Source organism: Protopterus annectens, chromosome 12.part0, assembly GCF_019279795.1.
Source record: "Protopterus annectens isolate FY-2018-M chromosome 12.part0, PAN1.0, whole genome shotgun sequence".
Lineage (NCBI taxonomy): Eukaryota > Metazoa > Chordata > Ceratodontiformes > Protopteridae > Protopterus > Protopterus annectens.
In genome coordinates this window covers 415,588,629-415,732,807 of record NC_056746.1, presented here as the reverse complement: position 1 = coordinate 415,732,807, position 144,179 = coordinate 415,588,629, and the positions used below count along the sequence as shown (strand labels likewise).

Here is a 144,179-nt window from a genome sequence, read left to right as displayed (position 1 = left end):
TGGCAGTAGTTAAATATGATGGAAACATATTGCTCAGTGTCTGTTGTTCTGTGCAGCATACTTAATCATTTGTACTGACAGTACAGGTTTAACCATGGTGACACCATATTAGCTGCTGTGTATGTCAACAATGTTTTTTTGTCAGGTATGGATTTTTATTTAAATATATCCATAGTACACAGTGAAGAAGCTCTGACAGAAAATCCGCTGGCCTGGATTTGAATAGTTGGCTCAGGTGCTTGAAGAGTAGGACAGGGAGAGTTGAGAGTGTATCACCAGTGCTGGATTGAAAGGAATAGAACACTAGCTTAATTAATCTCTAAAGAATTCTGGGAGCCTCAGCATGATGTGTTATAAATCTGAAGCCTAAAACTGGTGACACCGTCTTTAATAATTACAGCTAAATGCTCTCAAATGCTGTTTTACATTTGCACTTGTGTACATTCTGCAGGTGTTAGTAACAGTTGGTGCTCATCATTATGTTCACTATTGCAGTAGCCTTAGTTACATGGGGATAGTATCCTGATTTTTTTGTCAAACAATTGCTTATTCTTTAACATAAGTATTACAGTTCTTGTGCAAACTGCTTGCTTTATGCACTTACATTGATTAAACTGACATTTGGCCGTTTTCCACCTAAAATAGATAAGAAACAATATGGTTTCCCTATTTTATTATCTGTCCAAATGTATTTCGTGTGCCCTTTTTCTTCCTTTGCTAATAAAATCATATCAGTGAACAGTTCTTCTGTGAAATGTAGTTTGTTGTATTCTGTTAATCTCATACACCCTCCTCCTCCTCTATTGCCATCTTTTTATCCTTTCCTAAGAATTCTCTTTCTACTGTTAGTACTGTCATGCTGCTCTTTTCCTTTTCACCTTTTCTTCTTTCCCCTCTTTTATATCTCTTCCTCACAGCTCCTGCCTTAACTCTCTTCTCGTTGTTCTTTCTGGGTCTACCATCTTTGCCATTTTTCTTGCACATGTTTTCCTTTCCATTACGTCTCATTTATTTTAAGAACAGTTGATCTAACAACCTACCTTCCCATGGGTGGGTCTTGACTTTTCCATTTTTTGGTTATGGACTTTTTCCCAGTAGTCATTGTTAACCCTATTATTCTTTTCTGTAACCCCCATCCCCACACACCCTGCTCTGATATCCAAGGAGAAGCAGCTTCTTTGTCAAGTTTCCCATTTCTAGGCACATCTCCCTTATTACCTCCTGCATTTCTCTTTTGAATGTGCCCCATGTACCTGGTTGTTCTTCACTCATCCAACAGTTTTGTCCTGCCCCGGGAAAGACTCTGGATATATTTACTGTAGTGTAAAAATATCTGTCTAGATAAATTCTGTATTTTCATGTCTTGGTTACATATCTTGGGATTAAGATTATCTTTGCCCATTCCTTGTCCCCTATAGTTTCTGTACTTCTAGTTCCCATTTCTGTTTCCTCTGCTCTTGTGTTATTTTAGACCAGTTTTCTATCCATTTCCTCTCTATTTTAATAGTCCCTTTGAGGTTCTACCTTCTGTTCTTTTATATTTCTATCTGTTGCACCATATCTAGCCGCCACTCCTGTACCAGCCTACTCTCATCAGTCCTTTTCCACTTTGACACTGTCCTTCTATATTCTCACTCTAATCCTTCTTCAAGTTGGAATTCCTCCTGCATCTCTGTCCTATCCTTTAATCCTTCCCCTACCAGTGTCTTTGTCCAGTATTCTGTGTTATTCTGTTTTAATCTTTAACTCCACGCTACTGTTTTATTCTCTTTGTTCAAATCTGTACCTCCTATTGGAATCATTGTCTGTTTCCATTTCTCCTACTCCAGGTTTTTAGTACTGACTACTGAGTACCTTTTATATATTTTTAGTCCAAGTTCAGGTCCTGATGTCTGAATTCCCATATTGTTTTTGAGATATCGCCTCTTGTCCGCCATTATTCTTCCTAGACCCTTATCATGTTTTTCCAGTCTGCCCAATAGCAAATATCCACTAGCTTTAGATTATTGGCTTTCATACATGCCTGCAGTTCTGTTTTAATGTCTGGTACTGCAAGCCCTCCTCCTGTTTGTCTCGTTAATTCCTGCCATTGTACTCTATCTTCCCAAATATTTCCTCTCCACAATTGTTTTATTTTTTTTTAATAACTCATTTTCTGGGAGTTCCCAAAAGACTTGACCTGCATATTGAAATTTGGGTAGCATACACACATTTAAAACTTTAATACTGTGATTCATCTAGTACTACTACTTTCCATTTTTGTACTTGCCCTTTTGCTTTTCATGTAGCTTATTGTGCGTGAGTCTCAGTGATTCCTTTACTCCTTCCTCTAACCATAATCATAGGTATTTCATTTCTTTTGCTGACATTCCTTCATTTCCTTCTCCTCCTCATTGAAGGTGCACCACCTGAGGTTTGGGAATGTTTATTGTGTATCCTGATATCTTTCCAAATCTTTCAGTAATTTCTAACAAAATAGCCATATCTTCATTTGGCTGTGTCATTGTTACAAGTCCATCATCTGTATATAATGAGATATTTTTCAGCCTCACCCCATCTGTATCTCTTTAGTCCTGAATCCTTAATTTCTTTGCTAATGGTTCCATGTAGATTTCAAAAAGCAGTAGGCAGAGTGGGTACCCCTGTCTTTTCTCTTTGTATTATTAACTTCTGTGACAGTTCTGATGTTATGTTCACCCTTGCAGAGGTGTCTTTATATATGATCTTAATTAGCTCTATCCACTTTCTTGGGAAATCCCACTTACTTAGGGAGTTGAAAAAATATCCCGACCCCACCCTGTCAAAAACTTTTTCAGCATCCAGAGAGATTATTGTTGTTGCTTCAATAATAGTATTTTTATTAAACTGTCAGCTGTCCTCCTTCCCACAAATGCAGCTTGATCGTTATGTATGCTTCTAGGTAGTATATGCCCCATCCTGTCTGCCGTTATTAATGTAAAACACTTATAATTGTGGTTTAGAAGTGATATTGGTCTATAAGAGGAAGGAAGCCATGGATCTTCTCCCTCTTTTGGTTTAACCACAAGTATTGCCTATTGCTAGATGTCTGGGGGTTCTTCCCAATTTAGTATCTAATTAAACAGTCTGGACCAGATTTCTTTTGTCTTATTTTTACTAAGTTCCCATACTTTGATAGGAATACCATCACTTCCTGGAGATTTAACATTTTGCCATCTTCCTCCAAACTTGCTTTCTGAGTCTTCAATCTTCCCCCAACCTTTTCTTCTTATATAGTTCCTGGTAGTACTTTCTAATTTGCTGTAGAATCTATTTTGTGCTGTCTACCTCTTCTGCATCTCCACATATTTTGTAGACCCCCTCTCTCAATTTCTAGTTGTCTCAGACAGCTTTTGCTGCCTTGACATTGTCACTGAAAATAGTTCTTCTACTGCTTTTTCCTCCAAGTTCCTTCATATTCCCATTTCTTTAATGTTTGCAATATCTCTTTCTATCTGATCTGACTTTATCTAATTTTCTCCTCTCATTTTGTAACTGTCCTAATTCCTCCATCATTCTTACTGTATTTTGTCTTTTATAATTATTCATCTTCACTAGATATTCCTGCATAGTTTCCTTAACTGTTTTTTCCTGTCATTCCATTCCTTCCTGTCTACTCTATCTCTTCCTTTCCCCCAACATTTTTCTCAGCTTTCTTATCTGCTGTCTTATCTATTTCTACTCCTGTTACTTCCCAAAGAGATTGGAAAATGTCCAGCATTTCTCTGGTATAACCCACCTTCCTTTCCGTATTATCAACCCTGTCATTGCATGATTTATAGGGTCAGTATTCATTCTGATACCAAGCATTCATGCTCTTTCATTATGTAGCATTTTTATTTCTACCCTGGACCAATTCTGATGTCTAGATGAGTAATATGTAAAGCCCTGTCTTCCCTGTCCATTCCACCATGTATCTCCTTTGCTAATTTCTGGCATCTTCTCACTGTTTATTTCCATCAATTGTAATATTCCAGTCCCCTATTAAACTCTCTAATCCTACTTGGTATTGCATTATCTCTCCCAATATTCTTCCCAATTCTTGACATGTTGTTTGTGAGGGATATATATTGAAACTGTCTTACATTTTTCTCCTTGCCATTAACCTTTAGCCCCTACAAATCTAACTCTTCTGTCTTCCAGTTTGCCCTGTATGTCAAGTGAAAATATTTTTCCAGTAAGAGTGTCACTCCCTTTTGCTTCACTGTTCCCTCACAATGAGCTTGCTAAAAGTTTGTATCCTGCTCCTTTCAGCATATGATTTTATTTTTTGTAACATGCGTTTCTTGCAAAGCCACTATCTTTGCTCTCTAACCTCTAATATTGGCTTTTTATATAATGTTTATCCTCTCATCCCCCAGTTTTTGTATTTATCTTATCCTCATCCCTTTTTTCTCTGTTGCATTCCTTTTATCCTCTGCAGTTTCTTTGTCTCCCCTTTTTATTCTAATATCCTTCCTCCTAATATTGTCATGCACTGTGTGTTCCCTTTTAGAAGTCCTCCATCCCCTCCCCTAAAACTATATGTATGTTTACATATGAATTCAGCTCCCTCAGGGCATTCTCACCTTTGATAGGTTCCCAGTGTCTCCTTACCCATATTCCCGCCATTACCACAGCAGTAGGATGTGATTTATGGGTTCTCCACTTAGCTCAGCATACTACCACATTTAGCTTCATGTGTGTATACACGGCTAACAACCACCGGGCTTTTTTTTTTTTTTTTAACAAGAAACATCTTTACTAAATTATCACGTATAACATAGGCAGTCATACAGTTATATAAATGAAAACAAACCATATTAACATAATTTTTGTTGTAAATATTGTGCATCACAAACCATATTAACATAATTTTATTTTCAAACATTATACATCACTTATAATCTATCCCATCATTGTCAGTCAAGCATTAAATAGCTCATTCAAATACTGCCTTCTTTTAAATCTCGTTTCTCCTCTGCATGTATTGTTCCCACAATTCCTATTTTTCTATGCAATTTGCTCCTACCCTTTTCTAAAGATCCCAATTTCAGTTGTTTTATCTCTGTTACTATATTCACTACTTCTAGTAAAGTTGGTTTAGACTTTGATTTCTATTTTCTAGTAATTGCTTTTTGGCAGACACTATAATTAGACTCAGCAAGGCCTTACTATGTCCAGATAATTCCGAGTCGGTGTCATTTCTCAAAAAAATAATTTCTGTACTTTCACCAATTTACTCAAACAGTATCTCTAACAGAGCAGTCTGTAGGGAATCTTTAAAGTCTGCCAACTCATTACACTCCCAGAAAATATGTTCCCAATTACCTGTCTTCTCCATCACACCTCCAACATTTGCTGTCTACCTAAGGAAAAATTGGGGTATAAAAATACCTGTGTGTAAACACTTAAAGATCCTAAATCTTCTAGACATTGTTGCATATTTGGAAGACATGCATATATCTCCCATTGTTTCATTGTGAATTACTTCACCATTCTCTCTCTCTTTGCAATCCTTTCTAACCTCCGGAGATTGATTCTTATAGTTATCATGCAATATTTTGTATGCTGTTATTAATTAATGCTTCTTAACAGCAGCTTCTGTTTTAGATTCTACTAAAAACTCTACCTGTGCTGGTCTTTCATTTAGGATCCTCCTATTTATTTATCTTTGCCTATACTCTATCAATCCTTGATAGGGAAGGGAATCTAACCTGCAGTAAAAGTAAACTCTTTGCCTATTCCCACTCTTTACCTTTCACTGTCTAATCATTTGCTCCCAGTACCTTGGTTCTTTTGCCAGTGTTTTGCAGTAAATTCCAGCCCCCTCTTGCCTATTTTCTGTTTCCCTAATTGCAGTCATAACTATCTGCAGAATCTCCTTTCTCCATTCCCATGTTGGCTTAGTTTCTAAAATATTTTCTGCTACTTTATGAATGTGATATTCTGTATAGTTATTGCTATTCTTCTTGTCTGCTTCCAAAATCTCAGTCTGCCTATTTTTCTTGAGCTTCCCCCCCCTGTTTTATCATCATCCCTTTCCACTTTGAATTATAGGTTTCTGCTTGTGCTGTGTATAGGAGCCTTAACTGTATAGCTCTGAAATACCCCTGCATAGTGGGTAATACCAAATGGCCTTGTTCAGTTGGAAGACTCATCTTATTCCACTTCACTGTTGCTGTCCTCCCCTCCCAGATAAAGTCCTTCAGCTATTTATTAATTGCTGTCCACAACTTCTCCTCTGGTTGATAAAAATGTGCCTGACCTGTATGTAAGACAGCAGAAACATGCATGTCCACAGCTAGAGGGGTTTGGCTTTATTGGCCTGAAATTGTCCATAAATAGACTTAAAAGTAAAGGAAAAAGTCATGTACATTTAGAATTGCCATTTAGCTGAAACACCTGATATCCTTAAGGGGTAATTTGCATATATCCCATGTTGCCTCTGATACAAGAGGTTTAAGGTATCACATAGTGGAAAGTCTAGCTTTGCTAGATTTTTTTTTTGTTTTTGTGTGTGTTTTTTAACCAGTTGGTTTTCTTGTGTGACCTTTTTACTCATTGTTTTTGACCTGTATATAAAATTAAAGGGACTAAAAACATTTTAACTGCTTGTATCATGCTACCCATATCCATATAACATAGCTTCCATTTTCTCAGTTTATGTATTAGCTTTTGTTTACTCTCTTCCCACATATCCTTAGTTGCAACACCAGAATTCTTTTTAATCCATGCTCCTAAGTACTTTATTTTAGCATGTCCCCATTAATATGGATATTGCTGAACCAATTCATATGTGGGTACGTAATTTAAACACAATGGCTTTTTAGGACCAACCATGCATCCCAAATCTCTGACAAATTCTGGTACCTTTGATAAGTGTAATCAGGTTCGTGGGAGATGAAACATTTGCAAGCATGGGCCTAGGAGATTAACCATTTCCAAGCTTTCTGTTTCCATTAAAGACATTGGTGCCAAACCAAGGATGAGTTTCCTGTTTCCGATCCAATTGTACAAGTTACACTTGAATTAGGTTAGGGAGGAACTTTGCTTCACATGGATGGGGAGCCTGTTTCAGAGAAGGGGTAGTCTCTGGGATACAGACCTGTCTCTCCAGCAGGTAGTATTTATATCACAGGCAATGTTTAAGTCTTAAGAATAGATTATTGTGCTGCTGTTTGTTTTGTGGATATTCAAGAGCTCCATAAAAGTGGGGTGTGACAATGCCTTGTATGCCAGGCAGAGATCTCCCCTCAACAGCCTGCAGGAGAAAGAATACAGTGATAGGGCCATGATGCGGTCTGCATAGCAGACGTTACTTACACCCTGTATTCTTTTAGTGAGGAACTTCTGTGGACATTCCAGTTGTTGGATATGTCTGGTTAGGTACATACCAAAGGAGGCATTGTACTCAGTGATAGGTTTGATGAATGCCAAATACAGTGGAACAATGACTTCCTTGGACCCAGATGCCATACCTTTGTTTATAAGTTCCACAACATAGAATGATTTCCTCACTGCTGTAAACACATGATGTTCAAAGTTTAGATTGCTGTCTGTGTGTGTCCCCAAGTCCCTGACTACTGGGTCAACTCTTTGGAGTGTGTTGTCAATTTGATAGTTAGTAGGGGTGGACGACTTCCCGAAGGATACTATTATACATTTCTTGGCATTTAGTCCATGTCTCTGACACCATTTATTTGTCTGTGCCAACCCTTCCTGGAGAACATTTGTATGAGTGGGGGATTCTGTAACTGCTCCTAATTTGCAGTCATCTGCAGATTTTGTCAGCCAAAGGCCATTGACATTGACCTTGACTTCCAAAAAGTAAATGTCAAAAAGGAGTGGTCCTAGGACCGGTCCTTTAGGCACTCCTCTTGTGACTGGCCTCATTGTAGAGGTGGACTTCCCAATTCTAACTTCATGGGTCCTGTCTGTGAGCCAGCTGGCTATCCACTGGGTAACATAAGGGTTTATACCTAACCTCTTGAGTTGATCAACAATGCCTGAGTGGGGTATTATGTCAAATGCCTTGGCCAAGTCAAGATAGGCAGTGTGAACCATTTTGCCTTCATCCATTGCCTTGGTGACCTTCTCAAAGAAGTCCACCAGGTTGAGTAGGCATAACCTGCTCTTGTCACAAACAAATTGGGTTTGGTCCATTGTCCAGAGGTTTCCTATGATATTATTGATCATTTCCATGATATCTTATAGTTATAGCCTCATTGGTTCCTCTGACTTTTCTTTTTCCAGTTTTTCTTTCCCTCTCTGTCATACCAGTGTCTGCTCTTTGTTTTCCCAAATTTTCCATTTCCTCTTCATGATCTGGTATTAGATTAGATACTCGTCCTCTATTAATGGGACTAAAATCATTTTAACTGCTTGTATCTTATTTCCATTTTCTCAGTTTTTGTGTTATCTTTTGTTTAGTCTCTTGCCACATATCCTTAGCTGCCACACCAGAATCATTTTTAATCCATACTCCTAAATATTATATTTTATTGTGTTCCCATAAATATGGATATTGTTGGACCATTCATGTGTGGCCACACAAATTACCACGATTGCCTTTCTTTTAGCTTCATTAATTTTGTATCTTGAAAGTATTTGAAACTGTCTCAAAATGTTCCACAACACTGTAATGTCTGTTTCTGGTTTTCATCATCATCATCCCCACCTTTTCCCATTTCTTCTACATGGGGTTGGGGTATCGTGTTAAATGTCACCAACTCTGTCGATTCAGTGCCACACTCCTGCCTTCTTCAACACTTATGTCTGATTGTCGCAGATCTTCTTTCACACAATCCATCCACCTCTTTGCTGGACGTCCTCACTTCCTCGTACCTTCTTTCTGTTTGTCCCAAATCTTCCTCACCAGATTGTCTTCTGCTTTTCTGCACATGTGTCCAAACCACCATAATCTGTTCTCTCTGATCTTTTCTGCAATTGGAGCTACTTTGGCTTCTGCTCTTATGAACTAATTTCTTCATCTGTCCCACAGTGTGCATCCTACCACCCTTCTCGGGCAATTCATTTCCATCACCTCTAGCTTCTACAACTGTTCTGCCTTTACTGCCCAGGTTTCTGTACCATACAGTAGTACTGGTCGCACCACTGTCTTGTACACCTTACTTTTCAGCTTCTTTGGTATTCTTTTGTCATAGACTACACTTGACGCTGTATGTCAGTTAGCTGCAGCTCCCCTGATTCTAGCTTTGACCTCTTCATTCAGACTTCCCTTCTCCTCAACCACCCCTCCCAGATACTTGAAGCTGTTTACCTGTTCCACTGTCTTCCCTTCTATCTCTATTCTCAGCTTGTTCTGATTTCCCCAATTTGCTGCCATTACCACCATCTTATCTGTGCTTAGTTTCATCCCATGTGCCTTCAGTTTTGCATTCCATTCTCCTATCCTTTGCTGAAGTTCTAGCTCAGACTCCGCCTGTAATGCCACATCATCTGCATATCACTAGTATGAACAGCAGTGGGCTCAGAGCTGAACCCTGGTGTGCACCCACTTCCACTGGGAACCCCTCTGTAAGGCCGAACACTGTTCTTACTTGAGTCATTGGATCCTTGTACATAGCCTGCAGTAATTCTACCAATGTTTCTGGGATTTCAAACCACTGCAGTACTGCCCAGATCAGCTTTCTTGGGACCTTGTCATATGCTTTCTCCAAGTCTAGGAATGCCCAGTTGGACTCTCTCCTCATCGCTAGCTTCTTCTCAAGTATCTGTTTCACTGCAAACATTTGATCAATTATGCTGCATCCTAATCTGAATCCAAACTGCTCATTTCCCATCTTACTTTCTACTACTCTGCATATCCATTTATCAGTCATCCTGTCCAGAACTTTCATGCAATGTGATAGGAGTTTGTTGCCCCTATACTTCCCATAGTTGAGGGCGCCCCTTTGTTCTTGTACACTGACACGAGTATGCTTATTGTCCAGTCATCTGGGATACACCTTTCTCTCCACATTGCTATTAGCACCCTCAGGCGCCATTCCTCCCCAATCTCATCCAACATCTTTATCATATCTGCTTTGACGTCATCCGAACCTGCTGCTTTCCTTGACATCATTTTCCTTAGTGCTGTTCTTAATTTTTCTAGGGTGAGCTCCTCCTCTTCTATCATTGTAGGCTGTTTCTGGGGCAATACAACTTCTGTGGGGTTTTCGTCATTCAGAAGCTGCTGGAAATACTCATTCCATCTGCCTTTGATGTCCTGTGGACTGGTGAGCAGGTTGTTGCTGGCATCCTTTATGAAGGGTGTCCAACTATCTTCTTTATCTTTTTGCCTTGCAACCTGATATAGTTTCTTTGTACCACTTACTTTCCAGAAGTGGTAGAGTGCCTTCAATGCCCTATTCTTTGCTATTACAATTTCTTTCTTAGCTTCTTTGTTAGCCAACCAGTAGTCCTTCCTAGCCTGCTCAGTCTTTTCTATCTCCTACTTCTTCCTGCACTTCTTTCTTTTGATGACTTCCAGGACTTCTGCATTCCACCACCAGCTTTCCTTATGTACCTTATTTTCATACCTGGCTCGGCCACTTATTTTTTCTGTAGTTCTAACAGATGCTGTTTTTAGGCACTGCCATTCTTGTTCAACTCCACCTATTTCCTCCTGTTCTTGGGGTCCTGGAGCCCTGAATAATTCCTTGAACTGTTGTACTTTTTCTCCAGTCAACTTCCAGGTCATCAGCCTGGTCTCTGTGGCCCTTAGTGCCTTCTCTGACCACAGCTTGCAGCTGATTGTGGCAACTTGTGGTTTATGCTGTGAGCCAACTGTTTCACTGGGAATGACTTTGCAATCATGGATTCTACCCCAGTGCCTTTTCCTTACTATGAAGAAGTCTACCTGAGTTGCATTTGCCAGACAGAAGTTTAGAATGGCTTCTCCTCCTTTATTCCTGTTGCCCCACCCATGTGGACCCAGGAAGTCCTCATATCCTGTTCTGTCTGTTCGGTTATGTGCATTCACCCATTATCAACACCAATTCATGTTGTCTTGCTATATCTAGTAGGTCCTGCAACTGCAGTCTGAATGCACTCTTTTCCTCACTATCACAACCTGCTGTGGGGCATAGGCTGAGATTATGAATACTGCCCTATCATTACACTGGAGTCTTTTTGATTGCCACGAGTCTGTCATTTATTCTGATGATATCCCTCACTGTCTTTTGAAGCCACTCTCTCACCATAATTCCTGCACCATTTCTAGCAAGTTCTCCTCTGAGTAGTAGAGTCTGGATCCCGAGCCAGTTGGCTTTGCTGCACTGCCCTTCCATCTCATCTCTTGGATACATAGGCTGTCCAGCCTCCTCCGTATCATAATGTCCTCCACTTCCAAACTGCATCCTGTCAGTGAACCTACATTAAGCGTAGCAATTCTCTGTTCATGTTTGGCAGGTTGGTTGGTTTTACACCCAGCTTTCACTCAGCAAAGCTATCCCAGGTAACCCAGGCTGGGCAATTAGACACTGGCAGGCCAGTAGCTTATTGACCCAGGGCTGCTGGGCTTTATGGCAGACACACACTGGCCAATAGGGGCACATATACCCCTCCCACTGTTAGCAAGTTCCCTGGCGTAGGTCAGAGTAGGCTGGGTCCTCAACCCATTTATCACCTCTAACTACCCATGCCCATTTTGGCGACATTAGTTAACATGACTGAATCACCTAGAGCCATATTTTACACTATCAAGTGGCTAGCCCTGCTACGATGTGCGCTCTGTGATCCATTTTCTCCTGTCTTGAGGATACTGCACACCACGGTAGATGCCCTTAGTGGTTGGTCTGTACAACTCTTCCCCCAGTAGGGCACCATATAGAGTCTGTGCTGCTGCCCACAGTTCCTTTCATTGGTGAGTTTGAGATGGAAACACCCAGCATGTTTTTCAGGCATGGGAGAAACCCCACGGAGACACAAGGAGAACATGCAAACTCCAAACAGGCACTTGTCAGAGGTCAGGATCAAACCTTGTACATAGGAGGCGAAGACTTTAACCACTATGCCAACTGTTCAGTCTGTCTGTTTCTGGTTTTGTCAGGTACAATATAATATCATCTGAAAATAGTGGAAACTTTTCTTGACTACCATACCAGTTATATTCTTGAATTTCTGAGTCCCTTATTTTCTTTGCTAAGGGTTCTAAATATAATGCACATAACAAGGGGGGAAGAGGACACCCCAGCCTGGTTCCTCTGCTCAAGGAGAAATTATCAGAGGGGACCCAACCCACTTTGTCACCACCGATCTCTCATATATCCTGCTGATCAACCTTATATTTTTTTCAGGAAATTCAAATTCTTCCATTGCCCTGCTCATAAAATCCCAGGCTACTCTGTCAAATGCTTTCTCTGCATCAAGACCCACCACCAACAGTGGTATTTTCTTACATTCTGCTTCCGTCTGGGTCATCAGTGTTCTGTTAATGTTGTCAAATGTTAGTCTTCCCTCCACAAAACCACACTGATACATATCTTTCAATTTTGGCATTACTTTTTCCATTCTTTTAGCCATTATAGACATGAACACTGTATAATCATGATTTAGTATTGAAATTTATTTATTTATTTATTTATTTCCAGTTTGATAACCGGGGAAGTCCACTGGGCCCGAAAGCCCGTTTTCAGTGGAGGCCCGGGGAGAAAAGCTCCAATGATAATACATTACACAAAAAAACACAGCAGAACAGATCTAAACTAATACACACAAAAACACACTCTGTTCTAATATCATAATACTTTAACAATTTCCAAACAAGAATGAGGTGCATTGGGCGCTATGCATAAGAAAAAGATATATTAGTGCAACTGTGAATGTTAGTAAAGTAGGAAAGGAAACGAAATTATAGATAGAGTTTGAATGCAAGAGCAGGGATGCATGGGAGAAACGAATAAGAAGCAAAGAAATTAAAGGAGAGGTGTCAGAAGAGGATAGAAAAAGAACAGATAACTAATGTTCAAATTGTGGTTGAGTCCAGGAGACCACCTTGAGAAAAAAGTCAAAAGATTTAAGGTGAGAGTAAGCATAGCACTTGAAGGAAAAGAAAGGGTTTATTCAGGGAGGAAGGAGGAGATAATGAAGAAGAGAGGGGAGCTAGGGAGAGAGTCAGAAGAAGGGGAACCAGGGGGGTGGGATGGAACTAGGATAAATAGAGATCTAGGTAGGAAGTATACAATTACATTTCCAATTTTGGAAAAGGTGAGAATGAAGAAGAGATTTAGAGTGTTCATAGTTTGTAGTGGCTCTTAGAAGGGAAGGAAGTGAGTTCCATTTTTTTGCTGTAGTATAGGAAAGTAGGAGTTGGCCAGGGGTCGCTTTGGGTTTGTAAACTGAAATAAGATTTTGGTGGCTAGATCTTAGGGGCCTTGGAGGATTGTATATGGTGAAGGTATTAGATAATGCTGGGCAAGCAGTGGGTTTAAAGATTAGTTTGTGTGCAGTAGTAAGTTGGAGGAAATTGAGTTGATTAGGAGTTCTAGCCATTGAAGACTACGGAGGCAGATGCAGTGGTGTGTAGAATGAGTGGAGTTAGTAGCGAATTTGGCAATTTTGTAGTAGCAACTTTCAAGTTTTGTGGAGATAGAAGTGGAGAGATTGGATAGAAGAGGAGCACCATACAGTAGAGAAGGGAGAAGGAAGGTAGTGGCGAGTTTGTCTTGAAGATGGAGTAAGAAAGTTTGCATTTCTATAAAGCATACCGAGCTTCTGAGGAGTTTTCTTTATGTTTAGTTGAATATGATTATTAAATTTCAGGTGTTCATCAATGGTTACTCCGAGTAATTTAGCACTACTAACAACTTCTATTGAGAACTGGGAGAGGCTGGAAATTATGAAGGATGACTTATCAGGAGTCAGAGCTTTTGAGGGGGAGAAGAGAATAATGTGGGATTTATTGGCATTGAGGGAAAGATGATTTTGAAGCATCCAATTTTCTATGGTTGTGAAGGCCAATTGGGTTTTGGCTTGGAGCTCGGGAAGGTTAGCAGAGCAGATAACAGTGGAGTCATCTGCGTATTGTACTATTTGAGCAAGAGGAATAGAAGAGTGGAGATCATTGATAAAGATGTTAAAGAGCAAAGGCCCGAGAATAGAACCCTGGCCTGTATGAAGCTGGATCTGATAGATCTTTACTCTCTTTAGGTATTACAGCTACCACTGCTTTCTTCCAGGATGTTGGTATTTCTCCTTCTCTTAAAATACTATTAAACAAAACCTTCCAGATCTATATCAGTTTTTTTTACCTCCTAGCTTCCAGACTTCCACAAGAATACCATCTACTCCTGGGGAGTTTTCTGTAGATAAGTTATACATTACAATTTTTATCTCATCTCCTCCTATCCTAATAATTAGTAATTGAGCCTTATCTACCTCTAACCTTGGCATATTCAATTATTCTATAAACATTTTCATTTGTAGCTTTTCTAAATTATTTATATTATTCTGTTTTATATAGATTTTCATAGAATTTCTGAAATATTTCTAATACTTCTACAGGATCTCTTGTTACCCTCATTGGTATAGGATCCCTAAGCTTGGCGAAAGCCGTTTCTACCTTCTGTTGCCTGAGTCGTTGTGCTAAAAGTTTTTGTGCTGTAGTAGTGTTATCAAAAAAACAGTTGCTTACAGCAATCTTTCTAAACTTGTGTGTATTTGTGAAGGTAGGTGAAGGCTGCCAGCCTAGTCAGATAGAGTATTGTAGATAATTCTGTCATTTGTAAATATTAATGTAAGCCACAGGCTTGTTCTCTTAAATGTGAAAAGACTGCATTGGATATTGAACTACAAAAATGTAACAACATTGCACTCTGCTGTAAGAAAGCTAAGTCAAGCATTTCATGACTGTCTTTGATGTCAAAATTTGGAGCTGATATATCTGGATAAAGGAATTCTGTCTGTTGTTTTGAGGCCAGAGTTAATGGATAGAATTTGCATGTATAAATGTCCTTTATTGCTCTGGTTTCTGACCAGGTGTAAAGAAGGTAAATGTAGTTTCTGTTAGCCTGGGAACACCAGAGAAGTGTAAAGAATGATGTCATGTGAAGCAGCTCTGTGTTATCAATTTAAAGAGAGAGAATCAGAGAGCTCAGAGCATTTTCACTTGAGAACATCCATCACCAGCACTGCTTTGCTCTAAATGTAAGTTATTTAGAACTGTGTTTTCTCTTAGATATAGCTAGGAAATAATAAGATTAGACTAATTTGTTTTCTGTGATGTCAGAACTTTTCTACGGTATTACTTTAAGTATTTCTCTGTGATCTCTGAACTCTTGACTAGCACTGTGTAGTAAGAAGTATTATCTTGTGTTTTTATTATTTATTATTAAATATTTTTAAACCTTCCAACTGTGGCTGTTTTATGTAGAGTTAATTTAAGCTCTATAGTACATTGCATGTATATAGTGATACTGTACTACGTCACTCTAATAAGCCTTGATTGTTCAGTCACACTTAGCAGTTGGATAATAATATTGCAGAGTAATAATTGGACACCCTTCATAAGGGACTTTGAGTAGCTGATAAATATTAGTGGGCGGTGGCACCTGGTACTACATTTTAGACTGGGCAGAAAAGGGGCACAACTGGAGACCCTGTGCCATCCTTCCCCAGGAGTGTTTGTGTGGTTGTATAAACTCTTATCTCAAAGTGTGTGTGTGTGTGTGTGTGTGTGTGTGTGTGTGTGTGTGTGAGCTACTTGAGCAGGGACACGAAGCACTGGTTGGACAGAGAGGGTGCTGGAGGTGTTAACTTGCCCACTAGGCTGAGATCTGGAACCTATAGCTATGCCAGTGGGGAGTCTTATTTGGGACCTGGAGAGGAAGAGGGCAACCAGCCCCAGACTGACTGTGATCTCTGTGTGCTCTTAAGGGAAATTGTACTTTACTGTGTGTTGTATTTATTATCCTTTCCCTATATGGACGCTCCTCACTTGTGTTAGTGGTGAGGATTGAGGCTCCTTGATTGCTGGGGCAGTGCACGGGTGTCGCAGTATTCTCAAGGTAATCCCTTATTTTCTGCTTAGCATTCTGCAGTTGATCCTGTTCTTGTTCTGAGATCCCCCTATTCTGCAATATTTTAATGTTTGTCAATCCCTCTAAATAAGTCTTGTTACTTCTTAACCATAGCTCCCTTTCCTTTATTTCCACCCTAATATTTAAACTCCACCTTAATTTTATACCACTCCCTAGCTACATTTTCAGAAATAATTTATGTCCTCTCAAATAGCTGCTGAATAATCTCCACTATCCATTCCTTAAATTCCTCTCTTTTTAACAGATAGGTGAGAAAGTGCCATTGTCTCATTTTTATTTCATTACCCTGTGTTTTTATTTTAGTTATTATTGGTGCATGATCTGAAATAGTTATTGGGTGCGTATCAAGACCTTCAATTAACTGCACATGTTCCTTTGAAATGTAAATTCCGTCTAGCCTAGCCCAGTTTTTATATATTGGAGAACTCTTAGAACTCCTATTGCTGAATTCACATCTTCCATGCCAAATATATTCATAAATTTCTTCAAAAATCTACCATCCTTTGTTATAGTTTTCTTTCTGGGCCCCCCAAACACATCTTCACTGCTGCAAGTCAAATTTCAGTCTCCACCTATAAGTAATAATCCTTTCTGAAAACTGATTATTTCTTCCATAATTTTCTTAAGCTCCATTATAGCAGTTTTAGGTGGAATATAAATCCATGCTAGTGTAATCCTCCTCCCTTGCTAGTAACCCCTTATCACTACAGATCTGCCATTATTATCTTTTTTATCTTCTTTTATCACTGTTGGACCTCCTCTTGCAATTAATATAAGTACTCCTATTTTCCTTTGTCCCAGATATTCTGCTGAATAACCATCCTGAAAACCTTTCCTTATCAAATTCACATGTTCAGTTCTTTACAAGTGTGTTTCCTGTAGCATAGCTATTTCCACTCGCCATTTTTGATATATTTCACTTTTATTTCTTTTTTTGTATTTGTCTGTGAGACCATTCACATTTAAAGACATTACAGAAAGCATCATTGTATTAAAAAGTTATTATTCCCACATTTTATGTATAACACCTTTTTGTTAAATGTCTAGTTCCAGCTTTTGTGTTACATGCATACACTGTTTGGCAAGTTAAACTTTTATATAGTTTTCTTGTCATAGCCATCTAAACCTATGATGTTAAGTTGTCTATCTCGCCTTCATTCTTGCTGGATGGGTTCGGAGCCGACCTCGGCTCCGACTCGGCCACTCTAAAAGCTCGAGAGTTGGTTCCACCGGCTCGAGGCTCCCCTTATATCCCACAATGCTAGGCGTGAGTTACCTTAGATCTCGTTTGCCGCTACAGCGATCGAGGTGTTGGTTTTTCTACCGGCTTTTTGGTAAGTGTATTTTCAGTAATATTAGATTACTTAAACCCCTATATTTTTAAGTTTAAATACTTTTCCCTTAGTTTAGTGGATTTCTACCCCTGTTTTTCGAAAAATCCCGTTTTTTTCCCACAAGAACTTAAAAGTTCTCCCTCGGGCCTTCTGGCCTTCCCCCATTCCCTAGTGGTGTGTGTGTGTTGCTCTTAATTAAAACTTTAGTTAATTGCTTTATTTTTGAGTTTTAAAATAAGATAAGTGTAATCAGTGTGTCTGACTGAGTGTGTGTGGTTACACTTTCTTGTCTAGGATGTCTAAAGACACAAAGGTCTCAGGCTTCAAGAAGTGTGATGCGTGCTGTCAGAAAATGTCTCTGACAGACGGTCACACTTCTTGTGTCTACTGCCTGGGGCCTTTGCACCTGCAGGACTCCTGTGCTGTATGCCACGGCTTCAGCCCCAGGGTCCTGCAGGAAAGAAAGAACAAGTTGATCCTAAGGGGTCTACTTAAGCCTGAGGATTCCCTTTCTGTCTCTGGGAAGCCCTCCAAGGCTTCTAGGTTCTAGGTCCTCGGCTCCAGCTACTGAGCCGAGACCTAAAACTACTAAACCTATATCGGCATCGGCTCCGGCTGGAGCCGATGAGTCTACAGTTTCTGTGGTTCCCTCGGCTCCGGCTGGAGCCGAGGTAGTAGAAATTCCCTTGTCGGCTCCGACCAGACCTTCGGAGCCGACATCGAGGAAGAGATCTAGGTCACCATCCCTTGGCTCCGTTCATTCGGCTCCAGCATCTCCTCTGCTGTCTGAACGGAGCCATAAATCTCACTCCTCTAGGTCATCGAGGCTGTCGGATCATGACCTTCAGAGGGTAGTGAGTCGACTTCTTAAGTCCGAGGCACTGGCCCAAATGCTTCAGAGCCCGACTCATCAGTCGATGCCTGCCCCTGTCCATCAATATGTTCCTCCTCCGACTCCAATGAGCTCGGAGCCGGGGCGTTTCGGAACCGAGACTGTGGTAGCGTCGGAGCCGATACAGATGTCTTCGCTCCGCTGCCGGCTCCGATTTCTTCCTTCGAAGAATCTCGGCGCCGAACTTCCCTCGTCGGCTCCGAGGGGGTGAGTGGCATCGGACCCTTGTCCGACCCCGCTCTTCCTCTCGGAGCTTCGGCGCTGGTGAGTTCGACTCCGACATCGGCCTCGGAGCCATCACTGTCGGTGCCGAGGGAGGTTCTCAGCTTCTCGGAGTGGGGACCTCTGGCTCTGCCTGACAGGGGTGCGTTCGAGGTCATGCGGAGTGTGTTAGAGCCTGGCTCTACTCCACAGTCGGCTCCGTCCGCCTCCCTCTACGGTGCCTCAGGTCAGGTCGACTCACTCCCTCATCCCGGACCGCAGAGAGCCAGCTCCTCAGGAACCCCCTGTGGGGATTTCATCCTCTTCCGAGGCCTCTCCTGATTTGGCAGAAGAGCCCCTCGGAAGAGGAAGTGTAAGAGGAAACACATTGACTCACCTGAGTCCATCACATCTGACACAGATTTAGAGGATTCCAAGGGTTCCCCCCGTTCCCCTTCTGAAGATGTCTCTTTTGCAGACATTCTCGAAATCCTTAAACAGAGGGGAAATTGGCCAGCCCTCAACCCTTCGGAGGATGAATCTGTGTACCTTGAGGCGTTTGGCTCGTCCTTCCACCTCCTGGGTGTCTCCCCTTTGACCCCCTCATGCAGGTGGTAGCTAAAAAGGCATGGACGGCTCCTGATTCAGTGGACCCCACTCCCAGGAGACCCTCAAAATTCATAACGGCACCAGCAGACAAACAGTTCTTAACAAAAGGAGTTTCTGTGGATGCTATGGTGGTAGCTGCTGCCACTAAGAAGGAACTAGCTGATCCTTCAGTACCTGTCCATCCACCTAACAAGGAATCTAGGTCCATGGACAGGTACGGGAAGCGGATGTTCTCGTCAGCGACATTTGCTATGCGTTCGCTGAGCTACCTGTGCCATTTTACTCGTCTTCAAAGGGACTTGATTAAAGAAGCGAGTGAAATGTTGAAGGACCCTACAGCTGCGGGTTTTCAAGATAAGATGAACACTCAGCTGGCTACCCTTAACTCCATAGCCAACTCCTCCATGCGCCTCCTTTCTTATGCGGCTGATGGAGCGAGTAGGGCCGCAGGGACGGGTGTGGCCTTACGTAGGCATGCCTGGATGCGGCTATGCAATTTTGTGGACCCCTTCAAGACGTCATTCACTAATTCCCCGTTTGATGGATCATCTCTCTTTGGTCCTCAAGTGAAAGAAACCTTGACTAGGTGCGAGACTGATGGCAAGACTCTCTCTGCCGTCGGAGTCTGTTTTTCTACTCCTTCTAGACCTTACCCCAAAGGCCAGAAAAGTGGGAAAATGTGGTTCCGTAAACAATCTCAAGGGTCTTCGCCTGATGCACAAAGTCGTTTCTCCGCCAGAGGCAGAGGCGGGAATAACAATGGTAGACGTCGCCCTCGAGGCAGGGGGGCTCCGCAGAACCAGGGCAATCGAGAAGCCTTCTCTGATAAGCCCTTTCAGCATCCCTGAGGTGTTGCCCGACTGCCCACCTTCGGAGGCAGTCGGGGGAAGATTGTCACTGTACCCAGAAGCCTGGCTATCCCTGACTCAAGACAAATGGGTACAGTCCGTCATTTCCAAAGGCTATTCTATCCCCTTTCTTCGCATTCCAAACCAATCAAAAAAATCCCTTCCAGATCTTCCACCCGCTCAAAGGGATCTAGCGGTTTTGGAAATTTCAAAGCTGCTTGCAAAAAGAGCAATTCAGCCAGTTCCAGCAGACCAGCAAGGATCCGGAATCTACTCAAGGTTCTTTTTAGTTCCAAAGAAAACAGGGGACTGGAGACCAATTTTGGATCTCAGTATCTTGAACAGATCAGTCAAGAAAACAAGATTTCGGATGGTCACGCTGCAGTCCATCCTTCCCCTATTGGGAAAAGGAAACTGGATGTGCTCTATAGACCTTCAGGATGTGTACTATCACATAAAAATGAACAGACGCTCCAGAAGATTCCTCCGCTTCAGGCTGGGAACCAGTCATTTTCAGTTCAGGGCCCTGCCCTTTGGTCTCACCACTGCCCCCCGGGTGTTTACCAAATGCATGGCAGTGGTAGCTTCTCACCTGAGACGACAAGGATTCCAGGTGTTTCCATATTTGGACGACTGGCTCCTCACAGCTCCCACCAAGCATCTCCTTCTGATGGCCAGGGATTACACTTTTCGCATTTGTCAAAAGTTAGGCATTTCAATAAATTGCGAAAAGTCTGTTTTGTCGCCTTGTCGTACTATTACTTTCATAGGCGCAAATCTAGACACAGTAGACATGTCTGCGAGACTAACAGATCAGAGAATAACAGACATTCACAAACTGGTCTCACTCCTTTTCAACAACAACAGAATCAAAGCCAGGTTAGTTCTGAAAGTGTTGGGAATTATGGCGGCCATACCTCTGCTTCCATTAGCCAGATTCCATATGCGGATCCTTCAATGGATGCTCTTTACACAATGGTCATTCCAGCAACTTCCAATGTCCCACACCATTATGATCACGCAGGCGTGCAGAAATCATCTCATGTGGTGGATGTCTTCCCCTCAGCTCTTGTTGGGAAGACCCTTTGTTCCACCTCCTCCGGTTGCTACTCTGACAACGGATGCCTCCCTGATCGGGTGGGGGGGGGCATTATCAGGGCAGGATGGTCGAGGGCACATGGCAACCAGACGAATGCCACTTGCACATAAATGTTCTGGAGATGAGAGCAGTGCTTTTAGCGTTGCAAGCCCTTCAAGACTCTCTTCCCTTGGGAACGATTGCAATCCAGACAGACAACATGTCTGTAGTGTGGTACATCAACAAACAAGGCGGAACCAGGTCCTACCCCCTGTGTCGAAAAGCACTCAGATTGTGGCAATGGGCGATTTCTTCTCAGCGGTTTCTGATAGCAACGCACATCCCCGGGAAGTCCAATCAAATCGCGGACAAGTTGAGCAGAGCTATCCTCATGCCTCACGAGTGGTCTCTGAAAGACTCTGTTGTGAGAGAAATTTTCCTCAAGTGGGGTCAGCCTTGCTGCGATCTTTTTGCTACTCCCCAAAACAGCAAGTGCAGAGATTATTTCACTCTGTTCCCTTTACCAGGCCAACCCAGCAGAGACGCTCTAGTCCAAGTTTGGCCCCGGGACTTCTGTATGCATTTCCTCCCTTCCCACTAATCTCTCAAGTGATACAGAAAGCTATCGCTCAGAAGGCCTCGTTGATCCTCATTGCTCCTTACTGGCCTCGACAGGTGTGGTTCCCCTTCCTACATCAATTTCTATTGAGCGACCTTGGCATCTGGACCTAGTTCCAGATCTTTTGATCCATCAGTCGGGTCAGTTACATCGCTCCCTCCCCTCTCTGAACCTCACTGCTTGGTTCCTCCACTTCCAACCTTAGCCAGGCTTCCTCAATTATCTCACTCCGTTCGAGATATTTTGATAGCTTCCCATAAATCTTCCACTCGGAAGATTTATTTGAGTAAATGGAAACGCTTCACATATTGGGCTCAAGGAAGGGACATAGATCCTTTCACTGCTTCCATCCAAATAGTCCTTGAATTTCTAGCTGAACTCTTCCATGCAGGTTCATCTCCTTCTACTCTTAAAGTTCAATTGGCAGCTATTTCTAACTTTCATGTGGGTATTTCTGAGTCTGCCTTAATGTCCCACAAGCTTTGCAAAGCCTTTTTGAAAGGAGTTTTTCTTCTCAGACCTCCTATAAGAAATCCTCCTTCTCCTTGGGACCTAAATTTAGTTCTTACTTCTTTGATTCTTCCCCCCTTCGAACCTGCAGCCTCCTGTTCTTTAAAATTGCTATCATGGAAGACACTCTTTCTGGTTGCTATTACTTCAGCTAGAAGAGTTTCAGAACTTCAAGCACTCAGTTGTCGACCGCCTTATCTATTGTTCCATAAGGACAGGGTATCCTTACGAACCAACCCGTCCTTTTTGCCTAAGGTAGTCTCGACGTCAAACCTAAATCAAAGCATTGACCTCCCTGTCGTCTTTCCAGAATATTCCAATAGGTCTGAACAAAAATTACACTGGCTAGATGTTTATCGTCAGTTGAGGTACTATTTGGATAGAACAAAACAATTCAGAAAATCTGACCAGCTGTTTGTCTCCTATGCAGAAGGCAGAAAGGGACTTTCAGTTTCAAAGGTATCATTATCTAGATGGCTAACATCTCTGATTTCCCTTGTTTATGAAATTAGACACCAAAAGCTGACTAATAAACCTAAGGCCCATTCCACCAGAGCTTTGGCTACTTCTTTAGCCTTCCAAGACAGACTGCCTATTGACACCATTTGTGCAGCGGCTACTTGGGCTACTCCTCACACTTTCATTTCTCATTATAAGTTAGATTTAGCTTCTAGGCACAGAGCTAACTTTGGTTCCACTGTTCTCAGGAGTCTGTTCCGTTAGGCCACCCGGGACAAGGTGCTAGGGACGCGGTCCCATCCAGCAAGAATGAAGGCGAGATAGACAACTTAACATATAGAAGTTATGTTCTTACCATAACGTTCCATGTTAGTTGTCTTCTTCTCGCCTTCTTCTTGCGTCCCACCCTCCTGCCCCCTGGCCTGGACAGACCTAGAGGAGTTGTGATTGTGACCTCTCTTTCTACCACCTCTTTTATTAGGCATATGCTGTTGTGCATATTTCCTGGATGAGGATATAGGTCACCCTTCTTTCTCCCTGGTTAGAGGTGGACTTGGTTATAGTTATGCTCATACCTTTATAAGCTGGGGTTAGCTTACAAACGAGATCTGAGGTAACTCACGCCTAGCATTGTGGGATATAAGGGGAGCCTCGAGCCAGTGGAACCAACTCTCGAGCTTTTAGAGTGGCCGAGTCGGAGCCGAGGTCGGCTCCGAACCCATCCAGCAAGAAGAAGGCGAGAAGAAGACAACTAACATGGAACGTTATGGTAAGAACATAACTTCTATTCACATCTTACAAACCTTTTTTTTAATTGAAAGCCCTCAAAAAAATCCCAATACTCCCCTAAAACCTAATAATTTAATACTAACACACAAAACTATGTACATCTTCAAATATTGAAGTTTTACCCTCCTATTGGAACAAATGTCCCAAACTTACAGCCCCACTCACAGACTTCAGTTAAGCTGAAAGAAAGGTTATCCATGCTAAGATGCATGGTGCAGCCTGTGCTTTTACTGAGTGCTAACTCATTTTGTCTTATCTTTATAGGTCTCCCAGCTGGAAAAAACATGAATGCTTTTAGAGAGCATTATCTCCCAGCCAGTCACTCTCTACCAGACCAATTTCTTTTTATCAGATTGTCTCCATGGAGACATGAGAACCAGACAGTCAAATTCTCTCTATCAGATTGTTTCTATGGAGACATGAGAGTCTGATTCAGAGTTGCTACTAAGCATACATTCACTTGCCAGAATAAAGCCTCATAATATTCAGTATTCCTTTTCATTTACTTGCTTTCTCTTAAAACTTGTTAGTAAATCAGTCTAAGGTCCTTAATCCAGTCATTTCCCCATGTAAGAAAGAGGAAAATATCAAATGCATCAGCATAAAAAACAACAAAAAAGTCACCAAAGAGGCAGTAACTGGGAACAAAATCCTTTTAATGGGCAAAATAGTCAAGGTGAGGGAGGATCCTTGAACATTTGAGCCACATTAGAAATAGGAATTTAGATAGTCAAGTTGCAGAGCATGTTATTAAAGTTCATGGGGGGGGGGTCTGATGCCAGTCTTTTCTTCATCATCCTGGCTACACCATTTCTTGCTAGAGTTGGTGACATTTTAGCTAGTCTTTTAAGGATGGAAAGTAGATTCATCTTGAATTATAATACTATGAAACCTAACGGTATGAATTTAGAAGTTAACTTAAATGTTTAAATGTTATTTATTATTAAAATAACATATGTTATGGTGTATTGTTGTTTTGTTGGGGTTTTAGGGAAATATGTTCATTTACAAAATGTTGATTGAATGGGTGTATCTTATTGGAGCAGCTTTATATGTACAAGAAGCACCATTAAATGGATTTTCTTCCCAGTTGCTGCCTCCTTGGTGAATTTTTAAGAATGAGGAAAGAGCACATTCATTTTTCTTTTGTCATGCTCCTTTAACCAGTTTTTTTTTGTTTTTACATTGCAATGCCTATATTTCCTAAAACTGAACAAGAAGGGAGAAAGGAAAGAAAAAAAAGGAACAGCAGCACCTATTTACAATCCCTATTACAGTTAAAAATAACTGAGAACACTTTACTTTGTAGCATGCAAAGAGAACCATATACCACAAAAATAGTACTCTTAAGAAATTTTTTTTTTCATTTTTTACAGTTAACTTTCTCTTCTCTTCCCCTCCCTAAAGCATTTTTCCTAACATTAATGACATGAAGTAGGGCATATACTTTAGAGTCCCCCACAAGTCCAACACATTCTGAAAACGTCCAGTATTCCCAGATTTTCTTGTTTTGTAATTCTTGTAATATTTCACAAATATAATTATTGCACTGTAATCCCACAATTATTTATTTATTGGCATTTGATTATCGGGATAGTCCACTGGGCCTTGAGAGTCCATTTTCTGTGGAGGCCTGAGGAGAAAAGCTCCAAAAACAAGTAATATAGAACAATTAAAATAAAATATATACAGGCAAGTTAACCTCAAAATTTCAAGATACAAACAGTAGTGAATTCATACATGAATGCGCACATAGAGTGTGTGAAATACCAGAGAAAAGAAAATATAAGTATTACAGGATAATTGACTTTAGAGGTTTAACAAAATTATGAAAATGAAAATCATGCATAACATTTAGGAGGTACAGACATACAAGTCAAGGCTATGTAAAGATAACTTTTAGGGGAGTGGTGTGGGTAAAGAGGAAGAGTTCGAGGAGAAGGGAGATTTGCAGGAGCATTTTGAGAGTGAGAAATAGTGCATATATAGGTATAGAAAAAGAGAAAAACAGGGGGAGTATGTTACTGGTTTTATCAGTGCTCATCTCCATCTCCCAGATCCTGTCCCTGCTTCATTTCTAATGTACTCTGGATTCTTTTAATCGGGTGTCATGCTCTCTTCCTTCTCTCTACCATTTTCCTTTGAAATATTGGAAAAGGTTTCTCAGGTACAGTCTGTGGTCTTTATTACCAGAAGAACAAGAAGCAGAATCTCCTTCTGTTTCACAACTCACTTTTGGTTGAACAGACTTTTGTATTTCCTTCTTTGCATGTGCTTCATCAAAAAATGATTTTATCCCTGCATAGAAGAATACCTTTAAGACAGTTGGGTACAGCTGTTTGAATCTCACACCTGTGTCTCGACATTCCCTGAATAGTGGAATGAATTTACTCCTCTTCTGCCTGGTGTACCTACACTCTGCTGTCTCCCACTTTTAGTATTTTGTCCTTATGCCACAGTTTTGTCAGAATCAACTCCTGCTGGTAGGATTGCATCTTTACTATTTAAAGGTTTAGGTTGTTTTCTCATAGCCAGGTTTGGAGCATACACAAGATGTGCTCTTTCAACTAAAACCTCCTGCTGGGGAATACCAGTCCAGTTGCTTATTTGTCCTTTCATAAATTTAATGCAGTCTGTTTCTTCCAGCTTCTCTTGTATAACTGAAAATCATAGGTTTTCCCTGCATGCTCTGTCTTCAAATTCTATTATTTTTTGAAATATCTCTACCAGAGCGGTCTCATATTCAGCCAGCCTTTTCTTCATTTCATCCTCCGATTTTTGCAACTCTATCATCTCATCTGAATATCTGTTTAAAGCTTCTTCCATTTTTTCCAGCCTTTTGTTGTTTGTGTTGATATACTCCACCAGTGTTTTGATTATTTTAACCAGGTCTGCGTGCATTTGTCTTGTATCTTCCTGTAGCTTACTGGAAGTAGCTTACTGGAAGTCATGTCTGGAGGTTGCATTGCTTTTTGCTGAGCAGCTGCAGAACTCTCCCCATTTAGTGTCTCCTCTTCACTTTTTGTAGCTGATTTTTTTCCAGGTGCTTTGTATTTCTTTTTTTTTTCTAGTACCCAGCCAGTGCACTTACTAGCCATTTACTGAAACTTACCCATAAACACAAACATCTACTGGCCCTCTCTGTTGAATTTGTGTTCTTGCACTGAGAGACCTAGAGTTATACTGTTACTCAGTGTGCAGCCATCTTGGAAGTCCCTCAAATGAAAAGTCTTGGTCAGCATATATCCTGTTTTCTCCTACAGTCAGTTTTTTTCCTGGCTGCCATACCCTTCTCAGGATTTCTTCAGAGTTTGGAATCTTACTATGGTCAGTCTTGCTCTGCCTGTACCTTCCAGTTGAAGCATTTCTATGTGCTCACTCAATTTTGTTTTCTTGGAGAATATCTGTCCAACTTGTGATCATTTTCTGAACTGTTCTTTTACAGTCCATTTTCTCCAACTTCTCCAGCACACCCATTATTTTTACATTTTTTTTTCTATGGGCCCAGTCTTATAGATCCTCTAGTTTCATTTCACAGCAGTTGTATCAGCTCTAGCCTGTAGCTCATTTCAGTGATCAGCACTTGGAGGATATCTGAATGTCTTGAACACTCTTGCTGCTTATCTGCCACTTTCTCTTCGAATCTTAGCATATTTTCTTTAACTGTATCCTTTAGGCCTTTAATCTCCAGCCATATTTGTGTTAGCGTTACAGCTTTGTCCTTGCTCTTTTGCTCCTGCCTTTGCATTAGTTGCAAATATTCTACCCTCCTCCTTTCTTTTTTGTTTTCTATTACTCCTTGACATTCAGCTCTCCACCATTATTTCCCATCATAGCTACTTTTTATTTATTATGTTAACCATAAAATTCTACCTGAGCTTCATCAGGCTGCTACTGTTTAGAGTGTCACCCTACCAGTAGTAGTATTGGATAGTATCCAGCTTTTCATAAATTCTGGAAAAAAAGTGCACTTTTCTGCAACACTTATTTTTAGAATTCTCAGCTGTCAACCTCATGTAGTAAAGTTTATGCTTGACACATTTGAAAATGTGAGGAATTATGACATCTGTTTCCTGTTCTGAGGGAAAACTTTTGTGTAACCTAAATGCTTTTGTGTCTCAAGTATCTACCCACAGTTTGAAATGTGCTTATGATTCTTCTTATGCCACTACCAGGGCTGCTGTCATTGGAACTGTTATGAGGAGCTTTGCTTGGTTGCATTCTAAAATCCTTCCAGAATATGTCAAAGCTGAAATATTGAATTCTCCTTTGGATAGAGAGAAGGTAATTCAAAGCTGCTTCAATGAATATTTCAGATTTTTCTGAAGTTTGCCAAGGAGTTTAATACTACCCTTACAACCCTTTTCAAAAGGCAAGATTAATAAACTTAGCTGCTGGAAAGCAAATGCTTAAAAAACATGGTCAGGGAGGCTCCAAAAAGAAAGGATGAATCCCCCCAAACAAAGGACAGTCTAATACATCTGAGTTTTTTTTTTAAGACTCCCTACCCCCTTCCTACCCTAGCAAACCCTCCCTACCCCCTTCCTACCCTAGCAAACCCTTAAACCCCCCATTTATGACTCTGGCAACAGATGGGCTCTGAAAATAATCTATAAGGGTTACAAATGTAAGAGGGAGTCTCTCCCCACTTTTCAAGGGATCCCTCCATCCACTAGACCAAATTCCTCTTTTTCCACCTACCAGTCAGTATCTGCTGTCTTAGGAGGTGACAGAACCAGTCCCTCCTCCTCAGTTAAGGAAAGAGTTTTAGTCAAGGATGTTTCTGGTGCCAAAGAAGGAAGATTCGTGGAGAGCAATTCTGGATTTTCCCTTCTTAGCCTTTTTGTAATAGTGCCCAAGTTCAAAATGTTATCCCTTTACAATTTGTTACTCCTTGTTCCCAGTTTGAGTTTTCTGGTGACCTTAGATTTAGAAGATACATGTTGTTGCATCCCTACAGATTCAGATTTCAAATGTTTCTTAAGGTTTTGTGTGTTTTGATGACATTGTCAGTTCTCAACATTACCCTTTGGTCTATCCACTGCTCCAAGGTATTCACAAAGTGTCTAGCTCCTGTGATAACCTGTTGCAGTCAGTAAGTTATTCACATTTTCCTTACTTAGATGGCTTATGTTTGCAGAGTCTTTATCAAAGTGTCAGGAATTCCTCAATTGAGTGAAGATCTATACAGTCTGGGTTGCAGGAGAACATACAAAAGTCTTTGAGTCATTTTCACATGATTGTTTACCTGTGGTGTCTCCCACTTACCTCAGTTCAGATTTTCTTTCCCCTACAGGTAGAAGTAGATCTGCATCTAGATCTATTCCTGAGGGTTTTCCTTACTGTCTCAAATAGGGAATTTCTCATGATTCTGTCTCTTGTAGCTTCTGTGATTTTTATGATTCCTTTAGCAAAACTCCACCTGGGTAAAATCCAGTGGTACTCGGAATATGTATGGTCCTAACATCAGCATCTCTTGACATTAAAGATTCCAGTTTTGGGGATTGTGAAAAGAGAGACGACTTGGTGGAGAGACCAAGTTTACCAGAATCAAGGTCTCCCATTTTCCCTTCCAGCTCCAACACAGTTTGTAAGTACAGGAACCTCAGACTTTGGGAAGCAGTGTCCATGGATATAAAAAATGCAGGGTCTTCAGAACAGAAGAGATGGACCAAAACACACAAATATAAGAGAGATTCTGGCACTTATAAATGCTGTCAATGACAAATGTTAACACCACAGTGATGTGGCACCAAACAGGGGGATCCAAAACTTGTACTCTGTGCAGACTAGGATATAGCTTTTCAGCACAAGCTTACCATACAGGCATATTGCATACCATCAGAGCAAAACTGTGCAGCACAGAAGCTGAGAACAATGAAAATTGAATCAGGGGGTCTTCCCAGAACTGATTCAGCTGTGGGGAATACCTCAAAATCTATTTTTGCTTCCACTCACAACAATTAGTTGGCAAAATCCTGATCCAGGGCTCCAAGCAAGGTCTGGAAGAGAGATACTTTTTTCCTTGTACAGGGATGTTCCTGTATGCTTTTCCACCCTTTTCACTAATATTCAGGGTAATTCTGAATATTCAAAAGGACTCTCCAAAGATCATTGTGGTGACTCTCTTCTGGCCCAGGCAGCAGTGGTTCTCCTTTCTTCTGGAAATAGCCAGATGCAATTACCATAAGCTTCTTCACAGACGGGACCTACTAACACAAGAAGAAGGTTGTTTGATACATCCCAGTCCAAAACAACTGCAGTTAACTACCTGGACTATAGAATCTTAATAACTTTTAGACACCTATTTTCTGAGCATGTGCAACTGGTGTTAAAAGAGATGAGAAAACCTTCTACGAGAAAATTATATACTAGTAAATGGGAAAAGCTTTTCTAGTTGGTGCCAAGACAGGAACCAGTGCCTTTTCAAGGCTAGTGTTTGGTTCTACATTACAAGTTACTATCTTCTGATGTCAGCATGTTTACCAATGCATTACCAAGCTTCCTAGAAAACAGGTGGCACCTCCTCGGCATCTTAACTTTGTATTGGAAAAACTAACTCTTAAACCACATCATCAGGTTGACTTGAGGATCTTAACATGGAAAACAGTGCTGCTAATTGCTCTGGCCTCTATGAAAAGAGTATCTGAGCTTCAACATCTTATGGTGAGTCAGCATTGTCTGATTTTCTACAAAGTAGGATTTTGTTGAGAACTAATCTATCTTTTATATCTAAACTGGTATCTAATTTTATTTTGAGTCAACATATCCAGCGCCCAGTCTTCTTTCTGGAACCTAAAAATGAGGGAGAAAGGACACTCCATACCTTGGATGTCCACAGGCAACTCAGCTGCTATCTTGACAGAAAAAAAATCTTTTAGGAACTCACATCATTTGTTCATTTCTTGTGAAGGAAATAAAAATAAAAAAGGACAACCGGTGTCAAAGTAGACTATTTCCAGGTGATTATCTCATACTGTTACCTTTTGTCATACCCACTACACCAAGGCAATTCCAGGCAGTGTCAAGACTCATTCTGCTAGGGTCTTGGCTTCATCTGTAGCTTTTTAGAAAGAGAAGGATTCTAGAATCGGAAAATTGGTCTTGTGAGCAATGTTTTGCAAAGCATTGTACATGGGATTTTTTCTCCAGGTCTAGGACAGGATTTGCTAGGACAGTTCTCCAGGGACTTCTGTTTTCTCATCTGTCCTTCTCCCATTGAGTCTAAGCTATGATAATCTAATAATAAAGATTTTGCAACAGTGATCATATTGATGAATATTTATTGTTGTGTAAGTAAGCTTAACATAACAGTAGATGTTCAAACTATCACTGCTGCAGTAGCCACTCCCACCCCTTCTTTTTCTTTTTTTTATTGTCGTGAGGATATATATTTATCTTCCTAACATTGTCCTTTTCAAGGTTTTAGCCTCCCCCTCTCTGCTGCCATGAAAGCTCTGAAGGGTATGCCATTCAAATCCCTCTTTTTAGTCAGCTCAGCATGAGCTGACTAAATGTTTTTGGAACATGCAAGGTGCCCTTGATGCTTTGGAAGCTGGCTGGACATAGGTACAGCTCATATAGCTAATACTACTGCAGCAGTAATATTTTGGAGATGTACTATTAAAGATTTACTTACACAAATGTTTTTTCCTAGGACAGTGTCATAATATAAATGACAGTAAATAATGCAGGAGGAAGTCTTTTGCAAAGCATTTGATACAGTTTCCCTTGTCATCCTCCTGAATAAACTTTCCAACCTACAACTGTCTCCCTCCACTACCTCCTGGTTTAACAGCTACCTTTCAAACAGATATCAGTCTGTCAGATAGCAAACATCCTTCTCCACTTTCCATCTTGTTAAGACCGGGGTTCCCCAGGGCTCTGTCCTGGGCCTCCTAATTTTTAATATATTTACAAATGAACTCCATGTCTCCTACCTCCACTCTACCTTAATACAGTACACAGACGATTCCACAACTATTAACACCTCCGACAATATACAAAATCTCCACACCCTCACTCAACAATCTCTGCACCTAGTAGAACAATGACTAATTGAAAACAACCTGCTTCTCAACTCCAAAAAGACCAGGCTTCTCCTTTTCCTTCCAAAAACCTCAATCTAGTTAAAGAAAACTTCACCATCTCATCCTTAGTTAATGCAGTTATCACCACCAACTCAAACACCAAATTGCTTGGTGTTACTATAGACTAATTAAAATTCGACCTACATATCTTAAACTGTTTCAAAAAGTCCATTCAAAAACTAGGTTTTCTGTACCACAACAACAAATTTATGCATAACAAATCTAGACCTATAGTAGCTCAAACATTTATTCTACCATCCCTGTAATATGCATTGCTGTTCCCATACTTACTAACCTCCAAAATAATCTCTTAACCAAACTAGAAACCACATATAACAAGATAGCCAGATTTGCAGCCAGTAATAGCTACAAATTCCATCATTGTATATCCCTGAAAAGCTTAAGATGGCCTGAGCTTCCCCACATCCTTCAAATATCACAACTACAAATTGCACTTTGCATCCTGAATAGACCCATCTCCTGCCCTGCCCTTACATCCATACTTACACCCTACACACTCAGTCATGACTTCAGAAGCACACAACAAAACCTACTTCAGGTGACCAATCCAAACAAAACTACTGGAAAAATACTTTACAGTCATTCAATTGCATACTCATGGAACAAATGTCCATTGTCCCTTCACTCCACTACTAAAAGTGGCGAATTCAAAAAGCAACTAAAAATTAATTTCCAACATGCATGGATCTGTACTTGTCAGGAAGTAATCTAATGAATTTTTCTTCTTCTCTCGATTAACATATATGCCTGGTATTGCCTATCTAAACTGTCTATTACTCTCTCTGCAGTAGATACCTATGTTATTAAATGCATCTTTGATGTACTATGTCGTGATGTTACTCTGAACTGTACACTACATATTAGAAAATATTTTTATTTTAAGCCATTCCTATATTTCCTTGTATATAACTTAATGCTAACCAAACTTCTCATACATATTGCTACTGCATTCTCAAAATACTGTACATTTGCCTTTTAAATATTCCTGTTGTATAATTCTTTCTCTGTTTTTGTACTAAGTATCTTACAACTTGATTTGTTTGTTTACTAATTACTTTTCTGGAGCTTTTCTCCTCAGGTCTCTGCTGAAAAAGGGCTATCTGAGCCCATTTGTACTAACCTGTTTAACAAATGTAAAAAAGAAATAAAAATAAAACAAAATTTCACAACCTTGATCTTGAGGAGATATCTGTGAATTTTATGTTTTGATACAAAGGCTTCTAGAAACTGTACATTATTGGGCTATGTTTATTATTCTTAGTTATTTCTTTACATTGGCTTTGCAGAGTTCTTGTTTAATGCCTCAGGACTGTAACTGAACTCCTTGAGACAGTAAGAACAAAAGGTGTGCACACCCAGTCTATCATTATAGTACCTTGAAGTACTACTACTACTGCGAGATGTAGTGATCTTGGAGTTACTGTATATAAGTAGCATGGATCATGCTTGTGGAAGTTGAAGCCCTCCTAAAAAAAAGTTTAAATGGCATTAACTCGTTATAGCCAGATGACATCTCCAGGTGTTTCTGCAGTTACAGCCTACTGATGCCTGTATGTGTTAAGTATTACTTGTTCATATTGGTATTAGTAATTCCAAAACCATGCCACATACAAAATATTAAAAGATTTCACCTTAAAGCTTTCACAATGAAAAACACGATTGCATTGATATTTGACCTTTTTCTAGTGCAGGTAAAGACTAATAATCCTAGGAATGAGGTGCAAGTGTACTGCTAAAACTTCGAAAGAAAACAAACCAGATGGAGGTGCAGAAACAACCGCTAAACCAAGTAGCATTGTGAAAATAACTGTTTATTACACCAGCAATACAAAACAAACTGGGACTTATTCAGAACTCATGAAAAGGTGTGTTCAAATTTTATGCTTAAACATTTATTTTTATAGTTTATGGTTGCGTACTAATGCAATAAACAGTTATTTTCAACACGCTACTTGGTTTAGCGATCATTTCTCCACCTCCATCTGGTGTGCTTTGTTGGTTTTAGTGCAGGTAAAGATATATTAACTGTTTATACAGTATGTAGTTACATTGTCATAAATTAAATTTTTTCTAAATTTCACAACAACCAAGTAGCGCAGACAGAACTGCTTAGCCTCATGCAGTAGCTTTCAGCTGGACAAATGAAATGCTGCTGATAGTATGTGTCTTTCAGTTATTCATAGGATCATAGAAAGTTACTAGGCTAATGGCCCTGTGGTCCTTACAAGCCTAGCCAAGTTCTACCCTTATTTCCACGATCAGCACCTATTGCCCCTGTCCAAGACGGATGCAGGTGGAACCCCCGGGGTGAATTTATGATTACCCATCCAATCGTCCAGATTGCGTTTGAAGAGGGCCAATGAGGTGCTCTGTTTGACATGACATGGGAGTGTGTTCCAAAGGTGTAGTAACCTCTGGGAGACAAATCTGTCTCTCCAGCAGGTTCTATTAATGTCACATACCAAGTTAAGGTCTTAAGAGCGAGTAACCTGTGTACCATTTGACTTGCAGATATGAAGCATTTCTAATAAACAGGGTCAGAGATTGCCTTATATGCAAGGCAGAGATCGCTTCTGAGCAGTCTGTATGAAACAGAATAAAGTGACAATGATTTAAGATGTTCCACATAGGACAGATGCTGAGCACCTTGTGAGGAACCTTTGTGGTCTCTCCAGTTGCTGCAAGTACTTGGAAAGGTATTGGCCTGATGAGGGAAGAGTACAGGGAGGGTATATCTTCTTTTTTTCTTGAGGCATTGGCCTTATTTATGAGATGAGCAATATAGAATGCCCTTCTTACCAGTGTGGAGACATAGTGATCAAAAGTAAGGTTGCTGTCAACTTGTGTTCCCAGGTGTGGTACCACAGAGTGCATACTTAGGGTGGTGCTGTTGATGTGATAGTTAGCAGGAACATCGCTCTTAATGAAAAGGATGATAATACATTTTTTTGCACTAAGTTTAAGACCATGACTTTGGCACCAGTCATTTGTTTGTGTAAAACCCTCTTGTAGGATGTTGACATCCTTTGGAGATTCTATGACTGCTTCCAGTTTGCAGTCATCAGCAAACTTTGTCAACCACAGACCTTTAGTTTTTGCTTGCACTTTGGAGGAATAGATTCCAAACAGTAGAGGTCCCAGGACTAATCCTTGTGGGACACTGCTGGTTACAGGTCTGCTGTTGGAGGTGGATTCCTCCTATTTTAGCTATATGGACTCTATTAGTGAGCCAGTTTGTGACCCATCTAATGATATAAGGGTTGATACCTAGCTGGGTGAATTTGTCAATGATGCCTGAGTGGGGGATAGTGTCAAAAGCCTTGGCTAAGTCTAGGTAGGCTGTATGCACAGATTTCCCTTTGTCCAGAGCCTTGGTGACTGTCTTGAAGAAGTCCACCAGGCACGATCTCCCTTTGACAAATCCAAACTTAGTAGGGTTAAGTGTTTGGGGATTACCTGTATCTTTATTGATAAGGTCCATATTGATTCGCTCCATGGCCTTCCACATAAGTCTGGTCAGGCTAATAGGTCTATAGTTCACGGGTCAGTGGGAGCACCACCTTTGTGCAAGGGGGTAACGGTGGCCATTTTTCATTAAGCAGGGGCAAAGCTGGTGCTTAGACTGTGACTGAAAAGAGTACCCAGTGGTGTTGCTAATTTCTGTTGGAGCCCATGTAGGACACAGCCTGGGATATTATCATGTCCCATAGACACTGTATTTTTGGCCTTAGAGAGGGGGTTTACAACTTGCTCTTTTGAGATACAAGGTAGGGTACAGGTGGTAGGGGTGTCATGGGGTACATGTGGCAGGGAGAGGGGAGTGAAGTTTTCACAGAACCTGTTGCCTAATAGCCAGTATGGCTGGGGTGTTTTCCACAGCCTTGAGCCAGGTGTCCGTGACTCTACAAATGTCTGCATCTTCCAAGGTAGGGACTGCTTCCAGTAAGTGCAGTTTCATGTTAAGACTCCTAGCATTTAGCAGCATAAATCTGAGTTGATTTTAGATGTTTTTTTTTTATGTGAGGAATTTTGTCCTTGCAACACTGCCTAAAAAAGGCACTATGGGGTTGGCAGGAGCCTTAGCCAGTAGCCAAAATCCCAGGGGTGACGGATGAAGATCATCTCTGGCAAAGCATTGAGGTCTGTCAGTCATGTCATCCTAGGCTGACAGATACTGGATCCTCTTAGAATGACACCAGAAACTAAGCCAGTTATTGAAGTCAGTCATTTTCTGTTTGTATTGAGGAATCATCCTAGGTGAAGATAAAATGCTGCTTAAGGCTAGGCACACAACTGCCTAAGACATATAGTCCGAGTGCTCAGTCATGTCTCTCTTCTTATAGTCCAGGGAGGTACGTATCAAGTCGTTCACACCAACATGGACTATGACGGAGTCATAACAGTACATGTTGTTGAGAGACTTGAGTGCATGTGTGATATGGCGGATCCTGGCACCTGACAGCTGACTGTGACCCCTTCCTTATCCAGCCTAGTGAGAGGGACATCTGTGTGTCTCACGATGAAACTAATATGTTTGGTTTTGTGTTTTGCCTTAAGGGCTTGACAGGTGAAACACAGGTGTGTGAACTATTATGTGTACTGTGCTCTGCAGAGGAAGTATTATGTGTAGCGTGCTTGTGTTTGGGAGGTCTCTGGTGTTTAGGTATGTTTCTGGTGAGGACCTCCGCATATGTAGGTATGTGTGATGTTGGTTTGGGTGGAGTAGGAGGTGAGGTGTGCATGCTGACATCCCGCTCATTGTCATATGTACTGACTGGTGTGTGAGAGAACATGGATTCAAGGTTCTTCATACAGCTGCATCTCTCACATGTTGAGTGTGTGTAGACTAGGAGTAGAGGGTTGTTGATGAACATGAGGCAGTTGTTACACTGCCTCAGGATACCCATGTCGACCAAGGTGGAGAAACTGATGGAAATTGTCCATTCATAGTATTAGATTAATATATATGGTCTGGAAAAGAGGTCACACTTAGGAATGGCTAGTGGGTGAGAGGTGTGTTGGTACCACTGAGGCTAGGCTTAGAGTTTCACCTGACAGTAGAGCAGGGCCGCAAAAAATCTCTGGAGGACCTCAAGTAAAGTGCTAAGGGAAATTTAACAAGCAAAACATTTGCATCTATAACCACCAACGGTAACCAACCCTATATGGCAGTGCACGATCGTGCGCTACATGCAAATAAGTACATATTGTATGTTGCTTACAAAACAATATACACTTAATAGTTATAGTGTTTACTTTGACTTATAAATCCAGTTTAAGAACTCAAACCTAAAGAATATTACCACTATAAAATAACTTGTGTTGAAGAGTTTGAAATTTACACTTTTTAGTAACTTCTGTGGGTCCAGAGATATGAACATTTGTTTGAAATGTGAGACATAAGCTGAGTCTGTTAAAAAGCTTAGGCTCCACCCACTGGAAATTGCAGTGCACACTTCCAGAGCTTCATTGGAGAGGATGAATTAAAGCTTGGTTTGAGATTCTCTACATTTGTTTGTGATATGCATTTTATTTTCCATGGTTGTTAGCTCGCAGTTATAGGTCTCACACTTTCAGTAAGGAGCTGGCTTGTTGTTAGCTCGCAGTTATAGGTCTCACACTTTCAGTAAGGAGCTGGCTTCACAAAGGACTTTAGGGATGGCACAATGGTTAGCATTACTGCCTCACAGTTCTTGGTCCTCCAGAAAAAATTCTCAGCTGGGGTACCTTCTATTCTATGCAGAGTTTGCATGGGTTTTTGCAGGGTCATTTGGCTACACTACAAGTGGATTGACATTTGGTTACACTACAAGTGGATTGACAGTCACCCATATTACCCCTAGATGTCAGTGCCATCGTGTTTGTGTTCACACTATGTGTGTGTGCAGATGTGTTATGTAGCTGTACATCCCCTTCAAACTTTGTTTTATTGCTTGTGCTCACTTGAGGGCCTGGATAGCCTGCAGATCTCCATGACTAGCAGAATGAATGAATGGAAATGCTTAAAGATATAATTAGGTCCTCTTATAGTTTGTGTTTTAAAATCTATCTGATTTGAGAAAAATGAGTAAACAGGGACTTCCCATAATCTATAGTGATAACCTGGTCTGCTGGCAACAGCACATGGTGATTGTATGCAACACCAGCAAACAAGCTTTAGGAACAGAACTGGGAAGTTAGTGTGGCTATCTAAGGAGAACGTTTGTGATTGTCTGATGAGCAGGTCTTCTTTAAAGGAGTGGTGGACGAAAAGGGATTTGTGTAAGGGAAGCTGTAAAGGAGGTTAAAAATCTTGTTTACATAAGCCAGACCCTTGACATGGTAGTGATCACAGGCATCATCAGAGCACATCCAACTTCCATTGCAAGTGAAAAAAAATTGCCACCCTTCACTTATGATGTTCCTTTCATTGGTCTAACATATGGAGGTAGTGCCAACTGGTATTCAGATTACTGAGTGACACTAGCTGATGACAATGCTGATGCATCGGTTCATGTATCCATGACTTACTTTCAGAAGCAAGTCAGGACATCCGAGTGATCAACAGTGTATTAAAAGTGGAAAAACATAGGTGTGGCAATGACAAAAGTAAACATGCTGGAAAAAAAAGACAACAGAAACAGCTGAGTGAAACTCTTGTAAACTTCTGCATGCATAGTTCACTAGTTCTTGTACATTTTTCATGACAGAGTTCATCTCACTGAAACTCAGTCATAGAACAGTAAAATGTTGAGAATCAGTCTATATTAAGAATGGGGCTATGGAGTGCTAAGTGGGGAAATATTACTCATGCTTGTGGAGCTTTGTGACAGACTGAAAGAAAGATAAAATAATTTTTCATCTAAGAGTGTATGTGCATATACAGACATTCTGCAATAGACTTGTGTCCTATCCAGGATTACTCTCTCTGCATTGCACCCACTGAGCATCTAGACAGGCTTCTCGCCACTGTGACCTTAAACTGGATAAAATGAGTATTAGGAAAAGTATGAATGAATTTTATCAGATATGGTCACTGTTCACATGTTTTAAATATCTTTTAAAGATAATCTTTTGACTGAATTAATAGGATTTCAGCTGTGAATATAGCGTGACGGTAGTAGTATACATTTTTTGATGGTAGTACACACTACATCACATCATACTGCATTGTTATTTTCTTGTTAGATACTTCTGAGATGTACTGAGCATAAGTATGTCTCATCAGAAATGTCAGACTGAAAGGAAACCATTTACGCTGATGACTCTACTATAAATAAAATTACTTTTCTCATAAGACACATGAAGAGCAACAAATACTGCTGCTTAAAAGAAAAATGTTTTTCTTGTGTTCCTACCATGATCAGATTTTCCTCTGCATTCATTTCATTTGCTTTCTACTTAAAATGTGACTTTCCTATGCCATAGATTTGGAATAGAACTCATATTTTAGTTTTAAAGAGCTAAAGTAGTGAGCAGTTTCTTTTCCAGGTTTTGAACTTCTACATAATAACTAATTTATGTTAAGGTTTGGTTCTATACAGTGAGATAAAAGACAAGTACATTCCATTCAAAGACATTCTCAAGTCATTAAATGTTAGTTTTTAAAGGCAGTTAGGAAAAATAAGTTTTGTCTTATTCAGAGAAAGCCACTCTTATACTGAATTGTCATCTAAAACCAGAGGCATTCTGCTTTTGCTAATGTTACTCGCATATTTGAAATTCACCCTTTGCTGTAGTGATAGAAATTAAAAAGTGAAGCATTCTTTTTTAATCTAAGACTGTTGCTGCAGATAGGTAACAGAGCATCAGGAATGAGAAAAAAAGAAGTTATGTCTTACCATAATGTTCCATCTGAGTTGTTGATGATCTTCCAGTCATCACTGATGGGTTTGGTTCTGAGCCCTCGGAACAGAGTCGGCCTTATATCAAGCTTGCATGCACCAAAAGCTCTTGAGCTAAGCTGCTACCCACAATGCCCTTTACTCAGTTACCTCAGATCGAGTTTGCATGCAACATATAGAAGAAATAAGTCAGAGGCTATCTCTGCGCAGAAACCCTAATACACCACAAAGACCCAGAAGATCTGCCAGGAACCTTAGGAGGGGGTCGGTGGGAGGGTGTGATGACTGGAAGATCATCAACAACTCAGATGGAATGTTATGGTAAGACATAACTTTTTTATCTGAAGTTGTTAATCTTCTTCCTATTCATCAGTGATGGGACAGAGTACCCAGCTACTTGGAGAACCTGGGTGGCCCGTATGGAAGAATATTCCTGAGAACCATTGAACCAAAGGCCGCTCTTCCCCTGGCGATCAGATCCAATTTGTAATGCTTGACAAAAGTGTGGGGCTTAGCCCAAATGGCAGCTGCACAAATATCATCCATGGAGGCCCTAGAGTGGAAGGCAACAGATGCTAGAATAGCCCTAGTTGAGTGAGCTTTGATTTGGCCAGGCTTAGATCCCTCCGTAAGTGACTATGTGAAGGCAATGCAATCCCGAGCCATTTAGACAAGGTAACTTTCGATACTGCCCCTCCCATTCTAGCACCCGCAAAGGAGATTAAAAGCTGGTCCGACTTGCGAAAGGATTTAGTTCTGTCTAGACAGAAATGTAATTGTTTATGAACATCCAAGGAATGTAGGCAGTATTCTCCCTTGTTAGAGTAGTTTGGGAAGAACACAAGGAGCTCAATGGACTGGTTAATTGTAAAATTAGAAACCACTTTGGGGACAAAGGATGGGTTAGTACAAAGTCATACTCTGTCCTTATGAAAAATGAGATAAGGGCTCTTGATACATAATGCTTGTAACTCAGAAATTCTTCTGGCAGAAGTTATAGCCACCAGAAATAAGGATTTCCATGACAGGAATTTTAGATCACATGTTGCAGCCGGCTCAAAAGAGAGCAGAGAAAGAGATTGCAGAACCCATGACAGATTCCATGCCTCCACCGGCTGTTTGATGGGAGGCCTGCTGTGGAAAATACCCTTGAGGAAGGTCTTGCAAAGGTGAGTGGAAATAAGGGGCACTCCATCTGACCCATTATGGAAGTTGGAAATAGCTGCTAGATGGACTCGAATGGTGGAAGCTGAGGCCCCATTGTCGAACAGTTCAGCCAGATAATGAAGAATAGTGGCTACGGGGGCTGAGAACAGGTCTAGCTTCTGATTACGTGACTAAATAGAGAATCTTTTCCATTTGTCCCTGTAAAGTTTCCTGTTGGATGGTTTATGAGAGGCCAAGATAATATCACGTATGGGTGAAGAGAGGGTTTCCTGCCTGGCAACTAACGGAAGTGAAGAAACCAAGCTGTCAGCTTGAGAGTGGACAGATTCGGGGGAGTCAGACCTTGTGTGTGAGATATGAGGTCCTGACGAGTGTCTAGAATCCAAGGAGGTTGCAATAGATGAGGTAGAAGGAAGGGAAACCACACTTGACGAGGCCAGAACGGGGCAATGAGGATCACTTAGCTTCTCAACCGAATAGCTTTCCTTAGAACAAGGGGAATCAGAGGAATCGGGGGATAAGCATAAAGGAGACCCCGTGGGCCAATCGTGGATCAAGTATCTCTCGGTGGCTCCCCGAGAGAGGGAAAGAGGGCAAAGTAGCTGCTGCATTTTGTGTTTGAGGGGGAGGCGAAAAGGTTGCAGCATGGCTGGCCCTAACGGCTGAAAATTTCTGCCGCCACACCCGGGTTGAGAGGCCAGTCGTGAGGATGGAGAATGCATCTGCTCAGCCTGTCCACAATCATGCTGGAGCTCCCCGGGATATGCATTGCGATCAGAAAGCGGTTGGAAGCTATCACCCACTGCCAGATTCTCATGGCTTCATGACATAGGGGGTAAGATTTGGTCCCTCCCTGTTTGTTTATGTACCAGACCACGGACATGTCCGACTGGACAGCAATCGTTCTGGATGGAAGGAGCGGATGAAAAGCTTGCAATGCCAATAGCACCGCTCTTAACTCCAGGACATTGATATGCAAATTGACCTCTACATCGGACCACGTCCCTTGGACTGACTTTCCCTGGAAGTGCCCCCCCCACCCCATCAGGGAAACATCCATGGTCACCATGGCGCTGGGCTGGGGAGACTGGAAGGGGCGAGCGACACCAAAGATTTTCCTCCGTACTCATCCACTAGAGGAGATCTAGTTTGCAAGTGTTGGTGATGAGAATCTGTGAGCTCAGGGGGTGAAGATTGGGTATCCAGTGGGCCTGAAGGAGCCATTGTAGTAATCTCATGTGTAGTCTGGCTAAGGGAACAATAGAGATGGCTGCAACGATAGACCCCAAGGTTTGGAGAGCTTCCCTTGCAGACATTTTTCTTCGACAAAGTATCACTTGAACGTGTGCCCTTAGTCTCTGAAGCCTGTGGAGAGGAAGTGAGATCAGGCTTGACTGTGTGTTGAATATTGCCCCTATGAATTCCAATTGTTGTGAGGGTTGAAGGTTGGATTTCTCCCAATGTATGGTGATGCCTAGTGACTCCACTAGAACCCGGGTGTAGCGGAGGACCCTGACCAGAAGACGCTTGGTGGGGGCGGAGAGGAGCCAATCGTCTAGGTACGGAAACACCTGGAATCCCTGAAGTCTCAGATGAGCTGTTACCACTGCAAGGCATTTTGTGAACACTCTGGGGACCATCGAGAGACTGAAAGGCAGGGCTCTGAATTGGTAGTGATTGGCTCCCAACCGGAAGCGAAGGAGGCTCCTAGAGCGCTTGTCCATCTTGATATGGTAATACGCATCCCGGAGATCCAATGAGCACATCCACACACCCTCCCGCAGAAAGGGGAGGATGGTTTGAATCGTGACCATGCGGAATTGGTCTGAGCTACTGATTTGTTTAGTTGGCTGAGATCCAGAATGGGCCTCCAGTCCCCTGTTTTCTTTAGCACCAAAAGGAGTCTTGAGTAGAACCCTGATCCGCACTGATTTGGGGGGACCTGTTGGATGGCTCGTTTTTGACATAGCTTTCGTATTTTGGAAGCTGCCTCCTCCCTTTGACTGGGTGGAACATCGGGAAGGGATTTTGGAGGTATTGAATAAGCTATTAGGGGAATATGGTAGCCTCTGGTAATGATTCTCTGCCCCCACTGATCATTTGCAATGGAGAGCCAGGCAGCTTGGTGCTGAGAAAAACGCACCCAGACTGCTTCCACAGGAAAGCAATTGGGCAGTGCCTCAGGAGCACTGATACGGTCTACCCTAGAAGGAATCTCTGGCGCCCTAGTTCCAGGGACCCCCTCTGCCCTGAAAGGGACACCTTCCATTATTGGAACCCCCTCTGCCTCTGGAGGAGTCCTCACCACGTGCGTCTTGGAAACGACCTTGAGACTTCTTGTGCCACATCTTCTCGCTCCTCCGATTTCTGGAGAAGGAACGCTGAGGTTTGGAAAACTGTAGGTCAATGGCATACGAGGTCTTTCCATCTTACTCGCACCCGGCTAATGTATCCTTGACCTTAGCACCGAACAGAGCTGATGGCTCGATAGGGGCATTTAGAAAGGAAGACTTGAAGGAGTCCACGAGGTCACAAATGTGCATCCAGGCATGGCGTCTCATGACTACGGCTGCACCCGCAGCTCTAGTTGCTCCTTCAGTTGCGTGTGACAGCAATCTCATGGATGAATTAGATATTGATTCTAGGGTGGCAAGTTGGGAAGCAACCTTACTCATGCTCCTTCTGATACTTGGCCCACGTGTGTTCCGGAGAGTTCGGAGATAAGATCTCTCTGGAGCCTCGTAAAATGTGCCAAAAAGTTCAGAGACCTAACTGGAAAGGTCGCTGACACAAAAACTTGCTTCCCTAACCTGTCCACTGCCCGGGACACTCTGTTGGGCGGGTGAACATCATGACTCTCTTTAGCAAGGTCATTTTTCTTGGCTGCCGCCACCACCATAGCGTCCACTGACCGACCTCTAGACCAATGGGGTTGATCCTCTGGAGGGGAGAGAGTACCTTGTCTGATCTCCTGGGGATTGCCTCAGTGGAGTCAGGGTTCTTCCATGCCTGTTGCACGATGAGTTTAACCAACTCATCAGCAGGAGGGGTCACCGTAGAAGTAGAGGGCTGAGAGTGAAAGGCCTGCAGGAATATGGATTCCTCCGAGGAAGGGTTGGAGGGCTTCCAGAAACCCCTCTGTTTCAAGATTTCCATGATGTCACGTCATCGTCAAGAGGTGACCGTGGGGACCGTTCCCTGTCATCGTAGTCTGTATCTTCCATGAGGGACTTCTCTGGGGAGTCCATGTGTTTCCTCTTACACACCCATTTCCGAGGGGGTTCTTCAGTGGGAGCATCTGAAGAAGACTCAGAAAAGGAAATACCCTGGGTAGGGGTTTCCTGGACCTTGTTCTCTCGGAGTCCTGGGGGGGTGGCCTTTGACAGCTGCGGCTCAGAAGGAACTGGGGGAATAACCAACGTAGGAGGATTGCTAGAAGCAAGCACCCTCTCCATCACCTGGAAAGCGGGCCTGCCCAAAGAGGAGTGTGGAGCCTGTAACCGAAGAAGACAAAATCGGAACTGGAGTTACACCCCGCTCCACACAGTCCGCCCCCATGGACGGAGCTTCAAGCAGACTCGGAGCAGTAATCACCCTCAGATCCGAAGTCAGGACCAACATAACCATCAGAACTGAGACCGGAACTGGAGGTTCCACCCCCCTCCCCCCCCAAGCATGAGATTAAGGAAGGATGGGTTCTGACGAAACCAACACCCAAAGGGGCCTCGGGGCCTCAGACAGTGTCGTTGTCAGCGCCGAGGAAGGGGGTCCTCTAGAAAAAGTTGGATAAATGAGCCTTGGAACTGAGGGATCCAAGGGAGGAGAGTAAGTAGGAGTTGCTGGAGTAATAGACCCAAAGCCTGGAGTGGGATAGGGTCTAGGCAGATTTGAAATTCCCTTGGCGGTCAGCAGATGGTCAAAAAGGCACACCACATCCAATTCTGAAAGGCTCCTGGTGGATTTCACCGATGTCCCTGAGGGGGGAATCAGGCCAGTCCAAAAAGGGGCTGCAGGCTTGTCCGGCAAACGGGTCCACAGTAGAAGAGTATAAGGTCCGTGGTGTATCACAGAACGGCAGTGAGGATTCCAGTTTAGAAACTGGCAACAACGGTATGGTTGGAGCCAAGAACAGGCTCGGAGCCGAGGTGACAACAGGGGTAGATGACAAAAATGGTTCCGAGAAAATGGGCGATGTCGGCGCCGAGACAGAAACAGACAAGCTGATCCGTACCAAGGCAGTAGAAGGCGGGTTAGGCGTTGACAAGGCAACCTCAGTAAGCTTCTCTGGATCCGAGCTCAGAACCAATGTAGCAGTCAGAACTGGAGGCAGAACAGTGCTCTGAGGTGGACTTTTGGGCTTTGTGTTTATGGCTTTTACCTCTGTCACCAGCCCATGAAGAGGGGTCTGAGCGAGGATGTTTCTTGTCCACAGAAGGAGGGGATGAGACCCCCATCGCAGAAATAGCCTCCGAAAAAGGTGAAGCAAGCAGGCCCTTCAAAATCAGTTTATTACGACGTTCATTCAGCGTCCACTGACTAAAGCTAGCACAGATATCACATGGGGTTTTCGCCGACAAATGCGGAAAGTACAGTTTTGTACCTACCATAAATGTAGATGTCCGAACAGGATAGCATCTGCAGTCATAACAAATGGGTTGTCCTGTCGTCAGGCAGCCCTTCGGTCGGCCGGATTCCAAAGTCTGGGTCCGGCTTCGGCTGATGTCGCACTTCACCCGACGTCATCTCTGCTGGTCTTCGGGTATAAAGGCATCAGCCGACGCCATTTTCCTCAGTGTTTCTTGCCCCAGATGCCAGTTGCCCTCTAGGAAAGCTAAATTTTGGATAAATGCCAATGTTTCCAAAATAGTAGAAGGCAAACACAAAAAATAAGCATGTATGTACATATATACAAACAAATACACCATAAGAGACTCCCCAGCTAGCTATTAGGAGGGTAAATACCCTAGGAGTACCACAGAGGGAAGGAGGGTGGGTAATCCTGACTGCAGATGCTATCCTGTTCGACATCTACATTTATGGTAGGTACAAAACTGTACTATGTCCTTCAAGGATGCATCTGCAGTCATTACAAATGGGTTGAATACCATAGGCAAACTAGGGAGGAGGAAGAAGAATTATGGTGTAGTTAGGATCCCTTGCAATACAGCAGTGGCAAACCCTGCTCGGGATCTAGAGTATAGAGGTAAATTATAATGCTTGGCAAATGTATGCACGGAGGTCCAAGTAGCCGCCTCAATAATGTCCTTGGTTGCCACTCCTCGTAAGAAAGCTGTGGTAGTGGCTGTAGCCCTTGTAGAATGAGGTCTTATGTTCTGTGGAACTGGTTTTCCATGGTAGGAGTAACAGAATCTTATGCAATTTCCTATCCATTTGGAGATTGTCTGTTTGGAAATTGCTTTTCCTTCCCTTCCTGTTGCATAGGCTACTAAAAGCTGGTCAGTTTTTCTGTTACTTTTGGTTCTGTCCAGGTAGTAGCGTAACTGTCTATGTACATCCAAGGTATGCAGCAGCCTTTCCCCTGTTCTGTGGATTGGGAAAGAAGGTAGGTAGGTGGATTGCCTGGTTTAAAGACACTCTGGATACCACCTTAGGCATAAATGTAGGATTAGTTCTCATGGACACTCTATCTTGATGGAAGATTAGGAAGGGTTGTACTGCCATTAAGGCCTGTAGTTCCGAAACCCTCCTTGCTGAAGTAATTGCCAGTAGGAAAGCAGTTTTCCATGATAGGTGTTGAAGATCTGCTGTTGCTGCTGGTTCAAATGGAGGGAGTGTCAATTTTTCTAGCACAAAGTTCAAGTCCCATGCTGGTAATGGTGGTTTCCTAGGAGGTTTTACATTCTTGATTCCTCTGAGGAATTGCCTGAGTAGAGGATGCAAAAAGACAGGTGGATCGAAGCTGTATTCTGCGGAAATAGCTGATGCATGTATCTTGATGGAGGAATAGGACAGGCCCGTATATAAAAGCTCTGCCAAGTACTCCAGGATGTTAGCAATATCTATGTTCGAGACATCTTTTCCTCTTTCAGTACTCCAAATGACAAACCTTTTCCATTTGCCTGCATAGTTCCTTCTTGTTGAAGGTCTGCGGGCTTCAAGGATAATGTCTTTAACCCTTTGGGATAAGTCTGGGTTAGTAGCTGTTATGTGATGTTCCAGGCAGTCAGTTGCAAGGTTTTTAGGTTTGGGTGCATGATGTTGTAGCTGTTCTGAGTTAACATCAAAGGCATCAGAGGTATTGGCCACATTCTCCCCTGAGACATGCTCCTCCGCAAAGGATACCAGTGTTGTCTTGGCCAATTCGGAGTTATCAGAATTATCCTTGGACGTTCCTCTTTGATTTTCAGTAGTACCTTGTGCATCAAAGGAAGAGGTGGAAATGCATATGCTGTCAGGCCTTTCCAACTGAAGGATAGAGAGTCCACCTTCCATGCTAGTGGGTGGCAGGTCCTTGTGCAGAATTTTTTGAGCTGGTGATTGAGTGGGGATGCGAATAGGTCTATTTGTGGCATTCCCCATTTCTTTGTGATGGCCTTGAAGATGTCCGGGTGTAGCATCCATTCGTGAGCATCCGATGTGGTTCTGCTTAACATGTCTGCTAGGGTGTTTTCTTTTCCCGGCGCAAATATTGCCTGTAACTGGATGTTGTTGCTCAGAGCCATATTCCAAAGGTCCAGAGTCATTCTGCATAGCGGGTATGAATGAGTGCCTCCCTGTTTGTTGATGTACCACATGACTGTGGTGTTGTCTGTCCTTATCATTAAATGGCCTTCTTTGAGGAATGGTTTGAATTTCTGGATTGCTAGTTTTACTGCCAGCATTTCTTTTTGGTTTATGTGCAGGTGCAGCTGGTCTGGAGTCCACAATCCTTGTATGCACTTGTCCAACATGTGCGCCCCCCAGCCTAGATCTGAGGCGTCCGTTGTGATGGTTTGGTTTGCTTGAAAGTTGTGGAAGGGCAAGCCTGGGTTTGATTGGCATGCTTGGGCCCACCATAGGAACTCTTGTTTCACGCATGGGATTAGTGGGATTTCGGTTTCTAAGCTGTGCCTGTGTTGAGACCATAAATTCTTTAGGTACCACTGTAGTTTTCTCATATGCAGTCTGGCATGGGGGACCAGGATTATGCATGATGCCATGAAGCCCAAGGCCTGCAGTACCTTTCTTGCTGTTAGCTTGTGCTGCTTTGTTAATGCCAAGAAGTAAAGAGGGAGTTGTGCTTGTTTTTCTGCAGTTAGGAATGCCATTTGTTTTACTGTGTCCAATTCCGCACCCAAGAATGTTCTTGTCTGGGATGGTATCAGTCTTGACGTCCCAAAATTGACTGTGTATCCCAGGGCTTGTAGTAAGCAAATGACTCTTTGTAAATCTGTTGTCAGCTTGCTTTTGTTGTCCGCTTGTAACAGGCAGTCGCCCAGGTATGGATAAATTTGGATTCCCTGTAGCCTGCAATGAGCGATTACTGATGCCAGGCATTTTGTGAATACTCTGGGCGCAGTAGATAAGCCAAAGGGCAATGCTGAGAATTGATAATGCTCTGATCCTGCAAGAAATCTGAGGTATCTTCTGCAATTTGGTCGTATGGGGACGTGCAGGTATGCCTCCTTGAGATCTAGAGTTACCAGCCAACACTCCTTGCCCAGCATGGGAAGAAGTTGCTGTAGGGTCAGCATTTTGAATTTTGGTACAATGATGTATGTGTTTAAGACGGACAGGTCGAGAATAGGTCTCCAACTTTTCTCTTTTCTTGGTACTAGGAAGAGTCTGGAGTAGAATCCTTTGCCCTGTTGTGTTATTGGTACTCTTTCCACAGCTCTCATCTTTGTTAATTGAGCTATCTGCTTTAGAGCTTCTGTTTTTTTGATTTGGAGGTAGATTTGGCATTCCTCTTTTTACTGGTAAGGTGTGGAAGTGGAACCTGTAGCCTTGGTCTATGGTTTGCAAAATCCACTTGTCTTTTGTGATATAGTGCCAATTTTTCGAAAATAAGGCTAACTTTCCGCCTAAAGGTGCTGCTATTTGCTCCCTGGTAGGCGGTGTCAGAGTCAAGTCACTGTGATTGTCCTGTTGCAGTGGCAGTGGTTGTGTCTGTGCCTCTCTGGTTATTGCCTTGCCACTGGCGTCCTCTATAGGCACCTCCTCTGGATTGATTTCTGCCTCTAGAGCATCTATTCCTGCCTCTTTGAGATTTTGAGGAGTCTGGAAAGGACCAATTTTTGGCAGGCCAGTTCCTGCTAAACCTTGGGGGCTGAACCTGTAAGAAATCCTTAACTGTTTGTACAGATTTTGCCTTCTCTTCCATTTTCTTCATTACTTGCTGAGCAGGTGTACCAAATAGACTGGCCTTATCCATAGGAGCATCTAACAGCTTTGTTTTAACATGATCCGGCAAAACCTGTTCCTTCAACCATGCATGCCTTCTTATCACTGTGCCAGTCATGGCTGATCTAAATGAAGCCTCCAGTGCATCATAGCCACATTTTAAAGAATGGTTACTAACCTGCTGAATGTTATTCACCATTTCTAAAACATATTTCTTATCTAAGGAGTCATCAGAGGACAGCTTCTTAGTTAACTGATCAAGCATAAACTCTTGGTATTGGATCATGTGAAACTGACAGTTTAAAGCTCTAGCTGAGAGAGTAGCAGAGGTGTAAACTTTTTTCCCCCATCTCTCTAAGGACCTGGATTCCCTTTCAGAAGGGAGAGGGTTTTTGCTGAGGTCGGCTACTGCCTTAGGCCCCTGGGATATAGTCTCAGGATCTGCAAGTGGGGCCTTGTATAGGTGGTGATGAGTGTCTGGCACCCTGTAAAATCTATCTGGTTTGGCAGGGGCTGGAGGTAAAGTATCAGGAGCAGTGCAAACATCATTAAATGCATCATCCACAACAGGCAGAACTGGAGGTATAGCTAAGGGCCTATGTTGTGGTAAGTGCAGAAAGGTCCTAAGCCTCTTTCTTGAATCTGAGAAATCTTGTCCCTGCCATTGGAATTGTTCCCTCATGGCATGTAAGGTTTCCCCAAAGGAAAATTCCTCTGGTGGAGAGGCAGATGGAATAGATTCTTCAGCATCGGAATCTTCATAAGTAGAAAAAGGAGCCTCTGGCTGATCTGTAATGTCTGAGTCATCCGAAGAATCATCAGAGGACACTGGCTCGGGGGGCTCTGCTCTAGGTCTCTTTTCTGGAGGCTGAGAGGCCCTGTCTGGGTGAGATTGGGATCCCCTAATTAAGGAGATTAAATCCTCAGCCAGAGTAAGCATTTGTGAACTAGAAGTGGGCCTATGTGAGGGGGTCTTAACAGGCACTGATTTAACAGTTTTGGCTGATTTAGCCCTGGCAAAGGCCTTTATAGACATGGCTGCAGGAGGCCTAGCAGCACCACGTGCTGGGGTAGAGACATCCAAAGGGATGGTGTCTGATAATTCACTAGGAACCACAGTAGTAGGCAAAACTTCAGAGGCCGATTCAACTAAGGTAGCAGGAGCCTCAGTAGTAGTCATGGATTCGGCTGAAGATTGACCCGTTTTCTCGGTTTCGGCCGAAACCGAGACACTCGCGGCTTGCTTAACCGTGGTTTCGGCCGAAACCGCGGACCGCGAGTGTCGGTCTTTTTCTTTGCGTTTTTTAACAATTTGGGTAGTCGGGGGATCCGATGGCATAATGTACGCAAAATCTGAGCCGAAAAACTGTTCAGCAAACTCCGACCGATGCCTAAGCGTTCGTCGGTTGAAGGAAGCACAGGCTAAACAGGCTGCTACGTCGTGGTCTGGGCCTAAACAAGGTAGGCAGTAAGAGTGGAAATCTTTATGAGGTATTTGTTTCCCACAAGTTAAACAGTTATTTACTTTTTCTGACATCGGCTGAGGCAAGAAAGAGTCCCCAACGGGGTACTTAGCTTTTTAGAAGTCTTCGAAGTAGTATTCGGTAGTAGTAATCTTTGGATCTGACCGACCAGCACTTGCGAACAGCTTCTGCTTCGGGCGCCACTCGGCAAGAAAGACTGAGGAAAATGGCGTCGGCTGATGCCTTTATACCCGAAGACCAGCAGAGATGACGTCGGGTGAAGTGCGACATCAGCCGAAGCTGGACCCAGACTTTGGAATCCGGCCGACCGAAGGGCTGCCTGACGACAGGACAACCCATTTGTTATGACTGCAGATGCATCCTTGAAGGACATCCCCCAAACAGTGCACACACTCTTCATGGAGGTCACTATTCGGCTGTTTACCACTGCAAGAAGAGCAGTGTTTAAACCCTGTAGTTCCCTTCTTTTCCGACATAACAGAACACACTCTCACACAAGAGGGAAAGAGTGAGGAAAGTGGAGGAAATGAGGAAGAAAGAGAGGAAATACCAACAATGGTAACAACATACCACAAGGGTAGAAAGTTAGAAAATACCAACAATGGTAAGAAAGAGATACCTGTGGGTAGAGTTGAAACACTAGAGATATCAAAGAACAGACTATAAGCAGGAAAAACCTTTTACAAAACTTGTAAATGTATAAGAAAAATCACTTAGCTGGAGAGCTTGGTGAAACGCTGCTATATGGCTGCGCAGCAAACGAGATCTGAGGTAACTGAGTAAAGGGCATTGTGGGTAGCAGCTTAGCTCGAGAGTTTTTGGTTCACGCAAGCTTGGTATAAAGCCGACTCGGTTCCGAGGGCTCAGAACCGAACCCATCAGTGATGAATAGGAAGATGATCAACAACTTCAGATTGTGTCCTTTCTGTATTTAAATTATGTAGTTTAAACAGACTTGAAGATTTTACTTCAGTCAGCCATTACGTACTATGGTGTCCCAAGAAATGTGCAGTAAAACTTGAGGGAATAAAGCATATGCAGACTGATTGTTAACTCTGACTGTTACTATAGTTATAACTATATTCCCCATAGTAGCCTACTGATTGCATTGAAGAAGCTTCCATTGATATTTGTAGCACAAGTCATTTTGTCAAAGCCCAGTAGGTGCTAGCATTTTTTTCTACCCACTGTAGTCATGAGGCTTGCTTTTTATGTAAAATGAAAGCAAATTTGATGAAATTAGACATTTGTTCATTTACAGCATACATTTACTAGCCGCACTGTGTTAAACAACAGTACAGTTTCTTTTTCTTTTATAGGTTCATAGGTAGGTACTAGGCTATCTGCCCAAGGGCATTTATAAGCCTAGCCAGAGTGTGTCGGCTTTCGCCACCCCATTGATTATTGGCTCTGCTTGACAAGAGGATCAGATAATTAAAGTGATCCCAGGGGTGTATTTTCTGTTACCCATCCACTTGTCAAGGTTTCTCTTGAACAGTGTTAGTGAGGGGCTCTGCCTAATGTAATTTGGAATTTTGTTCCAAAGCATGAGGAGTCTCTGACAGGAATCTATCCCTCCAGCATGTTCTATTTATTGTTGTGGCGAGGTTTAGCTCACTGGAGCGCGTGGCTTGCAGAGACTTGGATTTCTTTAGGTGGATCATGTTGATCAATTCTGAGTTGGACATGGCTTTGTAAGTCAGGCAGAGATCACCTCTGAGTAAGCGATATGCCACTGAGTACAGCTAGAGTTTTTGAAGCCTTAAATTTTAAATTGTGGTAAATCTTTTTGTTTTTTGTTTGCTGGTCAACGTTTTCAATGTTTCATTCCATCTTCTACATTTTGTAAACTTCTAGTTTTCAAATTCCAACATCTGTGCTTTCTTGCCACTCTAAACTAAATTTACTGCAGTCCCTTAGCATGTCTTACTTTTTAATTTTATAGGGTTATACTTCTCAGCCATACCACTCTGTATAATTTCTTTGATTTGAACATTTTGAAGTTTAATAGTATAAATAAAAAACATCTTTATTTTACATTGTCATCTTAGCTAATGATGCTTAACTTGTTTCAAGGCAGCTGAACTGTTAACTGATTTTATTTATTATAAGGTGAATCTGTACTTGTATTCCTTCATTAAACCAATGACATACTGACAGTTCTGACATGCCCAGAGACTGATGCAGCTTCCAACTGAGAAAAATAAGTTAATATTATAAGGAAATACATATATTACAGTGTAATACTTAGCTTCAAACTCTTACTAGAGATGAAATCCCATTGCAGTAAACCAGTGCACTGTCAAGTTTAGAACATAATGCTGCATATGACACACTTCTGTATAATGCAGATAAATTATAAATTACACAGTACTTGGCCTGTCATCACATTATTAAAAGACATTAATGAATATTATTGACATGGTCACAAATATTGATACCATTTGTACATCTGGAACAAATGTTGATGAAATTGGTAATATTAGGACCTTAATTTTTTCACTTAGTCTAGTGATAAAATGTTTTAAAATATTCACAGAAGTAATATAAAAACATAGACAACCGTATTATCTACTTCATAAGACAGTGAAACTCACAGTATTTACACATATATATATATATATATATATATATATATATATATATATATGTGTGTGTGTATATATATATATATATATATATATATATATATATATTTGTATAATAGCTGTCCTTAGCTTTTATTAGGTACTTCATTAATAGACTCTTCTCATTTTGTAAACTTTGCAAATGAATACAGTCATGGATTGCAAGTCACTGCTGGTCTTTACACACTGTTACAGATTGCCAGCAGTAAACGCAGTGCTCATGTGCCAAGGGACTAGATAGTGTAGCTAAAAGTATAGAATGTCAATATCATTACCTACACTTGCCTATGACTAAGTTAACAACCAATACCACAAGTCAATCACTAGAACTATTCAAACCATATGTTCAAATTCATATTGTGGTGTTTCAGAGCAACTGGGATTTTGTTGAGGCATCTAATTTTTTTTACTGAGAAGCAGTTCAGAAAACAAAAAAAAAACACTTATCAAAGCTGAACAGAACTGCAGTAATTCTACTTAGTTATGTCACACTAAACTAAACAGAACTTTCCACTCAGCGGTAGCAACCACTGTGGACAGTTATCAAGTCTCATAAATATCCATGGTCATTGTCATAAAAATAGCATCTACCTTCAGAAAAGGCACCCTGTAAAATACAACTGCTACTGACAATTTGCAGGTTCTGCTAGAGTGTTGCTTTGCATAATTTCAGCCCAGACTGCTGCCACCGAAGTCAGGAGCTAACAGACTTGTTTTGCTGTTGGTACAGTGTGTAGAATTTTAGGTTACAACTTGCTGCACGACCGTACGTTCATGTGAACAACCTTGATTTCCACAGTGCAGTTTTTTGAGCAACCTTCTGAGTTTGTATGGGAAGTTTTTATTCATATATCTGTACAATAAAGGTATAACAAAGCTACTAGAGAAGGCCAAGAATTTAGACAGTCCTTTGAGAAAAAAAAATATTTTGCTGTAGTATCCTCCTGTTAACTTTCCTTGTATTGCTGAAACTATGTGCACAAGAAGAGTCATGTAATAAGGAGTCCAGAGAATAAACTGGGTGCAGACAGTTGCAATCAGCAGTTTGTGTACAGAAGGATCTAACCTGCCAGTGTCTTGGTCAAGTGGTGTGGACTCCTTTTTAATTCTCAGAATCAGTACAAAAGCATAAAATATGGCTAAAGCTGGTACTACATAGCCAATAAATACCATGATGCCATCTGCAGCCTCTTTATTTTGTATCTTGGAGCATTCTAAAATTTTGTTGGAGACGTGATTACAGACATAAAAGAGAAGAGATGAAAAACTTGTAAGAATAGCTCCGCCCCATATGAATCCACAAACATGTTTTGTATTGTAAACACTAGACATATACGTTCTTGGTAAAGCACGCTCAATGTAATAGTCCAGACTCAGCAGAGTGGCGGAGTACATTGTAACTAGAGATGAGATATTGATTAAAATTAGTAATGTTATGTAAATTTCTTTGTTAACATTCCAAATGGTCCATGTTGTATTTTCAGGTCCTAAAAGATACAGAGGTGCCACCATGTTAATTATAAGTCCTGCAATGGCCATATTGACAAAGTAAACATCAGGCATTGTCATCGATGCTTTGTTGTAAATGTTAACAAGGACCAGCAGAATGTTGTAACAAAGGCCAGTAGGGAGACATATAATGAGGTAGACAAAGGCTAAGACTGAAAGAACCAGATGAAAGTCATGACAGAGTTGCTGGTCCACAGTTTTCTCTGTATCATTTAATGAAACACAGCTCCACATAGTGCTTCTTTTTTCAGTCTGCAATACTGATCTTCACATTAGCTGTAGAAAAGAAAAGAAGTAGATTAACAGAAGGGTTATGAATACAAAAAAATATTGCTGTAAACTTAAACTGTGCTAGTATTTTTTTTTTATTAAGAGCAGAAATTGTATAATTTATAGGCAGGCATGAAAAAAACAAATCCCTGTTGTAGTTATTTGAGGTGACAAGGTAAAGAAGTATAACTAAGCCTTTGAGTTCATCTCAAAATAAGACAAAATCCCTGTCCTTACTGTGCACTGTTCCTTAAGCACTATTATTGATTGTAAAGTAATGCACCCCACTTCTGATTGTCGTAAAACATAAAATAAAAATGATGGCATAATGTAAAAGAAAATATAAATATGTTCAAGTGCAAACGTCTCTCCAGCCCAGCTACTTTACCTGAGATGGACTTAACACACTTCTTTGTAAAGACTTACTTATTTATTTTACATTTGTTAACTGGGTTTGTCTGGCTGAGCTTTTGGCTCATTTTCAGCAGAGACCCGGGGAGAAAAGCTCCTCAGGACTAGAAAACAATTTATTAAATTTTAGTAACACAGTAGTAATAATCAGCTATAGGATCTCACAAGCAGAGACCCGGAGAGAAAAAAAGCTCCTCAGGCAATTCAATTATACACAGTATTAACAATTGGCAGACAAGTATGTGAGTTGTTACAAACAAGGTTTTAAACAATTAGAAGAAAATGTGACTAGTTACAATATTATTTAAGCTGCTTAAAGCAAAATGAGTTAATAGTTAGGCAGATGCTTATTTAAAGTGGGTAGGATTAAAAATTAACTGATCAGTGTATGGGTATTTCAAACTTTGAGCCTCCTAGGAGACCATAGACTTGTCTGCCAACATCTACTTGAAAATTAAAAAAAAAAGTTACCAAACTAATTATCCACTGCATGTTTTAATATCTCAAGAATATCAGCCCTTCTAATTCATAGGGGCATTATTTTCCAAAGTCCTCCGTCCCTCCCATGAAAGGCCCTTCTTCTTAAAACAGTTGTATAACATTTTATACCAACAAATAAACCACAATTCTTAGTACAGAAGGAATTGGCTTAAACTCAATTCCTAATGTAAAAAGAAACATTTATGAATTAATGTAAGTTCACCCTGAATTAAATTAAGTACAGCTTGTCGAGAACAAGGACGTCTCCACCAAGCTGTTTATATAATTCAAATGTTTTATGCTCCTAATCTGCTTGGTGAAATATCTCTGAATCCTTTGTAATATTAAGTGACTGATTTTGATTGTAAACACATACCTTTATACAATAATCAGCATAGGGCATGGTTAATACCTGATACTGTAGAAGAACTGTTTCATCTCTACTGGTAATGCAGTACAATATATCCTTTATGGCTGAATAACGTTTTCTAGTTATCAAAAGTAGATAAGCTTCATAGTTAAGCACACTGATAACAGTAACCCTCACATACCTGATCTTTAATTTGATTCCAGTGATGATGATATTCATAGCATACAGGTAACATGATTGGTACTTCCATAATGCATATTTTCTTTTTAACATTGAAGTTCACTGCTTTGCTATTTAACCACAAAAACAATTTGCCTGCAAAACCTGAATTCTAGCTTGATCAATAGTTGATGTCATGACTGACCCTATTTTAGAATGGTCAGCAAACTTGATGACCCACATGCCCCCCTCCACTGGAAAATCAGACTTGAAAAAACTGTAACATGTCCCAACACCGACCGTAACTAACAACTCCTGAGAGATGGCATCTTCAACTGTACCTGTAAAGGTTCTGTTTTACAGACAGTTACTAATCCATCCTATAATATACCTGTTAATGTTGATGATGTGCATTACTTTACTAATCACAATACAAGGGACAGAATCAAGTGGTTTGGACAAATCTAAGTACAAAACAACATCTACTGGTAAGGGCATGTCTGCAGCTTCCCATACATTCTGACAAAAATGTATCCAGATTGCCATACAAGATGTTCTGTCCCTAAACCCGTGTTGAAAACTGAAGAACCCAATGAAAAAAATTTTCAGTAATGTATGTTAAACTAATGGGGTAGAAATTATCCACTTTGTTGTTTGTACCATCCTTATAAACAGAAACAACTGCTGTTTTCCATTGTTGTGGCATATAACAAATGCAAAGTGTGCTCAGAAAAAGACAAATGATGCAGGGAACCAAAACATCTAAAACATTTGATTAAAAAAAAATGTCAGTTCAGATTATCAGGTCCAGCTGCTGCTGCTGGGTTAACTACTATTAATGCTACTTGAACTATATTGTTTGAAGTAGTTGGGCATGAATCAAAATATTCACAGACATCAGTTTTGTCGAAGGGTGACAAAGCAAAGAACAACTGTATGAATAGGGTTAGTAATATGGTTTGTTTTGGTAATAAAAATATCATCTTTAACCAGATTAACATAATTGTCTTGTTCATCCTTGTAAATCCTCAGGTGTTTAAAGAGAGCCTTTTTGTTGTCTGCAGTATGGTAGGCAAGATTTAAGTCAAAAGTTTTTCCTAGAATTCCTTACTGAAGTGCCTAAAGCTAGATCTAATTCATTGATAATTAGTCATATTCTATACTGTTGCTGACCTCTTATGTAACAGCCATAATCCTTTCCTTTCTTTAGATGAGTTAGTCCAGTTTCAAAGTCCAACATGCATTTTTCTCTTTCATTGTCTACCCGTCTTTATAAAGGGTAAATGTGTATTGATACCAAAAATCAGAAATGGACTTGTTCTTCATTGCCCCATACCAGTCTCAGCTAATGAATTTTCTAGTGATTGAAACATAGTCTGCTTGATAAAATGTAAATTTAAGAACACAAACAAAAGAAGTTTCCTTAAAGAGAAACTTACTGACCCCCCCCCCCCCAATAAGCAACAAATGACTGGTGCCTGTCAGCTCTGGCTCAGTAACTAACCGCTTCCTTATCTTTAATACATACAGCATCCAATATTTTATCCTTTCCATTTGGTTTGTCATCTCTTTGTAATTAACCCATTCCCTTACTTATGTCATGTAGTCAATACCATTGTTTCCCAGGGCCATTTCCCTCTTTCAATTTGAAGAGCATTTAAGTCACCTACTACCATATCTTGACCTTGCTGAAAGCCAAGGAGGCAGAAAAAAATATTAGGTAGCCTATAAAATAAATCCACCCTGCATTTTGCTTTTTTCATACCAATGTTCACTCCAGTAATTTCTGTATCCTTTCATGTGAAGAGAGTAGTTGATGGAAGACAGTTTTCTGCATAAACTGACACACCTCCTCTTTTATTATTTCATCCAGTGTTTACTGATATCCCTAAATCCCTCAAGTGCAAGTGTTTCATTAAACCAAGGTTCAGTCAAAAAAATATTACATTTTCATGTTATATTTTTCTCCCAAGAATCTATCTTCAAAGTCACTCCTAGCATGACATAATAGAAATTTTAATAAAGAGAGATGCTTAAATTTGACTTCAGTCTTCACATTTTTTTTCCCTAAAATGGTGAAACAGCTTAATTAACTTTGAGTTTGTCCACCTCTTCCCCATAGCAACTTAAATGCAATTTGTCCTGGTCAAATATAGTAGGTCTGAGACTCGTGTTTTCCCAAAAAAGTTAATTCAGTAATTGACTTACTTAAAGTTTCTTAATCAAATTAGTAAACTGTGAACCTTCTTGAAAAGTTCATGATTGTGACTAGGAACAGAAAGTACTTGCACAAAACTAAAAGAATGTTTTTTTTTTTTGAGAGAGATTATACTGTTGATATAGTTATAAAACTAGACTTAACTATATCACCAAAAACACTATATCTTACCTTGTAGACCTTTTAAATAAATTCACTAGTGCATTCTTCATGTCTCTGATATAACTACCACTAAGGCATGAATTGATATTTTTTATCTATATCTTGTCTAGGGGGTAAGTTATTTAAGCTTCTAAGCACATAATCCCCTATAATCAGTATTTGCAGGTCACTCAACTGTAAATGATCAGAATCTAAACATTCAGAATGCAGAGAGGAGCCAGGAACAACACTGAACTCCTGTAATAAGGATGATTCTGTGTTAATCTTTGAACCACCTATGGCTCTCCTTCTCCATTTCCTTACCCTTTGCTGACTACGCTTCTATGCAAGTCTTATCTCCATCACTCACTTATTTCCAGCAAGAGGATCATCTATTCCTAAACCATTTTTCTAGTAATAATTATTGTAACTGTCAGTGGTTGGATTTGTTTCCACATCCACTTCTCATATTTTTCTTAACTATATTTATAGGGAAAGATGGCTAGAAGTCACAGTCTGACAGGTATTATCAGTGTGAGTTGGCAAACTCTTATCCAGATAACTAAAACATTTTGCACATACTGTTTTCTCATCAAAACTGTCCCCAGTCATTTTACATTGAGAGCAAAATTTTAAAGACTCTGTCCAGAAGATCAGAGAGTTAGTACTTCTCCATTTCCACCTTTACATAAAATAAGAAAAAAAATCTGTCAGAAGGAGTGATTTAAGCAAAATAAATTCACAGAATTATGACCTTGTCAATTATGTTAATGCAAAGCACAGTGTGAACTAAATACATTTGAAAGCTATGTTTTCATATGCCTATTCTCGTACCCACATAGTCACAGTTACTCCTACTAAGCGCCACTCAGTAAAGGCTGGATTTATGTGAAGCCCTGCAGGAGAGGCATGTCCCTTTCTACCTCCTGACAATGTGAGAAAAAAATTAAAGAAATTAGTATTCATCTTCCTGAACTTTCCCTAACAGTGAGCGGGGATTAAATGAGTCTGCTATTCAGTCCACTAACTCTCTTCCTCCCACTATAGCTGTCCTGTCACTAAATAAAAATTATTAAAAATTAAATAAAAGAAGCACTTGGTTTATTAAAAAAATAACACATGGGGAAGTTTGTATCAGACGAAAACTGTTCTTAATACAGATAAGTTTTTATATATGATGCAGTCATGATGTTGGCACCTAAGACTGAAGTCTTAACCTCTATTGATTTTAACAGAAGTGGATAACCATTTATCATTCTGGTGCACTGATTTTAAAGAATTGTTGCTGATGGGATACTAGTTGTGAAGACTGGTGAAGGCTGCCAGCCTAGCCAGACAGAATTTTGTAGATAATTCTGTCATTTGTAAATATTGATGTAAGCCACAGGCTTGTTCTCTTAAATGTGGAAAGACTGCATTAGATATTGAACTGCAAAAATGTAACAACAGTGCACTCTGCTGTAAGAAAGCTAAGTCAAGTACTTTATGACTGTATTTGATGTCAAAATTCGGAGCCGATATGTCTAGAGGGAGGCATCCTGCCTATTGTTTTAAGACCAGAGTTAATGGCTAGAATTTGCATGTATAAATGTCCTTTATTGCTCTGGTTTCTGACCAGGTGTAAATAATGTAAATGTAGTTTCTGTTAGCCTGGGAACACCAGAGAAGTGTGAAGAATGATGTCATGTGAAGCAGCTCTGTGTTATCAGTTTAAAGAGAGAATCAGAGAGCTCTGAGCATTTTGTCTTGAGAAAATCCAACATCACCAGCATTGCTTTGCTCTAAATGTATGTTATTTAGAACTGTGTTTTCTCTTAGAAATTAGGAAGAGTAGACTGAGTGTTTTTCTGTGTTGATGTCAGAACTTTTCTATGGTACTATTTTAAGTATTTCTCTGTGATCTCTGAACTCTTGACTAGCACTGTGTAGTAAGAAGTATTGTTTTGTGTTTTTATTAATTATTAAATATTCTTAAACCTTTCAACTGTGGCTGTTTTGTGTAGAGATAATTTAAGTTCTAAGGGTACATTGCATGTATATAGTGATGCTGTACCAAATCACTCCAAATAAGCCTTGACAGTTCTTAGGTCACACTTACCAATTGGATAATAATATTGCACAGTAATAATTGGACACCCTTTTAAGGGCCTTTGAGTAGCTGATAAATATTAGTGGATGGTGGCAGCTGGTACTACTTTTTAGACTGGGTAGAAAAGGGGTATAGCTGGAGAACCTGTGCCAGGCTTCCCCAGGAGTGTCTGTGTGGTTGTATAAACTCTTATCTCAAAGTGTGTGTGTGTGTGTGTGTGTGTGTGTGTGTGTGTGTGTGTGTGTGTGTGTGTGTGTGTGTGTGTCAGCTACTTGGGCAGGGACACAAAGCACTGGTTGTACAGAGAGGGTGCTGGAGGTTTTAGCTTGCCCACTAGGTTGAGATCTGTACCCTATAGCTGTGCCAGTGGGGAATCTTATTGGGACCTGGAGAGAAATGGAGAAACCAGCCCCAGACTGACTGACTGATCTCTGTGAGCTCTTAAGGTAAATTTTACTTTACTGTGTGTGTATTTATTATCCTTTCCCTATACGGATGCCCCTCACTGGTGTTAATGGTGAGGATTGAGGCTCCTTGATTGGTGGGTCAGTGCACGGGCATCACACTAGTGTTGTTTTATTCCAGTTGAAGTATTAATTTTAATCTAGTAAATCTACGAGAAGTGTAGTTTCTGTATGGTGTGCGACTTTTACTGCAGCCTCTCAGAGTGGAGATCGGTACTTGTAGCATGCTGCTTTGTATGGGGTCTTAGAATCTTCTCTTTATAAAAAAAAAATAATGCTTGGACTCTTAAAGTCCTTATGTATGAGGAAGCCCAAGGCAAAATGAGGTACTGAACATATGTTTCACTTCTGCTTATTAGAGATAAGGAATAGTACCACTAATTGCAATACCTGAGAAATGCCATGCACCCAGGATTACTGCAGCACAGGTTAAAGCTGCATCGTCCAAAGCTAAGAATACAGCTTCCATGGGACCAACAGTATTCCTGGATGTGTTCTACATGAACTGCAAAGGGAACTGGCACCACATCTGTGTGCCCTGTTCAATCACATCCTCACCTCAGCCTTTGTCCCTACCAAATGGCACACTGCTACAGTCATCCCTCTCCATAAAGGGGGAGTGACTACAGACCATGGGTATTATTGCCTCATTAGCCTGACGAGTCTGATATGTAAAGCAATTGAGCTTTACATCATGGACCTTATTAACAAGGATATAGGGAGTCTCCAAACTCTAGATCCCATGCACTTTGGTTTTTTGAAAGAGAGATCATGCCTGCTCAACCTGGTTGACTTCTTTGTGTCAGTCATCAGAGCTGTGGATGAGGGCAAGGCAGTTCATACAGCCTACCTTGATCTGGCCAAGGCATTTGATACCAATCCCCACTCAGGAATTATTGATAAACTCACCAAACTAGGCATCAACCCCTATATCACTAGGTGTGTTGCAAATTGGCTCACAGATAGAACCCACACTGTGAAAATAGCGGACTCCAAGTCAGACTGCCGACCAGTTATGAGTGGAGTCCCACAAGGATCGATCCTGGGTCCTCTCCTGTTTGGCACCTACTTCTTAGAAGTCCAGACCAATGCGCAGGGACTCTGACCAAGTTTGCAGACAACTGCAAGCTGGGGAGCCATTATTAACTCCCCAAGTGATGTAGACATCCTACAGAAAGGCCTCACTGAGACCAGTGACTGGTGTCAAAACCATGGCCTTAAGCTTAATGCCAAAAAAATGGGTTGTCATCCACTGTGGGAAAAACTCAAGTTTCCACTAATTAACACATTGATGGGAGCCCACTGAACACTGAAGGTGTTATAAGAGATCTGGGGACACAGGTTGACAGCAACCTCTCCTTCGACCACCACATTGCTACTGTGGTCAGAAAGTCCTTCTATGTGGCACATCTCATTACCAAGAGTTTTGCATCCAGGAAGAAAGAGGTCATCATCTCTCTCTACTCTTCCCTCATAAGGTCAGTCATCAAGTATAATGCCCCATTTGGCATATACCTCACTAGACACATGCAACAGCTGGAAAGGCCACAAAAGTACCTCACGAAGAGGATCCTAGTCCTTAAACACGTCATACACAGACAGACTCAAAAAACTCCAGCTATTCTCTGTCTCATATCATCTACTAAGAGGCGATCTCTGCTTGACTTACAAAGCCATGTCTAACCCAGCTCTGTTAAAAATGCTTCATCTAAAGAAATCCCAATCCCTCCACACCACACACTCCAGAGACCTCAACCTGATTACCACAATCAACAGAACATACTGGAGGGACAGGTTCATAGCCCAGAGACAACCCATGTTCTGGAATAGACTTCCCATACATGTCAAGCAGAGCACCGCACTGGCCCTCTTCAAGACAAATTTTGATGAATCGATGAGAAATAGTTCACCCCAGGGATCACTCCAGTGAGTCTACTTGATAGAGGCACTAGGAACTAACGTCGGGTGGCACTTCTATGGGCTAGGCTTGTAAAGGCAACAGGGCCATTAGCCTAGCACACCTATGAATCTATGAAAAGACCAAGAAGTAAATGTAAATGTGGAGAGTGGGATGGTGCAAAGTGACATTCGCATACTAAGGAGTGATGAGGCATGAGTTTCAAGAGTTTTCACCTCCTGTATTTAGAGAGGTACCACATATTTTTTGAAGGCCTTAAAGTAAATTATGTGGGAAGAGCACTGGAGTATAGGGTAGCTATGATGGTGCCTTTAAACAATGAGGGCAACGGAAGGAAGGAACTGGGCAATTTTACATTGGTCAATTATTACTTCTGTTGGATGAAAAGCAGTGAAAAAATGTCTATAGGTTAGTCTCTCCATAATAGTAATGCAGTTGGTCAAGCAGACAGACAACAGCATGGTCATAATGTCACACAATAATGGCATTGTCAGTCCAGATTGATATAGTTCAATGACTGGTTCACTGCTGAGCTAGACAAAAAGAACAAATATAATTGGTCTGTGTTAATGCCTCTGACTGCATACCATAGAGGACATGTGGGAATGATTAGACCCATGTCTGTAAGGTAGATAAGTAATTGAATGGCAGCAAACCTATGAGGGTGATTCAGAGGAATTTATATATTTCCTTTGTAAATCGTGTAGGCGTAGTTTTGACATTTTTGGACATCTCATGTGATGCCAGTAGCTAGTGAGAAACTACAGGATCACTGTTTGGTCTCATGCTGTTGATTTTTTTTCAGTATTTAGTAGTAATAGCTGGTTGGGGGGGGGGGGGTTGGCAGAAGCCAGCCTTCGGCAAGACTTCATAAAGCTATTATGCTGAACAAATAGATGACAGCTAGAACATCATATATAAAACTGCTAAGTTATTTATTTTTTCTGTTGTTTTTTGCCTCCGTGCTTTCTGACTGAAAAGCCTTCCCTCCAATTGGACACAGTTCATTCAATCCTTTATCTGGAGATTTGTCCTGAGGTCAGGGAGACAGCTGTCTAGAGGTGGCTGTCTTTTCAGGCAGTCAAGAGGGTGCTTTATGCCTTCATGGCATCCCAGTAGTGAAGTTGTTTTTAATAAACTAATGCCACCCTTGGACAAGGGATAGGCAGTCCACATCATAGAAAAGGCCAGAATGTCCTCCAGATTCCAGTGCATGCTTTGGCACACCTGCTTTCAAGGATATTATATGCAGGTAGCTTTGTGAGTCTAGCACCTGTCTAACAGGCTATGCATTTGCACTGTCGCATCTCCTCTCTGAGACTGTGTTAGTGCTCAACTAGCACTGCTCCAACTTCCCTGCCAGAGTGGGAATACCCACTCTTCCCTGCCATCTTTCCATCGCCTTAGTTTCTAACTGAACTCTAGTTACCGGAAGATGTAATTAGATCTTTACTTTTCTGTACAAGTGAAGTTGTTAAAACTACTAAATTATTCACTTTAAATTAGATCCATAAGCAGATTGTGTGCATGTGTGTGTGTGCACGTGCGCGCAAGTGCATGCATGCGTGCACATGTGTGTGTACATGCGTGTCTGGGTGTAGGAAAGCTAGAAAAGCCTTAAGAGGAGAATGTCATGGAGTAATTATGACACACATACTCCATTATGCAGTAAATGGACCTGCCTAATCATTGTAATAGAAGGAAAAATGTCTTAATTTTTGTTTAGTTTTCCTTCCCTTGTTAGAACACAGTCACATTGCACTGAAGTGATACTTTTATGACAGTTCATGTCTGGCGGCAGTGACTTTATAATTGCAGGCATTCTGTTTGCCACACTACAAAATACTAGATTTTGCAAAGTCATTTCTGGATTATTGGAGCAGTGCTCAGTTTTCTGGATAGTCTCAAAAAAATAAATAATAAAATAAAAAATTCAAAATAATTAAAGTAGGTGGCAGATCTACAAAGCAGAGCAAGTAAATTTATTTTATGAGTAAGTAGTTACGTGATGAGGTTGTGTACTCAAAGAAATCAAATATCTATCTTTCTTTTACAGTAAAAACCATGGGAAAAGCTGCAGGTGGAGTAGTGTGTGCAGTTTTGGAAGCCTCACCAAACTAAAACAAACGTATTACACTTAATTTCATTTGCTGTAGGATGGTCAATCAATAAAAAAAAACTGTGTTTGGTACCCATAAAAACGGACTAGGGTAAATGAAAAATTGGTCATTACTGCTTCTGTTAGGGTTCAAATAGAACCTGTCAAGACCTACAAGTATCTGGATATGTGGCTAGATACTTCATTAACTTAGTCTTTGACCAGAAGCAAAACTTTTTCAGAGACTGTGACTTTATAGAAATATCTTGCACCAAAACAGCTGTTCTCCATTCTGGGGAAGCCGAAGAAGCTCTGGCTAATGGGAAGATGCTTCCCACAATTTTTTCAGGGTTGCCTAAACTGATAGGCAAGTGGTAGACTTCTCAGAATGAAATCTTTTGTTTCATGGTGGATTGGACACACTAAAAGTACCCCTAGGAGTGAGTGTGAATTACAGCGTGAGGGCTAGCCACCTGACGGTGTAAACCTTGGCTCGAGAAGACTGTCACTGTTGTAGTGATACCCTGACCCCATGTGCAAAAATGGGGAAAGGGGTTGAGGATGGACTGGTCCTCCATTTAGAGAACACCACTGCCTCACTTTGTTTAAAGCCAAATGCTTAACTGAATTTTTGTACAGCTAAACCTCTCATTAGCAAATTATTACTTAAACTGGAGTACTGTAAATCACTGCCCAGAATCATGATCTTAGAAATGGATGTGTGCTTGGAATTTGATTGCATAACACCCGGACACCCCAGAAACAAAATTAGTTGATCAGAACTGCATTATTTGGTGTAAAAATGCATTTGGGTGAAAAACTCTAAAGAACCTACTTTTTTTTTTTTTTTGCATTGCAGCAAGCTGTGTGTACCCCCACATGGGAAACTTTGCCCTCCCTATAGCTCTTATGCTACCTCCATGCTTGTGTAACAGGAGAGAACACGCAAAGACCACTAACATTCACAACTTTTTGCAGTGTATTACCCACATAATGCAATAACAGGTAATAGAAAATACAGAAGTAGTTGTACTTTGGCATATCATAGACATAAAAATATGGACAACAGTAAAGTACAGCTGTCACTTTCATCAAATGACATTTAAGAAAAAAATCCAGCACTGCAAAAAACTATAATTCGGATTTATGGACAGCACAAAAAAATCCTTTGATTTAGCAGTCTTCGATTGCTCCCACTAAAAACACCTGTCAAAGCACTGAGATCCTACTCCAACACAGAGAAGAACCTTGACACTCTCTTACAGGCACTTCATGGCAGCTTCAAGATTTAATCAGTATTAGGATTGTGTTCTTGGCATGGCCTCTTTATTGAAAGCTGATCACTTTTACATCCCAGCTTCACTAAAGTATTAATAGTTCCTTAACAATTAATATGTGTGCAAATGTATGGACATATTAATCAAAATTAGTGTTCTAATATATGTGTATTTTAAATTTCCTTTTATTGGTGGTACAAATGGGGTATGTGAATATTGGAGCAAGAATGGATCAGTAGTGTATTCTGTGTATACGTTTTGGTGAGGCAATGGCATTATGAAGCTTTTTACTTATGCCATCAAATCTTTCACCCAATATCACAATAAGGTGATTTTTCTGACATTTTATTCTGCATTTTCTACCCCATCATGCACTGGCTGAAGCACAGTGATGCAGTTTCCGTCTACTGGTTTCCGTGATTCACATTCTTTATAATTTCTTTCATAAAAATATATTTTTTCACTGCTAATTTCATGAAGGATTCACTTAACCTTTATCCCCATGATTTGAATTCAGGGAATAGTATGCGTAACTCAGCCATTAAAGTCTATGGATACATCCCACCCTTATTCTATGGCAGTTACATCAGTTAGGAATGCAACAAATTTATTCGGGCCATGATGTAGTAGAAAGTTTGTGAAATATTTTATTAAAAAGCAGCTTACGTCAATAAAAAAATGACAAATTTGGAAATATATTGTCACTTAACTCACTAGGTACCTTGATGCACACAAACTATCAGAAAATACTTTAAGGTTATTTGTTTCTTTTCATTTCATGTAATACATTTAAAACTGAAAAAGGGTCACTGTGTGAGTTCATCTACCTGAAAATTAAAATAAAGTAAGTGCAGCAAGCTGGTGAGGAATTTGCACCGAATGAGGTCCATTAAGCTGTCTGGAGGAATGGATTGGGAGTGCTGAAGTTTTAAGAAACCATGAAGGTACTTGGCATATACACTCAGGAGGAAGGAATGAGGTAATCTTGTATGTAGTATCATCATGGGTCAGGTGATGTGAAATTAAGAAAGTGCAGAGGAAGAAAAGCAAGGCATATGTCTTGGATAGAATTTGGACCATTGTTTAACTACTTTTTTTCCTTGGGAAAGTCATGGCAACAAGATCATCGTGGTGGTCTTAGACATGTTGGAAAAAAGGAGTGGAAAATGGATAGGGCCGCCTTTAAAATTCAGTGAGACGTATGTCTCATTGGTGTACCTTTATCTTCATCTTCGTAATAGATTTGCTAGCAGTCATGCCTTAATGGATTACACCAGAATCTTTGGCTTGTTTAATCCAGTAAGCTTGCTTTCCACAAACTTCAAAAGTTTTATTAATGTATTATTATCAAGGCATAAGTGTACATCTGTTTAGCCAGCCTGCTGTATTGTCCTTAATCTGTTTTTTTTATCCTCTGGTACATTATCTAAAGTGTTATGAATTACACACATTTTAACTGTTACAAAACTTCCTGTACAGCAGAAAGAAGTCAGCATTCTGTTTAAGCACCACAGCATAATATTTTCTATAGTGCACAATTATAAACTTCTTTTTTCCCCACTACTAAGTTCTTTTCATTACTACTCCTAGTTTTATTATTTCATAGGATCATAGCAGGTTATTACGCTAATGGCCCTGGGGCCCTTACAAGCCTAGCCAAGAGTTTATCCCCAAAAAGAAACCTCAGTCAGCACTGAGGGACACAGGTGGAACCCCTGGAAGAGATTTGTGGTTTCCCATCCACTCATCAAGGTTGCACTTTAACAGGGTCAGCGAGGTGCTCTGTTTAACGTGTATGGGAAGTCTATCCAGAGATGAGGCAGCCTTGGGGAGACAAACCTGTCTCTCCAGCAGGTTTTGTTGATGTTGCATATTAGACTCAGGCCTTTTGAGCAGATAGTGCGTGAGGAGTTAGACTTACAGATATGGAGCATTTCTAGTAGGGCAGGGTCTGAGATTGCCTTGTAGGCGAGACACAGATCACCCCTGAGCAATCTGTCTGATATGGAGTAGAGTGATAGTGATTTGAGCCTGTCTTCATAGGACAGGTGTTGGACGCCATGAATTCTCTTTGTGAGGTATTTCAGTGGCCTTTCCAGTTGATGCAGATGTTTGTAGAGGTACATCCCAAATGGGGCGTTATACTTAATTATTGGTCTAATGAGGGAGGAGTATAGAGATGTAATAGCCTCCTTTTTTTCTGGATTCAGTCCCTTTACTTATGAAATGAACCAAATAAAAGACTTTTCCGACCATTGCTGTGCTTACATGATGGTTGAATGTGAGGTTGTCATCACCCTGAGTGCCCAGGTCCCTCACCACTAGTTGTGTGCTTAGGGGGTTGCCGTCGATGTGGTAATTGGTAGGGGTTGTGTTTTTGCCAAATGGTATGATGATACATTTTTTTGCATTACAAAATTTATTATGTATTTGATCTCTTGTTACAGACTGTGTCACACATTTTATGATGGAATGTTGAGCTATTCTCTAAAATGTCAAAAAGTTTGACAAATAGCCCCATGACACATCATATGAGAGTTGTAATGGGTTATTATTTTTTCTGGGTATGCAGTTACAGGCACAGGCCTTCTGTGCATAAAGCAGTTGAAAAATGTTATCACTTTCCTATTTGCATCACAACTGCATTGTAAACATTGTACTTTCCTAAGTAGTGGTAGCAACACATTCTGATTGCATCACATTTTTCTTCAAGATAAAACTGATATAACCTGCTTTGAATTGTATCAGTAATGCTATAAAATACTTATCAACAGATAAAGTTATGTGTTGTTTTGTACCAACCCATGAGACATTTTAGACTTAAAGAGATTAAGTAATGGAGGGCCACAGCCATCTCATTTTATTTTGTGTTGTACATTTATCCATGTACAAGCCATGCAATTTCTACTGCTCAAGGACACTGTATGCAGACACAATGTGACTGGTGTGTTTATTGTACAGTGTACACAGGTAGACAGTGTGCTTTATACCTTAAAGCCAGTAAGTGAATGTGTCACAGAATGTCATTGCAGAGCCATCTTAGACATCAAGTCAGTACAGTGTGGTGATTTCTTGTCAGCATATTTTGAGAGACAGTGCTGGTTCACAAAAGGTCAATTCATATGCTTGAGTGTCATCTGTTAGGCCTTCCTCTGAATTATTCCCAGTGCCTGCATGGTCCTTCCTGTGACTTGTTTATCAGTTTCAGACTTTGGTTCTGCACAGTAGCTGTCTTCACATGACTATGTTGCTCAGATGACAGTTTGATTGCTCTGTCAGTTCAGTCAAAGGTTCTTTGCTGTAGTTGTAGTTGATGAACTGTCATTCAACTTTTAGCCATGAATAATGCAACTGTATTTCATTACTAAGACACAGTTTTATAATAAGGATGCTAAGTGCATTATTGCAAATCACACTGTAAGGGAAGGGATATCTTTACATATCAATCTCCTTTTGTCTTATTATTAACAGATTACTAGTAATACTGACTTGTAAATATTATCTTCAACATTGACACCATGGGTGTCTTTCTAAAACTAACCATGAGGACTTTATCATTGATATGAGTAAATTAAACATAGTGCCTAACAACACTTTAATGAGTGATTTTGATTACCTAAATATAGACTGGGAGCATTGTCAAATTTACCATATTGGCAAAGATATGATGTTAAGTTGTCTATCTCACCTTCATTCTTGCTGTTTGGGATCGGAGCCGATCCTCGGCTCCTACTCGGCCATCTTCAATAGCTCGAGAGCTGTTTACTGGCTCGAGGCTACCTCTTATCCCATGATGCCTAGCAACAGCTACCCAGATCCCGTTTGCCACTTCAGCTGCGAAGTATGTCGTTTTCTGGCTCAGGCTTGTATATTTTCAATTTTTTGTGTAAAAATATTCTCTTAGACCCTTTAAACTAATAGATATTTTACTTTACTTAGCTTTATTCTGTACGTGTTGAGTACTTCGTTCTTCTTAGTGTCCCTTTTATTTAGAACTCGTTTAAGTTAGAGAGTTCTCCCCCCTCCCTAGGATAGCCGTTTAACTTAGAGGCTCTCCTTTCCTTAACAAAAAAAAAAAAGAGGTTATATATATTTATAGGTGTACTTGTTTAGAGTAGTACTTATTTGTCTGTCTGTGTTTCCCTTGTGGTACTTAGTTTTTTTGTAGTTGGGTCATGTCTAAGGAAGCTAAAGTATCTGGCTTTAAAAAGTGTGACTCATGCTGTCAGAAAATGTCTCTGACAGATGGGCACACTAGTTAATTTTATTGTTTGGGCGCTGTTCACCTGCAGGATTCTTGTTCTATTTGCCATGCCTTTAGTCCAAGAGTCCTGCAGGAGGGTAAGAACAAATTGATTCTTAGGGGTCTGTTAAAACCTCAGAATTCACCGGCAAAGAGTTCCCAGCCAGTGAAATCCCCAAAATCCACTAAACCATCGGCTCCACCTTCAGAGCCGACTCCTGTACAGGATTTACCGAGCATGTCGGTTCCAGCTGGCACTGACAAGACAACCCCTCCGTCGGCTCCATCGGATGTTTCGGAGCCATCTCAGAGCCATAAAAGGCTGAGGTCCCCTTCATTATAGTCAGTTAATTCGGCTCCTCGGTCTCCATTATTGCAAAGTGAGCGTAGCCACCATTCTTCACACTACTCCTATCCTCTAGGCTGTCAGATCATGATGTGGAGAGAGTAGTAAGCAGGTTACTTAAATCACAGGCACTAGCAAAATTATTGTCTAGCCCTCCTCAACAGGTATTGGCTCCATCCACCTCTTTTTCTGTTCCTCCTCTGACTCCATTGAGTTTGGAGCCGGAGTTCGTTGGGGTTCGAGTAGTGGAACAGTCGGCTCCGATCACCATCTCTCCTTCGGCTCCGATTACCTCGATAGTTCCTTCGATTGAGGAATCTGGATGCCAGGGCTCTTTCGTCTGCTTCGTGGGGGCGAGTGGCATCAGACCTTTGTCCGACCCCGTTCTCCCTCTCGGAGCATTGGCGCAGGTGAGCTCGGCTCCAACATCGGCCTCGAGTCGTCCCCCTTGGTGCGGAGAAAGATTCCTATTTCTTCAGAACCAGAGCTTTCTCTGCCTCGAGGCAGGGGCGACTTTGAGGTCATGTGGAGTGTGCTGCCCTCGAGACAGCTCCACTACCAGCTCCATCCCCCTGTAGTGTCTGTGCCAACCTCTGCTCCTCCTCCAGACCCCAAGCATAGGGACCCGATGCCCCAGGACACCCCATTGGGTGTTTCCTGTTCTTCTGAGGCCTCCCCTGATCACTCAGAGGAGACCCCTCGGAAGAAGAAGTGCAAGAGGAAGCACATTGACTCTCCTGAGTCTGTCACTTCTGATACAGACTTAGATGAATTGGAAGGGTCCCTGAGATCCCCCTCTGAAGATGCTTCCTTTTCGGATATCCTTGAAATGCTTAGGCAGAGGGGGAACTGGACTCCCCTAGCCCCTACCGAGGATGAGTCTGTATTCCTGGACGCTTTCGATTCCCGACCTTCCACCTCCTGGGTTTCTCCTCCTTTCAACCCACTTGTATCTGTAGTGGCTCGAAAGGCTTGGTCAGCTTCAGACACAGTGGAACCAACTCCGAGGAGACCTAATAAATTTATTACAGCCCCCAGGATAAGCAATTCATTTCTAAAGGTGTGTCCGTTGATGCCATGGTGGTAGCAGCCACCAAGAAAGAGTTAGCAGAGACCTCTTCATCTGTTCATCCCCCTAACAAGGAGTCTAGGATGATGGACAGGTACGGAAAGCGAATGTTTGCTTCAGCGACCTTCTCCATGAGGTCCCTGAACTATCTATGTCATTTTATTCACCTTCAAAGGGATCTCCTTAAAGAGCTTGGAGATACCCTTCAAGATCCTACAGCTGAGGGAGTACAAGCCAAAGTAGCTTCCCAGCTAGTGACTCTTAATTCTGTAATTAACTCCACCATGAGGCTCATTTCCTATGCAGCCGATGGAGCAAGTAGAGCCACGGGCATGGGTGTGGCTCTCAGGAGGCATGCTTGGATGCGGCTGTGTCACTTTGCGGAACCCTTTCAAGCATCCTTCACCAATACCCCTTTGATGGCTCCTTTGTCTTTGGGCCACAGGTGAAAGACACATTGACTAGGTGTGAGCAAGAAGGCAAGACTCTCTTTGCTGTGGGAGTCCATTTTTCCACTCCCTCTAGACCTTACCCCAAGAGTCAAAAGAGTGGGAAGATGTGGTTCTGCAAATCTCAGGGAGCCTTGCCTGACACACGTGGTGATTTTTCCTCCAGAGGCAGAGGGGGAAACAACAATAATAGACGCCGCCCTCGTGGCAGAGGGGGTCCGCAGAACCACAGCAACAGAGAATCCTTCTCTGACAAGCCCTTCCAGCATCCCTGAAGGGTTGCCCGGCTGCTCACCTCTGGAGGCAGTCGGGGGAAGACTTTCACTGTACCCAAAAGCCTGGCAAAATTTAACAAGAGACAGATGGGTACTATCCATTATATCCAGAGGTTACAAAATTCCCTTCCATCAATCCCCCTTACAGTCAAAAAAGGCCCTTCCAGATGTTCCATCCAGTCTGAAGGAGCAAGCAGTAATAGAAGTTTCAAAACTACTAGAAAAAAGAGCCATTCGGGAAGTCCCCGCAGACCAGCAGGGATCCAGAACTTACTCTAGATTCTTTTTGGTACCAAAAAAGACAGAGGACATGGAGACCGATTCTGGATCTCAGCAGACTAAACAAATCTGTACAAAGAACATAGTTTCGAATGGTCACACTGCAGTCCATTCTACTCTTCCTGGGTCAGGACAAGTGGATGTGCTCAATAGATCTTCAGGATGCGTACTACCATATCAAGGTGGACAGATGCTCCAGGAGATTTCTTCACTTTCGGGTGGGGGCCAGTCATTACCAGTTTAGAGCTCTGCCCTTTGGTCTCACCATAGCCCCCAGGGTGTTTACCAAATGTATGTCAGTGGTCACGGCTCACCTGAGATGTCAAGGATTCCAGGTGTTTCCATATCTAGACGACTGGCTCTTCACTGCTACCAACAGGCATCAACTCTTACAAGCGCGGGATTATACAATCACATCTTGCACCCAGCTAGGTATTACAATAAATTTTGAAAAATCTGCCTTGTTGCCCTGTCAGTCTATCACTTACATAGGAGCAGAATTAAACACAAGGGAAATGTTCGCAAGGTTACCACTGGAAAGAGTGTCCACAATTCATCAACAAGTGCAAATCCTAATGCAGAGCAAAAGGATCCAAGTCGGATATGTCCTTCAAACTCTGGGCTCCATGACAGCTGCCATTCTTCTACTTCCATTAGCGCGTTTCCACATGAGAATTCTTCAGTGGCTTCTTTTCACGCAGTGGACTTTCCAGGAGCTACCCATGTCTCACATGATCCTGATTACGGAGGCATGCAAAAGGCACCTTTCTTGGTGGATGGTCTCACCACTAGTGATGCAGGGCAGACCTTTTATACAGCCCCCTCCGGTAGCCACAGTGACTACAGACGCCTCCCTGATGGGGGGGGGGGGGCATTATCTGGGCTGGACAGTCCAAGGCACTTGGCAACCTCATGAGTACCATCTGCACATAAATGTCCTAGAAATGAGAGCCATGCTCCTAGTGTTGCAAGCCCTTCAAGACTCTCTTCCTTCCAGGACCATTGCAATTCAAACAGACATGTCAGTGGTGTGGTACATCAACAAGCAGGGCAGGACCAGATCCTGCCCCCTGTGTCGAGAAGCACTCAGACTGTGGCAGTGGGCGATTTCCTCCCAAAGTTTTCTGACTGCGACGCACATCCCTGGGAGATCCAACGTCATAGCGGACAGGCTTAGCAGAGCTATCCTCATGCTTCACGAGTGGTCTCTGAATCAGGAAGTTGCGGATCTTATCTTCTGCAAATGGGGACAGCCTTGCTGCGATCTTTTTGCCACCCCTTTCAACAGCAAATGCAGCAACTACTTCTCCCTTCTTCCGCTTCCAGGTCACATACCCAGAGACGCTCTAGTCCACGATTGGCCTCAGGGACTTCTTTATGCCTTTCCTCCGTTTCCCCTGATACTGAAACTCATACAGAAAGCAAAATCGTTGGGTTGCAAAATGATCCTCATTGCCCTCTACTGGCCTCGACAGATATGGTTCCCGTTCCTGCACCCCTACCTTCTCGATCAGCCCTGGACCCTGGACCCAATTCCAGATTATCTGATTCATCAGTCAGGCGGGTTGCATCAATCCCTCCAAACTCTCCAGCTCACAGCTTGGTTGCTCCACTTCCAACCTTAGCCAGGCTTCCCAGCATTTCCCCAGCAGTCCATGAGATTATCATTTCCTCACATAAGTCTAAAACGAGAAAAACTTATGTTAGCAAATGGAAACGTTTTTCTTATTTGCAGAGTCTAGGAATGTGGATCCGTTCTCAGCCCCAGTCCATGAAATTCTTGAATTTCTAGCACAACTTTTTCACTCCGGGGCCGCTTCCGCTACGATTAGGGTACAATTAGCGGCCATTACTAATTTTCATATCTGTTTGCCAAATTCTAACATCATGTCTCATAGCTCTGTAAAGCTTTTTTGAGAGGAACATCTCTTTTTAGACCTCCAGTGAGAGATCCCCCTCCTCCTTGGGACCTTAATTTAGTCCTAACTTCCTTAATTCTGCCTCCTTTTGAACCAGCAGCAACCTGCTCCATCAAGTTTCTGTCTTGGAAGACACTCTTTCTGGTTGCTATCACTTCAGCTAGGCGTGTCTCAGAACTTCAAGCACTATGTGTTTGTCCTCCTTACCTGGTGTTTCACAAGGACAGAGTTTCTCTGAGGACTAATCCTTCATTTCTTCCTAAAGTCTGCTCAGAAAATAATTTAAATAAATCTATAGATCTCCCTGTGTTCTTCTCCAATCATAGCAACAAGGCAGAGTACAAGCTTCACCAATTGGACATTCACAGACAATTGCGTTTTTACCTACATAGAACTAAGGAAATAAGAATGTCAGACCAATTATTCCTTTCTTATGCCTTAAACAAACAGTTTCCAAGGTGACCTTATCCAGATGGTTGTCTCACACTATTACATTTATTTACCAGTTACGGAATAAAGAGTTACCAACTAAACCGAAAGGTCATTCTACTATAGCATTAGCCACCTCCGTAGTATTTCAGTCTAGGTTGCCCATGGATTCCATATGTGCAGCTGCCACGTGGGCAAACCCTCATACCTTTATTTCTCATTACAAGGTGGATATGGTCTCCCAGAGCAGAGCTGACTTTGGTTCCACTGTTCTGAAGAGTCTGTTCCACTGAGCCACCTAGGATGTTAGGTGCTAGGGACGCTGTCCCAAAATGCAAGAATGAAGGCGAGATGGACAACTTAACATTAAGAAGTTATGTACCTACCATAATGTTCCATGCTAATTGTCTTCATCTCCCCTTCTTTCTTGCGTCCCTCCATCTGTCCCCCCATCGTAGTGGATCGACAGGAGTCCTTTTTTCACTGGCTGAGTATTCTTTTATTGTTATTCTTTTGGCTAGGTCTTCCTAACCTATTCTAGAAATTAGGATGCATGGAACAACCAGTTTTTTGATAACTGGTTTCTCTCAGATTATGTCTGGATTAGCTAGTTCAAATGAAATCTGGGTAGCTGTCGCTAGGCATCATGGGATAAGGGGTAGCCTCGAGCCAGTAAACAGCTGTCGAGCTATTGAAGATGGCCGTATCCTCGGCTCCAATCCCAAACAGCAAGAAAGAAGACGAGATGATGACAACTAACATGGAACGTTATGGTAGGTACATAACTTTTTATTCCTTGATTTTGTTCATCACAACAACCTGGAAAAGCTTGTTAAAACTGCACAAGACATAACATATTTCCTAGTCTTTGGAACTGGACCATAACACTGTTATATTTAAAAGTATGTTTATCGTAGCCACACTCTGTAATTCTGAAGTTTATAGACTTAATTGTTAGTAATACACATGTCTAACTCTTATGAGGCATTCAAAAATTTAATATTTTCAGATAATGTACTTTATGGTGTATTATATGACTTTACTCTTAACACATTCCATAAAGAAATAGAACTACAGTACTTTAGTGTGTTGGAACTACAGAATAACAAAATCATATAACAATAAAATACAGACTCAATCTTTTCTGTAAAAATACCTGAAAAGTAATAAATTCTAGACATTAAAGAGAACTTAGTCATAAATAAAAAGTAATTGACGGATGTAAAATAAATATGAGGAAGGCCTTGTGACCAAGGTCAAATATAAATGAAAATTACTTTATAGCTGTGATAGTGAAGTAAAAATAGTAATAAAATGTAGGACTGAAGCATTTCAACTAAAGGTGACTTGTCATTCCTAGAAGTTATGTAACTGAGATTTCCTCAAATTAGTTCGTCCACACTTTAGGAATGGCGTAGAAGATGCTCATTTTAGTGAGGATGTTACTTTGTACCTGTTTACTACAGAAGAAGGCATTCAGTAAACATCATATACATTCTTTGTAAAGAGGGAACTGTGTTTCTATTTACTGAAAGAATATGGGAAGTAATCTTATGGGGTCAAGAGCAATACAGTTGTTTTATATAAAGACTATGTTTTCAGAATCTGATTTTATTGTGTGAATAGTTTCACTGGCTATGGATTACAGTTTAACATTTCACACCATATAGCTGGATTCATCAGATGCTTTTAAGACTTTTGCCACAGTTTGGTATTCTGAATAGGTTAGCAGAATTAAGTACTAGTATCAGAGTAGTTAACTGGATATTGTAATTTGTGCAAAAGAGAATAAACAGGTCAGACCACCTGGAAAGTTTCATGTAAATCAAATATCACCAATTGTGCACCAAGGAATCAATTTTAGCATCAGCTATTGTTTTATATTTTTATTGGTGCCATAAACTTAAGGAATCATACTTGGGTAACACAGCATGAGGATTACTAATATGTAGTCATTTCACATCAAGATGCAAACATACTTCAAAATTACTTGCTAGATTTAAGGAAGGGAAATTCTAGTAATAACATTTCAGTGCTAGTAAACGTGTTGTGGTATCTTTTGGTAGAAAATTAATGGACTGAACATGTGGTCAGCAATCAGATTTTAGAAACAGTAGGTGAGACAATATTTGGGTATATTTACAGATAAAGATGTAAACTTTGGCCCATAATTTGTCTACAGATATGTCTGCAGTAATATGGTAAACTTCCATATTGCTGTTGCATATTATTTACCTAAGAGATTTCCTACCAAGGATAGCCCAATGTCCGGTCAGTATACCAAAGCCTTTAGTTCTTATAGGTATTATATGGTCACATATGCTCCCCGCACAAGGTGTAGGGCATAAAGGTGACATATGAATGCACACGCACAGAATTTCTTTGGCGTTAGTTCGAATGTCATTGTTGAACATCAGCCTGAATGCCATTCTGCTGTGCTGGTTACTAAACCTTGTTTTCAAATAAGCACCCCATTGGGGTTTCCTCACTTTATCTTATTTGTTGTGGTTATTGTGTTCTTGTCATCCAGAAAGGGAAAGTGTCGGTGAGGGAAGCAGATTCCCCATAAAGACCATTGTGACCAGTGTCTCTTCTCTTTGGGTGCTTCTAATGAACATAACGCAGTGCTCTATTTGCCAGGTGTTTGCGCCCAAGACCCTACATAGTCATCTCTCTTCCTTGTCCATATACCTAGAGAACCAACATTTTAAGTTGTTGGCTCAGGATGCTGTGGCAGAATCCTCTTGTCCTGAGAGCCAGCTGATTGCCAAGATGAAGGCTAATAAAGTTAGCCATGATCTGGCTGTCTCTCTTGAGGCTCATGACAGCCCAGAGGACTATCTGGTAGTTGCTTCGGATTCCTCTGCTGCAGCCCCATCAGAAGCCGGCATGGATCTGGTTTCTCACATATCCTCAGATGCTTTCAAACATCTGTACCCGATGTTGAGGAGGAATCTCAGCTAATTATTTCCAAAGGAGTGAGGGGGATTCCTTAGATCTTAGTTTGGGAGGAGATTCCTACAACCATCATTGAATCTCACCCTCTAGGGTGTTTTGTGCAGACATCCTGTAGAAAAAGAAGCCAAAAACAAAGCATATTTCCCCTGTTGTTAAGAACCCCCAAAATTAATGGCAGGATTTCACCCTGGGTTTATTTAATGCTTTGATGGCTTTGAAGCTTCCTCAAGTGGTGTCTGTTCCTGGTCCTCCCTGGTTGTCGACTCCATTTAAGAGGCACCAGGAATTGGATTCCAAGAATGAGAACCTGGACTCGGGAAAAATTTTTGGCTTCTGCTTCCCAAATCCCTTCCCTTTGGACTGTGGTTTGGAGCAGGAGGAGGCTACTGTAAGTCCAGATTCTTCCCTGGAGGAACTCTTCTTTGGGAATGCCATTGCCTACATGATGGATTATTTTAAGTGGGATTGTTCTGAAGTCTTTGAGAGTCAAAGAATATATCATGAGCTCCTTCAGATGGAGTCTCCTAAGCCATCTGCTTTGCCTGCTGTTCCAGGTCCCTTTCTGGATACTTTCTCAGCAGCATCTGTAGCCCCTGTCAGCCCTTTGCACCTAAGAAGCCAGACAGATGCTATAAAGTACCCAAAGAGTGCAAATTTCTTTACAAATGCCTTTCTGCTGACCTTTCTGTTGTCAGGTCTCCTCTGACAAGCCATCCAAATTATTGCCCTCTACTAAGCTGTTGCCTTCTGATAAGGATAGCAGTGTTATGGAAGGGCTGGGCAACACATTTCACACTGCTGACATTTTATCCTTTAGGGCCATCAGTTGCCAGACTCATATGATCAGGTATGTTTTGGCCTTCCTTTCTCAGGGTTCTAAGGTGGTTGTGACTCTGAGGGGAAGGCTTCAGCCCCTTCCCTGCTGGGGTCTACTTCTCAAGTGGCTCATCACTCAGTCAAATCTATCTGTAATGCAGTTCATGCCTCTTCCAAGGCTGCTGCCTTTGGTTCAGTTATGAGACGTTATTCTTGGCTTTATCTTCAGGCTTTGCCTGATGACACTAAGGCCATACTTTTAGATGCTCCTTTGGATGATAGCAATCTTTTTGGATCTGCTGCAGCTGAATTTTTCAGGTCTCTCCAGGAGAAGGGTAAAAGCTTACAGTAGTTGAAACATTTTTTGTTTCTCCTATTCCCAAATTTCAGAGGAATTATCCCTCTAAGTCTGCTTTTGTTCACTGGCAATCTTGCCCTCCTCTCAAGGGCAAGAACGGTTCTAGGTGTGTGCCTCTTGTTAAATCTACTTAGAGTCCTGCCTCCCAAAAAACACCTTTCCAGGATAAATCAGATTCTGTTTGACTGTTCGCTTCCTCCTGCCCTTGGCCAGGTTCCCTTTTCTCTCTCTATCCCTGTTTCTTTCAAACTGGCTTCAGATAACTTCAGACTCTTGGGTTCTGTCCATTACCCATCAGAGATACTTCATGATTTAGAAATTCCTTCCTCCCTTTTTAGGCATTCCTCAACATCCTCGGGAACACCACTGTCATTTCTCAGAGGAACTTCTTTTGGTTCACTGCACAATTCAGGCCATGCCTCCTGCCCAGGTGGGGGAAGGGATTTTACTCCAGGATGTTTCTGGTTCCACAAAAGGAGAACACTTGGAGACCAGTTGTGGGTCTTTCCTGGCTGAACACCTTTCTTAAGAATCCTTCCTTTTGGATGTTATCCCTGCAAGCATTATTTCCTCTTCTTTTACCCCAGGCCTTTCTGGTCTCTCTGGATCTCTAGTATGCATACCTTCACATCCCCATCCATTCTCTCTTCTAGAAATGTTTATGTTTTCTGCTGCTTCTTGCATTTTCCATTCTCTGCTTTGCCCTTTAGTCTCTCTACTGTTTCAGGGGTATTCACCAAATGTATTGCTGCTGTACTTGCCTTTTGCAGAGTTTAAGGAATTCAGATCTTTCACGAAACTTTCACGAACGTCTAAAATTTTATTACCAAACAAGCATGAGAGTGACTGGTAAGCGTTTTCATTCCATACATAGAACGTCATCAGACCAAGTTACTAGTGATTAAAAAAAAAAATCACATGACTTTAAGCCGTTAATGAGTTAACCCTTTCCTTTTCAGATCTACCTTATAGTTCTCCCTATCATTCATTCCAGGAGAACTACAGGCATTTAATCTTAATTGCCAATAATATTCTTTCCAATCCAACTCCTCTTTGGCTTCCAGTCTAAAAATCATATATTTTTTTACCTGATCAGTCACACAAAATGTAAAACACACTTTATCCATTTCATTGAAATGCTTTTGTTTTACATGTATTAACAAAGCATTACTTAAATCAGGTGCTTCCACTGCTCTTAAGTGCTCATATGAATGCGTCTTTCGGCTTTTCCCGGTTACGGGTCGCCACAGCGGAACTCCGGTCCGCTAATGATTGGCAGTTGATTTTTACGTACCGAGTTGTCAGCCGTGACGCACAACCTTCAACGAAGGTACGCCCATTCACGCATGTCTCCACGCAGAAGACGCTCTAGCTGAGAATCGAACCGGACAGCGTCTTGCTGTGAGGCGACAACACTACCACAGCGCTCATAAGTGTTCATAAATCCATCTACAAAATTCTCTAACAGTTCTCCCCACATAATGCTGAACATATTTTACAGAGAGCAATATAAACAACATGCTTTGATTTACAATTAAATTCACCTAACAGTCTTACCTCATAATCTGTAGCTCTAACTTTTTCTGACCTTCGTGGTATTTACCAGAATTACATTTCATGCATTTAAACATTCCTTTATTTTTCCATCTCCCTATTCATCCCCAAAGGCATTTCTGTAAAAATATTCTTTTAAATTTTTACCCCTTTTAGACATAAAAACAGTGTTTTCCCTATAAAGCCTTTTAAATCTGGGAAATTCATCAGGAACCTCCAGTTATTTTCACTGCTTTGTTGATAGCAACCTCATCCACTGACTTTTCTAAAACATAAGCTGCTACATAATCTTTCAGCTCTGATTTTCACCTCTGTCTTTATATTGGGAGCGCTGCTTATAAATGTTCTTTCATTTACAACATCATTCATTGTATTGTTTGCCATACCTTTTGAATAACTCCTTTCACAAAATCTTGCTCTTAATGCCTCACATAAACCAAAATAATACAAATCTTCTGTTAGGTTACTTAACTTCAGAAATTGCCCTTTCACAATATTTCTTTTTTTTTGTAGTACAGCAAAGGTATGTTGTATTTTAATTTTCAATGCAAGGACAGGCAGCAGGGTTTTCAGAACATCCAGTTTTATCAAGCTGGGGGAACAGGAAGAAGAACATGGGCCCAGATAGCGGCGAGAACGTCACAGCATGAGAATCAAAGTAGGAATCAAGGATGGAAAGTGAAAAATTATGGGAAACAAAATTGGAGCAAAAATTAGAATTTTTTCAGGAGCAGAGGTTTTGGGAACAGCGATTCTCGAAGGAAGGAAGTTCAGGATTTTTAGAAGGCACTGTTTCTGATTCATTTAAAATTACTAATTTTCGAACTATGTTTTAAATGAAGAATACTTGAAAGCTTTAAGTAAAGGTTTGACTTTTGTTCCCTCAAATAGGGCAGACTTAACTGCAACAATTAATGCTTTGAGGGATTATATTAGGAAATTAAATTTTAAGTGTTGTTATGCTGATAGTGATAATGTTATGGAATGTGATTTTTTTTTAAGACACCTAGTGTTTTTAATTCCTCTTTAAGACCTAAATTAGAATCTTTTCTTTTGACACGTAAGAACAATGTCAGAAATGTATTGAATGAAAAAGCAAATGCTGCATTTTATAATTTAAAAATGAAAAGAATGCTTTATGAGAATTGAAAAAAATAATAAGAATGTGTATATTACTAAAGCAGACAAAATGAATGCAGTGGTGGTGTTGAATTTAGATTATTATTGTGAACAGATAAAGAAAATCTTGGAAAATAAAAGATTTTATAGCATACTTACTTGGGCAGAAGTTAAAATTCTTACAATATAATACATGCATGTATTGAAGAATGGACAGTAGAAGGTTTGATAGGAAACAATTTAGCTGAATATTTTAGAATTTGGAAGCCCAAGTTGTGAAGACTTTTTAGTCTTCCTAAAGTTCATAAGGATTTGAATCAGCCCACCTTTAGACCGATAGTGGCCAGTCAAGGTAGCAAAACAGAATATATGGTCAATTATATTAAGCATCTGCAGAGGTTAGTGATAAAAAGTGACTTGTATATAAAAAGATTCTTTTGATTTCAAAGCAGCAATTTCACAGTTAATAGTGAAAGACTGTATGTTTTTAGTTACAGTAGATATAGTTTCTTTATATACTGTAATTCTAAATGAAGGGAGGTTGGAAAAAGTAAATAGAGAGATGACTACGTCAGGCCTTTTTTACTAGTGAACGAATAAGGTCGTTCACTGAAAATTTAGACGTGACTGTATCATATCATTTTTTCACTTTTGATAATGCTGTTTACAAACAGATTAATGGGGTGGCGATGGGGGCAGCAATGGTCCCCAGTTACACCAATATTTTTATGACAGGCGGGGAAAAATAATTTATTTACAAATCAATTTTTTTCAAATATATAGTTACATATAAGCATTACATAGATGATTTATTTATTGTATGGAAGGGCTCTGAGGAAATGCTGTTAGATTTCACAATGTATTTAAATGTTACAGATTATTTAAAATTCACTTATAAAATAGGGAAAGAGAGCATTAACTTTTTTGGACTTAAAGGTTTATAAATCTGATTGTAGGCTAAGAGTGAAGATTTATAACAAAGAAGTGTAAAGTGATGGGTACCTCCACTATAATAGCATGCATAATGTTAGTTTGAAAAGAAAGATGGTGAAAGGGCAATTTCTGAGGTTGAGTAACCTAACAGAAATTTCGTATTATTTTGGTTTAGAATGTGAGGCGTTAAGAGCAAGAGTGTGTGAAAGGGGTTATCCAAAAGATATGGTAAACAACATAATGAATGATGTTATAAGTGAAAGAACATCTATACGTAGAGCACCCAGTGTAAAGAGAGAGAGGTGAAATCAAAGCCAAAACATTACTTAACAGCTTGGGTTGTAGAAATTTCAGTGGATGAGATTGCCATCAAGAAAATAGTGAAAAACAATTGGAGGTTCCTGATGAATTTCCCAGATTTAATTTTGTCTAAAACTGGTAAAATTTAAAAAATAAATTTACAGAAATGCCTTTGTGGATGAACAAGGAGATTGAAAAAATATAGGAATGTTTAAATGAATGAAATGTAATTTTTGTAAATACATACATGAAGGTCATAAAGTTAGAGTAGTTGCTAGATATTATGAGATAAGACTGTTAGGTGAATTTAATTGTAAATCAAAGTGTGTTGTTTATATTGTTCTCTGTGAACTATGGTCATCATTGTATGTGGGGAGAACTGTTAGACAATTTTGTAGACTGACTTATGAGCACTTAAGAGCAGTGGAAGCACTTGATTTAAGTAATGCTTTGGCAAGACATGCAAAACAAAAGCATTTCAATGAACTGGATCGTGTTTTTTTTTTATTTCTGTGATTGATCAGGTAAAGAATTGTGACTTTAGACTGGAAGCCAAAGATGAGATGGATTGGAAAAAAATACTGTTGGCAATTAAGATTAAATGCCTTATGTTCTCCTGGAATGAACGACAAGGAGAACTATAAGGTAGTTCTAAAAAGATGAGGGTTAAGCCATTAACGGTTTGAAGTCATGTGATTTTTTGTTTTCACAGACAATACCATGGTGATATGATATGTCAGCAAGCAAAGGGTCACAAGTTCCTATCTTATTTGAAGACTAGATTTTCAGGTCTGGGATCTAGCTATCTAGTATCAAGTGACTTTTCAGGAAGTTTACATTCCCTTGGAGCACAATCTAGTGGCAAACTCCTTGAGCAGGTCCAGCACACAGGCTTGACACATGGATGCTTCACAGAGATGTCTTCTTGGTCATTTTCCATAGATGTGATATTCCTCAGGTGGATCTTTTGCCTCCACTCTGAACAGACAACTTCCTGTATTCTGTTCCAGAGTCCCAAATTCTCTGGTTTTGAAAGTGGATGCCCTGTCTTCCTTGGAAAGGGATGTTTCTGTTCACCTTCCTTTGTTACCAAGAGTCTTGCACAAGATCAGGCTCAAGACTGGATTCTCCCAGAATCTTGCTAGTATTTCCTTTTTGGCCCAGGCAGCATTAATTCACCCTTATTTCTCACTTGGCTAGGAGCAATCACCACAAGTTACCTCGCCATGTGGATCTTCTTACACAAGACAAGTGATCTCTTATCCATCCTCACTTGTCCACTCTTAAACTGACATTGTGGGTGAGAGGGTCTTTTCTTAGGACTTGCTTCGGGCTCTGCAGGAGGCTAGGAAACCCACTACCAGGAAATAATAAATGCCCAAATGGAAGCAATATTCTGTGTGGTGCCTCTCTCACCATCAGGATCCCTTATCTGTGGAGGTTCCTTTGGTTCTCTGTTATTTGCATGATCTGCTCCATGCTGGGGTTGGCATGTTCTTCAGTTAAAGCTCATCTGTCAGGAATTTCTGCTTATCTGCCCCTGACTCCTCTTCTGGCCTCTAGATTTGAGGTCAAGCAATTTTTTTAAAAGCCATCCTTCATATCAGGCCTTCAAGGAAACCTAGGACCTCACATTTGTACATAAAAAATTGACTCTGCCTCCTTTTGACCCTGCTTCTTCAGCTTCCTTATAACATTGTATTACTTTTGGCCCTCACTTTGGCCAAGGGTTTTCCACAGAGACAAGATGTTTCTTCATACTAATCCTTCTTTTATACCTAAGGTGGTCAGTGAGTTGTCCCTTAATCAGTGTATTCATCTTCCTTTGTTTTTTTTCTTCTCCAGTCTACCTGTGAGAGGGTTCTTCACACCTTGGATTTGCATAGACAGCTCAGATATTACTTGGATAAAACTAAAGTTATTCATAAATCTGAGCAGCTTTTTTTTTTTTTTTATCTCAGGAATTTTGGGTTTGGCTATCTCTAAGTAAACCATCTCATGGATTTCTAAGGCCATTTCTTTTTGTTACTCTTTTCATGGAAATGTCTTTCTTCATCGGTAAATGCACATTCTGAAAGGCCATTTGCCTTCTCTGGTGCTTTTTTCAAGGGTCTGGATACCAGTTCCAACCTTGAGGCTGCTACTTGTTCCTCTGTTTATACTTTCACTAAGTATTACAAGCTGGAAGTTACTGCCAGGACCAGGGCAGCCTTTGCAAAGGCTATCCAGCATGAGTTTGTAGAGGACTCTTGTGTGCCTTCCTCCTCGCTTATACTCTCCCTTAGATAAAGAATACTGAAACAGTCTTATGGAAAGACATATTACAGTCATGAAAAATCTTACCATAACAGTAGATGTCCTTCTTTTCATTGTTGGAGTATTCACTCCTTCCCTCCTATCTCCTCTGTTCTACCTCTTGCCCTATACTTTTCCTGCTCTCCTGGCTGAGGAGCTCATTTTCTTCTTCCTTTTTCTCCTTCTAGATGCACTTGTTATCCTTGTCCGTACTTATGTTCCTCCTGGGGCTTTTTTAGTTCCAAGTGTGTGTCTGTAAGTCACCATTATACCCTATGCCTTGTACAGAGAGCATAGGTGTTGACGTACAATGCCTATAAGCACTAAAGGCTTTGGTAAGTTGGTCAGACATTGGGCTTTCCTTGACAGGAGATCCCCTAGGTAAAGAATACTGCAACAGTGAAGAGAAAGACACCTACTGTTATGGTAAGAGTTGCCACAACTGTACTTTCTTAAGCCTGCTGAGTATCTCAAGCAAAAGTAATGTATTTCGGCTTTTCCTGGTTAGGGGTCGGCAGAGCGGATCACCAGTCCACAGACTGATTGGCAGTAAAGTTTTTACAGTGTCGAGTTGCCAGCCCAGCTCCCAACCTTCACAGAAGGCACACACACACACACACACACACACACACACACACACACACACACACACACACACACACACACACACACACACACATATGCACCTACCTGCATGTCTTTAAAACTACCTTGACTGCAGGGAGGACATGCAAACTCTGCACAGAAGATGCTTCAGTTGAGAATCAAACCAGAAAACCTGTTGCTGTGAGGCGACAAAGCTAACCACTGCACCATGTGGCCACAGCTGAGTATCTCAAGCAGGTCTTTAAAATTGTGTTCTCTGGCATTAGCCTTTAATGAGACCAGTTATAAACGAGGTAATTTTAAGTGCACTCTAAAAACATACATATCTGACCTTGCACTCATCTAACTGTTGCTTTCTGTAAGCTTCCTAAACACTGCTGGTAACTCTATTCTCGTTGGTAACTGTTAATTTTTATCAGTTTGCTTTATTGTTTACTACTTTTCTGTAACTGTATTGCTCTTATTTCCGCTTGTTTTATATTATTTTACCTTATTTATGATATGTTTTACTATTATTTGTTCATATTTTCATTGTTGCCTATACATCTTACTCTGCACAGTGCTCAAGTTCAAGCACATAAACTTTAATTTGAAGTTAAAACCAGCCTTCTTGTCTTATTTAATTAAGCATCAAAGAACAAATGAGATGAACTTTGCTAAGAGAATTAATTAAGACCTGTTTCTGTTTTTGTTTTCATGCACATGACTTAGGAATGATCTGTATCTTTCTTTCATTGATCTGTCTGATCCAGTTCTCTTTAAGTTTCTAATTTTAAATTACAGCTAGCATGAGGTCTGGTAATGTGGTCCTGAAACTAGACAGTTAACACAAATAAAAAAACAGAGTTGTGATGCATCGTCTTTTGAGACAACTTCCAATGCAACCAGTACAGCTAAGCTAAAAACAGTACAGGCAGTACGCGACTTGCAGACAGCCGACTTATGGACAACCCATAGATAAGAAAGGGCTACTGCAATGTCGGAAATAACATGAAAATAAATACAAATCTTTAAAGTTGCCCAAATCTTACATTAAAATGAAGAATTCTGTTGTACTTTTCTTTTCCCCATATGTGAAGTTGCTCGCACGTCTTGTTAGAGCAGTTAATTCCATCCTCACAGAGAACAAGAGATCCAACTGGTTAAGAGATCGCTGTGTTGGTGATCTGATTGGTCAAGACTGCTCGCTTGTACAGTACTGAAGCAGCTACTCTCATCTCTCTTCACACCTAACTTCCCTAGCTGTCAAAGTGCTAAGGGTAATTTGAGCTGTTACCGCCTGTGATTGACAGGCCACAGCAGGAGACTTGACTCATGTACTGTTTCCTTGTTTTAGCCTTTACTTTCTGTATAGGTAGGGAAATGACCAGGCAGCTGTGACATCACAGCATAGGTGGGCTTTTAGGAAGGTCGTGGAAATGTCATTTTGGGGAAGGAATTGGCTCGAAAACTACCTGTATTCATAGGTGTTTATGACATCTGTGAATTGGAGACTGCAGCAAGCTTTATCAGGGTGGGACAAAAGTTTTTTGAAAGTGAAACCGCCACAGTACAGTAAGGTACTGTTCTAGTGGAGAAAAACAGTTGATTTAAAATATTTTACATGCTGTATGGCTGTTTATTCATAGCAGGGACAGTAAACAGGGAGAAAAAGGACAGAGAAGTTGAGCATTTAATAACCGAATCCCATTGTTGTCTTTTAAGGTAGCTTTGTTCAATGCCTAAATTCTCAACACTAGAATGTCAAACCTTGAAGCTGTCCTGTATTTGAAGGGCTTCCATGTTCGTGTAATTTCTGAAACTTGTGCTTACCATGTTTTCAGACTCGATGGCAACTGTGGTGGTGTCTCCATGGTTGTTAGGGACCATACCACCTCGAGGCAAATCCCCAGGGGACCAACAAACAGGGCTCATTGATCTCCAGATCACACTAAACAAAACCAATTCTCAAGTTTACTGCCTATTACATGTCCCCTGATAATCATGTAAAGTTCTTAGATGTAATTTATGAACTCTTTGTAAACAAAAACTCCACTATTCTGGGAGGCTTTGGCTACTGGAACACCTATCACTCGAATGTGGACTCTACCCCAAGGTTCTTTTTTTTTCTCCAAAATCTCTTTATTTCAATTTTCTTTTTGCAAATAATAACAACAATACGGTAACTCAAAAACACAAATAAACAATACAAATAGCTATCTAAAGAAAACAGACAACAATCTCGTTCCAAGAAAATTATACATATATATATATATATATATATATATATATATATATATATATATATATATATATATACACACACACACACACAATATATACACAAGAAGTCACTACATCGTCAAGTAAAGTATGAGAATTCTTATGTTCATTTGGTCTCATAAGGGATAGTTAGAATGGGGATAGTCTATATATAAAGTAAAAATAGAAATTTAACCATTTATTTGTATATTTAGGGAAAATATCTAGTTACACATATACTTAGAAAAGGGAGAAGATGCATGAAAGACTGGTTATACTACATTCATTTCTTATTTAAAGTTTAGCTTTTCATGACAATCTGTAGGCAAATTTTATTTGTCAAGCATTATATCTAGCAAGTAACCCCAATATTTTTGGTAATAGCGTTTGTTTTTTGTTTTTGAATAAATTAATTTGTGAGATGAGATATATTTGATAGCAAGATTGCTAAAATTTTCCCATGTAATTGGTGACATCACATTCCAATTCTTTGTAATAAAGAATTTAATAAGGGCACACCGTAATAAAGACATGTTTTAATATTTTTGGGAGTTGATTGATATTAATGTACAATATAGCTGTCTCCCAAGTAAGGGTTGATTTTTCATATCCCATCTTCTCTAATCTTACTGTCAAGGAACACCATAAGTTGTGTATCTTAGTACAGTTCCACATGACATTTAAAATATCATCTGTTTGATCCGGACAATGTGGACATATAGGCGAAAAGTACATTTCATAAACAAATGCTTGCTGGAGTAGCATGATAATAAATCCACCAGAGGGCATAATAGTCTTGACCTAGTCCTTAGGAATATAGTTTCTTCATGTAGTATTCCCCTGGTATCTCCCTCCCCAGTTAAGTCAAACATAAATTAGTGACTTTCAGTATTAGAACTTCTAACCCTGAAGATACCAGTTTCACAGAATTCAAGGATTTTAGACATACACAGCTTACCAAATTCTATAATGAAGTTTCAAGATTCACTTTTTCATCCATAACCCTAAATATCCATGCAGCGGGAATCTAGACAAAAGAGTTTTATGCCCACTTAAATGAAAGTATAGAATTGACAGTACCTGCCAAATCCAAATATAATGGGAAGTTTAAAAGCAAACCACTTGGTGGTCTACCAACATAAATAAACTCTAAAATCAAATGAAAAACTCAAGTATTCAGCAGATTTATAGACCCTCAAATCAAGGATAACCAAAAACAAACAAACAACAACAAAAAATTAGGAATATTAAGGCGGCCCATGACTTGAGATTAGCATCTGAAGCAAAGCACAACTATGAATCCTTATTTAGCTGTGTTAGAAAATGATGAAATAACACTCAACATTGCTAAGAAGTTTGCTGAAGAAGGCACCACCTACTCTGACCTAGTACACATTGGCAACATAACAGTTAACAAATTCAGTGCCACCCTCACCCCAGAAATGACTGTTCAAAGCCCACTTCTCCCTAAAGTCCTCAGACCCCTGTCATCACCAAGGATTGTGTACTAAACGTTTTCTCAAAAACTAAAAAATACTTCATGCATGGAATCTGATAATATGCTAGGAGGTTTAATAAACAGCACCAAAACAAATCCTGGTAGATCCACTCCTTAAACTGTTTAACATGAGTTTAGCCACTGGCTTTGTCTCAGAGGTTGGAGCACAGCAGTGGTAATACTACTCTACAAGAATGGCCGTGGAAGTACAAGCCCATCAGCCTGATGAGGCTCAAATACAAAGCCTGGCCTGATGTAACTGTGATATTAAAATTGTCATCAGGCTAAATCTACTGCTATTTGTTAAGGGTAGATCCTGTCTAATCAATCTGGTTAACTCTGAAATATTAACACAAGCTGTACACAGCAGTCATGCTATCCACACAGAATAATGACACCTGCCAAGGCCTTAGATACTGTACCTTATGCTAGCATAATTAGTAAATTAAATGCATTGCAAATATATCTCTGTGTGGTAAGTTGGTTAGCAAATTAGCTAATGGACAGAACTCATATGGTGTGGGAAACCGGTGTCTCATCAAGGACTATGAGAAGTAATCAGTGGTATTCCATAGGGCTCCATGCTGGGACCCCCTTTTGTTTGTCATTTGCTTTTCTGACCTCCAAAGCACAAACCAAGATCTCTTGTTAACCAGGTTTGTTGATGGCTGTAAACTGAGAATCATTGTCAAGTCAGCCTCTGACACCCAAGCCCTACAACAAAATCTTGCACTCGTATATACCTGGTGTGCTAACAAAAGGTTTAAATTAAATGCCAAAAGGGTTACATAGTTACCTTGGTAAACCATCCCACTCCCCAGCATACAACACAGACAATGCCCCACTCTAAAACAAGAACATTATTATAGACCTTGGTATGTGATAACTCCTCCTTCTTTGATCATCATGTTGTGACCATTACTTACAGCAGTGGATTGCCAAGGATATCTTCCAGATCCAAAGAGGTCATTGTCCAATTATATTCAACATTAATTAGACCAGTTATTGAAATCACTACCCACTTTGGGATGTACTTCACTAGACATATCAAATAGAAAGTCCACAGAGGATCCTAACTAAGAAGATAACTGGCTCATAAACCCTCAACTACCAGAAAAGACTGCTGTCTTTTTATTCACTGTGTTACAGATTCCTGAGGAGAGATCTGTGCCTTACCTTCTGAACAATTAGGGACCCAGTAGTCTAGAATCATTTGTACCCCCACAAATCAAATAGTCACACAAATACAACGGTTCTAAATCATCAATAGCTGATAAATAAAATAAGGAGGAAAAAGAGCTGCATTACACAGTGCCTCCCTTACTTTGATAATAGACTTCCATTGCAAATTAAGCATTGTGTGATACACTTTCTTCCTCCAAATGGGAACTGGACAAATGAATGGGTGTTCACAAATTTGCCCCAGCTTTACTGGAGTGACTTTGCTTGGGAGAGGAGGGGGAGTACTGCCAAGGCATAAATGGTAAAAATTGCTGTGCATTTCCTGTCATCCAAACTGGATACATATTAGAGAATTAAGAGAGGGAATAATGGCCTTCATACTTCTTGATGACCTGCATCTTCAACTTATCTATAACTGTGATCTTAATGGCTATTTTCCAGCCATAACTGTAATGTAGTGCACGAAGCATAGTAATTGTGCTCTAAAATTCAGGAAAAGTCAAGCTTGTTAAGCACCCTTCACTCCTGTTAAACTCTAGTTTTCCACTAGAGTATTAGCAGTGGTTTGCTGACACTGGAGACGAGCAGCAGAAAGCTGTCAAACTCTGTTCGGATTTTTTTCTTTTCATTTTCTGGAAGCAAAAAGGAAAGTTTTTCAACAAAGTTAGTTTGACTATTTCTGATGCTTTGTTGTGGCGTCCACTCTCTGTGCAGCAGCGATAAGTGGGTTATAACTTTCAAAACTGCACAACACTTGCTGCAAAACACTTCTTTGTTATGTTGTCCCATCTCGCCTTTATTCTTGCTGGTTGGGTTCGGAACTGAGCATTGGTTCCGATTCAGCCTTTTTACTAAAGCTCAAGAGCTTCCACTGGCTCGAGGCTATACCCTATCCCATGATGCCTAGAAAAGGTTACCCAGATCTCGTTTGCCGCTGAACTAGATCAGAAGCTTCTCACTGGGCTCAGGCTAAGTGAAATTCATTTTTGGCTATAATACTGTTATTTAGTGTTTTTTGAGATATATATATTGTTGTAGAGTATGTCTAGAGACCTTAGGGTTAGTTCATGCTGCTTTTATAGTGAGCGCTTGTTGATTTTGTTGTGCTTGGCCTTCGTTATTTTGTTAGGCCTACAAACCATTTCCCTTGTTAAAGCCTTAGTTTCTCCGCAGGAACCCATTTTAGTTAGAGGGTTCATCCTTTGTCTTTGTTTCAGCCTGTTTAAGTTAGAGGGCCCCCCCGTGTTTTACTACTTCCTAAAGGTTTTGTTGTTTTAGTTAGAGACATCTCCTCTGGCAAGAGGGGATAGTCATTTAAGTTAAAGACCTCTCCTCTAGTCCCTTCACCTCCCCATGTGTTTTAAAAAAAAAAAAAAAGTTTCACCTTGTTTAGTTACTGGCCTTCCTACTTATAGTGTGTTGTGTTTAAAAATTGAGTAGAATTTGGCAACCTTTTTATTTTTGCCTGTCAGCTTTTCCCCGACTGTATGGCTGTTGTAGTTGGTTTTGAAATATGTTCAAGGAAGGGAAAGAAGTGAAGCAATCAGGCTTCAAGAGGTGTGACTCCTGTACACAAAAGATGTCGATAACTGACGGACACACTACCTTTGTCTATTGCTTAGTTGTGGTACACCTGCAGGACTCCTGCTCTATTTGTCATGGTTTTAGCTCCAGGGTCCTGCAGGAACGCAAGACCAAACTCATTGTTAGGGATTGATTAAGGGTCCTTTTACTGAGGCATTAGAGGGAAGTCAGACCTCTAAAGCTTCTCATTCCCCAAGATCTGACATATTCATAGAGAGCTGCTGCTTCTGCTCCTGCTTTAGAGCCGGCAAAGAAGCCATCTAAGGACATGACTTTTGGGCCCAAAGACTTTGAGGCTACTCCTACAGTTCCACCAGCTTTATCGGAACAAGTTAGGAGCCATGCACTGAGCCGGTCCCCAACTTTGGAGACAGTCTCCTCTGTACCCCAGTCACCTCTTTTACAGTCAGTGGCTGGTAGCCTAAGATCTTCGACCCACTCCTCTCGTTCCTCCAACAGCCTGTCTGATGATGACGTGGAGCAGGTGGTCAGGAGGTTGCTTCGGACTCCAGTGCTAGCCAAGATCCTTTTGAGTCTAGCCCAGAAGGAATTGGAACTGATGACTATCACAACCCCTTCTTCTGTTCCTCCTCCGATCTGAGTGGTTTCAGAGCTGTAGTGCTTGGATGTACTTGTGGTAGAACCATTGGGCCCTAGACCTCCCCTGAGGTTCTCGGTCCTGACTTCTGCTCTGACCTCTTCGGTGCCATTTTCTGTCAAAGGGTCTGGGAGCCAGCACTTCCCAATCGGGTCCAAGGAGGAGAGTCGGGTTGGACCTTTGTCAGATCTGGGTCTACCTCTCGGGGCTTCGGCGCAGGTGAGCTCAGCATCCACATCGGCCTCGGAGCCCACCTCCTTGGCTCGTGAAACATCTCCTGGCTCCTCGGAACCAGAGACTATTTCGGGTCCTGATCGTGGTGCCTTTGAGGTCATGAGAAGTGTGTTGTCCCCCTTGACGGCTCCACCTTCAGATCCAGGCATTCTTCTCCCAAAAGTGCCGGCGTCTGCCTCTGTACCGCCCCCCCCAGGTGTAGAGAATCGATACTACAGAATGCCCCATTGGGTGAGTCACTCTCTTCTGAAACTTCCCCAGAGGACCTCTCCAGGGCAGTTCCCTCAGAAGAGAAACTGTAAGAGGAAACATCTAGACTCCCCTGCGGAGTCTGTCACGTCAGATATATAGTAAGAGGACTCAGAAGGGTCCCCACAGTCGCCCTCTGAGGATGTCTCTTTTTCAGACATCCTACAGATTTTGAAGCAGAGAAGTGGCTGGAAGTCCCTTACCCCTTCTGAAGATGAATCCGTATACCTGGAGGCATTTGGATCTTGCCCCTCCACCTCTTGGGTGTCTCTGCCTTTCGATCAGGTCCTTGGTGTAGTCAGTTGTAAGGTGTGGGGGTCTCCAGAATCGGTGGAACCTGTTCTAAGGAGGCCCAACAAATTTATAACTGCTCTATCTGATAGGGAATTCTTATCCAAAGGTGTCCCAGTAGATGCTATGGTGGTGGCAGTGGCCACCAAAAAGTAGTTAGCGGAGACTTCTTCATCTGTCCATCCGCCGAATAAGGAATCTCAAATGATGGATAGCTACGGGAAGCGTATGTTCTCGTCAGCGGCCTTTACTCTCAGGTCGCTGAACTACTTAACTAATTTTACCAGACTCCAGCGGGATCTCCTGAAGGAGCTAGGAGATACCCTCCAAGGTTCTACAGCTGCAGGGCTGTCAGCAAGGTGACCTCTCAGCTTGCAACTTTGAGTTCGGTGGTTAACTCCTCTATGCTGATGAAGTGAGTAGGGCAGCAGGCACAGGAATAGCTCTGAAGAGACATTCCTGGATGTGCCTTTGTGAATTTGCTGAACCCTTCAAGTTTTCCTTTATAAACGCCCCTTTTGATGGCTTGTCCTTGTTCGGGACAAAAGTTAAAGAGACTGACCAGGTGCAAACAAGAAGGTAAAACTCTATCTGCCGTGGGAGTATGTTTTTCCGTGTCTACCAGGCCTTATCCCAAAGGCCAGAAGAGCAGTAAAATGTGGCTCCGTAAAACCCAAACAGCTTCACCGGATGCACATGGTGACCTTTTCCCCAGGGGCAGAGGGTTAAATAATAATGGAAGACGCCAAACTCACGGCAGAGGGGGTTCCGCAAAATCAGGGCACCAGAAATACGTTCTCTGGCAAACCCTTCCAGCGCTCCTGAAAGGAGGCCCAACTGCCCACCTCTGGAGGCAGTCAGGGGCAGACTATCACTGTACCCCAAAGCCTGGCTAAACATCACTCAAGACAAATGGGTACAGTTGATAATATCCAAGGGATACATTATACCCTTCTCCAGTCTACCTCCACTGTCAAGATCAGTCCCAGACATTCCATCCTGTCAAAGGGATCAGGCAACCCTAGAGATTCAAAGGTTGCTAAGAAAAAGAGTCATCCAAGAAGTCCCCGTAGACCAAATTGGATCCGGAACTTACTCACGGTTCTTTTTAGTTCCAAAGAAAACAGGGGACTGAAGACCCATCTTGGATCTCAGCAGACTGAACAAGTCAGTAAAGAAAACAAAGTTTCGGATGGTGAGACTGCAGTCTATACTCCCTTTTCTGGGACAAGACAATTGGATGTGCTCAATCAACCTTGAGGATGCGTACTACCATATAAAAATGGACAGGCAATCCAGGAGATACCTTTGCTTCCAGCTGGAAGCCAGTCATTACCAGTTCAGAGCTCTGCCCTTTGGTCTCACTATAGCCCCCAGAGTGTGTACCAAATGCATGGCAGTAGTTACGGCTCACCTGAGGTGGCTAGGATTCTGGGTGTTTCCATACTTAGACGACTGGCTCCTGAGCACCACCACCGAGCATCTACCAACAAAGGCCAGAGACACCACCATTTATCTATGCTTGGAACTGGGCATCACCATAAGTTTCAAAAAGTCTGCCTTGTTGCCATCACAGCATATTACTTTCATTGGAGCAGATTTAAACACAGTAGACATGGCAGCAAAGTTGCCTCATGACAGAATACAGACACTGTATCATCAAGTGTCCACCTTGCTCTCCAAAAGGAAAGTACAGGCAAAATTTGTTCTAAAAGTCCTAGCACGATTACATATGAGAGTCCTGCAGTGGCTACTCTTTGCTCAATGGTCCATGCAGGAGTTACCCATGTCACACAAGATTTTCATCATGGACTCCTGCAAGAAGGACCTACGCTGGTGGCGTTTATCCACGCAGATGACCCTAGGCAGACCATTCACTCTCCCTCGACCTGTAGCTATAGTGACCACGGACGTTTCCCAGATAGGGTGGGGGTAATTATCTGGGAAAGACCATCGAGGGAACTTGGCAAGAACACGAGTACCACTTGCATATCAATATCCTAGAGATGAGGGCGGTGCTTCTGGCGTTGCAAGCACTCCAGAGCTCTCTTCCACCAGGTACGATTGCAATACAGACTGACAGTATGTCAGTAGTGTGGTATATCAACAAACAAGGCAGAACCAGATTCTACCCCTTGTGTCAGGAGGCTCAAAGAGTATGGTAATGGGCAGTTTCTTCTCATCACTTTCAAATTGTGATGCATATTCCGGGAAAATCCAACGTGATAGCGGACAAATTAAGCAGAGCAATTCTAATGCCTCACGAGTGGTCCCTGAAACAGGAAGTTGCAAACCAAATCTTTCGCAAGTGGGGATGACCTTGCTGCAACCTTTTTGCCACACCCATGAATGCCAAATGCAGCAGCTACTTTGCTTTAATCCCCCCTCCGGGGAGTCACTAAGGGATGCACTTGTTGATTGGCCCCCAGGAATTCTTTATGCTTTTCCACTAATCCCCAAGGTACTACAGAAAGCCAAATTGATGAGTCGCAGGTTAATTCTCTTTACTCCCTACTGGCATCATCAAATCTGGTTTCCTTTCTTATGGCCCCATCTCCAAGTAAAGCCATGGATTCTGGACCCAGTACCAAATCTTCAGACTCAGTCAGGAACGCTCCATCCCTCTATTCAAACCCTCAAGCTGACAGCTTGGCTGCTCCACTTCCAGTCTTAGCCAGGCTTCCAGACATTTCCCCGGCAGTGAGACACATTCTAGTTTCATCTCATAAGACAACGACTAGAAAGCTAGTGAATGGAAAAGGTTTTCTTGTTGGGCTTCCAAGAATCAAACTGACCCCTTCAACACCCCCTGTAAGTACAATCTCGGACTTCTTAGCAGAAATTTTTAATCAAGGAGCAGCAGAAGCTACTATACGGGTACAACTAGCTGCCTTTTCTAACTACCACATAGGAGACATGGGATCAAAAGTAATGTCTCACAGGTTGTGCAAAGCTTTCTTGAGATGTACTTTTTTATTAAGACTACCAGTAAGGGAACCACCACATCCTTGGGATCTTAATTTGGTGCTGACTACTCTGATTCTGCCACCATTTGAACTAGCTTCCTCTTGCCAACTGAAAGTTCTAACCTGGAAAACAGCCTTTTTGGTAGCCATTACTTCAGCTAGGAGGGTTTCAGAACTTCAAGTTCTATCCATTCGCCCTCCATATTTGCTTTTTCACAAAGATAGTCCGTCTCTTAAAACAAATCCTTCCTTCCTTCCAAAGTCATGTTCTGAGACCAATTTGAACCCGTCCTTGAAACCTGCTTTTCTTTCCGAATTATGGCAGCAAGGCAGAATATAAGTTCCACCAAATGGACGTCCACAGGAAGTTACATTTCTACTTGTATAGAAGAAAATAATTCAGGAAATCCGACCATTTATTCGTCTCTTTTTCAGATAACAAGGAAGGTGCACCGATATCTAAAGTTACTTTGTCAAAATGGTTTACTGACACAATAACCTACGCATATAATTCTCAGCATAAACAATTGCCAGGAAGGATTAGGGCCCACTCAACAAGAGCTATGTCGACTTCGGCCATTTTTCAGGCCAGATTGCCTTTGGACTCAATATGTGCAGCAGCCACATGGGTCAATCCTCATTCCTTCTTCTCTCATTACAAAGTAGATGCGGCCTCCCAGAACAGGGCTTTATTTGGTTCCACTGCTCTGAAGAGCTTATTAACTTAAGCCACCCAAGAAAGAAGGTGCTGGGGACGCTGTCCCAACCAGCAAGAATGAAGGCGAGATGGGACAACATAAGATTAAGAAGTTATGTACTCACCATAATGTTCCAGGTTTGTTGTCCATAACCTCGCCTTCATTCTTGCGTCCCACCCTCCTTCCCCCTACCTTCGCTCCTGGAGGATCGAGAGGAATTTTTTAGGCTAAGGATGATTAACATTATTTTTGGAATATGAGTTCTAATTTATTAGTGTTTTTTGCAAACGAGATCTCGGTACCATTCTCTATGCATCATGGGATAGTGTATAGCCTTGAGCCAGTGGAAGCTCAAAAGCTTTAGTAAAAAGGCCGAGTCAGAACCGATGCTCAGTTCTAAACCCAACCAGATTATGGACAACAAACATGGAACGTTATGGTGAGTACATAACTTCTTATTTCTCTGACATTTGTAGTAGCAGCTAAAGCTCCATGCACTACAGAGAATTATGATTGGGTCTTTCCGATCATAACCCAGACACGTGCTTGTGATGTGGCAGTCAAAATCATCTCTCCTGCTTCACTTTTGAGGTAAAATTCTTGAAATCCATGTCTCAAATACAATATCCTGGTTATGATTGGAGATACTTCAGCGCTGATGTTTACAGTTTTTCATTAACATTTCTAGGTATTTTTTTATAGTATACATATCTGAACCACATCTTATACCTTTTTTGTTGACAACAAATTAAACTAGCCCTCAAAATCTTACATTCTGATGGAAATCAAATGTATGAAATAAAGCTGCGATATTTCTTTATCATTTTAGAACATAATGATAAAATAGTCATCACACTGCACTTTGTTGCAACAATGCTTGAATCTTCATAGAGGACAGTGGTAAAAGGTGCTTACCAAAGAGGCATAGTGATACCCAGATTAAGCTTTGGTGTACAGAATCTTAAATATAATTTGTAATAAACTGTAGATCATGAGGAAACAGTACTTTTAATGTCTGTAACAGTACTTGATGGAGCAGAAATTGGGTAATGCTACAGTGCTAGCCAGTACTGAAATTGTCAGCATTTTAGTTTTTTTTTTTACTTACTTTTATTGGCAGCTGAAAGGTCTAGTTAGACTGAACCAATGTACATAGTGTGCATGGGGAGAAATGTCAGACATACAGCATTCAATAGCAACAGTTGTACAATAAGTACACAATCCCCAGAATATCTGGAATTAATTTATTCTCAAGAATATGCATTGAGTATATTTGGCAAGAATATACATTGAGTACTGTGACAAAACAAAAAACACGTATATGGGCAAAAATAATTAACAGAGATTCGAAGAAACGAATACAGATATTAATAAATATGTCAGGTGTACTTGATCTGTACATCAGTTATGGTATTTCATCTAAGCGGATCACGAGCAAGCTGGTATGATGGTACTATGCATATTAATATAAAGAGTACAGATTAATTTCAATGACCTTGATATAGCCAATGAATAGTAATGTATTGGCATTAACCGTAGTTCTGTACTTTGTAATTGCAAACAGTCAAAAAAGGCATACAGAATACATGTTGCAGTAACAGTTAAGTACAGGGGATAAAATGTACATCAAAAACTTCAGATCAACTAATGTGATAGTCATAACATGATGGAGAGATCACACAGGTGAAAGACGCAAGGGTGAATAAAAGAGGTAGGAAGTATAACAGAAACATGGGGAGATGAGACTGGAGAGGTGGAGAGAGTAGGAATTACAGTGAACCTTGATAATGGTAGTATGTAGAGATGGTGTGAGGGAAGAATAAGGAAGAAAATAAATGTAGGAGGAGGGCAGGATAATTAATAAGAGAATATGTAGTAGAGAGAGCAGAGTGAAAAGATTTGATAAGTGAAGAGGTGGAGAACTCAGCATATATTGAGATAAACAGACTTTTCTAATACTAACCAATTACTGGAGTACAATGGACTGTGAGCTATTGATAGCTGGGTCAGCTTCAAGTAATTAGATAATTCCTGCAATGTAATCTTGATTGAAGCTTCACAGTGGTGATAGTGGGAAGGTATACTGAAAGCAAAGCAAGAACACTCCTGAAGTAGTTTGTAAGGTAGTTTCAGGTTTATGTGTGGTACTTGTGAGAAGGTTAATTACTACATGGGAATTATACAGTAAGCTGAGTAGAAGGAAAGTATCAGCTGCACCTACAAAGGCCTGGCTCTGCATAGAAAGCAAATTCTGTAAAGACTAGTCCTGTATAGCATGCACTGTGTCTTATTTTTTGCGTGTACATGTGCGTATGTTTGTGTGTGTAAACATGGACTTCACCTAGAGGCTAAAAGTGGGTGCAGTAAAGGACTCATTCACTGTATCTTTTGGTACTACTACAACTATAGTTTAGGAGGCCTAGGGTTATATTTTGGAGGCTTGTAGGCATGGTTAGAACAGGAAATGGGGTTAGGAGGACTTTCTCTAAAGATGACAGAAGTCAAAAGGTGGGTGTGTAGGTGATGGTCAGCTCTAGTCCTCCCAAAGGTGTGCAGACACTTTCACTTTGAGATTACTCCACAGTTAGCTACATGTACAAGAACGACCCTTCTACCTGAAGCCTGTGTCTGAGAGCTTATTGTCCTTGACAGTGCTGTATGTGTGGCCTCAGGCTGTTTAGGACAGCTTGGACAAATGGTTCACCCATTAGAATGTGTAAACAGTACAACCTTGTAAATCCTGCAGCTCTCTCACACACCCCTTTATCCCTATTTCAGCCTCTCTTATCTCATTTGTCATCCCCTCACTTACTGCTACTCATTCATACTACCTCCCCTTTCTTTTTGCATCAGTCACATTTCTCTCCTTTTTACTCCTCTTCCCTCTGCATGCCTCTCTTTCATTTCTCTGCCTTCTCCTCATGGTACCCTTTCCTGCAACTATTGCTTCTTCTAATGTCTTCAGACTTCTCCATATAATGATATGCTACTGCCCCTGTAGCATCAGCCTTCTCAGTCATTATAGCTATGATATATCTTATCCAAAAGGTCTGATAAGCATAATTCCATTTTTCCATCCATGTTTTGACTTTGTAAACTGCTTCTTAAACTAAATGTTGTAGCATATTTTTGCATCTGTAAATATGTACATGTTTTATAGCATAGCAAAAAAAACAAAATAGCCCAACAAGAGCCAAACGTATAAAAAGAATAGTCAGGAAACACTGTAGAAAAATACTGCTTTAATTACCAAAATCCATAGAACTTAGCACTTTCACCATAACACATACAGCATCATCAGAGTCAGTGGAACATTTTAAAACATTCTTATAAGTAGTTACTTCATTTCGGCTACAGCCAATCAAATTCATCAATGCATTAATTCATTAATCCAAAACAATTAAAAACAAAAACCTCCTACTACACTAATCCAGTTGCTTAAAAACCATATAATCATACAAAGTTTTTATATATATATATTAATGTACTTGAATGCTTGTAATATAAAATAATATAAAAATAAACTCATAACACTTTCACAACTCTTAAATGTGTATATTAAAATATATATATTTGCTTTCATTATATCGTTGCACCTATTCCCATTTTTATATATGTATATAACCATGTAGTATTTAATACAAATGTGTGTACTTAAATATCATATTGACCAACAATAATAAGACTGCCTATGGAAAGATGCATTAATAACTAGTTGATAATGTTACTCTTTGCCTTCAGGTAAGGAAAAGTAGATATACTCTCATTTATACCTGGATGTTGGGTGGCATTTAATCTAATTTGCCAAGCTGTCTCCAACATTTCTACTTTAAGCTTGTCATCTCCCCCTCGTATATCTGGTGTAACTCGACCCAATACAAAAAATATAAACTTTTTGAATTCTGGCATCAGAATAAATCCTTAATTTGAAGCCTAACTTGTCTGAAGAAGTTGCTTCCACCAGGCAGTCTGTGTTCCTCGGGTTTAATGTTCAGTCCTAGTGGCTAACTGAAGGCACTGCAATAAAAATCTTAGTGTCTACAAAATATGCAAAGTTGAGGAGCAGTTTTAAATTATTTTTCAAGAAATTGTATTTTAAAACCTTAAGTTTAACAAGAATGATATTGTTCTGAAAGTGCAGAGTTTGTCATACGTTTCCTACATGATGATTTTTGTTTGTACTTAGTGTTGCAAGTTACATTTTCGTTTGTTTGGTACAGGACTTTTTTTTTCTTAGTTTTGAGTTGGTATTTGCAGCTTTACTTGAATCTGAACAATTTTCATATAAGTTATCCTTAGATTACATGAATGTTTCATGGGTTTATTTATTTCAGTACCTAAACAAAACCACTACACTGAACTCCACAGGTTAGAAAATGCCTGAGGCTGGTATGGTGAATGACCATTATTTGGAAGCAAAACTCTGTAAACCTAAACAGCAAAAGGGCCTCTCAAATGAGCAGAGTCATTCTTCCCTGGAAAACAGCAAGCAGAAAAAGTCTATAAACAGAAGTTCGTTGACCTTCTTCTGTATCCATGCAAACACACACACGCCTAGTCAGCCACCTACCATTAGACCATAGGTTTACAGTTGCATAGAAAACCGAAAAGAATAGATAAAACTAGAATTCTTCTTTGATGTGCCTATTATAGGCACACAGCCACATGAAGGGCCCTGCCATTTGAGTGGGAGTTACACTGGTGACATTCTGATTTGTGCAGTTATAGGGCAGTGTGCAATTCAGAGGCTGTTTTTTTTTTTTTTTTGGTCTGTATATGAAGAAACTTAGAGTCCTACTTACAAGGAAGAGTTTTTTTTAAGTAGGACTCTCCAAGGGTGCCATTCTATTTTAGCTAAATTATAGCATCCGTGCATGACATAAAATGTAAAATACCTGTTATATCTGTGGTGCCTATTTTTTTTTCCCAATTTGTACTACTAGTAACACTGAGTCTTTCCATGGGAAAATATATCCTATAGCTGTTCTACTGAAACAGTAAATTGGCAATAGCATGTGAGCACTGTCAAAAATAAATTATGGCAATATTTTTATTCACCAGTTTGTACTCTTGTTTTAAAAATTTGAGAGGGGAAAACGCCATGTCTATTCTTCAATGCTAGCACTTAGTAGCAGAACTAATCTGGACTACTTTAATTCTTCTAATGTTAAAATGTAACAATTAATAATACAGACTGCATGCTGTTATACCGTGACTGGAAAGGGATAAAACATAATGGATTGTTTATTTAACTAATGGCAAATACAGACAACACTGATAATTATCATGTAGAGGTAACAGAAGTTACCATAGAAACCTGGGGCTTCTCATGCAGGACTACTTCCAGAAGCAGTTGTGTGTGTAGAGAGAAGAATGGTCTTCTTTCAGACCATATATAACCTGGCACTGCTGTTTCTATTCTTGTCTGTTTATTTTAGTTTCTCTGATTTACTGAACAAATTGTATGTGATACTACTTTTTTTGTATGTTTCTGTGTAATGTTAGCTGAGTTTATTCATTTGTAATCCTGGTTTTCATGAGTCATGAGTATGACTTGCATAATTTATATCTGTACATTTAAAATGGGACCTCTCAGCCTGACACACCCAGCAAGAAAATATAAACAAGTTATGAGCTCAGAATCTTTTTCCCATGCATCTTTTTATCTGGTATTAATTGATCAGACACCTAATACCCTAGTATAATTTTGTCTAATTCCCTGTAGTGTTACCCACTAGACTGGGATTTCACGGGCAGGGAAAAATGAATGAAATGAAAAAAAATGTACTTTAAAATGTGTTAAACTAGTGCAGTCTCAAAGTTAGTGTATATTAGTTGGGGGGTGTGGATTACACTGGTAGGTGGGTTTGCCATTGCAATAAACACTTACTTGTTTGACATTTAAGTGTGTTTTGCTCCTGTCATTTCGCTACGAACAACAATGTTCTGTAGCCAATACTGCTGTACATTTTCTATATGAGAAGCTTTGATAAGAAGGGTCATAGCAGCAGCAGTAAGTCCAATTGTAATGAACATCTTCTCTTCCTTCTCCAGCAGTAAGGTGATATTTCATGTCCCAAGAGGCAGTTTCCATTGTCATAGTGTAGACAACCTTAATCTATCCCACTCTTCTCAGTCACATATCTGTCACCTCATCTGACCCCTCACCCTTTGCTTTGTGGGTGGTGAGCTCACAGTGGGGCTCCATGCAGCTTTTTTCAGACTGAGCTTAGCCAGGGTATGTTGATCACCTAGTGTTAGGTGCTTGCTGAGTAACACCACCTTAGGCCTGATCCTGGGGAGTTTGAGAGCCGTCATGGAAGGCATTCCATATCACTATTTTTCTGCCCATCTCCTCTCAGACCATCATCCCAAAGTTGACCCAGTCAGGAGTGTAAGTTCCAGAAGTAGATCTCTGAGATTCTCGGGGAATAGATACCCATCTAATGTGATAATCTAATGATCTCAGGAGCAGCTCAGAATATTCAAAAATAATCATGATACCTGTGTGGAAGCAGAAAACCTGTACACTGAGCAACAGTATTTAAGCTTCTCAGTGGGCAGTATTACTGTAAGCTTGACATTAGAATTTGTGAATTTCAAGTGCCACTTTCTGGCTATATGCTTTAACACCACCAAAAAGACTTAGAACAGTCTGAAATAAATCTACAGCAATGCCAAATACAGTATCTAGGTGCTAAATTCCCTTTTATTCCCTTTTCCATTCCATATGCACATTTACATTAGGAACCCTGACACCCAATTAAAAGTGTGTATGTTGTATGCCTGACATAAAACAAGACAATTAGATAAAAAATAGCTAAGAAATGGAATCTACTACACACACACACACACAAAACTAAAACACCGAACGGGATGCATAGAAATTGAGCCAAAATAAATCCATTCAAGCAAAAGTGCAGTCCAAGTAAAACAAACAATACAGTAGTACTAGGCTTAGTGCTTTTGTCTTTATTGTATAGACTTCATCAGAGCACAGTACTCATAAAAATACCACAATGTAAAACCCTCCCATTAATCACGACACAGTTCTTAAGGCAACAAAGCATTCAGTGAATAAACTTTTTAAATTAAATACATTTTATATTTTAAAACACTACTAACACAAATACTTTCATTTATACCTGGGGAACCACAAGCATTCATTAAAAGTTGCCATTTGATTTCTAATCGTTCCAAGGTATTTTTCTAACCACCCCCTCTTAGGTCACCGCACCTAATAATATAATCCTAGTTCTTTGATTGTTTATGGTTTTACCTACATACCTAAAATTTTTAGAACATTTTTGAAAGACCGTACTTGGGAATGGTATATCAGGTACAGGATAGTGGAACTAGGAAGTGTGGGTTGTACAAACAATGCCCCTATATCAATGAAAAAAATTATTAGGAATGCTGAGGTTTTATCTTTGGTACCATGAACAAAGATCTTGAGAGAGTTGCTGGAACATCTAGGTTTTGTATTTTTGGTGCTTGAAAAAGTTTTTGTTAACCCAAGAGGTGGTGACTGGAAAAATATCATAGAGTATTAATAATGTTTTAAAATATAAAACGTATTAATTTAAAAATTGTATATATTGAATTAATTTTTACTTTAAGAACTTTGTCATGTGATTATTGGGAAGGTTTAAAATCGTGTTTTTTTTTTTATGAGTAGTGAGCAATGGAAGTCTGTGTAATAAAATATGTAATAAAGACAAAAGTGATAAACCTAATACTACGGTATTGTTTGTTTTACTTTGATTGCACCGTTGTCTGAACGGATTTACTTTGGCTCACTTTCTAAATGTCCCATTTGGTATTTTTGCTTTATATGCCCCTCCCCTGCTAACAGTGACTGGTTAATAGTTTGTGTGTAAATACGTAGTCACACACACACATACACACACACACACACACACACTTCAGGGGGTGTAGGTGCTTTCCATACTGCAGAAAAATTAGTTTTCTGTGTTTTTGTGAACCTTTGGTATGTTTTCATTCTTGGAGATGATTTTGTGTGTGTAGATGTTGCAGAGTAGTAAACCCTGACAAGTGTGTTTTCGGTTATATTCTGTCTCAGTACACTTCATAGACAGCTGTACTGAGAAACTGTCATATGCATTGGCAGTTAGTGGACATATCTTATACACTTAAGATAAATCATTTATAAAATAATTTGAGTTTTTCCACAGGAAGAAAAGTCACAAATCAGTTTTGGTCACAGGTTTTCTTCATATCTCACAGAGAAAGCAGATTTTTCACCCTCAGTCTTGGGTGATCACTTATTGTATCTTTCGGCTTTTCCCAGTTAGGGGTCACCACAGCGGAACTCCGATCCGCTAATGATTGGCAGTAGATTTTTACGTACCGAGTTGCCAGCCCTGACGCACAACCTTCAACGAAGGTACACCCATTCACGCATGTCTCCACACAGAAGACGCTTTAACTGAGAATCGAACAGGACAACGTCTTACTGTGAGGCTGTAATTCTTTTTACGTCCATCCACTGATACATATGTCATGTTGGAAAAAAAGTTTGCCATTTCCATAGACTATTCTAAAAATAAAATATTAAATATGGTGTTTTTCTAAGCAAGTAATATACTTTGGTAGACTAGGAAAATAAAAGATTTACCAGCGGAAAGCCAGGAAATGTATTGCACACACACACACAATGAAACAAAGAAAATGTAGCTGAGTGAAAATGAAACAAACTTTGCCTCACATTTTTTCTTTTTTGGGTACTATGACATTAGCACAGTTTACTTTCAGCAGACACTTCTGTGTAGTTAAGCCAGTCTAGCTGCTAGTCCTTGAGTTAATTTTTCATGGAATATATCAAACAGCAGTAAAACTGTGCCACACTAGTGAAAGATCCAGCAGTTTTGCCATCCTTGTGATAGCTTGTGCTCCCAAGTACAGGCTGTGGTTTTGACAGCAGCCATGCCTTTTGAAAAGTTTGAAATGACAGCAGCAAGAGGGCCAGTTTCTCATGTGACTGAAAGTCATCATGATCATTCAGAAGCTGCAGTGGTAAACAGCTTAGCTGCACATATAGGTAAATAGTTATGGAAGCTATATTTAAAGTTAAGCACAGATGTGGTATGAGAAAAAATGTGCAGTCTTTGGGAAACCCTTTTCTCAGAGGGATAGTAAAACTAAACAGATCTTTCAAGAAGAATCTAAGGTAAACAGTAATGTGTACTAGTTCCAGATGGAAATCTGACACTTTTCAATAGTACGGCTTCTGTTAACAATACCAGGAAACTGTAACAGGATGACTAGTGTACTATACTAACAAGAGCATGGGTTCTCAGAGAAAGTGTCCCTCAGGACGTGGAAGAAATGCTAAGCCTCCCGTATGTATTAGGAAATTATTTTGGGCCTCCTTATACAGAAAACAAATGCATGTGCTGTGTACATCAGAACAACATTTTTTAAAGTTAGCTGTTGTTTGTTCAACTAATTTCCCTTCCCAGCACTCTAACAAAATAAAATATTTGGTTCTGCAGCACATCTGTTAGGATATAGAACTGAAAAAAAAATCTTTATTTCTAAATTGTCAGATACATGTCTGTAACTAGAAAACTGCCCTCGATCAAAAATGGTCTTGTATATTTAATAGTTGGTAAGGATGAATATGAACATGCATTTTTCTTAAATATATATTTTCCATTCTTATTGCTGATCATCTAGTATACATGTTAAAAACAAGACAAAGCACACACTGTTTTTTACCTGAAGGATCCTCTTTATTATTGAATGAATATTCAGTATACTGTTTAAATTCATTTTCTCCCTTTTTTACTTCAGAAACTGTCATAGATTCTAGCCATATAAGGCAGCAACAGGCATGCCTAAAAATAGTTTCTGATATACATTTTAAGTCGTCAACCTTGATAAAAATATGTAAATATGATGCAAATATGCATGTGACTGCTGCATGTACTTCTAGTTAGGTTAAAGCAGCTGTCCAGAACCAAAGTTACTGAGGAGAGTAACTCCCACCCTTCTGAACAGAAGTCTTAGTATTCCGCTGACAAGCAAATTTTTGTGACATTTCTGTTGTCCTGCATACCTCTCAACTGTACAGATTTTCACAGAATGTCCAGATTTTTGCCTCATGTTTTGGGCCTTTTCCTCATAAAATTATGTTTTTCTGGCAAATCATTGAGAGTTGAATTGAGAAAATAATGACATCTGAGTTTCAGACTTCATAACTTTCGGAAAATTCATGCTAATAAATATTGTTGTTGTATAAGTTTGTAAGTGCAATATTTAAAAAGTGTCCCTATTTTTTGTGTCTTTGGTTCTCCATTATTGATGGCTTTGTCCAGATTTCTTGCTTTAAGAGGTTTAGAGGTATCCCTGTCCTTCTCAAATGTGAGTTCTGTTTCTCAGCCACAGATCAAGCCCTGCAGTGCCCACATCTGTCACAGATGTACTAACACTGATGTTTAGGAACATATTTATACGGTGTTTTTTTAACTATACTGAATTCTTCTGGTGTAACATGATTAAGCTATATTTTCTACAGTTAAGTGAATGGCAACCAAGAACAACACTGCTGTGATTTTTTTTAAACTTTGTTTCTTTTTTTTTTTTGCTTGGTTGAGTAGGACTTGGATCTACTGCACTGTTGTTCTGCTGAGTCCCGACTCACCACAATCTGCTGGCACTTATTCTATGCAGTTTCATCTAGTTGGTGAACTCCTGCAGATTGGGATCACCAACTCCCTCAAATGGGTGAAGACTGAGCTCCTGTGAAAAGTGAGTGAGCCTGGAAGCTGCCACTGCTGCATGCAAAAGCAGGCTTAAACTGACTAGGTCCTATTTGTCACGTACAGACATTGAGGGGTTGACGAGCAATGGGTTGTGCAAGCAACACACATGACTCAGTACGTGACACAATCAAGTAATTTCCCCTTTCCATTTTCCTAGAAATTCTTTTCTATATGTGTGCCTGGGGATGTATTCCATGGCACTCCTCTCTCAGAGAGAGGTGGGCATGTTTAAACCTCATCATTCCTCTCCTCCTTTTCACCATAACAGGGGCCTGAGCCACATATTGAATTCAAGTCCGTTTAATTCCTCTATCCCATTGCAGCTGTAACAGTGCTATAAAATAGCTTTGCTATGCTGACACTTTCCCAAGCTGGCCTATTGGAAAAGATCTAATGACAGCAAAAGGTATCTGGCTGCTGCCATCAAGCCTTCTGGTTTGGTGAACTAGTTGTATCCATGCTTGTTGGTGCAGGAGGAAACCATGTCCTGTTGATGAATGGGAAGCAGTTTTTTTTCCTGTTTTGTTATAAAATATCATTTTGCATGAGGACAGTTTAATATCGCTGTTGTACTGTTGTCTACTTTTGGACTGTGCAGCACAACACTTTCATTTCATACTTTGTAGAGACTTAATAATATACATGGTGTGTTGGGGATGGGGGAAAAATTGAGCTGTAAATGAACAGCCAGCTTCCAGACAAATTCTCTGTTACTTCTGGAGGTGTTATTTGTGGTCAGTAGCAAATGTTTAGAAATTCAAAGAAATTATACACTTAAGATACAGTAATTAAATTCTCTTTTCTAACCTAGTACAAAAAGTGTATTTTTCTACTTAATGCTACCTTTGACTCTGGTGCACTTGTGGATAGTCCTCAGAATAATTTTAATAAGCATCTAATGTACTTCATTTATTTTACACAGGCAGCAGTCTGCTTTCATGCCTGCAGCTCTCTAGACTGAAGTCTCTTTTTCTTTAGTATCTTAGTTGTTATGAATATGTTTGTGGTGAGACACTGAAGTTTCATCATTTGAAAGCTTGCTAAATAACCCTGTAGACATCATCATTACATTATGGCAGCCAACAGAGTGTCCAAGAGATACGTGAGGAGTAAAACAAACAAAATATTGGAATTTGCTGAACCACACTTGGGTGGGGTGGGGTGGACAACATTGTGAGCTATTGAGGGAACTGGACGCTCTCCAACTTTAACTTGACAAGAGAATACTCTGTGTTAAAAAAGTAAGCCTTCTGAACTGCAAGAAAACAATTTAAGGAATTCCTGGTAGTGCCTAATGTGCATGCTTGTGGTTAAGATGTATTTCATTTGAAAAATCTGTTTTTAGCAGTACTTTCACCTCTTTGAAAAATTAACCCATGACAGCATATCCACAATAAATTTCTGGGCTTCATGCCAGTTGTTCAACTCACATTTCATGGACCTTAGTTTAAATTTCTGTTTATGATTATTACAGATGGAATATAAATCAAACAAAGAAAAAAAGGACTGTCTAGAATTTAATAACAGCTGATAAGTAATTGTGCAACTATATTACATGGTTAAAGATTGCAAACGTTAGTGTTGGGAATATGGTTTGGAGTGTGGACTGCGAACCACCAGAAGACTGCAGTGTTAAACTCTGCTTCACTTTTTCTGGTTCCTTTAAAAAAAATTGCAACATATAATGTCCCTTTACAAGCAAATCTGGCTGTTGTTATTGCTCCAGTAAATTACTTTTATTTTTTTCTTTGTGTTTATTAATCATGCTAGAGAACTGATCCACATGGAGCCTTTTCAGTGTCAGCCCAGGAGCACTGCCTGGCTAAGTGATTTGGCCAGAGTCGCACAGTAGACAAATGGATGCGGAAAGAAATCAAACACTGGATTATAGGAATCAGCTTGTTAGCATCAGCATCTAGTCTGAAGGGTGATAAACAAAGATGCTGCACATTAGTTTATGGTAATTCATATACTTCTGGCTGTTTTTATAACCTTTAAAGGGAAATTCAGGATGCAGCTTGAGATTGTCAACAAAAAATTGTTAATACCAAAACTGTTGTGTATTTTTGGAGCAGTTCATTGTTCAGATTCTTCCATATATGACTGAAAGCAATGCTGTGGTGTACTGTTTTGGTGGGGTCTTGGAGTCATTTTGTCTTTGGCAAATCATCTTCTACCTATTTTTGTTTTCTAGCTCTTCTGTCTTCCAGTTTCATTTTCTAGGCAGTCATTCTACCTTTCAGTTTCTGATGTCAGCCACACTACCTAGTAGCAGAAATTCTTATTCACCCACTAAGGCAGGAGAATAAGAAAGTGTAGCACTTCAACAATGCATATAGGGAAAGCTTCATCGCCAGTGCCAGTCAAGTGATACCATGTTGTGTTGTTTCCATGAATGATTGATAATTTGACTAATTTTATGTCAGTAATACTATGTCTGAATGGCTGCCACTAGATTGTCATTGCAGCGATGAATACTGCTTCTAAGTTCTAAAGTTTACAGCTGACATAGCATCTCCTCACCTGCTCCAGAGTGCACCCCCAAGAATGGTGTTACAGAGTGAAATTAAAAGAGAGAGAGAGAGAAATTCACTGCATTTGTATTCTTCATGGATAGTCCAACATTTAATTTATATGCTGATGATAAAAAAAAAAACAGATTGGAACAATTTATCTCACTATGTACGGATATCAGCAGATAACTTGTTAGTAGCTCAGTGGGGACAGTAGAATTTTGTTTGTTGCTGTTTGTGACAGGAGGCCCAGAGAATATGTCTTATTCAACTTTCTGAATTCATTTTGCTCTTTTAGATATAACTGATATACCTTTGCTTAACCACCTTTAAGTTCCTGTCACTGTCTTGCACCCCTTACTTAATCTCCCTTCTCCTCAACTCACTACATGCTCTACTGCAATATGACATGCTGTTCTGAATGCTGCCGGAATACGTTCTAGTGCCATTTGCATTAAGTAAATATACTGCTGATTGACGTATCCTGTAATTGACAAAATAACATCCAAAGAAAGCACTCCAGTCAAGGAAATATTTATTTAGCTCTTTTGTCCAAAGACTCCATTATGTTCCTTACCTCATGAACAAGCATTGTTCGATATTCTGTTATGTCTGTGTACTTAATACAAATGCATGTTCAATGTTTACTCTATATTTGTTCCACTGTATGCTTTTTTGTTACTATTTTGGAGTTTTACTCCCTGATCCTCCTCTGAAAAGTGGTTTCCGACCCATTAGGACTTTCCTGGTAAACTGCAAATAAATAAATAAATAAATGAATACTACTCATATATGTAATAATTTTATTTTTGGTCTCTACTGAAGGTTGTGTTTAGTGTGTAAATCTAACAGCAATGCGTGTGACAAGTGGTTGATTTTGCTTTTCCTGTTAGATTTGGGGTTTTGACAATGATTCTGACCTCTTCAAATGTGAAGTAATGTCAGTTCAGCCTCAAAGGTGCTAAACTGACATATCAAAGATTAGACGTGGTGAAACAGGCTGATCAGTTTCAGCATCCTTTTTATAACGTGCAAATAAGATACACTTGCACAGGGTTCTAGAGTGAAAGTATGAGTAAAATTGTGTTTTATATGTGGAGTTCAAAGAGACAAAAGGATATTGACTGATGGGATACCACAGGGTCAGTTATAGGACTGGTCCTCCTAAGAATCTTTTCTATGTTTATTCCTCTTCTGTGTCTTTCTAAATGACACAGAAGGTGATCTGACAGGAGATGTTTGCTGTTTTGCAGATGGCACAGCACTGCAATAGCACTGGTAAGCAAAATGGTATGAAATAATAGAGAGAGACTTGCAGGAATGGCTCTGTTGTCTCACATATGGATGCTTAAATCTAGTGAAGAATAAATGAAACTTTGAAGTGTTTATCATACAAGTAAACTAAAGGAAAGGCAGGAGCAACAGCATAACGTGACCTGGGGATAGTCATATCAGGTGACAGTCAGAATGAGCAGCAAAGAGGGTCACTGCAGTACTGTATAATGACAGCCATCGGTGGCAGAAAACAAGTGATTGCTACTCCTTTATACAAACTATTAGCAAGATCCCATTTGAACTGTTGTGTGCAGTTTTAGAGAGTTCATTTTTACAAGGGCTTTCGTGTGGCAGGGGCTTTTCAAATAGGAACATAAAGACTGGTGCACCATAGTGTGCATCTGAAGCTATATAAAAACAACAAAAGGAAATTATTACATACAGTTTTGAGGAAATTAGTTGTAGGGCAATATAAAAGCATTCAACCAATTTTATACCAGGGTGTGCAGCATGTAAGTCATTGTGTACAAATTATTTTTTTCAAGGGTGCAGCATTTTAACCAACTCAGACACTAACTGCCCAGTTTTCATATACATTAATTAAGCAAATAAAACATGCAAGAAGCTGTTAGTAATTGGTTGTTTGGGACCATTCCTAGCTCTTTTGTAGTTCACTGCTTAAAATCCGCCTCTGGGCGTTTTTTTCTGGCTATACTGCTCAGACAAGCTCCACGTGGGTTTACAGAGTGGTCCTAGCAGCAAGGAACTTGAAAAAGCGATTACCTTCTGGATTTAAGTATCTTTGCTTTTTTTCACTGAAAATAGCTTCTGCTGCTTACTTTGAACTAGCCTGAACTGTTTTTTTACTGATTACTGCATTTATTTTAAAATCTGCACTTAAAGTTACATTTAGTCGAATTTAGTCGAAAGTTTGCTTGTTTGTTTGTTTAATTGAACTGTGTAGGCTGCCCACTAAAGTGTGCTAGCCTGTGTAACTAATTTATCACTGTCTCTGCATTTTCTGTGTATTTCTGCAAAAAAAAAAAACAAGAAAATAATCCTTGTTTTCCCGCCTTTCTCTACTAGTTTAGACCAGTATACAGGCATTGCTGTATTCTGGGCTGTGGTGTAGTTCCTGTGTTGTCCATTACCTTACTTGGATAGAAGGAAGTTTCTTTGCTCACCAGTGGGAGTGGGGAGCCTTGAGCAGCCTACCTGTCCTTGGGGGAAGTGACCTCAGCACAAGAAGCTGTTAGTAATTGGTTGTTTGGGACCATTCCTAGCTCTTTTGTAGTTCACTGCTTAAAATCCGCGTTTGCACGGCTTTACGCGGTCTAGCGCAGCGCCGGATAAACTTTTTCTGGCTCTGCCAAGTCTGCTCTTCAATTTTTCCCTTAGAACTGTTCTACTTGCAATCTAAACAGCCTATACTCTATCTGAAAAGCTCAGCACTTGCTCCTAAAGCATTTTGTATACAGGTAAAGCACTCTTAAACAAACAAAAGTACTTCATTCACCTAAATTCTCATGACTCAGTTACACAGCAATCTTTTTCACTATTTCTAGCATGTCGAAGGGTCAGTTGCTGGCGTCCTCTCCTGTTCAGCTGGTGAATCTGGGAATCTTGAGGCAATGTTACAACTGCCTCATGTACACAGACAACCCTCTCCTCCTCCCAACAAATACAAATATATGCGAGAGATGCAACTATATAGCCAAACTGGAGGCTGAGCTCTCTCAGTTCAGTACTGGCAAGACCAGTCAGGAGGAGAAGGTAACCACGCACACCACAAACCCAGTCTCACATAGAACTATCACAACTGCAAACCAAACACATAAACACACAAAAACATACTCAGAGGCGCTGATTAAAAATCTACCAAAACAACAGAGGCCTCCAAAGCAGACACCCAAGCAACCACCACCTCAAGACATAGCACATGCAACACATAGTTCACAACGTCAGTGTGCTAAACAGTCACAGCCCTTAAGGCCAAACAACATGCCAGACACGCTTGTAATAGGTGACTCCATAGTCAGGCACACTGACGTCCCGCTCACCTGACTGAACAAGGAGAGGGTCACAGTAAGCTGCCTGTCGGGAGCTAGAATCCGCCACATAACACAAGCATGATCATCACAAACATGGGGACAAAATGCTCCACACCGGAAGTACATCCCTCCTTGGTAAGATCAGACCATAAATTAATCTCACTGGAAATCCACATCCCGCCCCCACCCCCTGCACAAAAGACCACAGTGAAGAACTTCTCAAAAGCAAACTTCACACTTCTTAAGACTGAAGTGGTATCTTTCAAGGCCCCTGGGCTAACAACCCACACTGCTGAATCCTTTGCAAATGCCTTCTATGGGCACCTTCAAGAATGCATGGATCATGCAATCCCAAATAAAACCAGGACCCATTCCCCCAAAGGCAGGCGCCCGGTCTGGTGGACCCCAGCCATAAACAAACTTTACAACAGGAGGAGGAAGCTACTACATGACAGAGCAAAATCCCTAAAAGGGAAGGCATCTCTGATCAGTACTAGCAAAAAACTACGATCACTCATAAAATCATCCAAGGCCAACTTTGATAGAAAAATCACAAAAGACAATCACAAGGCCTTCTTTAGCTATGTTAGAAACCTGGGTGGAAACTCCCAGATATGCTCAGAGTTAGTACAAAATGACACAAAATACACTGAACCCACTGACATTGCCAACATTCTGGCAGACAGGTTCAGTGCAAATTTCTCCTCCCCCCCAAAAGGAGAAATAACTATCCCAGCAGAGTGTAGCCTCCCTAACATCTCAGATGCCCAGGTGAGAGCCGCCCTCTCTAAAGCTAAAAACACAGCATCAATGGGACCAGATGGTGTCCCGGGCTGTGTGCTACATGAACTCAAGAGGAACTAAACCCACACATAAGGCTGCCGTTTAATCTTAGCCTTACTACAGGACACGCACCCAAAGAGTGGCGTACGGCAACAGCGGTCCCACTTCACAAAGGCGGTGCTTCTACGGACCCTGGAAATTACCGCCCCATAAGCTTGATGAGCCTGGTCTGCAAAGCTATGGAGAGGATCATTATGGAACTCATAAACAAAGACATTGGGGACCTACAGACATTGGATCCTACCCAATTTGGCTTTGTCAAGGGCAGATCCTGCCTTTTGAACTTGGTCGACTTTTTGAAACAGTCACTAAGGCCATTGATGAGGGTAAGGCAGTTCACACAGCCTACCTTGACCTTGCAAAAGCCTTTGATACAATACCCCACTCGGGCATCATAGACAAACTCACCAGCTTAAATGTAAACCCATATGTCACAAGATGGGTTGCAAACTGGCTGAAGGACAGAACCCACAGGGTCAGAGTTGCTGGAGCTATGTCAGACTCTAAGCCAGTCACAAGCGGTGTCCCACAGGGCTCAGTCCTGGGACCCCTCTTGTTCGGCATTTATTTTTCCGAGGTACAGGCAAACATAGGAGGATTGTGGCTGACAAACTTCACAGATGACTGCAAACTGGGCGCCATAATTGATACTCCAGCGGACACAAACATCCTTCAGAGAGGCCTCATAGAAACGGATAATTGGTGCCAGAGCCATGGCCTTAAGCTGAACGCCAAAAAATGTATAGTCATACCCTTTGGGAAAAACAAGGTACCGACAAATTATCACATAGGCGGTAATCCATTAAGTACGGAAGAGGTAATCAGGGACCTAGGGACCCAGGTTGACAGTAACCTCTCATTTGACACTCACATTGCCAAAGTGGTTAGGAAGACCTTCTATATTGCCCACCTTATCATGAAGGGTTTCACATCTAGATCAAGGGAGGTCATTGTGCCCCTGTACTCTTCTCTTATCAGGCCAATGATTGAGTACAATGCCCCATTTGGGATGTATCTCACCCGACACCTGCAGCAGTTGGAAAGACCCCAAAAGTTCCTCACCAAGAGGATAAAGGGTCTTAAACATATGTCATATGCTGCCCGACTGAAAAAACTCCAGCTCTATTCAGTCGCATACCGCCTACTCAGAGGTGATCTGTGCCTGACGTACAAGGCCATGTCCAATCCTGAATTAATGGACATGCTCCACCTCAGAAAATCCAAATCCATCAGAGCCACGAGAACAAGTGACTTAAACCTCAACACAGAAATAAATAGAACGTGCTGGAGGGACAGATTCATAACCCAGAGGCTCCCTACACTCTGGAACAGAATCACAGTCCATGTTAGGCAGAGCCCCTCACTGACACTATTCAAGAGAAATCTCGACGAGTGGATGGGAGATCGTAGGTTTACCCTGGGGGTCATCTCTGTGTCACTACTAGACAGTGGCATAGTAAACTAAACCCTAAAAGGGTGTAGTATTCTCATCCTAAGGGGTGGTGTAAGCCACATACACTCTGGCTAGGCTTATAAATGCCCTAGGGCAGATAGCCTAGTACGAACCTATGAACCTATAAGTGAGCCACTGAAGAAAGTAAATGTGTTCACAGTGATGTATACATGTTACATTTCTAGCTGTTGACGGGGTAGCATATGAAGATGTGCTTCTTCATTGCATTGTTACAGCCAGAAAACAATAGACAGTTCGTTATTTTGAGAGAGAAAACAGCAATAAGGACTTTGTGAACTATTTGACCATAACATTACCTTTGGGTATTATGGAAGAATCTGTAAATTCTGTGTTGGTTTCAAAAAATGTGAAGTTATAAGGTGGACTGTGAAGGGAAGGTACAAAAAAGTGTTAATTTACAGAAATGGGGTGGGTAACTTGAGTATCCTTCCTGAAGAGTTTTTTAGGTGAAATCAGTTACAGAATTCAAGCATGCTTGGATCCACATAAAATTTTTCAAGGTGCTGGTTATTAGTAAGGGAAAATAAGCAAATTGTGCAGTAAATAGTGAAATCCTGTTCTTGTCCCAATTTGAGAAGTATCCAAATTCATTTATGGAAGTGATAGATCACAGAAAATCTTTCAGTGTAGTTTGGGGAAGACAACACTGAAGATCATCGTTGACATGTATTACTACGACTTTTTTTCCTTCAAAAATGTGATGTACAGAAAATCTATATGAGTACATTATACCCATTATAGATAATGTACTGTACTATGACCACACCTTGATGAAAATGAATACCACAGTCATGATAGTCTATAGTCGTGTACATACTGATCATGGACTTTTACCACCTGAAAGATGCCACAGAGGCCATGAAGTATGCCACTCACTGGTATTTATTTTGGTAATTATGGACATTCTTATGTTGGCATTTTAAAATATTAGGACACCATTTCTGGTGGCTTCTGCAGAGTTGCACAATACCACAAAATGGTACCTGTAGCTGAAACCACACTGAGTACTGACGAAGATTTGAAGGAAGGGCTGTGACTGTTTTCCACCAATCAATAATAAACGCAGAATATGTATTCACAAAGCACTGGACTGTAAAATACAAAATCTGATTTCCAAATCAGTACGGTTGGATGAATTGTACAATTTCAGTAGAAATGGGAGACCAACTCTTCATCATCTTATCAAACACAAGGGACTATTGCCTTAAACTTTTACTGCAATACTGAAGATAACTTAGAATTCATAGATATATTTGTCACAAAATAAGCAGCAAAAAATCCTGACACTTCCTTTTAATACAATTGTTTACTGTGTGAGCCCACTAACTGGAAACTCACTCAAGCCTAAAAAGCCTTTTTTTTTTGCATATTTCCAGGTCACACTCATACCGCCTTATGGCATCCAGAACTTTTTTGGATCTGGCTTAAGTTATTTACCAGTGAATAACAGGCATTATTAGAAAGGGCAAAGGGTTATCAACAAAACTGCACCAAGACTGTTAGTCTAGGATGTCTTGCAGTGGAGAAATTAATCTTTGCCTCTTATTATTCATCGTTTCATATTTACGTTCATATTTTCATAACTGAGAGACCAAGATTTTATTGAGGTGTATGGTGTAAACACCAATGTGGAACACAGGACAAGTTGCTGTTAATGTTGTTTTATATTACACTACACTAGAAATATTGCTAGTTGTTTGTTAATAATTATGAAAATAGGCAGTACTTCCATATGAACTTAACACTTCACAAAACAAGTGACAAACTGTTGCATGACATCGGGTGAAACCTTACATGTTGTTGAAGAAAACATTGACATTTGCACTGTAAGTTGTACATCTTGAGAAATATCCAGTATTATTTGCATTCCTGATTATACAATTAAACATATTTTCATAGGTTCATAGGATGATATATAAAGAAGTATGCACTTATACAGGAATTTCTAGGTTGTATAGTTTTCAGAATATGACAATTTGTGAAAGTTTAGAAAAAATATAATTTTGGGTTTATGTGCATTATAATATATTAGAATATTAATGGAAAAGACTATAAGACTATGAATGCACTGACTGTTATCACTGTAAAGAACACTTCTTACTGATAGCATTGCTATTTGTACAGTTTTAATAACTTTTATTCACAAACAATTTAAATTTTAGTTTATGATTTTTAAGTTTATTTTTCAGAAAATGCTGTGGAATGAAAGATGTGTATAGGCTGCTAGAGCTGTGACATTCCACACCACATAGGTGATAATGTGTTAAGTGCCCCTTTTAAATGGTGATCCAGAATTAAAGTCTGCTTAAGTGACATGTTGAAGTCATTTAGCGGTACAGTTTGGAATTAGAAACTGATGGAATCGAATTGAGGACTATAGGGTGATGGTTGATAGTAACTCATAATTGTAACTCTCTGTGGTATACTGCTAGGCTAAAACTGCATTACAAACAGAGGTCCAGGAGCTGTCAATCAATTAATTGTAGAATTCCTGAAATTGTGTTACAGTAAAGCTTTTAATCGTGGCCAGCCTCAAGCATGAGCAAACTAGGTGACCACCAAGGGCGTTGTGCTTGTATTGGTGGTCTTTCCATATGTGTGTGTTTATTTTTTTAGATCAATGTTTCTTTCCTGTAAAAAAATAACTAAATAAATAAACTAACAAATAAACCACCACTACTAGAAGAAAATGCTCCTGTAGAACATCAGGCAATCTGGGCGGGCGGGGGCACTCTAATTGAATTGACATTCAAGCCATGTCAATCACATTAAGCTTAAAAATTGCAAGGTCACAGGAGTAGTCACCTCACAACATTCAGATATAGGCACAACGGCATACCTGAAGGGAGATTTCTATATATGAAATAAAATCAGAGACACTGTGCAGAATTCTGGAGAGTTTTTAAGGAATGGCACTGTGAGTTAAGTATTATTACTATTTTTAAATTAATGTTGGCAGTGGTGAACCAGATGCTTTTTGGCAATATTTCTGGCTTTGTGATTCGTGAGGATGAGATGAAGGGAATGTGGTTGTGAGATTACTGTTATTACTTTATTTTACAAAAAAATGCTGCTGATTAACCAGTGATTGGAGTTAGCCAGATGAAAGTAACTGACTATCCTGTTGTTTGCTCAGTCACTACCTGGCTTTGCAAGACTAGTGTGCATTTGAGAGAAGTAAGATGGAATAATTAACTGGACACCTGATACGCATAGAAAGAATAGGCATAATTTCCATGGTTGTGTTCTGTGAAGGAAAATGACTAGCTCCCTGCTGCTGTGTGTTTATTATTTTGGCTTTGCAGGATTAATGTGATTATGGAAAGCAACTTGCGATATTTTAATGTGTGCAACTGTTTGGAACAAAGGTGAAATACATTACACAATATCCTCTTATCATGATCAGCAGGAGCGGCCTTAGGTCAACTGGTGCACTAAGCAAAAGGGCTCCATGGTGCCCCCACAACACCACCTGGTGCCCCCATCCTGGTCTACCTACACCAAATAAATACTGAAAAAGTGCCCCTGCTACGACAATGCCCTAGGCAGCCGCCTAGTTGGCCTATGCCTAAGGCCGGCTATGATGATCAGATGTCTGACTTGTGCATAGAAGTGGCTATAACTGCTTGGTATGGGTTATTTAGATGAAAGTAACTGACTCTTTTGTCACCTTGCTCAGTTTAATAGTCATCTGTCCAAAAAATAAGGGATAAATGCTTCACAAAATAACCAGACTTTCAAACCTTCTGGGGTCTGGTGGTCATTACACACCAAGACTGTATAAGTTGATTTTGACATGAGCTTAGAAATCACATCTGCCTTGAACCCCACCTAGTCTGAAACCAACCCTGCTCATAGGTGAACACAGATGTTCGCTGTACTTATGTGGGGGAGCTGTGGATTATTTCTTTAACATTCCTCCCAAACCTCAGGGGTCAGTATATCTTGTGTTAGGCTGGGGACAGTGTAGTCATTATTTCTTTAACTTTCTTCACTTGATTCTAGAAGTAACATGTTAGAAACATTGCTGTAATCATTTTTGCATTTTCCTCAAAAATCAAAATCTGATACATACAAGTAGTTATCTTTTGGGCGAGAGTAAATAATCATGCTGTTTACATATGTCTGACAGCAAATATGTTCTGTTTGTTACTTTAAGTTTTGTCTTAGTCTGATATCAGAATGGTACACAGAAGGTGGCTGTCTTTTGGGGGATGGGGTGAGGAGGCATGCTGTATATAAATATGACAGCAGCAGCTTGAAATAGGACTGCGGGTATTTGTGTCTTAATTTTAATCCCAATTTAAAACCAGATGTAGGTACACAGAAAGTGATTCCCCATTTTGAGGTGAACAGAGGGGGCGGGTGCTATTCCCAGATATGATATGTGTATATTCAAAGCATTTATCTTGTCAATTTACTGTGAACTGGTGTTTGGTCAGATTTGAGCATTAAAAGTTGGATACAGCTTATTTCTTCCATGAATTAAAAAAGTAGGATTGAATTTCTTTTCTGTATGCATGATTTTTGTTCACTCCATCATTGGATCAAAAGGTTGGGAAAACATCTAAAACCCACCTGAAAAAAAAAAACGGTAACCCCCATGGCTTCTGGCTGCCTAGACCCCCCCCCCAGCTTAATTTGGTTATTACAGGGTAGTCTTGGTCAATTAGATTCTGTTGAAAGGATGCAGTAAAAAGCAAAGTTGAAAAGGAATACTGAATTTCTTTCCTTAATCTTGGCTTTCATTCAAGCCATTGTTGAAAGAAAAGGTTGTTTTAAAAAAAAACTTAAATGCATCTCAGAGCATCTAGAAACCTCAGGGCTCCTGGGGACCTAGCAGTCCACATAACTCCTGCTTACTACATTTACCTTAACTGCAGTTATTACAGTGTAGTCTTGGTCAATTAGGATGTGCTGAAAGGATGCAGGAAAAAACGTTGGAGTAACTCTAAAATTTCTTTCTTTGATTTTCTTTGAAAATGTTCAGGCAGTCACTGGAGGAAAAATGGTTGTTTAAAAAAAAGAAAACTCTAAAATGTACCTCTGGGCATCTAGAACCCTCGTAGCTTTGGGGGAGGCCTAGTAGCCCAAAGATTCCTGACTTCCTGCAGATGTTTCCTCCTAAGTTATCAGAGTGGAGTCTTGCTTAGACAGAACATGTTGAAAGAATGAATAAATGAATAACTGCAGGGGAAAAAATGAAGTGTAAGGCAAACTATGAGAAAAGGGAAGTTAAAATGTAATCTAGATAGTGTGAGTAGGGCAGGATGGGCAGTGGGAAGGTGGGGCGTCATGGACTCTTTCCACCTAGGCTGCCAGGTTACCTAAGGCCAGTCAGGTTTTTAATGAAAAGTCTGCGTTTCAAATCAAGTGATAAATGTCATTTTCAGAGCTATATTTCCAAAGCACTGACTGAATTTTTGCATAAAGTTCTGGTACTTTTCTATTTGTTAATTTGTTACAGAACTCTGAAACCCAAGTTCCTTATTTTTGCAGTTACCACATTACTGTAACTTTCACTGAAAATCTTGCACCAATTCAAGCTAATTTGCTAATATGGCAGTGACCTATCTCATGGTAGTCTGTTGCTTTTAAAATGATGTTTGTCTTAAACAATTACAAATACTAGTGGTCCAGCTCCAGACTGTGGAAAGGTGCACCATGCACGTCACTGTAAAACTTCCAAAGTTTCCTGACAGTGCAGAAAAAACATTTTCGTGGAACCCTGCAGGATACCGACACCATAGCACAGCTCAAGCGTAACATCTGTTTGGACTTTGGGGTTGGGGGAGACCTTCAGATATATAGCTTCATTAGTGTTCATACGGTTCATGACATTTCCATATTAAAACTTCATCTGTTCTTTGAGCAGCACTGCACTAAACACATAATAGTAAGGATCTTTTTCTGCTCCTTTGAAAGTTTTCTTTCTCTCCTTCACCACAAGTACAGTTTTTTTTACAAATTTGAAAGAGTTTAGAATTGTTCAAATTGTGCCTGTCCCAAGAACGCTTTAGGGGATGTCCCTATTCTGTCCATAGTAAGGTTTTTTTTTATCCATTTTGGATTTGTGGGTGCTGAACAGCATATTTATATTTCCTGATGTCGATAAAATGTTCATGTGTTTGAATTATTTGTTTCTTAAAATGGAAGCAAAATGGTGGACAGACGAAAACATCAGCACTAAGTTTTATGGCAGTGGTTGTTAGTGTTATTTCATTTAGAATGAATAAGGAATGATATATAAAATAATTTGTGTTCAGCTTCTGCTTGAGCAACTTTTAATGATATCATTTCAACTTTATTTCCTATTTATAAAGTTGTCATTTGTAGATAAGACCAGTTATATATGAAATATGTCATAAGTGTTTTTTTGAACTACTCACATTCAGAGCCACTTCTTCTTTAGTGTTAAACTGAACCAATCTCAGTTATTTAATGAAAATAGCCCAGTAAGATAAAAAAAAGTTTAAAAAAATCACATTACTAGGAAAAAACCCGCTATTCATTTTGAATCCATTCCAAATACAATGTCATTTGGATATTGTTGAATACCAATCACATTGAGGAGTGGCTGAGAGGTACTGCTGTAGACTTTGTGCCCCTTATGACACACTGCAGTAAAGTTTTGAAACTTTATCTTAAGACTGTTTATAGATGGCTTAATTTTTGCTGTTACAGATTGTCCAAATATGTGTGCTTATATACACTGAGTTTATTAACTTTTTTTTGTGAGGCAGAAAGCAAACCTTTATAACGAATGTTAATGGGTGATTTGTGTACATTTGTATGACAGTGGAATAGTTGCAAGTACTTTTTCAGTGTGTTAAGTAACTTATATTTGAATTTTTTCTATAGTTCTGCATTGTGATTATACAGTATAAAACACTTTTAAGTGTTGTGCTTTATTAAAGGATGTGTTAGATAATACTGAGAAATTGAGAACTGGACCTGTGTGTGACTACTTTGCAAAACAAATAATTCAGCATTCACCATAATCAGACTGTGTGACTGCTTCACATACAAATATTTTACAATAACATTTGCAGTGTTACTCATATTGGCAGCTTTGCAAAGCAAATGTTTTGAGTTTAACAACAGAATAACAAATATATGGCATAATGTTAACAACAACATCTGCAAACGAGTGTAGGATCTACAACCACAAAGATCCATGTAAACCATAACAATAAATATAAGAGGAGGTGGATGCCTGAACCCCCAGACACTTTACACTTTAGACATGACAGTAAACTGCATTTGCAGGTACTGACAGTACACTTGCAGTACAGTGATACACATTTCCATCAGGATTATCATTTAGGATCACAACCATAGTTACATTCTTTAGTCTTACATTATTATTCAGTTTTTTGGAATCATTTTGCATGTCTGCACTATTTATTTGAGGGCTGACAATTAGGAAAGGAATAACTTTCAATTTTTTAACTTTTCCAATTTGGTAAGGTGGATCTGAAACTGAAATCTCTCTCTTGTGACATGATTGTTGCTGCTGCTGTATCAGCTCTAGTGCTGTTAAAGATAACTATCCCTAGTGAAATTGTTTTGGTAGCTATATTTTGTTTACCTACTACATTTCTTGATAGGAACATCCAGTTGGGATGATCTCATTTTAACTGGAAGCTCGGGCAGGGGGAACTTTAAGGCATCAAAAATCAGAGAATGTTACATTGTAAAATGGATGAAAACGGCAGTAAAACTTCGCAAAAACTACTATAAAGAATGTGTTTAAAAAAACATAAAAATCATTTATTCAAAAGTATTTATGGCAGGTGAAACTTGATGCATGATCCCCTCCAGGTATGAATGATAAAGAAAACTTTAAAGTCTTCCTGAAGAGAAAAATAATTCAGCATTAATTGATTAATTACGATCACGTGATTTTAAAGGATTTTAAAAGGAGTGCTTTTTTAACAGCATTCAGTCTGAAGAAGTCTTCTGAGCAAGGCGAAAGCTCTTACTGTAACTGAATGTTTGAATACATTTTTAATGTTTTTTAAGCCATTATTTATAGTACAGTATACCACATCCCTGTAACACTGGGAAATCCTTAATGCTAGTAATACAAATTTTTATTTGAAAACATTTTCAAAAACAGTATGAATAATGTGACATAATACTACAAAAATAGTCTACAAACTGACTTGTAAAAGTAATTTTGAATGCTTACTGACGAATGGTAGATACAAAAAATAAGCAGAGTTGAAAGAGTATGTTTTCTCCTTAGGTAGTGGTCAAGTAGGAAACTGGGCACTCACTACCAGAAGATCTCTAGATGGAAGTGGTTTAATTTTGATATAATGACATATTCATAAACAAGCAAGCTTTACAGAACAGCTTTGGAGCTGTGGGAGCATTGTGGTTTTCTCTGCTGTTAAGTTGGGTGGAGATCATTTTTTGCTTCCTGGCAGAAAGGATGCTATGCTACAGCATGAAAGATGGCTGTTTCACCTGTCTGTAAGAACTCTCCATCTTATAGCTTGGAGGGTGATGTTTTGATTTCAGAGTATATTTTATCCTTAGGTAGTGGTCCAGTAGGAAGCTGGGCAGTAATGGTTCCCTATTAAGTAAGCGAATGCTTAATATAGCAAACTCTGTTTAATCGACAGCTAAATGTCGAAACGGCAAAATCCCGAAGACACGGAACAGCAATTTTTTTCCCAGGTAATAAAATCAGTGGGCCGTTTTCCAGACTTTGCCGTTTCCTCCTCTCCTCTGTGGTGCGATCTCTGAGTTGGAATATTTAAGTAGGGGGGAGTGGGGGGCACAGGCCCCTACATCAGGGGCTGTGTGGGGGGGGGCAAATCCCCCCACTTTATTTTGTGTTTGGGTTTTTTTTTGGTGGACCAGTGATTTTTTTTTTTCCCTGGGGAAAAAAATCACTATTCCATTTGTTCAGAATTTTGTGTGTTCATTTTTTTTGAGATCCACTATACAGCATTCGCTATTATAATATAGGGTCTGTGTTATATGAAGAAAAATTCATATAAGCGAACGCTCTAATGAGTGAAACTCCCGGACATGGGGGTGCGTGTTGTGGGATCGCAGTACAGTGAAGATTGGAGTTTTTTCCTTTTCCCCACTGTAGTGCGATCTTGGAGTTGGAATATATATTTAGCAGCGGGTGTGGGGGGCACAGCCCCCCACAATATTGTTTTCGATGTCTGGGATTTTCACTCATTGAGCGTTCGCTTATATGATCTTTCGTTCATATAATATAGACCCTGCAGTAAATACCACAAGATCTTAATTGTCTAAATGGAAGAGGTTTTAATTTTGGTGTTATGACAGTGACATACTTCCTCTTCAGGTACAGCCCTCCAGTATGTTGTCACAATTGCACAGTCAGTGAGATTTTATGCTGTTTCATTAAGGGCCATTCAATTAGCTTATCAGCTGCTCTTCCCTGAGACAATTCCCCAGCTTCTTAGCCTACAGTTAAAATATTTCTTTTTGTGGGTGAGCAGGTTTCATACCTTAACCTCCTAAGAAAAGCATGCCTTCAATTGTGTAACTTGAATTTTGATTTGAAAGGAATTAAAAAGCTTCTCTTGGAAAGAGATTATTCTATTCATTTGACATTTCTTAATTGGAATGTAGTGTTCCGTTTGTAATTACATTGGTCGGGAGGGTTACTGATTTGCAGGGTCTTGCATGCTCCATACATTGCAGTATTTTCCAGCAGGAAAGAATAGTCTTGTGTCAGTATTCCTACTTAATACCTAATGTTATGTGAGTTATTGCTCTGAATCAGAAGATTGAGAATTATTTTTGTCCTCAATCTCAAAATCCAGATGAATGACTCTGTCACCTCACGAATCCTAGAGGGCAACCTTTTAGCTTAAGTTTCCAGAACAAAAGACTTCAAGGCTGAGAAACTGCTCATTTCTACTACTCCTGTCAGGCTGGGTACTCCCATGAGTATGCAGATGACATCATATTTGGTTGCTGAATGTTTTAGTTTTTCTTTTGTTTTATTTTGACTCTCTGGTAAGAACCTTCAAGAGCAATTCAGAGTCCAGTGACCTGGTATTTTGTGCTCATTTTCACTGGGAATTCTAAGTTATACATTTGTTTACATGGCTAGAGGAAAATTTGATAGAGAAACGTCCACTGGCTTTTGACAAAAGCCACTCCATCCAGCCTATTGATGCATAGTTTTATAGTTTTCTCTTCCATCTAAAATGATTAAGATTATTGTGAAGACATGGAAAAATAAAATATTACAATATAATGCTGTAAGATACTCACTGTTAATTGAATCCATTTATGTCTTCATCATATTGGCTTACTCCATTGTTCCCCTTTTAGAGAAAATTATGTTGTGTTATTTTTGCTTACTTGTTATCTGTTGTCCATACCTTCTGATTGCTGTGCCATAGACATTGTAGACTGTGGGATGTTTGGCAAGATGGTCTTACAACCAGATTTTCTCTTGTGCAGTACAAAAAGGCTTAATGTGATGATAAATGAATGGTTATTAGATTTTATTATACTCTTAGAAAACTCTACAAAGGACTGAGAGTAAGAGTATATACGATGTGCCTTGCCACTATGGCAGTGATGCATGGAATAATTTCCTAAGAGAGTATTCTTCTCTGTTCCCAACTTTTGCCTGAAATAGTGGCAGAGACTAACCAATAGAGTATGACCTGTATTGCCTTAAAGCTCAAAAGAGTTGCTAGTCTCAAGGCAACCAGACAAATGTCCACAACTCTGCCAGCTTGGAGAAGTAGTACTTCAAGGGGTGGAACTTGAAACTCTGAAAACTGACACTTTTGTTTAAAATACTGCATCTTTGAAACTTATTTACCTCAATGGTGTCCAGAATCCCACACATTGCCATAGTGCTTATCTTTAAAGTGGCTTACATGGGGGGCCAGAGTCCAAAAGACCTGATCTCGTTGTAAGTGGTCAATTACACAAAAAGCAAGTGTTTTGGAATCAGGCCCCCTGAAATCCAAAGGTGACCTTCACTTTTTGCTCTTTATTTGTCTACTTGATAGGGTCCAAGGTGATGCATCTTCAAGTAAAGTACTTTTGTTCTCAGGCTGCTTAAAAGGATATATAGATTATGGAATCTGTACAAAAAAACAACCCCCTTAACCTTGTGGAGGCTTCTTTTCAGTTTTCTTCTATTTATTTGGATTCATTGCTTGTTTCTGCCCCTCCCTTTCTCTCCCATGATGACCAGGAATACCCATTTTTAATGGAGTACTGGTGATAAAAGCTCCAGTGACAATGTCAGAGGTTTAAAATGAGTGCAGTACAGTGTGTAATGTTATATTGTCAGTAGTTTTTTTTAATCTGTATACCTTATGTTTGGACCAACTCACTCACTTGGTAAACAAACAATATTTAATCTGTACTGCAGATCCATAATTCTGTATCAAACTGAAAAAAAATTAAAAAAAATCAGAAACAGAATATATAGAAAGCCCAAGCACAGAGAGCATGAGTTAAGTTAATTTTTGTCAACAGCAAATGGTTACAGATGACTACTAAATTACAAGAGAAACAGGTAGTGTGCACATTGAATGCCATAGAAAAGATTAACCAGTAACAGTTAACTGTTAATGCAAACCAGCAATTTCTGTGCTGTTGTCAGATAACATCACATCAGGAGTAAGTTTAATAATTCTAATAAGTGTGTGCATCTTAGAGCAGTGCATTTTCATGTAATTTCATTATGACATGTCCACCAAATTGTTTTGAATGTCCTTTATCCTAATTTGCAGTGCCAATTTAGATTCAGAGATATTCTTGGGAACATCTAAACCTGTTTGGTTACAGCCTTCTCTGTTTGATTGTGAAGACTGTCATTTGCCAGTCTCTGGTTTCCACTAGCACTTGGCTTGACACCACCATTCATACCCTGCTGCCCCCACAGCTAAACTTTCCAGTAGGTGCTGTTCTTCAACAGTGTGACAGCATTAATGAACCAGTGTTAATGAATATTACAAGAAGAACAAAAAGCTGCAGTATAATTCAGCTTTGTTTGTTTGATGTACCATTGGGCACTAACTGTGGATTCTGAGGTGGAGGTTGAACCTGGATACCTACTTTGTGCGATTGTGTAACATGTCCTCTGCACACTGTCCATGGGAATTCTTAGGTGAATTTCCAGCCTTCCTTTGCATATCTGTGTGTTGTATTCCTGGTAGAGTGCACAATATCTGAATGAGAACTGCGACATAGGAATTTAACCGATTGCTGTTTTTTGTCGGACTGTGCATTATGTTCTGTTTCAGCAGCAGCCTAAACATTCTAATGTGACAACTAAAACCCTGGCCTCTAATGAAGGACTGTCCATACTGCCTATGGATTGCCATCTAAATGTCTGCCTTGTTATACTTGGGAAGTCAGGGGAGGAGAGCTCATTCCAAATTAAGCTGCACATTCATGACAGATAAACTGAGATGCTGTGCATCTGTGAAAATACCACAGCAAACAAAGATATATTTGCATGCTTTTACTTTTGTGTGAATGTATGTGGCGATGATAAGAGCTGTTGTTTTTCCCTCAAATTCCCGTTTTTACAATATTCTTGCAAAAAGCAGCATCAATATCTACCTATTGGAGTACTGAATAATATATTGTGTGTGCCATACGTTGCATTATTTTTTTTCTGCTGACTTATCAAATCTATTATATAAGAGAATTCTTACCTGTGGTGATTGTTTACATTACTCAAGTGAAAATTTACATGATTAACTTGTCACAATCTATTTACCCTATAACATTAGCTTTGTATTTTTATCTTTCTTGTTTGCTTGTTAATATTGTATATGGTTCCTGTTTTTATTGCATAATATTTTTTTTAGTTTATTGTAAATATGCAGTGCTTATGATCAGTACACCAAATACTTATGAGAAGGACTGAGGCATGCTTGCCATGAGATTGGCATTTGGTGACTGTGTGGGCTTATTTTCTAGCAGATGTGCAGGGCAAGGGGCTTTTACCATTTTGAAAGGGGAAGTTGTTTTGTCTTGTGAATGGATGCTTAATCTTCCCACTTAATAACTGCATTCCAAACAGATATCTATGCTTCTGAAGGAGAGAGGATTTCCATATTCACATGCTGATATACATGCGCATGATACAGCAGCAGCAACAGAGAGTGAAAGGCAAAGTGGGCAGTTTTCAAGCTGTATAATAATGTTTGTTTGTGTCTTTCGGCTTTTCCCGGTTAGGGGTCGCCACAGCGGAACTCCAGTCCGCTAATGATTGGTAGTTGATTTTTACGTGCCGAGTTACCAGCCTTGACACACAACCTTCAACGAAGGTACGCCCATTCACGCATGTCTCCACGCAGAAGATGCTCTAGCTGAGAATCGAACTGGACAGCGTCTTACTGTGAGGCAACAACGCTACCGCAGCACCACCACCGGTTGAATTAGCCTCCATTCTATCCCAACACACACACACACATACACACACACTTGCAGGCAAGTGAATAATCGTGAGATTGCAAGTTTCCTTTTCATCTTGATAGAGAGAAAATATATGAAAATAAATAAGTACACATATATAAATAACTAGAAAAACATAAGCCTGAGAACTGGAACCTTGGCAGTGTTTTTTAAGCTACGGGTTTCAAACATTTCCCATTTAGTAAACATACGCATCCAACCTTTGGTTCTTCTAACTGATGAGTTTGATAGGCTAATAAGGCATATTCAGCAGCATTTAAAAAAAAACTTGTAATATTTCTATAACTGGCATAAGAACAAACATGCTTAGAACATTGTAAAATGCTGTTCACCTGCTTGAGTAGTGACTGTATATCAGAGGTATGTATATAGTATCTCTGAACAAACAGCTGGGCACACACTGAGTGTCACAACCATTACTTTTTGCCTCATAAAAAAGTTGTAATAGTTACTTACCTTTGTTTTTACATTGTATATCACTTCTTAGCTGATGTCTTCAGTAGCTCCGAAAGTAAATTACGCTTAAGAAAAAAATTCTGACAGAGTGTTGCTGAGGCTGCAGGTGGATCTGTTCATTGTGTTTTCTTTTCTTTTCTTTTTTTTTTTCTAATTGGTGCAGAGATGTAGAAATTTATCCAGCATCAAAGTAAACACATTTAATGCTGACCTGGAGTTACATTACAACATCTGTTTTCTTTCAATAAATAAAACTCTTAAAATTACAGAATTCTTTTTTCCTTGGAAGTCTTGTAATGGCATTATTAGTTAGTAAAAGCTATAGTCTGTAGACATTTATTCCAGACATCTCCTCAAGGCTGATTATATTTGTAGTTTCCAGAACTTGATTTTGCAGTCTTTTTCAGAGACAGTACAAACTACCTTAACTTCTCTGATCGCAGTAACAGCAGCAGTTTGATCAAGCTAAAACTTTTGAAGTTTGTTCCTACCTTGCTTCAGGGTTATACTTCCCAGTAATTAAATAGAAACTCCTCGCCGTGGTGGAGTAGTAACTGGTTTTACAGGAAATGCATACTATAGTTTTAAATGTTTCTAGTTTAGCTTTTAGAAGCTTCTCCCGTAACACAGCATGGTATTGTAGAATGCTGCACTTGTGCTTTTTTTCTCCAGTTAATGACTCGTAAATTTTCTGCTTCATTTGGTAAGCAACATTGGCCCCTCCCTTTTTGTGTTTACTGCCAGTATCAAGTGAAGGGAGGAGGCCTTATTTTAGGAGAGTGCATTGTGGGATTTAACCCTGCTCTGCTGAGTTTTGCTGCTTTAAGAGTCATTGTTAAAGTGTACAGGGCTTTATTTTCTGTTTTGTGGTGCCGAAAGGCTGCCATCATTCTATACATATAAGCTGTCAGTGGATCATGCTCAGCAGTATGCATAACCAAAAGCTGATTAAACAGAAGGTTTTAGTTTACTCAGGCTGCCTGTGTTTGTGTATATAATGAAACGTATCAGCTTTAAAGGTGTTTGAGCATGCTGTTTTTAACAAATTATCTATACTGCAGAAAACTTATAGCATGCTGTTTTGCTGTGTATTGCCTTAGTTTAATTTGTCAGCCTTTTCCACAACTTTCTGCGGGCATTCAGTTTGTGTTCCCTTTGTTTTCAGTAATTAAACACTAAAAAGTATAATTTTATTAATAAAGTTCTGGCAGTATCAGTTACTTCTGTTTATTTGCTTGTACTGGACAAACAACTCTTTAATTGCATTCTTTCGATTAGCTAAACTGCTGTTTTCAGACAGTAAAATTATTTTACTTCCTTCTAGACATGAAGAAGAAACTCTGCATAATATAAACCAGTGCCCTGATTTGGAATTATTTGGACCTGTCTTTGTGTCATGTGATACATATATTCCTATATACAGTAGTTTATTCATGCCAAGATTTCTGTCATTTTTGCTCACACAGCATCCTCTTTATGAGTAACTAATAAAACCTGTGAAAATCTAAGGAACTCACCAGCACTGACCTAATTTTTAAGTAGATGGCTAAGTCTCCTAATGAGTAACAAGCTAAAATGGTTTTAAAAATTGCACTGCTGCAGAAAGCCAGATCATAATAGACAGATAAATGATATTTACAAATCCAAACACTAACAAAAAAAAAAAAAGTACTGTTCACATGCTACAGTCACATGGCAGCCATTTCCCATTTTCACATTGGAGACAATCTTAGTCCTTTAGCTTCCACTAAGATTTGTAAGACCTTCTTGAAAGGCACCTTTCTTTTGAGACCTCCTATTAGGAACGTTGTTCCCCCATGGGACCTAACTTTGCATGGGCAGAACTGGCAAACAATCCCCCCAATTTACTTTCTTTTTCCTCCAGGATCTCATTTGTTTACCCTCCCTTCCTTATCATTTAGTAACTACCTAGTCTGTCACTCGATTTCTTCTGGTTTATACTTCATACATGCTTAAACTAGATGCATATTGACTGTAGTGTGGTACAGTACACTGTTAATGTTGAATGTCACACATCCTATTTATTCGATGCAATACAGCATAAGAACCTATTTCCTTTGTGATCTATAATCCATCTTGTGTATTGTGCAGTGTAGTGAATTATTATATAGAACCTTTCTTGTATAGTGCTAGTGTCTTGCTTCATCTGGTGCTTTTCTCCCCAGATCTCTTCTGAAGAAGGGCTACAAGCCCATTGAGTTTTTCTTAGTCAACAAATGGAAAAAAGAAGTTATGTACTCACCATAACATTTCATCTGAGTAGGTAACTTCATTTGTCAGCAACCTGTGGGTATCGGATCCGACCTGGATCCGAGCCGGCAGCTTTCCAAGCTAAAGATCTGAGCTCCAAGCTCCTCCCCTTACCCATAATACCCTGCTACCTCCATCCAGTCCTCAGATCGCATTTGCCCAATTATACAATTTCACCAAGACAAAACAACAACCTGAAACATCCTAACCTAATGAATACCAAAAGCTGAAATCATTCTAGGATTCAGATAACCAAAGAACCAGGTTAGGGGGAAGGAGGGGGGGGGGTCAGTTGCTGACATATTAAGTTACCTACTCAGATGGAACGTTATGGTGAGTACATAACTTCTTTATCTGAAGTAGTTAACTTCATTTGATCAGCAATCTGTGGGACAGAGTCCCCAGTTACCAAAAACTTGGGAGGTCCTCAAGGAAGGATATTCCAGAGCACTGCAGAGCCAAAGGCTGCCCTTCCTCTGGATATTAAATCCAATTTATAATGAGAGATAATGGTATGAGGGGAAGCCCAAGTAGCCGCAGAACAAATGTCATCCAAGGGAACTCTTGACCAGAACGCAGCAGAAGTAGCCATAGAACGGGTAGAATGAGCATGGACCCCTAAGGACTCTGGCAGACCAGATATCTTGTATGTGAGCAAAATGCAGTGAGAACTCCAGCTAGCTAGTGTCACCTTCGACACTGGCTTTCCCAAGAAGGGCTTCACAAAGGAAACAAAGAGCTGCTGTGACTTGCGAAAGGCAGCTGTTCTGTGCAGGTAAAAGCGCAATTGTCTATGAACATCTAACAATGAAGTTTGTATTCCCCTTTATTCTGATAGTTAGGGAAGAAAACTGGTAGATTAATGGACTGATTGATGTTCGCCTCGGAAGCCACTTTAAGTAAGAAGGAAGGGTTAGTCCTGAGAGAGACTTTGTCCTTATGGAAAAACAAGATATGGGGGTTTAGTACAAAGGACCTGGAGCTCTGACACCCTTCTAGCTGAGGTAATAGCTATTAAGAAAGCAGTTTTCCAACATAAGAATTTTAAATCGACAGAAGCTGCAGGTTCAAAGGGTGGTCCAGTTAGAGCCTGAAGGACCAAAGTTAGGTCCCATGGGGGAACAACGTTCCTATTAGGAGGTCTCAAAAGAAAGGTGCCTTTCAAGAAGGTCTTACAAATCTTAGTGGAAGCTAAAGGACTAAGATTGTCTCCAATGTGAAAATGGGAAATGGCAGCCATTTGAACCTTTACAGTAGAAGAACTGACCCCTTGCTGAAAAATATGAGATAGGAAATCAGGCACTGCTGGAATGGGAGCAGTGAAAGGATCCAAATTCCTATGCGAGGCCCAAATGGAAAACCGTTTCCATTTGCTGTTGTAAACCTTCCTGGTAGAAGGCTTATGCGCCGCTACCAGGATGGATCTAACTGCAGACGAGATACCGGGAGTCCTGGCAACTAATGGAACTGGATCAACCAAGCTGAGAGCTTGAGGTCATCCAGATTCAGAGTTTCTAATCCTGAAGGATGAGAAATCAGATCCGGGATGGGATCTAAGATCCAAACAGGAGCTATAAGATGAGACCGTAGGTATGAGAACCAGGTTTAATGAGGCCAGAATGGGGCTATGAGGATAATCTTGTTCCCCAACCGACAAGCTTTCTGTAAAAATTTTGTAATTAACGGAAGAGGAAGATAAACATAAAGAAGAACGGATGGCCAAGCATGAACTAGAGCGTCTCTGGTGCTTTCACTGGGGGGGATTAGAGCGAAAAACTCGCTGCACTTCGCATTTGAAGGCAATGCGAAGAGATCGCAGCAAGGCTAACCCCACTTGCCGGAGATCTGTTTCACTACTAAGGGGTTCAGAGACCACTCGTAAGGCGAGAGGATAGTTCGACTGAGCTTGTCCGCTAGGATGTTGGATCGACCCAGAATGTGCGTTGCTAACAGAAAATGGTTGGTGGATATCGCCGAATCCCAAACTCTCATGGCCTCTCGGCAAAGAGGGTAAGGCCTGGTCCCCCCCTGTTTGTTGATGTACCAGGCCACTGACATGTTGTCTCTATGAATTGCAATAGTCCCTGGAGGGAGAAAGGTATGAAGAGCTTGCAACGCTAGAAGCACTGCTCTCATCTCCAGAACATTGATATGCAGAACGGTCTCTGTCTGAGTCCACGTATCTTGGACAGTTGTGCCCATGCAATGCCCCCCCCCCCACCCAAGACGAGAAACGTCCATGGTTACCGTGGCTTGGGGTTGTGGCATTATGAATGGTCATCCTTCCCGAAGCTCTTGAGATTGGAGCCACCATATGAGGGAATTTCTGCAAACTCTGCTGAGGGGGATCGGAGAGTCCAACGAGTGTTGAAGGATGGACCACTGGACCTGCAAGGTCCACTGGAGGACCCTCATGTGCAAGCGAGCTAAGGGCAAAAGGTTGATTGCTGCTGCCATGGACACTAAGGCTCTCAGGACTAACTCCGCTGATGGGGCTGGAGATTGAAGGAGTGCTAGAACGTGAAGGGTTAAGCTGCGAAGTCTGTCTGATGTCAAGAAGGCCTTGATCTGAAGTGTGTCTATTCTGGCCCCTATGAAGTCCAGGACTTGAACTGGTTGAAGGGATGATTTCTTGTCATTTATAGTGATCCCCAACTGGGAGGCTAAGAGCAGGAAGCAATCCCTGGCTGAGCAGAGTAGATGCCTGGTGGAGGTGGCAAGGAGCCAGTCGTCCAGGTAAGGAAAAACCTGTATTCCCTGAAGCCTCAGGTGGGCTGCTACAACCGCCATGACCTTGGTGAACACCCTAGGGGCTGTGGTGAGGTCGAATGGTAGGACCCTGAACTGGTAATGACTGGCCCTCAACCGAAAGTGGAGAAATCTCCTGGATCACCTGTCCATGAGAATGTGGTAGTACACATCCTTGAGGTCTATGGAGCACATCCAGTTGTTCTCCTGCAGCAGGGGGAGAATGGATTGAAGAGTGACCATCCGGAATTTCTCCTCGGCAATGAAGAGGTTCATTGTAGAAAGGTTGAGAATTGGTCTTAAGTCTCCCGTCTTTTTTGGCACCAAAAAGAACCTGGAGTAATTGCCTAACCCGGACTGGTCTGGGGGACGTGCTGGATGGCTCTTTTTTCTAGCAGCTTCTTTATTTCTAAAGCTGCAGCCTCCCTCTAACTTGGTGGAACATCGGGGGGGGTGCCTCGATTGAGGAGGAAGATTTATGAAGGGAATAGAATAGCCTCTGGATATTATTTGAAGCACCCAGCGATCTGTCGTGATGGACTCCTATTGTGCCAGGTGCTTCGAAAAACTCCCCCCTACAGAGAGGAGCAGTCGGGCAACCCCTCAAGGCAGCTGTGTGGGTCGATCGGAAAAGGGTTCCCGCGACCCAAAATTCTTCGGCCCCCCCTCTGCCTCTGGGCCAGCGTCCACCTTGTCCCCCTCTGCCTCTGAAGGACGAGGGGTCCAGAGCTTAACGGGACTGCTGAGACTTCCGGAAACACATCTTCTTTTGTCCTCTCTGGTTCCTGGAAAAGGACCTTTGAGGAGCCGAGAAGCGGATTCCGACGGCAGACAACATCTTCCCGTGTTTCTCGCTCTGGACCAATGTATCACGGACGGTCTTGCCAAACAGGGTAGAACCATTGAAGGGAGCGTTCACGAAGGATGCCTTGAAGGGTTCTGCAAAGTCGGAGCCAGGCGTGACGCCGTAAGGCAATGCCTGATCCGCTGGCTTTAGCGGCCCCCCTCCATGGCATGGGGGAGTAGCCGCATAGATGTGTTCGATACAGATTTCAGAGTGGCCATGCAAATTGAGAAGGTCCGTTTGTCCTCGGCCGACATGGACTCTGGGAGACTCAGCGTATTCCTTCACCATATCCCGCTGAAGCCTAATCACATGGGCCAAATAATTCAGCGCCCTTATGGAAAAGGTAGCTGAAGCAAACATCCGCTTTCCGATACGATCCATCATCCGAGACTCCTCATCAGGAGGATGGACCGAGAAACTATCCTGTGCCAGTTCCTTCTTGGTGGCAGCCGCCACCACCATTGCATCTACCGGGGAACCTTTACTCCACGCTGTCCTATCCACAGGGGGACTAAGGATCTTATCTGGTCTCCTGGAGATTGGCTCTACAGTGTCCGGCTCCTTCCACGCCCTGGTAGTAATGAGGTCTACCAGGGGGTCAGCCGGAGGGGACACCCAAGAGGTAGATGGGACTGCATCAAACGCCTCCAGAAACACCAACTCATCCGAGGAAGGCTTTTGGGCTGACCACCCCCCTTTTAGGCGTAGCATTTCCATAATGTCTCCAACTGAGACGACCTCGGGTGGTGACCTGGGGAAACCTTCCCCTTCCTCTAAATCGGTGTCTTCCTTGAGGGACTCAGGGGAGTCCAAGTGCCTCCTCTTACACTTGCATTTGTGAGGGACCTCCTCGGCAGGACTGTCCGAGGAGGGCTCACCAACAGGGTCATGTTCCTCCAGTGGAACTGGCTGGGGCGTCGATGCAGGCTGTCTCTGGGGCCAGATGATGGAAGACAAGCCCATCTGCGAGGGAATGGTGGCTGGATCCATAGCATGAGCAGGGGGTCTCTCGAACCTCTCGAGAGAAGCTTCTCCACCACGTCGAACACCGAAGGTGAACCCCTCTCTCTCTGGGTTCCGTGAGCAACACTCTCGGATCCGATGTGGGGATCGGCGTCGGAGCCGAAGCAATTGGACCCGAAAGGAAAGTGTGCTCCGACCACAACGGAGCCGAAGACACACTTACCCCCTTGGATCCAATGCACGGCTCTCAGCCCTGAGAGCTCGGATCCAAAAAGGGATCTGACAAACTCGAGGGCATGGCCGGCGTCGAAGTAGCAACTACTATCGGCGCTGACTCCCTAACTCCGAGACTACTCGGATCCGACTGCTCCGAAAACTGATAATGGATCGGAGAAGGAGCTGTGGGGGCAAAAAATGGGGCTGAGCCCCCCCTCCCCCCCGGAGGGGGGGGGCAGGAGCACTCCCATCTGCATCTGGGCTTGGAGAAAATGATGCATCATCCAGTCCATGTCAGCATCTGAGAGGCTTCATGTCGACCTAGAAGAGGCCGCTGAAGCTGGCCGGGAAGGCCGCCACGACGACCTCGAAGATGGCTGGGGCTCCTCCGGCTCCAGCGAGAAACGTGGAGAACAGAGCTGAGAGGGTAAGGACCCAGGAATCTTCAGGGAAGAAGAGAGCTGTTTAGCCGGTGGGTCCGAGGAGGCTGACACGGCCCGCCGCTTGTGGCTCCTATGTTTCTCTCTATCCCCTCTCTCTCTCTCTCTCTTTCTCCTCTCTTTTCTCTTGGAGTCCTTCTTTCCCTGGGAAATGGTAGGAGGTTGAGTCCCAGCCAGGGGAGATAACACAGCTGGCTGAACAGCCGCAGCCACGGCTGGAGCCACTGAGAGAGAGAGTTAGAAGCAGAATCCGTGACTATAAGACCCGCCAGGATCAGCTTGTTCCTCCTATCCCTCAGGGCCCGGGTGTTAAAGGCTGCACAAATATGGCAGCCCGATGATAAATACACTACCCCCAGGCAAAGAATGCACTGGGTGTGGCCATCGGCTGGGGAGAGCTTATGGCCACACTCAGAGCACTTCGAGAAAATGGCCTTAGGGCCTTCAGCCATACCAAAACCACACACACACACAAGAATAAGGGGAAGGGGGAATATACTAAAACTAAGCTAGGCTAATGGGTTTAAACAATCACAAAAATACACACCTCTCAAATTTTTGCAAAAGGTCAAGAGTTTACCCAATACTCACTACCTAACCGCCAGGAGTTCGTAACTCGTACTTGTTAAAGCCGCGGCAAACGAGAACTGAGGACTGGAAGGAGGTAGCAGGGTATTATGGCTAAGGGGGAGGAGCTTGGACCTCAGATCTTTAGCTTGGAAAGCTGCCGGCTCGGATTCAGGTCGGATCCAATACCCCCAGGTTGCTGATCAAATGAAGTTAACTACTTCAGATTAAAAAATACATAAATCAGTATTATTTTATGTATTACATATCAGATGATCTGTTGGATTAATTTGCAATGACTAGGCCTTTTGCCATGCATAGAGTTGTCTTTATTTTATTTTTTATTGACTGGGTTAATCCTACTAGGCCTGTAGCCTCTTTTCAGGTTAGACCTGATGTGATATTTTTACTGCTAGGGGAAATTTAACCAGGCTACTTATTTTGATAGGTGCCATATGATCTTTTACATCCAACTGAGCTACTTCCAACTCAAGCAAATAGGATCACGGTTTGATGTCTCATTCAAAGGACAGCACACTCAGTAGTGCCACATCCCCTAATACTGTATTTCAGTTCTAGCAATTTAAAAATGATTTACCCTATCATGGTGACTTCTAGTTTCCTTGTGCAGCTATTAAATACGAGTTGTTCAGGCCACCCTGATAGCACAGCTCTTTAATTTCCATCTGCAGTGCTGGTGACCCAGGTTTATGAAAATGGCAGGCTAGGGTGGGAGAGTTGAGGTCCCAGTGCCAGAGCTGCTTCTTTGGACAAAGCGTTAACAGGTAGTAAGCACAAGAAGGACTCCTACTAGAATCAAATGATCTTTGCTCTGTGGTCTTGCCAAGTATGAACATGTGCATGTTTTGAAAAGTGGCCAGGTGCCAACACTATTACACAATCAGTCTCCCAACTGGGGGGGGGGGGGGGGGGACAGGAAAGGGTAAAGTTTCCTTGAGCCCTTGGATGAGTCCATAGGACAGATATTAGTTCTAAGACAGGGCTGATGAAATAAAATAGATTTTTTGGAACCTTTATGGGAATATATGCTAAGACAATGCAAATTACCCCAGTTGGGCTATAATAGTGTGTAGTTAGACTCCTTGTGTACTGACAGAGTGGTGGAGAAGAAAGCTTGAAAAAGCTGGATCCATTTCTTGCAGAATGTACTGATTATACTACTGAGCAACCTCTCTTGCTTTATTGCATAACTATGGGATTTTATACACTTCATATCAACTCTGTGCCAAATATGAGAAATTACTGCTTTTTGCTTAATTGACATGTTGAGGAATACTTTAATGTAGGTCCAGTCCAGCTTTTATTTTCACATTTTATTAGTTATTGTTGAAGGCTTTTTAAATGAGAATGGATATTTGCTTTTCAAACAGTTTTGTCGTTAGGCCACATTTCTTCTTTGTCAAAGAACAAATTCTCTGACATCATAATTACCCATTTGGTAGCAGATGCCGATGTCACAAAAAAGCATTAATTAATTCAGTTAAGGGCTATACTACAAAGGCATATGAAATCTAGGCAATTCTAATGGACCAAGATAATACATTTGTAAAGATTTCTTTAACTAATGAATGTGAAAAAAATTGTTAAATATTAATGGAGTATGCATAGAATTTTTGCTAATTATTATTTACTAACATTTTTGGTAAAACTTGACTGTGTAGCTGCTCAGCATGTCAGTGTCTTTTTTTTCTATCCAACATGTGCTTTGAACCACTCTGCATATTGAATACACACACTGCTGTATGCAGTAACATACTGTATGAGCTGTAATTTAATCTGCCTTCTGGGATGCCAGGAATTCTGCACATGTCATACAGCTGTGTTTCATCATTCTGTATAACTTAGTGACACACTACATGTACTACACCCTCACCCTTTCTGTTGTAATTTGCTAGCATTATTCATAAAAAAAAAATCAACTGCCATTTAGCTAAACAGTTCCTGCTGCAGAACTTGAGCACGTGACTTACAGTACTTGAAACTGCATTTCAGAACAATGCTGACCTGTACTTACTACAGATGGTACTGTTGGAATACAAATTACATAGGCAGTCATACAGACATCTAGGGCATAAAACGGAGAAGATTGTTGTTATTTTGAACTTACCTTTCCAGGTGGGTTTATTCAGTTTTGCTTGCCTTTTGTATATGAATTGTATTTGCCCATGAATATTTTTCAATCAGTTTTGCTTGCCTTTTGTATATGAATTGTATTTGCCCATGAATATTTTTCATTGTCATCTCCCTTTGCTGTGTCTTCTGGATTAGCTTTCAGAGCCGTCATTCCTTGAAACTGGATATGGTTTCAAGTTGTTGCTAACACCTACCATAAATGACTTAATACCATTCTACTATGCTTCCTTTGTGGCAAGATAGTATTGTGCTCTACACCTGCATATGTCTGTCTAAACTTATTCAGTGTTATTTTTAAGGTTACCCATGACTTTTTTTTTTTTGTTATGCATTTATCTTCGTAATGCCACTAGACAGAAGCGCCTCTTTTCAGAGACGTGCCAGCATCACAGTCAAGTTAAGTAACTCACTCAGGGTTACATGCTTTTAAGTGGAGGCTTTGAGAACCAATTGTTAGCAGTTGACAGCCTAGGGATTTTGTGCTGTACTGTCACCTCAGGTGTGGAGAAGCTTCGGGGGTGGGTCAAGTTCTGCCCAAGGAGCAGGCTTAGATTTCCACAATTATTCTTTATTTTTTTTTCTGCCATAGATCAGTGTGGAAGGTATGTAATAGTAAACCTATGCATGGTGTAGTCATAGAGTCTCTTTCATTTCAGTTGAAAGTGTGTCAGCACTGATCATCCATACAAAAGTGATATCCTCACCAGCAAGACCATCTTTTCCAAGGCAGAGAGATGGGTCTCTGTATATCTCTGCTTTCTTCTTCCCCAACCTGACTTGATGGCATTGTTTTTAATATCTTGACCACTGTTCCATTGTGGGCCAGTCAGCTTGTGTGTGGTTTTCTAGAAAGAGAACCTTTAAGAAAGCAAGTACTAGATGTCATACATAAGGTGGCCTTTTTTCTGTATGTAAGAAACTATCCATAACTGTAAATTGCATTTGCTGCATGCATATCCATGTCAGGTTGTAACAGAGTGAACACTTTTTAGCTGCTTTCATTATGGTAAGGCACTGACTCAGCAAGTAGCTGAATATTAGGGTAGACTTGATAAGTGACTCTACTAGCTAAATGCTCATAAGTTGTCCTGTGTTGGGAGAAACTCTTGACAAAGCCTGCATGCATGAAATATTTAAGGCAACTTTTAAGCTGTATTTCGGTAAAGAGAATTTGCTGTACATGATCCTATAGTCAAGTAACTTGCAATGGTATGGGCATAAATAGGGACCCTTAGTTACTTTAATTCATATTTTTTTTTGTTTTTCTTGAAATGTTACCCATATATTTTTGAGCTACTGTTACCTGTGTCACATAAAGAGTATTTCAGAACGCCTTGTGCAGAACAGTTGGTATTCATAGTACTCTGAATACCTGTGCTGTACAGCTGGTACTCCTAGTAGTACTGTAGTACACAGAGTAAACTAAGCAGTACAGCTTTTACTCCTAGTAGTATTGTAGTACACAGAATAACCTGTACAATACAGCTGGTACCCCTAGTAGTACTGTAGTACACAGAATAACCTGAGCAGTACAGTTGGTACTCCTAGTAGTACTGTAGTACACATAATAACCTCTGTTGTACAGCTTGTACTCCTGGTAGTACTTCAGATAACCTGAGCAGTATAGCTGGTACTCTTACTCCACAGATTAACATGCACAAGTACAGCTTTTTCTCTTAAGTAATAGTACTGTAATATTTCAGCTCAAATAACCTGTGCAGTGCAGCTTTTACTCCTAATACTACTGTAGTACTCACAGTAACCTGTGAAGTACAACTAGTACTCCTAACAGTACTGTATTTTATTAACTGTTATTGCAGTTTTCTTAATTTTGCTGCACTTAGCCTGCCATCAGTCCTTCCAACACCAGTGAACCTGGACAGAAAAGTGTTGCAGAATTTTATTTTATTTCATATTCAGTTTCCTTTATCATGAGCGGACAAGGTGAGCCACTGTGGCGACCCCTAACCGGGAAAAGCCGAAAGAAGAAGAAGAAGATTCAGTTTCCTTTATTTTTAAAGAAAATCTTTGGTCTGTAGTTAGGATGTGTGGAACATTTAGAGTCATGCCCTCTTCTAAAGATCTGTGTGCACCCAACAGAATTTAAGAACACTGTTGTTCTTCCCATTAGAAGCAATAGGAAGTATGTTTAACTGCTTGGGATAAACTTCTAGAATGCAACATAACTGGAGTAAATCCTTTTTTAGTTGATAATAAAATTGTGAGGTAAAGTTGTTATCTGAAGGTACAGTTTGTTCACTAATGACCCAAGAATGTTTTCCTTAGTCTAGGTATTTTCTTTCATAGCACTGTGTAGCATGTAGGTTGCACTGTTGATGCCCTCTCGTCACAGCATTTTTGACACCTTCAGACAGTCTATGAATTTCAATGCATTAAAAGTTATATTTTGAATGAGGTAGGCACAGTGACACAGCAGGTAGTGTTGTTGCCTCACAGCAAGAAGTTCTCTGGTTCAGTTCTCGGCTGGGATGCCTTCTGCACTGAGTCTGCACATTCTCCTTATGTGTTTTCTTCAGGTGTTGCAGTTTTCTCTCACATTCTAAAGACATGCAGGAGGTTAATTGGACACTTAAAATTGGCCATAGGTGTGAGTGGGCATGTGTTTGTGTGGTATGAAGAATAACCACAGCAGAGCTAGCCATTCCACAGTGTCACATAGGGTCTAGATGATTGCCACTGTTGAAGTGACACCCCGACCCCATATGCAAAAATGAGGAAAAGGAAATGTGGATGGATGGATGTTAAACCAAGGTCCCATCTGCCTGAGTTGGTTGTAGCTCAGGTAGCTGTAAAATATGTGATGGCACTTATCACAGAAAGTAGAGGAAATTCTCTACCTGACATTCTGACTAAATTTCCTCTCATCACTATGGCTATTGCCATGGGTATCCCCTAAATATTAGTCCATGTTTAGTGGAACTAACCTGGTCAACAAAAGTAAGTAAAATAGATATGAAAACACTGTAAATACTGTAGTCCGTTTGGTAAAAAATGAGTAAGCAAACACATCTTAGCAAGTCTGGACAAGTTTTTTTTAGGAATGCACTGCTTATAACTGATCACTAGCTGCTTTAAATAAAGGTTGTATGCCTTCAGATTGCATGACCTCCACACAAACAGATGCAGTGACTACATTGTCACTATTTGTACTTGTAATATTTTGTGTAAAATTCATTGCCTTTAAATGAAATATTTTGTACTGCTTTTCTTTCTGTTGACTGACATTCTTATAGGATCATAGGAGGTTACTAGGCTAACGACACCAGGA

General features: G+C 40.7%; 1 protein-coding gene across 1 annotated transcript; it reads right to left on the bottom strand.

Moving 5' to 3' along the window:
- Positions 1-52,984: 52,984 nt before the first annotated feature.
- Positions 52,985-131,383, bottom strand: GPR146 (G protein-coupled receptor 146). The gene is made up of 2 exons (XM_044089530.1): positions 130,685-131,383; positions 52,985-54,719 (listed from the first exon to the last, which is right to left on the bottom strand). Exon 2 carries the CDS (start codon positions 54,675-54,677, stop codon positions 53,676-53,678), a length of 1,002 nt encoding a protein of 333 aa, XP_043945465.1. The 5' UTR covers positions 54,678-54,719; positions 130,685-131,383; the 3' UTR covers positions 52,985-53,675.
- Positions 131,384-144,179: the final 12,796 nt, after the last annotated feature.

Excerpts from the sequence above, each read along its gene's own strand:
- GPR146 (XM_044089530.1), bottom strand. The coding sequence starts at position 54,677 with ATGTGGAGCTGTGTTTCATTAAATGATACAGAGAAAACTGTGGACCAG.